General features: G+C 52.6%; 3 protein-coding genes and 2 non-coding genes across 7 annotated transcripts; 4 read left to right on the forward strand and 1 right to left on the reverse strand.

Moving 5' to 3' along the window:
* The first annotated feature begins 4,254 nt into the window (after positions 1–4,254).
* Positions 4,255–51,042, forward strand: LOC144258294 (butyrophilin subfamily 2 member A2-like). The gene is made up of 18 exons (XM_077806765.1): positions 4,255–4,312; positions 18,601–18,717; positions 19,154–19,501; positions 21,828–22,109; positions 23,967–24,074; positions 25,971–26,003; positions 26,301–26,333; positions 26,435–26,467; positions 28,955–28,975; positions 30,353–30,373; positions 32,158–32,163; positions 32,263–32,289; positions 36,944–36,976; positions 37,070–37,102; positions 41,553–41,573; positions 43,548–43,568; positions 43,673–43,699; positions 50,447–51,042. Exons 2-18 carry the CDS (start codon positions 18,612–18,614, stop codon positions 51,040–51,042), a joined length of 1,749 nt encoding a protein of 582 aa, XP_077662891.1. The 5' UTR covers positions 4,255–4,312; positions 18,601–18,611.
* Positions 51,043–65,179: 14,137 nt separating this feature from the next.
* On the forward strand, positions 65,180–65,251 carry TRNAA-CGC (transfer RNA alanine (anticodon CGC)). The gene has a single exon. It is a non-coding gene; the product is annotated as a tRNA-Ala (tRNA).
* A 2,308-nt stretch (positions 65,252–67,559) lies between these two features.
* Positions 67,560–67,632, forward strand: TRNAM-CAU (transfer RNA methionine (anticodon CAU)). The gene has a single exon. It is a non-coding gene; the product is annotated as a tRNA-Met (tRNA).
* A 14,555-nt stretch (positions 67,633–82,187) lies between these two features.
* LOC144258217 (uncharacterized) lies at positions 82,188–98,327 on the reverse strand. Its single transcript, XM_077806621.1, has 10 exons — positions 98,319–98,327; positions 97,779–97,865; positions 97,050–97,268; positions 96,854–96,876; positions 95,428–95,540; positions 92,114–92,196; positions 91,328–91,454; positions 85,239–85,345; positions 82,923–83,136; positions 82,188–82,678 (listed from the first exon to the last, which is right to left on the reverse strand). Exons 1-9 carry the CDS (start codon positions 98,325–98,327, stop codon positions 83,098–83,100), a joined length of 807 nt encoding a protein of 268 aa, XP_077662747.1. The 3' UTR covers positions 82,188–82,678; positions 82,923–83,097.
* A 1,833-nt stretch (positions 98,328–100,160) lies between these two features.
* On the forward strand, positions 100,161–119,520 carry LOC144258270 (uncharacterized). 3 transcript variants are annotated; one of them, XM_077806713.1, is made up of 10 exons: positions 100,450–100,473; positions 102,888–102,974; positions 103,486–103,707; positions 104,328–104,350; positions 105,666–105,778; positions 106,080–106,112; positions 107,103–107,185; positions 107,481–107,607; positions 109,430–109,543; positions 115,592–119,520. In XM_077806713.1, exons 1-10 carry the CDS (start codon positions 100,450–100,452, stop codon positions 117,199–117,201), a joined length of 2,436 nt encoding a protein of 811 aa, XP_077662839.1. In that variant the 3' UTR covers positions 117,202–119,520. The 3 variants fall into 3 exon arrangements, with proteins under 3 accessions (XP_077662838.1, XP_077662839.1, XP_077662837.1); XM_077806711.1 differs by lacking the exons at positions 100,450–100,473; positions 103,486–103,707 and adding an exon at positions 104,654–104,869 and having other exon boundaries at positions 102,065–102,974; XM_077806712.1 differs by lacking the exons at positions 100,450–100,473; positions 103,486–103,707; positions 106,080–106,112 and adding an exon at positions 100,161–100,427.
* Positions 119,521–121,896: the final 2,376 nt, after the last annotated feature.

Genomic DNA, 121,896 nt, shown 5'->3' on the forward strand with positions numbered 1-121,896 from the left:
GCAGAGCAGGGTGGGGGGAGGAGGGACAGACTGGCAGCATTGGGGAGCTGAGCGGGGGGGGCAGGAGAGGAGGGGTGCAGGGCGGGGGGAGGAGGGACAGGCTGGCAGCATTGGGGGGCTGAGCAGGGAGGGGGGAAGGAGAGGAGGGTGCAGAGCAGGGCGGGGGGGGAGGGACAGGCTGGGAGCATTGGGGGGCTGAGCGGGGGGGCAGAAGGAGAGGAGGGTGCAGAGCAGGGCGGGGGGAGGAGGGACAGGCTGGCAGCATTGGGGGGCTGAGCGGGGGGGCGGAAGGAGAGGAGGGGTGCAGAGCAGGGCGGGGGGAGGAGGGACAGGGTAGCAGCATTGGGGGGCTGAGCGGGGGGGCAGAAGGAGAGGAGGGGTGCAGAGCAGGGCGGGGGGAGGAGGGACAGGCTGGCAGCATTGGGGGGCTGAGTGGGGGGGCGGAAGGAGAGGAGGGGTGCAGAGCAGGGCGGCGGAGGAGGGACAGGCTGGCAGCATTGGGGGGCTGAGCGGGGGGGCGGAAGGAGAGGAGGGGTGCAGAGCAGGGCGGGGGGAGGAGGGACAGGCTGGCAGCATTGCGGGGCTGAGCGGGGGGGCGGAAGGAGAGGAGGGGTGCAGAGCAGGGCGGGGGGAGGAGGGACAGGCTGGCAGCATTGGGGGGCTGAGCGGGGGGGCGGAAGGAGAGGAGGGGTGCAGAGCAGGGCGGGGGGAGGAGGGACAGGCTGGCAGCATTGGGGGGCTGAGCGGGGGGGCGGAAGGAGAGGAGGGGTGCAGAGCAGGGCGGGGGGAGGAGGGACAGGCTGGCAGCATTGGGGGGCTGAGCGGGGGGGCGGAAGGAGAGGAGGGGTGCAGAGCAGGGCGGCGGGAGGAGGGACAGGCTGGCAGCATTGGGGGCTGAGCAGGGAGGGGGGAAGGAGAGGAGGGTGCAGAGCAGGGCGGGGGGAGGAGGGACAGGCTGGCAGCATTGGGGGGCTGAGCGGGGGGGCGGAAGGAGAGGAGGGGTGCAGAGCAGGGTGGGGGGAGGAGGGACAGGCTGGCAGCATTGGGGGGCTGAGCAGGGAGGGGCAGAAGGAGAGGAGGGGTGCAGAGCAGGGCGGGGGGAGGAGGGACAGGCTGGCAGCATTGGGGGGCTGAGCGCGGGGGGCGGAAGGAGAGGAGGGGTGCAGAGCAGGGTGGGGGGAGGAGGGACAGGCTGGCAGCATTGGGGGGCTGAGCGAGGGGGGGAAGGAGACGAGGGGTGCAGAGCAGGGCGGGGGGAGGAGGGACAGGCTGGCAGCATTGGGGGGCTGAGCGCGGGGGGCGGAAGGAGAGGAGGGGTGCAGAGCAGGGTGGGGGGAGGAGGGACAGGCTGGCAGCATTGGGGGCTGAGCGAGGGGGGGAAGGAGACGAGGGGTGCAGAGCAGGGCGGGGGGAGGAGGGACAGGCTGGCAGCATTGGGGGGCTGAGCGGGGGGGGCGGAAGGAGAGGAGGGGTGCAGAGCAGGGCGGGGGGGGAGGAGGGACAGGGTAGCAGCATTGGGGGGCTGAGCGGGGGGGCGGAAGGAGAGGAGGGGTGCAGAGCAGGGCGGGGGGAGGAGGGACAGGCTGGCAGCATTGGGGGGCTGAGCGGGGGGGCGGAAGGAGAGGAGGGGTGCAGAGCAGGGCGCGGGGAGGAGGGACAGGCTGGCAGCATTGGGGGGCTGAGCGGGGGGGCGGAAGGAGAGGAGGGTGCAGAGCAGGGCGGGGGGAGGAGGGACAGGCTGGCAGCATTGGGGGGCTGAGCAGGGAGGGGGGAAGGAGAGGAGGGTGCAGAGCAGGGCGGGGGGAGGAGGGACAGGCTGGCAGCATTGGTGGGCTGAGTGGGGGGCCGGAAGGAGAGGAGGGGTGCAGAGCAGGGCGGGGGGAGGAGGGACAGGCTGGCAGCATTGGGGGGCTGAGCGGGGGGGGGGAAGGAGAGGAGGGTGCAGAGCAGGGCGGGGGGAGGAGGGACAGGCTGGCAGCATTGGGGGGCTGAGCGGGGGGGGGAAGGAGAGGAGGGGTGCAGAGCAGGGCGGGGGGAGGAGGGACAGGCTGGCAGCATTGGTGGGCTGAGTGGGGGGCCGGAAGGAGAGGAGGGGTGCAGAGCAGGGCGGGGGGAGGAGGGACAGGCTGGCAGCATTGGGGGGCTGAGCGGGGGGGGGGAAGGAGAGGAGGGTGCAGAGCAGGGCGGGGGGAGGAGGGACAGGCTGGCAGCATTGGTGGGCTGAGTGGGGGGGCGGAAGGAGAGGAGGGGTGCAGAGCAGGGCGGGGGAGGAGGGACAGGCTGGCAGCATTGGGGGGCTGAGCAGGGAGGGGCAGAAGGAGACGAGGGGTGCAGAGCAGGGCGGGGGGAGGAGGGACAGGCTGGCAGCATTGGGGGGCTGAGTGGGGGGGCGGAAGGAGAGGAGGGGTGCAGAGCAGGGCTGGGAGGAGGGACAGGCTGGCAGCATTGGGGGGCTGAGCGGGGGGGGCGGAAGGAGAGGAGGGGTGCAGAGCAGGGCGGGGGGGAGGAGGGACAGGCTGGCAGCATTGGGGGGCTGAGCGGGGGGGCGGAAGGAGAGGAGGGTGCAGAGCAGGGTGGGGGGAGGAGGGACAGGCTAGCAGCATTGGGGGGCTGAGCGGGGGGGCGGAAGGAGAGGAGGGTGCAGAGCAGGGCGGGGGGGAGGAGGGACAGGCTGGCAGCATTGGGGGGCTCAGTGGGGGGCGGAAGGAGAGGAGGGTGCAGTGCAGGGCGGGGGGAGGAGGGACAGGCTGGCAGCATTGGGGGGCTGAGCGGGGGGGGCGGAAGGAGAGGAGGGGTGCAGTGCATGGCGGGGGGAGGAGGGACAGGCTGGCAGCATTGGGGGGCTGAGCGGGGGGGTGGAAGGAGAGGAGGGGTGCAGAGCAGGGCTGGGAGGAGGGACAGGCTGGCAGCATTGGGGGGCTGAGCGGGGGGGCGGAAGGAGAGGAGGGGTGCAGAGTAGGGCAGGGGGGGAGGAGGGACAGGCAGGCAGCATTGGGGGGCTGAGCGGGGGGGCGGAAGGAGAGGAGGGGTGCAGAGCAGGGCGGGGGGAGGAGGGACAGGCTGGCAGCATTGGGGGGCTGAGTGGGGGGGCGGAAGGAGACGAGGGGTGCAGAGCAGGGCGGGGGGGAGGAGGGACAGGCTGGCAGCATTGGGGGGCTGAGCGGGGGGGTGGAAGGAGAGGAGGGGTGCAGAGCAGGGCTGGGAGGAGGGACAGGCTGGCAGCATTGGGGGGCTGAGCGGGGGGGCGGAAGGAGAGGAGGGGTGCAGAGCAGGGCAGGGGGGGAGGAGGGACAGGCAGGCAGCATTGGGGGGCTGAGCGGGGGGGCGGAAGGAGAGGAGGGGTGCAGAGCAGGGCGGGGGGGAGGAGGGACAGGCTGGCAGCATTGGGGGGCTGAGCGGGGGGGTGGAAGGAGAGGAGGGGTGCAGAGCAGGGCTGGGAGGAGGGACAGGCTGGCAGCATTGGGGGGCTGAGCGGGGGGGGCGGAAGGAGAGGAGGGGTGCAGAGCAGGGCGGGGGGGAGGAGGGACAGGCTGGCAGCATTGGGGGGCTGAGCGGGGGGGTGGAAGGAGAGGAGGGGTGCAGAGCAGGGCTGGGAGGAGGGACAGGCTGGCAGCATTGGGGGGCTGAGCGGGGGGGCGGAAGGAGAGGAGGGGTGCAGAGCAGGGCGGGGGGAGGAGGGACAGGCTGGCAGCATTGGGGGGCTGAGCGGGGGGGGAAGGAGACGAGGGGTGCAGAGCAGGGCTGGGAGGAGGGACAGGCTGGCAGCATTGGGGGGCTGAGCGGGGGGGCGGAAGGAGAGGAGGGGTGCAGAGCAGGGCTGGGAGGAGGGACAGGCTGGCAGCATTGGGGGGCTGAGCGGGGGGGCGGAAGGAGAGGAGGGGTGCAGAGCAGGGCTGGGAGGAGGGACAGGCTGGCAGCATTGGGGGGCTGAGTGGGGGGGCGGAAGGAGACGAGGGGTGCAGGGCAGGGCGGGGGGAGGAAGCTGGACTTTGTGCCAGGCCCATCCCGGGAGCCGGATCCCTTCCGGGCTCTCGTCTTCTTTCGCTTTTGGCGCCGGTGAAGCTGCCAGGGCGGGACGACGCCCCCGTTTCCGATACGACCCAGGGAAAACCTCAGGAGCAGGCTGGGGCTGAACCCCGCGGCGCCCTGACCCCCCTCCCGCCCCCGGCAGGGCTGCTGCAGCCCGGGAGAGGGAAGCGGGCCCCGGGAGCCGGCGGGCGCCCTGGGGAGAAGGGCTCTGGGTGCTGGCGAAGCTGGGAGCCGCCTGCGGAGATTGGACCGGCTCAGGAACAACTTCCACTGGACTCTGCAGGTGAGGGGGGGGGTCGCTCACTGCACCTCCGGCCCCGGCATGTCCGACCTAAACCTCCCCCACTGCCCTCCAGTTGCAGTGGGGGTGTCCCGGCGTGCCCGGGCGGTGCTCTGGGACTGCTCCCCGTGGAGCCGGGCAGGACTCTGGGGGAGTCTCCTCTCGGGGAGCAGCCTGTCTGCAGGACACACAGCTCCCCCGGCTCCACCTTCCTGGGTCTGCCCCTCCTCTGCCCCTCCGGGCGCTTCCCACAGCCCGTCCGCCCAGGCGGGGTCCTGGGGGGGCCAGAGGGTCCTGCCCCCCAACTCCGCAGTCAGACGGGACTCTCAGCCAGCCAGTAACACAGAAGGTTTATTAGACGACAAGGACAAGGTCTAACACAGCTTGTAGGTGCAGAGAACAGGACCCCTCAGCCGGGTCCATTTTGGGGGGCAGTGAGACAGACAACCCCGTCTGCCCTTCACTCCATGTCCCAGCCAGCCCCAAACTGAAACTCCCTCCAGCCTCTCCTCCTCTGGGCTTTGTTCCTTTCCGGGGCCAGGAGGTCACCTGATTCCTTTGTTCTCCAACCCTTTAGCTCTCACCTGGCAGGGGGAAGGGCCCAGGCCATCAGTGGCCAGGAAACAGGGTGTCGGCCATTCTCTGTGTCCAGACCCCTGCACACACCTGCCCTCTAGGGCTCTGCAATGATCATACACCCTTATCCCACCACCTAGAGACTTAAGAACCGCCTAGGGGAAACTGAGGCACCCCCACACTATTCAGAGGAAACATTAAGAACAGCCCCACTTCGTCACAGGGAGATTTAGGTTGGATATTAGGAAAAACTTTTTCCCTAGGAGGGTGGTGAAGCACTGGAATGCGTTACCTAGGGAGGTGGTGGAATCTCCTTCCTTAGAGGTTTTTGAGGTCAGGCTTGACGAAGCCCTGGCTGGGATGATTTAGTTGGGGATCGGTCCTGCTTTGAGCAGGGGGTTGGACTAGATACCTCCTGAGGTCCCTTCCAACCCTGATCTTCTACGATTGTATGATATTTCCTGCCGGGTTGCATGGGCCCCTGGTGCCTGGGCTCCCCCAATCTTCAGGGCCCGGCTCCAGCAATGTTTGGGGCTGGGTCTCGCCCAAGGCACCCGCCACGGGGGAGGCGAGGGGGGCTTCCTGGACCTGAGAGGGGCCCTAGGAGCACGCGCCCTGACAGTGGTGGGAGGCTGCCACGTGGAGTATGCTGCCCTGACTTGGAAGCAGACTGCTATTTACAGGGGTTAAAAGGGGGCAAATCGGAGGGGGGGGGGCATGGCCCGGACCTGAGGAGGGGCGGATCAGCTGTTTCCCACCTCCCTGCTCTGGCAGGGGCTGAGTGAGTCTCACAAAAAAAAATGAAAAGCCCCAGAGTTAGGCGTGGGCACAGCCGGCCCCTGCTCACCTAGGGCCGCCCCACACCTCTTGGGCTGATGGCCATGGCGTCCACCTGTATGGTTGCTCCCTGCCAGCCAGGCTCCACTCTGGCCACAGCAGGCATCAGGTGGCCCAAGGGAGCCCAGCTAGGCTAGGGCTGGGTGCAGTGGTGGATTAGGGGGAGGAGAAGCCCTGGACCCCGGCAGGAGTCATACTGGGGGGAGGATGGGGAGGAGAAGCCCTGGACCCCGGCAGGAGCCGCACTGGGGGGAGGAGAAGCCCTGGACCCCGGCAGGAGTCATACTGGGGGGAGGACGGGGAGGAGAAGCCCTGGACCCTGGCAAGAGTCATACTGGGGGGAGGAGAAGCCCTGGACCCCGGCAAGAGTCATACTGGGGGGAGGACGGGGGAGGAGAAGCCCTGGACCCTGGCAAGAGTCATACTGGGGGGAGGAGAAGCCCTGGACCCCGGCAGGAGTCATACTGGGGGGAGGAGAAGCCCTGGACCCCGGCAGGAGCCGCACTGGGGGGAGGAGAAGCCCTGGACCCCGGCAGGAGTCATACTGGGGGGAGGAGAAGCCCTGGACCCCGGCAGGAGCCGCACTGGGGGGAGGAGAAGCCCTGGACCCCGGCAGGAGTCATACTGGGGGGAGGACGGGGAGGAGAAGCCCTGGACCCCGGCAGGAGCCGCACTCGGGGGAGGAGAAGCCCTGGACCCCGGCAGGAGTCATACTGGGGGGAGGACGGGGAGGAGAAGCCCGGGCAGAAGATGTGGGGCTGAAGTCCCCTGCTCGGGAGCCCCAGCCACCCTAATGGCAGAAGCTGCAGGGCTGGAGCCCCGAGCCCACTCTGCGTGGAACTGGCCTGAACCCCACTCTCTCCCATCCCCCCGGGGAGCTGGCTCTCGCTCTCCGGCTGTGGAGAAATTCAGCCCAAATCTACCCACACTGATAGCTCCACTTCGCCCGTCATCACACAGCCATGAATGGATTTAGCCTAGGAGGCAGGGTCAGCATTCGCCCCATTGGGCAGGTGGGATCTAGGGCACCCAGAGGTGAAGTGACTTTCCCAAGGCTAAGCAGGGAGTCTGTGGCAGAGCAGAGAACCAAACCCAGAACACCTGAGCCTTAACCACGAGGCAGCCTTCGCACCCAAGGAGGGGGAACCCCCTCTGCCACTTTGAGTGTGTGGGCGGGAGGAGGCACGAGCCAGCCACCAGGAGGTGGGGAGCAGGGAGAGATGGGAAAAGGGACGTAGGTGGGAAGCAAGAAGGGGAAAGCTTCAGGAAGGGGAGCAAGGACTTACAGAAGAAACAAGAGAACGGAAAAGGGGGCAGGGAGAGCAAGAGGAGGGGGGAGGAGAAAGACTCCCCACTGCTTGTCCCTCCCATCCACCGTCTTCCCGCAGCCGTCAGCGGCCTCAGCTCCCAAACACACACCCCTCGCCTTCAGGGCAGGAGGGGGCGGAAAGGAGTGAGCAGTGGGCAGGAGATGCTCAAGGGAGAGGACCTAAGGGGAGGGGGCAGAGCGGGGGCAGGAAGAGGTGGCGGGGGGCAGAGTGAGGGCGGGGGCCTTGGGGAAGGGGGCGGAGCCGGGACGGGGCACCCATCAGCAAAACCAAAAGTCAGCACCTATGAGGATAGGGGCTGAGGGGCAAAATCAGGGATGGGGGGAAAGAGCCAGGGTTAAGCACAAGGGTGAGGTGCTGCCAGATGGTGACAGAGGGTAAAACGCGGCCCAGGCAGGGGCAGAGGGGGAACAGTCACCCCGGTGGACTGAGACCCCCGTGTTTGCAATAATGGGGGGGGAGGGCAGAGGGGCTTTTTTATTTCCCCTCCCCCAGAGGGCACCTCTCAGCCCGGGCTGCCCAGGGCGGGTGCTTCAAGGCCCGGGCCTCTGCCGTCACCGACAGGGGGGCTGCAGGAGACTTCATTCAGTGAAACATTTTACGTATACCCCCTCCCTCCCCGAAACAAAGAATACCTTATTAGTGTATCTGGCTGCGTAACGTCTCATAGCAGGTTGCCAAGTTGTCTTATTTGCTGCTGGGATTCCCTGAATTCTTAATTCAGAATTTTTCTTCTTATTTTTAGAGCAGAAGTTTTGTCTTCCACTCTGACTGAATTTCTGGCCAGGTCTCAAAGCTTTGTTTTCATTCAGTCCACCAGTGGGGATTGCATTTTTGCAACTGTTATATACCACAGACGTTGCTGTGCTTCCCACCTCCCTTGTATCTAACCCCAGCTGATCGATTCTGAGGGGTGAAAAGATCCTGCTGCTGAAACCAGAATTGTAGCTGGCCTGTTTACTCTGAATTTCAGGTTAACAGAGGAGGGGAAAGTTCGAGGAGAAGCTTCAGGCTCACAAGGTGCTGTGACTTGCCCAAGGTTACACAGCAAGTCAGTGGAAATCCTGGCTCTCATTTATCAGGACTTTTCTTCAGAATCCCAAATTCCAAACTTTCTGGATTTCCCTGGTAAATTCTCCAAAGGCCTGATCAGTTTAATCTCTCTGGTATATTCCCCCGCCCCGCTGTATTTCCAGCAGCAGCCCCTATTACCCGGCAGGCTCATCAACTGAAACTCTCATCTTTCCAGTGTCATCTCGTGCGTATTTCGTTTTGTGCTGAGTGAGACAAGCCAGAAGAAAGTAGGGAGTGTGATTGGGCTGGGCCTGTGCAGAGTTTATCCGAAAGCTCTTGGAACAAGAGAGAGATCTGTGTGATACTAGTTTATATCACTTTCTGTCAGCTGCAGTGTTCAGCATTAGTTTTGCTCCCAACATAAATAACAGGGTAGGTTTGCTTATTTTGCTAGGCTGCTTCTCTGGCTCCTTTGTTTGTTTGCGGGAGAAGCCTGAACCTAGAACTCTTTGTCTCCCCACTAAAGTGTGTCTGAGTTTGAGATCCTTAGTAACAACATTTATAATCATCCTGTGTCACGTGTCATAGAGATCCTGAGCACTTTACCAACAGGAGGCTCAGTTATGCCTCTAAAGCTCGAGCCATGGGGTGGAGGAGGAGAAGGTGGTACATCTTCAAGCCGCGGTGGTAGGAGGGGCGTTTGTGCGGGTGGAAGCTGCTGAAGCCCTGGGGCCACCAGGAGCCCTGGGGAGGGAGGTTTGCCCTCACCAGTACAGGAGAGATGAAGGAGCACCCAGGTCACACCGTGCCTGGCTCCTCTGGGGTGCTCAGGACAGCTGGCAGTGCCTTCTGCCCCTCCCCGTTTGCCATCAGGGTATTTAGGTTGCAGCAATCTTATGGCTTCCATGTGCACGGGTGCGTTTGGGGGAGGGAAAGGACTTTTGTTACACAGATAAAATTACAGAGGATCTTTTCAGGGGACAAGACAAGATGTCACATTTATTATAATAACACAATTTGATTTATGACCAATAACTAATATCTAAGACCTATGTACACACACACAGCAGATGTCCTGCAGCTGCTAGATAGTTACCAGTCCTGATTGTAGCTTGAGTTCGTGGCTTGGGTTCGCAGCTCGGGATCGTAGCTGGTGGCGGCTAACTGGCCAGGAAAGCCAGGCACGAGGGAGGGCTGGGGCTCTGTTGGGCGCGCACCGATGCCCCTTGATGCTGGAAGCAGAACGTTACCCAAAATCTTCCATCTCACCCATCTTTTTTGTAGGTTTTTAGTTTGAATCCAGAGCCTATAGGTCTTGCTGTGTCAGGCTGCCTCTGGGTTCAGTGTGATTGATCACCCATCAATTGTAGACCTGACTTTCAGCCTGGGACCTGGCTTTGATCTTCCTTCCATTGTACTTTTGTTCTTTTCCTTTGAGGGTGGGCTCTTCGTGCTTTGTCAGGGCTGTTGTCTGCATCTTCAGCCCTTGGTGTTTACACTTGATTTCATCAGGGCCGGCTGGGGCTGGAGGTTGATTCCATCATCCATACAGACCTCATTCCCACATCGAAACTACACGAATCAGGTTACAGCAGGGTTTTGCAAAAATGAAGCTTGCAGCAGGGTTTACAAAATGGAGTGAGCATTTCAAAATGGGGTTTGGGACAAGTTAAAATGGAGTTTGGGTTACAATATGGACAAGTGTAAGGAATGGCAAACAGAGAACAGAAGTTACTTATAAAGTTATATTAATAAAGTGAACAATTAAAAACAATTTCATTGATCAGTTCTATACTTTTTGGCCCTCTTCTCACCTCCACCACCACTAATGCCTCTGTGTGATGACAGCTATATTTTGACCCTGTAATAAATAGATCGGAACTGCTTCTGCCAGGAAAAATGTCAGGTGAGCCTAGATGGCCCTCAGTCGGGGAAATAGGAAATCCAAAATACTTCTCTCTTTTTTTCTACCCTTTGCCCCAAGAATAAAATATACCTGCATGGAGACAAGACCATCTGGCTCATCTTTATCCTACAGACATCAAAATCTCTTTCTGAACAAGCCCTTTCATTTCCAATGAGATATTACCCCAGGAGCTTGCTGGAATCTACACTCTGGTGAACCATAAGGAAATTAAGAGTTTAAATTATCCTCCACGTGTCCCATGTCCCACTACAATGAATTCAGGTGGGGACGTTTGGAAGCTGAACAATTTATGTTTCTATCCCACTGGCAAGTTTCAGCAAATTAGGACAAGTCAACAAAGAACAACCTCATGTATCAGTAACTGCTAAGGGTAACAATTCACTACCTCTCCCACCTACAGGTAGCAAATTCCTACAGATATCAGTTTCACACACCCTATTATGTAAGACACTGCTACCCGTAGGAATTAGCTACATCAGAGATCGGGGGGTTGTCATGTTAGTCACAAAAACAACAAGGAGTCTGGTGGCGCCTTAAAGACTAACAGATTTATTTGAGCATAAGCTTTCGTGGGTAAAAACCCCACTTCTTCAGATGCATAGAATGAAAATTACAGATGCAGACATAAATATACTGACACATGAAGAGAAGGGAGTTACCTGACAAGTGGAGAGCCAGTGTTGACAGGGCCAATTCGATCAGGGTGGATGTAGTCCACTCCAATAATAGATGAGGAGGTGTCAATTCCCGGAGAGGCAAAGTGGCTTTTGTAATGAGCCAACCACTCCCAGTCCCTATGCAAGCCCAAACTAATAGTGTTAAATTTGCAAATGAATTTTAGTTCTGCTGTTTCTCTTGGAAGTCTGTTTCTGAAGACTTTTTTGTTCAAGTATAGCTACTTTCAAGTTTTCTAGCGAAGTAGGAGGTGGCAAATTCATACAGAAAGCAGGTTTCAGAGGAGCAGCCGTGTTAGTCTGTATTCGCAAAGAGAACAGGAGGACTTGTGGCACTTTAGAGACTAACCAATTTATTTGGGCATAAGCTTTTGTGGGCTAGAACCCACTTCATCAGATGCATGCAGTGGAAAATTCAGTAGGAAGATAGATAGATATATATACACGTGCATCTGATGAAGTGGGTTCTAGCTCACGAAAGCTTATGCCCAAATAAATTGGTTAGTCTCTAAAGTGCCACAAGGACGCCTTGTTTTTTTCTTTTTGTTTTTTTTGTTTTTTTTGCTGATAGAGACTAACACGGCTACCACTGAAGCCTACATCAGATAGCAATTTTTAGCAAAGTAGGACCTGTCGCTGCTACAGGTAGCAAATTCCTACCGATATACCTGTAGTGTAAGACACTGCTACCCATAGAAATTAGCTACATCATGTTGCAGTTTTTAGCAATTTAGGACAAATCAGCAAATAAGAACAAACCTTATGTTCTTGGTGGTGATGGGGGACTACAACTCCCCAGACATCCGTTGGGAAAACAACACAGCAGGGCCCAGATTATCCAACAAGTTCTTGGGACGCATTGGAACCAATTTTTTAGTTCAGAAGGTGGAGACAGCTACCGGGGAGAGGTTGGTCTAGCTTGGATTTTGACGAATAGGGAGGAACTGGTGGAGAATTTGAAAATGGAAGGCAGCACGGGTGGACGTGCTCATGACATTGTCGAGTTCACGAGTCTAAGGAATGGTAGGAAGGAGAACAGGACAATAAAGACAGTGGAGGCAGACGTTAGCAAACTCGACGAGTTGGTAGGTCAGATCCCATGGGAAGCAAGTCTAAGGGGAAAAGCAATTTAAGACAATTGGCAGTTTTTCAAAAAGACATTATTAAGGGCACAAGAGCAAACTATAACACTGCATAGAAAAGATAGGAAGAGACCACCTTGACTTAACCAGGTGATTGTCAATGGTCTTAAAAAAAAAAAGAGTCCTACAAAAAGTGGAAACTCGGTCAAATGACAAAGGATGAACATAAATAAATAACGCAAATATGTAGGGACAAAATTAGAAAGGCCAAGGCACAATACGAGATCAAACTAACTGGAGACATAAAGGGTGACAAGAAAACATTCTGCAAATACATTAGAATCAAGAGGAACACCAAGGACAGGAAAAAAAGAACAGGGGGACTTGTGGCACCTTAGAGACAAACACATTTATTAGAGCATAAGCTTTCGTGGGCTACAGCTCACTTCATCGGACGCTTCGAATGGAACATGTAGGAAAAAGATAGATATATACACAAACAGAGAAGGTGGAAGTTGCAATACAAACTGTGAGAGGCTTCTTGTCAACTGTCTAAATGGGCCATCTTGATTATCACTACAAACTTTTTTTCTCCTTCTGATAATAGCTCATCTTAACTAGTTAGCCTCTCACAGTTTGTATGGCAACTTCCAACTTATCTGTATGTATATATATATCTTCTTACTACATGTTCCATTCTATGCATCCGAGGAAGTGAGCTGTAGCTCACGAAAGCTCATGCTCTAATAAATTGGTTAGTCTCTAAGGTGCCACAAGTCCTCCTGTTCTTTTTGCGGATACAGACTAACACCGCTGCTACTCTGAAACCAAGGACAGGGTAAGCCCGTTACTCAATGAGGGGGGGAAAACTAACAGAAAATGTGGAAATGGCAGAAGAGCTCAATGACTTCTTTGTTTCGGATTTCACCAAGAAGGTTGGTGGTGATTGGACATCTAATGTAGTGAATTCCTGTGAACATGAGGTAGGATCAGAAGAGGCTAAAATAGGGAAAGAACAAGTTAAAAATTACTTAGACAGATTAGATGTCTTCAAGTCACCAGAGCCTCATGAAATGCATCCTAGAATACTCAAGGAACTGACTGAGGAGATATCTGAGCCATTAGCGATTATCTTTGAAAAGTCATGAAAGATGGAGAAAAAACGAGGAGTCTGGTGGCACCTTAAAGATTAACTGGTTCATTTGGGCATAAGCTTTTGTGGGTAAAAAACCCACTTCTTAAATTCCAGAAGACTAAAAAAGGACAATTATAGTGCCAATGTACAAGAAGGGAAATAAGGACAACCCGGGGAATTACTGACCATTCCGCTTAACTGGTGTACCCGGAAAGATAATGGATCAAATAATTAAGCAATCAATTTGCAAACATCTAGAAGAAAATAAGGTGATAAGTAACAGTCACCATGGATTTGTCAACAACAAATCTGTCAAACCAACCTGATAGCTTTCTTTGACAGGGTAACAAGCCTTGTTGATGGGGCAGGGGAGGAGGGGAATTGGTCGACATGATAGATCTTATTATATGGTATAAGCTGTGTCACATGACCTTCTCATAAACAAACTAGGGAAATGCAACCTAGATGGAGCTACTATAAGGTGGGTGAAAAACTGGTTGGAAAACCCAGAGAGTAATTATCAATGGTTCATTGTCACGCTGGAAGGGTATAACGAATGGCGACCTGCAGAGATCAGTTCTGGATACGTTTCTGTTCAATATCTTCATCAGTGATTGAGATAATGGCATAGAGAGTACATTTATAAAGTTTGCAGATGAAACCAAGCTAGGAGGGGTTACAAGTGCTTTGGAGGATAGGGTTAAAATTCAAAATGATCTGGATAAACTGGAGTTAATAGGATGAAATTCAATAAGGACAAATACAAAGCACTCCATTTAGGAAGAAACAATCAGTTGCATGCATACAAAATGCCTGACTAATCTAATCTAATTAGTCATGCCTGATTAATCTAATTGCCTTCTATGATGAGATAACTGGCTCTGTGGATGAAGGGAAAGCAGTGGACGTGTTGTTCCTTGACTTTAGCAAAGCTTTTGACACGGTCTCCCACAGTATTCTTGCCAGCAAGTTAAAGAAGTATGGGCTGGATGAATGGACTAGAAGGTGGATAGAAAGCTGGCTAGATTGTCGGGCTCAACGGGGAGTGATCAATGGCTCCATGTCTAGTTGGCAGCCGGTATCTAGCGGAGTGCCCCAAGGGTCGGTCCTGGGGCCGGTTTTGTTCAATATCTTCATAAATGATCTGGAGGATGGTGTGGATTGCACCCTCAGCAAGTTTGCAGAGGACACTAAACTGGGAGGAGAGGTAGATACACTGGAGGGTAGGGATAGGATACAGAGGGACCTAGACAAATTGGAGGATTGGGCCAAAAGAAATCTGATGAGGTTCAACAAGGACAAGTGCAGAGTCCTGCACTTAGGACGGAAGAATCCCATGCACCGCTACAGACTAGGGACCGAATGGCTCGGCAGCAGTTCTGCAGAAAAGGACCTAGGGGTGACAGTGGACGAGAAGCTGGATATGAGTCAGCAGTGTGCCCTTGTTGCCAAGAAGGCCAATGGCATTTTGGGATGTATAAGTAGGGGCATTGCCAGCAGATTGAGGGACGTGATTGTTCCCCTCTATTTGACATTGGTGAGGCCTCATCTGGAGTACTGTGTCCAGTTTTGGGCCCCACACTACAAGAAGGATGTGGAAAAATTGGAAAGAGTCCAGGGGAGGGCAACAAAAATGATGAGGGGACTGGAACACATGACTTATGAGAAGAGGCTGAGGGAACTGGGATTGTTTAGTCTACGGAAGAGAAGAATGAGGTGGGATTTGATAGCTGCTTTCAACTACCTGAAAGGGGGTTCCAAAGAGGATGGATCTAGACTGTTCTCAGTGGTAGCAGATGACAGGACAAGGAGTAATGGTCTCAAGTTGCAGTGGGGGAGGTTTAGGTTGGATATTAGGAAAAACTTTTCACTAGGAGGGTGGTGAAACACTGGAATGCGTTACCTAGGGAGGTGGTGGAATCTCCTTCCCTAGAAGTTTTTAAGGTCAGGCTTGACAAAGCCCTGGCTGGGATGATTAGTCGGGGATCGGTCCTGCTTTGAGCAGGGGGTTGGACTAGATGACCTCCTGAGGTCCCTTCCAACCTTGATCTTCTATGATTCTATGAAAATGGGAAATGACTGCATAGGAAGGAGCACTGTGGAAAGGGATCTGGGGGTCACAGTGGATCACAAGCTAAATATGAGTCAACAGTGTAACGCTGTTGCAAAAAAAGGAAACATCATTCTGGGATGTATTAGCAGGAGTATTGTAAGCAAGACACGAGAAATAATTAATCTGCTCTACTCCGTGCTGATTAGGCCTCAACTAAAATATTGTGTCCACTTCTGGGCGCCACATTTCAGGAAAGATGTGGACAACTTGGAGAAAGTCCAGAGAAGAGCAACAAAAATGATTAAAGGTCTAGAAAACACGACCTGTGAGGGAAGCCTGAAACATGATAACAGTTTTCAAGGACATAAAAGGTGGTTACAAGGAGGAGGGAGAAAAATTGTTCTCCTTAACCTCTGAGGACAGGACAAGAAGCAATGGGCTTACATTGCAGCAAGGGTGGTTTAGGTTGGACAACAGGAAAAACTTCCTAACCGTCAGGGTGGCGAAGCACTGGAATAAATTGCTTAGGGAAGAGAATCTCCATCAGTGGAGATTTTTAAGAGCGAGCTGGACACACACGTGTCAGGAGGAAAGGTCTAGATAATACTTTCTCCTGCCATGAGTACAGGGGGAAATCTGCTACCTGTGGGCATTTGCTACAGCAGATAGCAGGTTCTTACGATCTACTACATATTGATAACTGATAGCAGTAGCTCATTCCTACAGGGAGTCCTCCTCTCTGGATCCAGCCAGGGGCAGCCTGCCTGCACCCCAAACTCCTCATCCCTGGCCCCGCCACACCCCAGAGCCCTCACCCCCCCCACACACTCCAACCTTCTTCCCCAGCCCTTAGCCCCCTCCTGCATCATGAACCCCTCATTACCAGCCCCACCCCAGAGCCCTCACATTTTTACATTATTTAAAATAAATAAATATATATATGTTTACAAGCCAGGTGTGGGTGTGGGTGGGGGGGGGGAGACTTGGACCTGTTCTGGGCACCACCAAAAATTATACAAACTTGCCACCCCTGGGGCCACTCCAAGGATTTGGAGGACAAAGAGTAACGTTCCTACCAGGAAATCAGCTATGGCTGTAGAAATACCCACACAGATTCAGAAGACCTGTCCAGTCACTTCTCCACTGCCAGGTTCAGATTCGTTTGCCAATCTGCTTTATTTACTGACAGCCGTAGGAACCGATAGCCAGGAGTAATTTCCCCTTAGGGCGTTCTTGCAAGCGTGCAGGTGTTTTCATCCAGAACTCACTCCTGTGAAGCTCCAGAGTGAGAGAGTGAAAGATGGAAGGCAAACACGTGAGGCCAGAGTCGGTGCAACTCATGCAGGGAGGGGGAGATTTTCTAAAGCTCCTAAGGGATTCAGGAGCACAAGCCCTGTTGATCCTAACTCCCCTGTGTTTATGAAAATCTCCCCCTCTGAGTGTAAATTGCACCTGTCTGTGCCCATGATGCCTTTTGCATCCCAGACGGGAGGAAGCTGACCCCATGGGAGGGCAGGTGAGGCTGCTACTGCCCTCAGGGTGTTTCTGGCGGGGAGAGGGTAGCTTTTGCAGGTGCTCAGTGACTCACCCACCAGCCCTGTTCCCTCCTCCCCTCTCCACCATGCACACTGATGGCCTCCATTCACTGACCCCATCCCTGGACAATGCACAACCCAGGGCAATGCAGGCAGCCCCCCTAGCTGCTTCCCTTACATCACTTCATCTATTCTCCTACCCCACACATGGCCGCTGATTCTGTGGGCATTCATCCCCAAAGTGTCATGTGTGATGCTGACGTGTGTCGACACGCTCATTTCACCATGGCCTCTCCTGGCCCTGCCCACTTGGTCTCTCCTTTCCAGTACCCCGAAAGGGGACAGTCATGTCCCTCATCACTGTCAAAGAAGCCGGCCACACCTCCTCCATCCCCATCCTCCTCAAAGAGGCTGGCCATGCTCCCTCCATCCATCCCCCTCCGTCTCCATGTACATCCATCCTAAGTGCTCTGCTTCCCTGTACTGGGTCCAGTCGTACCCTGTGCACCATGATTTGAGGACTTCAGTTACTCAGCAGGAGGTTAGGGGTCTATTACAGGAGTGGGTGAGTGAGGTTCTGTGGCCTGCGATGTCCAGCAGGTCAGACTAGATGATCATGATGGCCCCTTCTGGCGTTACAGTCTATGTGAGGGTTCAGCTTGGCAAGAGCTGGGCTCTGCCAAGCCATGCTGCCAGAGAGTCCAGCTTTGCTCACTGTCTCCCTGTCCCTTTTTTGTCTTTGTCCCAAGCGAGTTTCTGTGTCCCTGTGAGCCCAGTTCTTTAACAAAGACAACTGACACCTTCCTCCTTGCTCTCCAGCTCCATGCTTTTGTTCCACTTCACTGCAGAGAGATGAGGGGAAGAAACTTGCTCTAGGAGTTGACGTTCAGGCCCTGAAGCTTCCCCTTGATCTAGGTTGATTCAAGCCCAGACAGTCCAAGTGTTTCTATGTTTCAAAAACTTAGTCTGATTTCATGTCCATGGGAAATTAGAAATAAAGCATAAAATTTTACCAGTGAGGGTGATTAATCGTTGTAACAAACTACCCAGGGAAGTGGCGAATTGTCCAGCTCTTGTTGTCCTCAGCTCAAGCTTTGGTGCTAGGGTGCTGTCTACAGGGGAAGGTGACCATCCACTCTCATATTGTCACCACTTTTACAAAATTGTGATAAATCTTGTACAAAGAATACCTTGTAAGGTAAGTTGTAATCTGCTGCATATTATTATTTTGTCATAACGTGTGTATCAACGCTGTGTAGGGAGTTATGAGATTTTGCTGTATGTTTGTAACTCAAACATATTGTGAGTCTGAGAAACGCCCAAAGGTCTTTGCCTTTCATATAACTATGAATAACTGATGGCAAACCACGTACACCAAGGAACTGTCTGACCCCTGATGTCCTGGCCGCCACTTCCCACAGCTCCCATTGGCCAGAAACGGTAAACCGCAGCCCCTGGGAACTGCGGACGGCCGTGCCTGTGGATGGTCAATGTAAACAAACTGTCTCACGGCCCACCAGCGGATTACCCTGACAGGCCGCAAAGGTTGCCAGCCCCTGCTCTAGATGATGTTACATTGATGTGTGTGGCCAGGAAGCAGAGAAGGAGCTTGTTCAGAAAGACGAAGGGCAGCCCAGCAAGCAATGCTGTGATGCCCCCCCACCCCTGCCCCGAGGTAGCAAGATCCCCAGAGAACCCTCACCTGGGACAGATGTTACAGGGAGATGGAGCTGCTTTCCCCAAAACAATAAGTGGCCTAAGCCTACCACACTCAAGGGCTTGTTTTCCTTAATATCGCCATTCTTATTTATCCATTCACTGGGAGTATGGTAACACCTACATGCCCCAGCCGAGATGGAGGCCCCATTGTGCTGGGCCCTGGACACACCAATAGTGAGAGACCATCCCTGCCCTGGAGAGTTTCTTGCAACCAGACAGCCGCTCTGGGGTTTTAGCCACAGCAACCTCTAACCCTGCTCGGAACCGGGGCAGACAAGAACTGCGGAGGAAATCCCTTCCCTTTTGGTGTATGTTAGGCAGCAGTAAGGTGGGTTACCTCCTCCCCCCTGCCCCACTGTCGCAGCATCACACTCACTCACCGTCCGGTTTGTTATTTCTCCTGTTCCCCAGACCCAGCTACGATGACGGGGAAGAGTCCCTCGTTCTCCCCCGGCTCCACAGCGAGCTCCGCTCTGCCTGGCTACGTCGCTCTCTGCCTCGTTCTGCGGGTTCACAGGCTGGTGTCAGGTGGGTGCACGGAGACCCCCCCACAAGGACCAGTTCTCTGCCGCCTGCCCTTGTCCTCCCTCTCCATCATCTCTAAGTTTTTACCTTTCGAGTGACCACCTACGTAGTGACGATCTGTTTGCATATCTTCACGCTTTGTAAGCCCTTACGCCCTCCCTACAGCAGCTGGGGCGGTCCCTGCGCCGGAGTATCAGAGAATCAGGCCCCCCATGCCGTTGTCCCCGGGGTGTCCATGAGAAGCGTGGAGCCATATTCAGAGCTAATTCAAGTAATGCATGACATTCACATACGAACCCTGTCCTCATCCACATGTGGAGGGCACTGCATGGGTACAAGTCATGCGTTCTAATACAAGATACTCTCTCTTACTGTGTGTCTTACTGCTGAATTAACGCACCCCTCAACCCCTCTTTGATTTAATTTACACATTTCACAGCACAGTTCACAGTGACTGGACCTGATCATCCAATCACCGCTTCTGTCGGTGGGGAGGCCGCCCTGCCCTGCCACCTCTCCCCCAGGATGAACGCTCAGAGCATGGAGGTGAGATGGTTCCGATCCCAGCACTCTGCAGTTGCACACCTGTACCATGATGGGCAGGACTGGTACGGAAATCAGATGTTGGAATATCAGGGAAGGACAGAACTGCTGAAAGATGACCTCACCAATGGAGGTGTTTCCCTGAGAATATACGATATCCGACCTTCTGACGAGGGACAGTACACTTGTTTATTTCAATCACTTACCTTTTTCCACGAAGCCTCCGTGCTCCTGCAGGTGGAAGGTTAGTAACTTGTTTCAGAGCTGTTTTTACTTCAGACACATTGAAGGGCTTGCTGAAATGCTCTGTACTCTGAGAATGCTTCTAAACTTTGCTTTGCAAGTGAAGGTTATGGAAGAGTTCAGCTTTCATGCATGTCCATTAGGTGGTTCTTACTCCTGCTCAAACTGTCAGTCCCCTGGGTTATGTAGCAGTTTATCCATGGTCCTTAGAGAAAATGAAGGATATGCACATATGATAAAACAGCAATCAATAAGAGACAGTGGGGCCAAATGGACTGGGAGTCAGGAGCCCTGGGCACTGTTCCTGGCTTTGCAACTGAACTGTTTTGTGACCTTGGGAAAATCTCTCTGCCTCGGTTTCTAGTCTGTGAGCAGTGCCCAGCATGCTGGCATCATGATCTCAGTTTGGGCCTCTAATCTCTATCATAATTAAAACTGGCTGAGCTTGTGCAAGCTTTACACTCCAGAACATAGGGTTTCTCCGTCCATCGGTCTGTCTGTAACACAATAACTTCTGAATGCCACCTCTGATCAATTCCAAAATTTTAGGGAATTTTCTTGGCATCAAAGGCTAGAATTCTGTTGATCTTGGGGACAATCAGAAAACAAAAATGGGGGACATATGGAGCTGCTATCTGTTGATGGCACCCATTAACACATTGAAGCATAACTGCCCTGCTTACCCTGCCAACAGAGTTTATCATGTTGACACCTCCAGTGATAGAAGAGAAATAATTGTTCTCCCTCCGTGGGGTGGATACTCAGCCAGCAGGGGCAGCCAGAGGGAGAGTAGAGAGGTGGAGACTTCCTTCCTTCCTTCCTCCTTCCCATTGTCCTGCCTCCTCAACACCTGCTCCAGATGGGGGAGAGGGCACCAACCATCCACCCTACCCTTCCAATCTATGGGGGAGAAGAGACACCCAGAAACCATGGCATGATGGGAAGGATGAGGACCCAGTGTGGAGGACATAGAAATAGGACAGTAAAGGGACAGCGTGGGTGGAAGTGGGAATGGGAGTGTGCACACAGAACCCCTGGTATGTGGGGGATTGGGGGGAGTTGCAGGGAGTCCCTGAAATAGAGGGGGATGGGACAGTGACTTGTGGGGGGTATGGAGGTATGCAAGGAGCCCCTCATGCATGCGATGCACTCAGCCTAAACAAGATACAAAGTGTGTGAATTAACACCTTTGTGATTTCAGTGCAAGTCTATGTGTGCGTCTTTTCAGATTAACAGTGTCCCATTTCACAACTGATTTAAATTAAATAAAAATTAGACACTCCTCATCCAAAAGAAGAGCGTTACACGCTGACTTGCACTGAAAGAACCAAAGATGTGAGTTGAAATTGGTTGAGTTTTGCTGGTACCAGTGTGTGAGTCGTCTAGCCCTGAGACTCAAACACTCTCATTAACGCAAGATTCATTGAGACTGGAGAGCATCGATCATATTAAAACAAAAAGAAATGGTCTCTATAACCAATCTAGCCTGACACTACAGAGCTCTTCTAGGCCTAATCCAAAGCCCAGAGCGTCAATGTGAGGCTTTACACTGTCTTCAAGGGGCTCTGGATCAAGCCTTGAGAGTGGATAGAACAATACCATACATTGGGGTGGCCAACTTGAGCCTGAGAAGGAGCCAGAATTTACCAATGTACCTTGCCAAAGAGCCACAGTAATATGTCAGCAGCCCCCCATCCGCTCCCCCCACCCCCGTCGCTCCCAATGCCTCCCACCCACCAGCAGCCCCGCCGATGAGCGCCTCCCTGCACCTCCCGATCAGCTGTTTCGTGGTGTGCCGGAGGCTCTGGGGGGAAGGAAGGAGGAGCAAGGGCACGGCAGGCTCAGGGGTGGGGGCGGGAAGGGGCAGAGTGGGGGCAGGGCCTGTGGCAGAGCCAGGGGTTGAGCAGTGAGCCACCCCCCGGCACATTGGAAAGTTGGCACCTGTCGCTCCAGCCCTGGAGTCGGTGCCTAGACAAGGAGCCGCGCGTTAACTTCTGAAGAGCCGCACGGGGCTCCGGAGCCCCAGGTTGGCCACCCCTGCCAGACATCATCTCCTCCTTACCTTGGTCAGTGCTGTTACATCTTCCAGGTGTCCCAGACTTTCCTAGTTTACAAGAATCCATGTCCTCCCCCGATTCCCAAAGGGGTGTTCTCCCAGGCTGTCCCCAACTCCGGTAAGGGTTCACTGCTTAACTGGCCTATCACACTCATGGACTCACATTCAGTTATTAGTTTAATAGAAAATTTCTTGAAGATACTGTCATGAAACATTTGGCTCATAACACGGCATTGTAGAATTAACATCAGTTCACTGCATTCCCCTCCAGGTTTGGGCTCTGGCCCGGACATCTCTGTAGAGGGACATCAGGATGGAGGGATCAAGGTTGTGTGTCGATCATCCGGATGGTACCCACAGCCCGAGGCTCAGTGGAAAGATCTCCATGGGCAGCTCTTACCATCAGCCTCTGAAAAAATATCCCAAGAGGCCAATGGCCTGTTTCAAACAGAGATTGCCATTGTTCTAACAGAAGAGTCCAACCAGAAAGTGTCCTGCTGTGTCAGGAACCCGCGTGTCAACCAGGAAAGAGAGGCAACAATTTACATAGCAGGTCAGTGCCCGTCCATGCCGCACATGGATAGACTGAGACACTGCAGATGTTAGTGTGGAATACTTACTAGAGTGTCTCCTATTAGTAAAAAGAAGAGGAGGACTTGTGGCACCTTAGAGACGAACCAATTTATTTGAGCATGAGCTTTCGTGAGCTACAGCTCACTTCATCCATCTTGAGCATCCTCAACTCTCTTTGGATGTACCTGGTGACTAAAAAATAATTCTGTATAACGTCTGTGGACAATCTAGACTGACATGTAAAAGCTACCTCGAGTTAACTGACAGTTTACTCCAGGTAAAAAACTCTAGTGTAGACAAACCCTTGACTTCAATAGTAGCTGAGGGTGTTTAGCCCCTTGTGGGCTTGAACTCCATTGGCCAGAAAAAGTCAGCAGCCAGCAATCTCCTTTCTTCTCCGTGGGGCTGGAGGGGGAATTCTCCTTTGTTCCCAACGGGAGTTGCTGGGTGTTGAGCATTTTTGAAAAAAGCTAGCCACTAAAGTCATTTTCCCTGAACAGTGGAAAAGGGCCCTGGTCGGGATCTCAGCATTGCTGCTTAGACTGCATCTGAAAATATCCCAACAGTATAAGGGCTGCACTGTGGATCCCCTACTGGACTTCAGACTCTGGCAAAACTCCCATTGCCTTAAAGAGTTAGAACTGAGGGATCAAACTGTAACTTGTATTGAATTGCACAAAAGTCAGGAAATGCAGAAGTCCACAGCCAGCATAACCCGGACCTCCCCTGGGCACATAGGTTGTTTTTTGGTTCCTTTCATGAGCCTGCTCCTGCATTCATTGTACAACGAAATCGTTGGGAGATTTGCTAGGCATAAACAATCAAGCCTATAATGTGTAAATACAAAATGTTATCTAAATCCATCTTAACATTTTAGAAAACCAGCTGCAGCCCTTCCTGGCTACCCTATGGCATGCCCAGTGTATCAGTTTCAGAGTCACCTTTGACTCCCTTCCTGGTCTTCCTTGAGGGCACCCAGTTAAGCTTTCCAGCTCCCAGTTGTCATCTCTTTTAGGCAGATACCTGCATCTCTCTCCCTCCAGACTGGGGGCTTGGACTTGCAGTCCCCTCTGCACCGCTCTGTGATTCCCCCAGCAGGTCTAGTCAGGCTCCAGCACCTGTCCATTTGCTCACCCAGGAAGAAATCCCTGTCCCTTGAGTCTGTTTTAACTGCCTTTTATTCCAGAAGTCTCACTTTGTCCCCCAACCTCCTGGAAACAGGTAAAACTAGTCCCTCCCCCTATTCCCCAGAAGGTCAAGCTTCAAGGACTGGGGAATTTGCATAGCCACTGTTGGGGAATATTGTATGAATCACCCCCTAGTGGTTCTAGATTCTGTAGGAAACCCCTGCCCCCAGTGAGCAAGGAACGCACCGAGTATGTCTACACTGCAATGTAAACCCACCCTGAGACTCAGGCTTTGTTTGTTATTAAAATCCCTGTGTGGTTGAGCTTCCCTGAGCACCGGAGAGTCTGGAGCATCAGTAACTGGTTACAGCATTCTGATCTCGAGGGCCAGTCCGCACTGACTGCAGCCCTGACATCCGTTACAGAAGCCTAGGGGCTGCTCTAAGTTACACCAGTGGCAGATGGGTGTAATGGAGCTCTGCCGTGCCCCCTCCCTGCCACTAATATCCCCATTCTCATTAATTAACCATATTTAGTAACCAGATTAGCACTTGGAATTTCATTGGCTTAATAATGAAACTCAAAGGAGTCACATTTCAGGTTGTATTTCCCTGTGAGATTCTTTTAACCAGTCACAGTGTCACCATTTTCTCAATGTCCTGTCTTCATTCTACATGCGTTTGTTCCTAAATCAATCTTATCTCTTGCAGATCTCTTTTTTCCTCGGGTCTCTCCCTGGGTGGTGGCTCTGGGGGTGATCCTGGCTCTTCTCATTGCCCTGGCCATCTATTGCATCTGGACACAACACAGAGCAAAAGGTAAAGTAACAAGAAGGGAGAATGCAGTGTGCTAGGGGAAAGATTTGCATCAGCCATTACTGGGCAGTTGCCATCCACAGCCATTTATCTCCAGCTGCAAGGATTGCTGGTGCATGCATCAGTGTCATCCCGAGTGGGATTTCTGAAAATGTGCCTCCAGAAATTCTTTCTGATGACATGGAACCACACTCTGGGTCCAATGCAAAATTAGGCATCATTCCCAGAACACCTCTGTATGCCCCTTGTGGAAAGAGAACAGGAGGACTTGTGGCACCTTAGAGACTAACAAACTTTTTAGCGCATAAGCTACAGCCCACTTCCTCGGCATCAGAGAAAGGGGTGGAAAGGTAAGTACAAGCAGCATGCTGAAGCCACTCTGCTCTGATTCCACATGGCCAAAGTCTCAGAGTATTTAATTCATGTCATTAGCTCTGTCAGTGGTGTCGGGACAAAAAGCAATGGCATGACCATATGGAATCAGACCACAGGTCCATCCAGTCCAGTGTCCTGTCTCTGACTGTGGCAAGCACCAGCTGCTTCAAAAGGAAGGTGCAAGAAGTCCTGCAGTGGCCAGTTATGGAATAACTTGCCACAAGGGAAGCTTCCCTCTACCTGCCATCAGTTATGCTGAGGCTCTGAAGCGTGAAGGTTTGTGGTCCTTCCAAAATGAGAGAATAACCAGAGAGCAAAGATTCTCTTGGAGGCAATGGCAATAGCGTAAAGAAAGAGCTGAAGTCCTCCTCCTAGTCCTCCAGGGGCTCAGAAGGTAATTTGGACTCGATAGACAGTCAAGAAATCTCCGCTGCACCTTGAAGCAGGAAGTCCATCTTCATATGGACTTGGATGACCTACAGTTAACAGCATGGGCATCGGAGGAGACGTGCAAGTCTGCAGGGAGTATCCAGACAGAACTCAGCCTAGGAATTTCATTGTATTACATTTCAGAAGTGGGGGGAAAGAGAAAGCTCTCTGCGGCATGTTCTGTCTCTTTGTTTGTGACGTGCCCAGCACAATGGGGCCTCATCTCTGGATGCTACCACACGACAAATAATAAAGACCACAATGTTCTAGTAATCTCAGCTACACTAGCTTTCTTCCAGGGTGATTATAGGGGTCCTACAACCTAGCACCACAGAAAAGTGGGTAACAGCCTTAGTGGGGTTGTGTAGGCAGGCATATTGGACTCCCCAGCTGAGTATTGTCAGCTGTCAAGTTTCTTCATATTGGCCAGATGACACAAGCCTGCCACTACCTCAGAAAGACAGCCTCCAAGCTCCTGCTGCATGTCCCTTATGGGCTCAAGATGACATGAGCAGCCAGCTAGACAAAGGCACCTCCACTCCCTCTCTGAGCTAGGGCACCCACCACCTGCCCCAGCCCTACGGGGGGCTGTTTCCCAGCTATCACTAGGGCCAGGGGGCAGGCACCAGCCACAAGGTCAGGAGCTGGCCTAGGATGGAGCCAACCAGATCCTATCCCTTATCCAGCCAGATCAATGCCCCATTACCATTGCTCACTTCCTGCCCCCATCCCCACAGTCAGGAGGTGCGGGGGAGCGGTGGCCATTCAGGGGATGGGTACAGAGGGGAGCAGACAGGGAACTGGATAAACAGAGACCTTCTCTACCCCACTCCCACAACAGCCAGATCTGACAGGAGTGTGATGGGGCCCAGGCAGTGAGGATGGCCCCTTGGGGAGACACGCAGAGCAATCCCTAGGAGTGATAGTCAGTGGGGCCCAGGCAGTAGGGATGCTGAGTGAAGGAACATCGAGACAGATCTGTCTGTGTGTCCTGTTTGTCTGTCTGCCTCGCTTGCATAAATTACATGAATAGCGGGAACTGCACCGTGAACACAACAAGGTGAAATCTCACCTCTTTTTCTCCCTTTTCTCTAGAGACCCTGCAAACTGATATGAAGAAACAGAAGGGTAAGTGTCTGGACCCACTACATTACCGGAGAGTAGGGTCATCTCAAACAGAGCAGGGCGAAATCTCACCTTTATTAACGAAGTACTCGAACAATTTACCAAGGGTTGTTTGTGGTGGATTCTCCATAATTGGCGGTTTACAAGTCAAGACGGGATGTTCTTCTGTAAGATCTGCCGTAGGAATTACTGTGGGGCAGTTATCCGGCCTATGTTATATAGGAGGTCAGACTAGATGATCACAATGGTCCCTTCTGGCCCTAGAACCTATATATCACCTCTGCCCTTTTATCCCTCTAGGGATTCTGCTAACTGAAATGGAGAGTGAGAAAGGTGAGTGTCTGGGCCAGTTACATTCGCTGGGGGCGGGGGGGTGGTCACCATCATTAACACGGCAGGGTGAAATCTCACATCTCCCCTTTTTCTCCCCCTAGAGAAACTGCTATCTGAACTGGAGAAACAGAAAGGTCAGTGTCTGTGATCCACAAAACCCCACTTGGCTGACGCCTAATCGTGTAGGCATCTAAACTCACCCAGGGCATAAACTGGAGCTATAAAAGTTCTCCAGTTTGTTGTCTAAGTTTCTGTCTCTGGGCATGCATGCTGCTGTCTCAGTCTAGGCATCTGAGCACCTATCTCCCACCTGAGCCACAGCATGATCGACGAACCAGGGGAAGATGGGTGGAGGACTGTCTCTCTCACCTATGAGGCCTGATATGGTAGTGGTGGGAGCAGAAGAGGACCTCCCTTATAACCTTAACCCAACAGTTAGGGTACCCACCACGGTTGTGGGAGACTTTGGGTCAAGTCACCCCTCTGCCAGATGAGAAAGGATTTGGACAGGGATCTGCCACCTCTCGGATGAGTGCCTTAACCACTAGGCAATGGGATATTCTGACATGGGGCTCCCTCTATCCCTTTTGCTGAAGTTGTTAAACTTAATTCAATATTAAATGGGAATCACTATAATCCTCCTTCCCCCTGACCATTTTGTGTGGAGTAACAGCTTCCGTACTGACCAGCGGTAATTCGACCTAAGTTACGCTACTTCCGTTACGTAAGTTATTGTAACGGAAGTTGACGTAACTTAAGTCAACTTACAGCGGTGTCTACCCCGGGCTATGTCGACGGGAGATACTGTCCCCACTGACTTCCCTGCCACCACTCAATCACCAGACCCGCTACATCGATCATTGATACATTGATCACAGCAGTGCCGATTTAGCTGGAAGTATAGACAAGCCTATCGGCATGAGCCATACTATCTTCCATGGAATGACTTAGTAACCTAAGCCACCTGACTGCGGGAAAGGGGTTCCCAGCTTTGGGTCACTAGCAGAGATGGGCCTCTTTCTCCAGCCCAAGGCACCAAACCCCTGAGAAAGGCAAACGCCCCTGTTATTGGCATCTCCCATTGGCTATCTTTGGCAGCTGCCTGCCTCGTGTGCTGGCTTTTGTGGATCCCATTCTAAAGGGCCATCTCTTGCCATTCATTGTATAGGAAGTCGGGGGTCAATGACGACCACCTGCTTACAGTGTGAGCTTTGTCTGTGCGCACCAGAGAAAACTCTCCCCCAGGTTCTGGCAATACCAGCTCTGGGCTCTGCAAGCCCCACTCTCTCTCTCTCTGCGGACTAGCAATTTACACAACCCAATTTGATACACTCAATTGCCCAGTCCCTTGTCATCTGGACACCTGTAATGCACACCAGTCCACTGCCTCTGTGGAATCAGGGCACCCCAGTTAACTGGCTTCACCTTATTTCAACACTCGTTACCACAAGGCACTTAGAGTAAAACCAAACAAGTTTATTTTACAGATCTTGAGATAAAGATTCAAATAAAAGCAAGTAAAAGGATTTGCAAACATAAGGTTACAGGTAAAAGAAAAATATAAAATGCAATCTTATGGTCTGTACATCTTAAAATACTTTCCTGTCCAAAAAGGTATTTCTCACTCAGTGGTCATTCCAAACAGTGCTTATCCAATCCATAAAGCCCAGATCCACCCTTCATGAGACACTCCTGCTAGCAGAGTCCTCTTCCATAATGGATAAGATCTTGTGCACTTTCTTTTCCTCTTATACAATCCTAAACTATAGTCTTTTCATAATCAGGGTGTTTCACTAACTTCAGCTCAACTCTGGTGGTCCCCTAGTCAGAGTCTTCTCTTGGGGTCCATTTGTCTTTGTAAATGCTTACGCCTGCATCTGCCCCAGACTGTAAACATAGGGATGGCCTGGGATGTTAGTTGTTCTCCCTGCTGAATGAGTGGGTTCTGAGACTCACCCAGCCTCAGGTGAGCTGTTCCACCTTCAGTAATTTTGGTGAACACAATATTCTACATGTTACAGAACTATTTTTTCCCTTGTACAGACATCTCACAATAACCATGAGAATCATCTAGGTGTTAGCTTTAGGCAGAGACCACATATGACCCTCTCTTTGATGAACTATCACGAAGATCAGAGAAGATCAGGGTTGGAAGGGACCTCAGGAGGTCATCTAGTTCAACCCCCTGCTCAAAGCAGGACCCATCCCCAATTTTTGCCCCAGCTCCCTAAATGGCCCCCTCAAGGATTGAACTCACAACCCTGGGTTTTAGCAGGCCAAAGCTCAAACCACTGAGCTATCCCTTGTCAGACACTTGTAATACGCCTGCTTGGGCATGTCTCTGTCACAAGCCAAGGCCCCTAACTCAGGCTTTGTGGATCTCATTGTTTTCCCTATGATTTTTCTGGACACCTAGAAGTTAGGCTCTGTGATGCTCAGCCTCACAGCACCTAAGAGCCCTTGTGGATCCAGGCCTATGGCCTCAGTATAATATAGACAAGGGGAACAGATAGGAAGAAAGTCTGTGTGTACAGTGATCCGTAGGGGAAAAAATGAGGCTGTAAGTTTGCCATCACTTAAGTCAACTATGTCACTTTATGTCTCTCGTTATTTATTTTTAGAAAAGCAACTTTCAGACAAAGGTAACATTTCTTCATTACACTTTAAGGGGGAGGGATGGGGAGGAGAGGGAAAAATCTCAAACTTTGCAATGAATTCCTTGGATCTTCCGGGCAGCTATTAAGGGATCTCACTATGAACCGAAATTTAGATTGGTTTGTTCTGTGTGCAAAGATGTTCTCCATCTTTGCCCCTTACTCAATATGTCCAGAGTGTAAATGCTTCCAAAGTCCCAATGATTTTTAGCAGAACTTGGCTGCCTAAGTCACTTAGGCGGTTTTGAAAATTTTACTGACAGTGGCTGGGAGAAGGCTGGTGCTGGGAATGGAGTTATGAATTTCCAGCCATTCAGACAATGAGGCTGAGATTTTAAAAGCTATCTAAGAAATCTGGATGCCTGGCAAATTCCTGTTTGAAAAAACACCTTTTTACTTGTTAAAACTTTATTTGCTATATATAACAATTTATAGGTAGTTTTCAAAAAACCCTTAACTTCAAGCTAGCAGCTTTTATTTGGGGATAGTTATCTGTGATGAACTGTCCCTTAAATGTATATTCACTAAATGTCCCAATTAAGCAAAGTACTTAAGAATCTGCTTAATTTCTTTGCTGAACTAAGCCCTAAAAACCTGTGCTCTTAAGAATACAGACGTGGCCAGCGCAAATCAGACCAGGGCCCACCTAGCCTGGGATTCTGTCTCTGACTTGCACTACCAGCTGCTTCAAAGGATGACGTGAGAAATCCCTAGTGGCCAGTGATGGGGGCCGATCTGTAACCCCTTGCCCACCTGTCACGGGGAGGAGGAGGGGGACATAGAGCTATCTCATGGAGCCAGGAAGCCCTGATCTCTGGCCCAGCTTTCTCTGTGCGGTATCTGGTGTGTGTAAAATATTACATGGAACAGCTGGGACAAGAGAAGTTGGGTTACTTTCTCCACAAGTGCTGTGCTCTGCTTAGCATCTTAAGGAAAAAACATCTCTCAACGACAGTAATAATACCAGTGAGCAGAGGTGAAAGTAAGCCAGTATGGGCCAGTACGCCGTGCCGGACCGGACCAGCTTCCCCAGGCTGGCACTTTAAAGGACCCGGGGCTCCCCGCAGTGGCCAGAGCCCCGGGCCCTTTAAATCGCCCCTGAGCCCCAAGGCTCCCAGCTGCCTCTGCAGCTGGTAGCTCTGGGGGTGATTGAAAGGGCCTGGGTATTTAAAGGCCCCGCCTCTTCCAGTTGAGGCCACGCCTCTTCTGGTTGAAGCCACGCCCCCCTGCGCAGGACTCCAGAGTACCGGTAAGTCCTTTAAGTTACTTTCACCCCTGCCAGTGCGGGGGGATATTACTTGTATCTTGACTATTGCACATTAACTTTTGTGACTCAGGATTAATTCACATTGTCTTACTTTCCAGCGGAATATGAGGCAATGGCAGGTAAGTGTGTTTTTACTAGGTTCCATAAAGCTCAATCTTGGAAAGTGATCACTGAAAATGCTGTATGCAAAGACGCTTAGTATAAAGTAAACTAATGTGTGTTACTTGTTACAGTGACACACAATACAAGGGGAAATCCAGGCCTAGGACTGATAGCATACAAATATACAGATATTAGCTAGAAATAATAAATGGAAAATTTGTGCACTGAAATATGAATATTAAGTTTTATTTTTCACATTAACCCTTGAAAAATCGCAAACAAACTTCACTTTCTGTCTTCAGAGAGCTCTCGTAATAGTAAGCAGAGGTAAATAGTGAGGTGGCAACGTTTGCAGAGGATGCAAAAGTACTCAAGATAGTTAAGTACAAAGCAGACCGTGTTAAAAAGGGATCTCACAAAACTGTGTGACTGGGCAACAAAATGGCAGATGAAATTCAGCGTTGATAAATGCAAAGTGATGCAAATTGGAAAACATCATCCCAGCTATAGATAGCTCTGGTCACCCCATTTCGAAAAGGTACAGAGAAGGGCAACAAAAATGGAATAAGGGTACGGAACAGCTTCCGTACAAGGGGAGATTAAAAAGACCAGGACTGTTCATCTTGGAAAACAGATAACTAAGTGGGGAGATATGATAGATACCTATAAATGGTATTCAAATGGGTTCACCCAATGAAATTAACTGGCAGCAGGTTTAAAACAAACCAAAGGAAGTATTTCTTCACACAGTGCCTCTGGAACTCACTGCCAGGGGATGTTGTGAAGGCCAAAACTATAACTGGTTTTAAAAAAAGAACTAGATAAATTCATGAGCTTACGTCCATCAGTGGCTGTTAGCAAAGATGGTCAGGGATGCAACCCCATACTCTGGGCCTTTGACTTCCAGATGCTGGGCCTGCTGACAGGGGATGGATCACTTGATGATTCCCTGTTCTGTTCATTCCCTCTGGGGCGCCTGGCACTGGTCACTGTCGGAAGACAGGATAGTGGGCTAGATGCACCTTTGGTCTGACCCAGTCTGGCCGCTCTTAACAACAATAATTATCTCTGACACAAAAGGCTCAACCCTCCAAATTTATTAGTTTAGTCTCTAAGGTGCCACAAGTCCTCCTTTTCTTTTTACGGCTGCAGACTAACACGGCTGCTACTCCGAAACCTGACAAAAGAAGAGGTCTTTGAACTGGAAGCCAGAATCTCTCATATGCCAAGATCTGCTTGGAGTATTGTATTGGGGGAGGGGGCCAGTTAGGGAGTTGGTTATGGCCCCTGAATTCTCAAGATGACCCAGCATCAATCACTGCAGCCCCTGTTCTAATTTATTCCAGCTGTCTGTGGTCCCTGAATATTGGCTGTGTGATCCAGTTCTGCCCCTCTGCCCAAACCCTATGATTCCTGACAGGCCCCTATGCCAGAGGAATTCTCGGATGTCCTGTTAGGGCCCAGTTCCCTGCGTGAAGTGACCAGAGCAGGGGAGGGAACCTGGCCCTTTTTCACTAAAGGCCCAATTCTGCCACCCTGACTCACATGAGTGATCCTCACAGGTGCAGTCCCATTGATTTCTAGGATATAGGTTATGCAAGATTGGGTACAATAAAGCAGAAGCCCTGATTAATAATTAGGGGTCCAATCCTGCTGTCCTTACTCAGGCAAAATTCACACTGAAGCCAATGTAATTTGGGTTTAGAATGGGGTAGTTTTATCATTGATAATCTCTACTAATGGTTTATTTGTGCTTTTATTCCTTTTTCTCCCTTTTCATTCCCATTGACCCCTCCGGCAGAACAAAGTAAGCTCTGGTTTTAGTTTTTGTAGCTTAATTTTTTAGCAATTTTTCTCTTGTTGAGTTTGTGTATTTGGTGTAAATTCCCATTTCTGTTTCTTTCAGCACGTGACAAAACCCAAAGATTCACAGGTAACTAAAGCTGATACTAAGTGATGCTCAGCCCTGTTTCCCCAGGGGTATTCCCTCCCTGTTACCCTTCAGGGCGGGAGGAGTGTCAGTGACAATTCTTTAACTGCTCTGTTTCTATTTTGTAGCACCTAGTTAATGAATTGTTTATTTCACTGTGAACCATTTCTGGTAGAACGTCCAGCTAATGAACTTATCCAACCCTGCTGAATGTGATGGCAGATACTGGATGAAGAGGGAAAGGGCAGCTGGTGGCTCTAAAAAGGTTGCTGCGGTGGGGAACGAGGGAATCAAACCTCCTCCCACCAAATTTAGGGCTCCTTGACATGGAGAATTCACAGGGACGTTTGTGTGAAATAGCTAGGGTGTGGATTTAATACACAACAGCTATTGTGTACTAATGCCCCTTGTGGACACTCTTATTCCAAACTTCTGTTCTTCCAAAGTGGATTAACCTAAACCAAAGAAGAGCATTCTTAGTATGCAATGAGAGTGTCCAAACAGACAGCTAGTGCTGAGTAGCTATTCCACACTAGCTACGTTAAGGGCTTGTCTACATGGGGAAAAGCCAAAAGTTAGTTCCAAGGAGAAGAGGAGATGCATCTCATCCTGTCCAGTGGACCACAAGCCCTGACTACCCCCTCCTTGGCTGTCCAGGCTCAAACTCCCCCATGACGGCTCTACACTGCAGATGCAGACTGCAACATGAACAGCTGCTGCACCTGGGAAATCTGAGCGCAGTATAAAATGACCTGAACTTCATACAACATTAAAAGCCAGATTCTGCTATCCTTGAGCAATGGGACACTGAGCAGTCTCACGCCTCGAGTAAGTGTGGCAGAATCTGGTCCTAATACACTTATTAGCAGTAGAGTTCGGCCTAGAGTTTCCAGCTAGGCTAAGGGCCCCAGTGCTGGAAGCTGTAAAAACACATAAGAGAAGACCATAGAATCTTAGAAGATCAGGGTTGGAAGGGACTTCAGGAGGTATCTAGTCCAACCCCCTGCTCAAAGCAGGACCGATCCCCGACCAAATCATCCCAGCCAGGGCTTTGTCAAGCCTGACCTTAAAAACTTCAAAGGAAGGAGATTCCACCACCTCCCTAGGTAACGCATTCCAGTGCTTCACCACCCTCCTAGTGAAAAAGTTTTTCCTAATATCCAACCTAAATCTCCCCCCCTGCAACTTGAGACCATTACTCCTTGTCCTGTCATCTGCCACCACTGAGAACAGTCTAGATCCATCCTCTTTGGAACCACCCCTTCCCCAAAGAGCTACCAATCTAAATAGACCAGGCGGACACAGGGTGAGGGAGAGGACGGACAATTCCTCCCATTTCACAGGTGGGAAACTGAAACACGGAAAGATTCAGTGACTTATCCAAGGTCACAGGGAGAGTTTGTGACAGAGCTGCAAACTGGACCTACATCTGCTGGTTCGTAGATCAGTGCTGTAACCACAAGAGAATCTGTTCACTATTCCAATAACCAGAAGGACACTGGGCTGGAGTGAATGCAGAGGGGCAGTGACAGGGAGAGGGCTTGGGGAGCTGAGTCGCACAGTGTCAGGGGACTGTCACATAAGCTGGTCTCGTGTGCTGTGATTGGACACATGGTGCATATGTGCAAGGACCGGTTAGTGCAGGAGTAATGGGAGGGGCAGTCGGTGCTGGGAAGCCAACCGAGAGCAGTGGATTTCTGAGGAAGGAAGGTGGAGGTCGCTTGATGCTTAACAGCAGATGTAGGGCGTGCCGGGGGGGGAAGAAGACAGCAGTGTCCCCCCAGGCGTGGCCTCAGGCCCTGGGAGACTTGCTGGCTGCTCCAGCTCAGGGTCTCCAGCAGGGACCATTGATGCTGGTGCCCTACTTGCTGCCAGTAAAGATGGTGCCCTACTTGCTGCCAGTAAAGATGGTGCCCTACTTGCTGCCGGGGGGGGAGAGTCCCAGTATTGAACCAGCTGCTCCCTGGGTCTGTCTGGCTGGGTCTGACAGAGTATCGTAGTGACCCTGCTGGCTTCGTGCTGGGCTGTGGGGAGCCGGTCACTCCCCATTCAGCATCGAGTCAGCAGGGTCACTGGGATACTTTGTCAGACCCAGCCAGACAGGCCCAGGGAGCAGCCTGACGTCAGGAGAAAGCAGGCTCAGGTGAAGCTGGAGGCTGTGGGGAAGGAGGAGCCGCCTGGGAGCTGGGGTGGCTGGATACGGGGCCAGGAGCCCCAACACCATCTGCCCACTTAGAATCATAGACTATCAGGGTGGGAAGGGCCCTCAGGAGGTGTCTAGTGCAACCCCCTGCTTAAAGCAGGACCAACCCCAACTAAATTCTCCCAGGGGATCCTGCCCATCCGTTCCCTGAGGGAGTCAAAGTCTGCTTTTCTGAAGTCCAGGGTCCGTATTCTGCTGCTCTCCTTTCTTCCTTTTGTGAGGATCCTGAACTCGACCATCTCATGGTCACTCCTGCCCAGGTTGCCACCCACTTCTACTTCCCCTACCCATTCTTCCCGGTTTGTGAGCAGCAGGTCAAGAGGAGAACGGCCCCTGGTTGGTTCCTCCAGCACTTGCACCAGGAAATTGTCCCCAATCCTCTCCAAAAACTGCCTGGATTGTCTGTGCCCCGCTGGATTGCTCTCCCAGTGTTCAGTTGCTCCTGGTGCTCACCTGTGGGTCACCATTGGGTCAGATCCTGCTGTGAGGGTCCCACGCAGACAGACTGGAGAGAGCGAGGCTCTGTCTGCATGGGGAATAGGCAGCAGTTCTGTTAAATGGGCACCAGTTTTACAGACTCATCATAAGATGGTACCCTTGTCGTCCCCCCCCCCCCTTCAGCTGGCTCAGGGTGGCCTGGCAAGCACCCTCCCTCAGTTTCCCCTCTTGAACACTCCTTAAGTTACTCCACACACCCCAAAAGGTGGGACACAAAAGTGCCCTGCTGGGGTCTACTTGATACGAGTCCAAATAAACCAGAAAATAAAATCTCTTCCTTCTCTGGGCTCCAGCCACTGGCTTTCACTCTAACTCCTCAAGTCAGGAGCCCTCAGCCCTCCTTCGCAGAGCTGGGTTCAGTTCAGACTGTAGCTTCCTTCTCTATAGGCACTTTCCCCAGCCGGGAGCAGCTCTCCAGCCTTCAGTCCTGCTGCGGCTGCCACTGCTAGGAGCTCTTAATTCTCCCTGAGGGGAACCCCTCTCTCTAGGAGCCCACCTTCCAAGCCCCTTGCTCTGGTGAGCTTCTCCCAACCAGCTCTCCTGGGAGCTCTTCTGGTAGCATCTTTGTGTCTCTAGGGTCCCTTCAGCTGAACCCTAGTAATCCTTTATTAGGCTTGTTAGCTAATTAGCTGCCAACCGGCCACCTAGGGTGGGTCTGAGTCGGCTCCTTCTCCCTTATAGGAACCGCTCAATGAGCTAGCCCGCATTACGCTCATATTTTGCTGAGCATGTCTGAGCTCAGTTCAGGTCAATTCCTCGCCTACTTGGAGCTAAATGCAATCAGCTACTTCCACAGGGAGATGGGAGAGTCACACAGGGGTCACTACAGCAGTGCTCAAACCAATTTAAGTCAACCCAGTGTACTTTCCTCGTGTAGACAAGCCCAGAGGCCCTCATGAGTGGAGCAGGCTCTGCAGGGAGCTTTGCACTCATCACCCTGCTTGTCTCTGTTGGAGTGAGAGTCGCTTAATAAAGATTTGTTCGACCCATCTGCTTAGTAAGGCAAAACACTCACCACGTGGTTATCAGTTACTTATAAGTAATTGCTCATTAGGATGGTCTCATCAGTCTCCTCCAGCACCGGACAGTACAGCTTTAACCTCCCTTTGTTATACAATTTTTATCTTTTTGTTCTCTTCACTTATACATACATATTAGTCTCATTTCCATGTTAACTCTCCTCCCCAGCATTAGGTGTCATAAAGACCAGGGGCAGGTACTCCTCTCAAAGTCAGGAGCTGGCCTACGATGAAGCCAACCAGACCCTGCCTCTGACTCAACCCAGGTCAATGCCCCATTCCCATCGCTCTCTTCCCTCCCCTATCCCCCCCCATTGAATTGTGGGAAAGGGGTGAGCGTGAGCCCACCCCTATCAGAAGGCCCCTCCTCCAGCCTAAGGGGAGGAGCCACTAAACCTAGGGTTCAACTAATCAGTGGGACAACCAATAATTAAACAGGGACAGTAAGGAGGGTCAGAGGTTCAAAATCAGGGATGCAGAGGGGGACATCAAGCAGAGAATCCCAGACAGTGCCCACTGCTCCTCAAAGGTCCGCCATCTCCAAAGTCAGGAGCTGGGGCCTTTCAGGAGATAGGCTCAGAGGGCAGCAGAAAGGGAACTGGATAAACAGAGACCTTCTCTCCTCCCTTCCCACGACAGCCAGATCTGATGTGAGTGGATCTGGGGCTCAAGAAGCAGGGATGGCTGCCATGGCCCAAAGAGTGCATAGCATAGGGGACAGGTTGAGTCATCCACTACTGCAGTTCGGTCTCGGGCAGCAGGGATGCTGAGTTCAGGGACCTCCACAGACAGACAGATCTGTATGACCCACGTGTCTGGCTATGTGTTCTTGTTTCTCTATTTCATAAGTACAGCCGAGCTGCATTAAACAGTAATAGGAACTTCTTCATCAGTTTGATGGAATGAAATCTCACCTCTCCCTCTTTTCTCCCCCTAGAGACCCTGCAATCTGAACTGGGGAGAGAGAAAGGTCAGTGTCTGGTTCCGTTACATTAACTGACATGAGGCTTATTCTCAAATACAACAGGGTGAAATCTCACCTCTTTCCCTTTTCTCCCTCTAGAGACCCTGGAATCTGAACTGGAGAGACAGAAAGGTCGGTGTGTGGGAACAGTGCCGTGGGTTAAAGGTTATATGTGACTGGTTCCCAAAAATGTGGCTCAGTGTAAAGATCTTCATAGGGACATGGCTGGGCCTGGAGGGCCCATGGGAAGTGATGGCTCGGGCTGCGGCTTTGGGGCTGTGTGGACTGCAGTGGGGACATGGCAGAGCAATGGGAAACGGTGATGGGTGGGAAATCAGCAAACCCTCATTTCAGTAGGGGTTGTGGGGGAAGGCATTTGCACAGAGACAAGTCTGATGGGGTGGGAGGGGGCTACACGTGTGATCTGGAGAAAGTGCAAAACACGCATTACAAATAACCTACTAGTGTTTGAAGGAGCCCAAGCGGTGAGATTAGGGCTGCTCATGCTGACACAGACAGGTTCTTAAGGGGAAGGGGCCAATTGTCCTAATAAACCCCATGGAAATGATAGAAACAGCACCCTGAGCCTAGGGCCTGAGTAGCCCTAGACCAGCCAGGCCAGGGTCATTGCTGGTGACTGAGACTTGTCCAGTGTTTAGCAGGATCCCTCCCATATTCTGGCCCTTCTGTGGCCATGTAAAGAGGGAAGGGGCAGGATTTCACCCTAAGTGACCATGGGCTGTGTTTCTTTGTTTTGGTATCCAGGAGGCATTTTGTATTGGGGCGGGGAGGGAAGGGGGAATGTATTACCTCTCCCTTTCCCGTTTTAGCATGAAGAGGGGTTACTCAATATTTGGATAGAGGTGTGAGGGAATTGAATTCGCTGTTCCTCACCCCAGCAACCTTTAATTTCAGGTAGCTGCCTCACTGGCTCCCCCAATATCTGCCATTGCCCCACTGTCCCCCACCCCAGTATCTGCCCTTGCATCCAGCTATGACAGAGAAGCACATGACCTGGATGCTTCTGCTAAAATGATCAGCACTAAGATAAGAAAAGTCACTCATTAGTGTCAGCATCCCAACCCCACTGTGATGAGTGTGAGCGGCAAACAGCGCTGGTTGCAGATCTCCCTGGGTTGGGGCACTGCTTACACCCAGGTCACTTGCAGAATGCTACCTTCATACCCAGAAAGGCTGCACACTTATTAATACATGGCGGGGGAGATTTTCACCCCCACTTCAATCCTTTATGTGCAGTAAAAAGACCAGAGCAGTGTAAAAGGGCTCCAGAAGGCTTGGATCCAACTGCGGGAGGCACTGCAGAGAACCCACTTGAAAGCCCGATTGTACGGGTGTATGGGAGATGGGACTGGGAACAGGAGGGGTATTCGGGGCGAGGGCCACAGCACACAGTGAAAGGCTGCCATAACTGAAGGCATATGCTAAGCCACAAAAATACCCAATAAGAGCGCTTACATGGTGCATTGTACCCATAAAACAAGAGTGGTTTAAATTCCCACCTTACCTTACACTGGTGTAATCTTCCCCTGCAGAGAAGCCTCGAGTTAAACTGGGGGCTGCTTTGGCATCCAGAGCACCCAGGATCAGGAGGATGTGGGTGGGGTGACATGCCCCTGGGCTGCAGGTTCCAAGCACAGAATCTCACCCTAAGAGTTTAAACCACGGAGCACAATTATGTGGCAATTCTTTAACTAGAGGGTTGCAGACTTCATTGCTTACATAGGCCCAGGGGAGTATCCAGCTGGGCTCCTCGGCCCCCCCACTTCAACTGGGTCCCGCTCCCTCTGCCCCCAATTCTGGCCAGAATCCCATTGATTTTGGAGAAAAGCAGAAAACTGGAAAAACTAATTTCCATTAAAATCAGGCTTTTCTGATTTTCACCCAAATAAATCACTAGGGTTCGGACCAGAGTAGGGAGATGAGGGGCCTGGCTGGAATACAGAGGTGAGGAGCCCAGCTGGTAGAGGCTGGCTAAATAGGAGACAAGAAGTCCAGCGGGGGGGACTGACTGGAGTGGGGATGAGGGGCCTGCTAACGCTAACTCTAACCTCATCCTCACCTTAAACCCCTAACCTTAACCCTAAAGTCACTGCCTCATCCTGTATCTTGGGGGATCAAACAAACAGTGATTTTAGTGGAAATCAGGCTTCTACAGATTTCCAGTTTTTACCAAAACCATGAGGATTCTGCCTATTGATTCCTAAAACATGCCCAGAAATGCTGGATCTGATGGGATGTTTTTTTCAAAAGTTATTCTATCACAGACAGAAATGCCATCGAGTTCAATGTGGGGCCTTGCTTCACTCAGCCAAAAGGGAAAGGAAACAGCCATTTTTACTCAGCATTTCAGCTGCACTAGTCATTGAGTCCCCAGTATCATGCTGGCAGTGGGAATAGCTAGGCTTATGTAAGCGGGGGTGTCAAGGTTCCTTCCCCACTCTGAACTCTAGGGTACAGATGTGGGGATCTGCATGAAAACCCCCTAAGCTTATTTTTACCTGCTTAGGTTAAAACTTCCCCAAGGTACAAACTATTTTACCTTTTGCCCTTGGACTTTATTGCTGCCTCCATCAAGCATCTAACAAATATATAACAGAGAAAGAGCCCGCTTGGAAACATCTTTCCCCCCCAAAATCCTCCCCAAGCCCTACACCCCCTTTCCCGGGGAAGGTTTGATAAAAATCCTCACCAATTTGCATAGGTGAACACAGACCCAGACCCTTGGATCTTAAGAACAATGAAAAAGCAATCAGGTTCTTAAAAGAAGAATTTCAATTGACGAAAAAAAGTAAAGGAGTCACCTCTGTAAACTCAGGATGGCAAATACCTTACAGGGTAATCAGATTCAAAACATAGAGAATCCCTCTAGGCAAAACCTTAAGTTACAAAAAAGATACACAGACAGAAATAGTCATTCTATTCAGCACAGCTATTTTCTCAGCCATTTAAAGAAATCATAATCTAACGCATACCTAGCTAGATTACTCACTAAGTTCTAAGACTCCATTCCTTTTTCTGTTCCCGGCAAAAGCATCACACAGACAGAAACAGACCCTTTGTTTTTCTCCCTCCTCCCAGCTTTTGAAAGTATCTTGTCTCCTCATTGGTCATTTTGGTCAGGTGCCAGCGAGGTTACCTTTAGCCTCTTAACCCTTTACAGGTGAGAGGATTTTTCCTCTGGCCAGGAGGGATTTTAAAGGTGTTTACCCTTCCCTTTATATTTATGACAGGGGGAATGGTCCTGCTATTGTGGGGAACTTTCCTGCCTTATACACGACCCTGGTGAAGTGGGCTATGAAAAGGATCTGAGTCCTCGCTCCCACTTCCTTACCCAGAGGCCTCCCTGCCCTGGAGGACTCCCCTTCCGCTCTCCTGTGTGGCAGAGTCCTCGTAACCCCAACAAGGCTGGGCCCGGATTCCTGGGGGGCTCGACCCCCAACCCTGCTGTGGTCACTTAGAACAGGAGCTAGGGTGTCCCCACTCCGGGGGGCTCTCTCTGCCCTGGGCAGTTCTCCGACCCACTGACTTGATAATTCCATACCGTTCAAAGCAAATACAATTTATTAAACAGCAACTAATAAAAAAAAAAAAAAGGGAAAATGGGAAAGGTTAAAGGAAAACCTGTCACTCCGCTCTGTGGCACGGGGACATCACAGCCAGCCATCTCTGGGTTGCAAGGCCAGTTCACAGTCTGTTCTTCACACATCCCAGGCCTCCTGCCCAGGCCCTGGCTTTGCTGCAGGTCGACACATGCTCTGGCGGTGGCCACCCGCCCCTGGGTGGTGGCAGCCTTCTTCCCAGCATCACCCCTGCCCTGCAAGGCCTCTTGGCTGGGGGCATCTTCCTGCGCTGGGCCCACAGCCCAGGGTCCCCCTCGTTCTCCCCAGCTGCTCACTGCACCCGGCTCTGGACTGCTCCAGCTCCAATGCAACTCCCTGGGCTGCTTTTCCAGCCCCTCTGGCTCCGGTCAGCACATCTCTGCTCCCCAGCTATTCTTCGGCTCCTGCCCTCTCCTTAGCTTAGCCCCACGCTAGCCCAGGTAGTTCCAGCTCACAGGAAGGATGGGACCCGCTGTCCTGGTGACTCCTTCATTGGCCTGCCCGCCCTGTCATAGAATCTCAGGGTTGGAAGGGACCTCAGGAGGTCATCTAGTCCAACCCCCTGCTCAAAGCGGGACCGATCCCCAACATCCCTAAATGGCCCCCTCAGGGATGGAACTCACAACCCTGGTTTAGCAGGCCAATGCTCAAACCACTGAGCTCTCCCTCCCCAGGCTGACCTGTTGCGCCGACCCCTCCTCATTGTCCCTGGGAACTGTTAGTCTCAGGATCTCGATTTCTCATTGGACTTTCCCCCTTTTTTTGCGGGGGGGGGGGTTCTGGGAGAGGGCCAACCAAAAACCCCCATTACGTTTTAGTAAGGGTCCAACAGTCCCCTTACGCAGAGCACTCTTGGGTGTATTCCACTTCCTACCAGTTGGACAAAAAAATATTCCGATGAGTTTGCAATAACTGAAGTTAAATTTTCTACTGTGTAATACATCTGTCTTATTGACTTTCAGAGGCACACCTTGCAGAGAAAGGTAAGGTCCCTTTGTTCACTGCGGGGACTTTGAAAAATGGAGTTCACTGAGACTTTGCACCAGGTTTCATAGACCTCCAGGGGAGCTATTCAGAACTCTCCCTATGAACAGAAAGTCAGTTTAGCGTGTGCCGTGTGCAGAGATGCTCTGCCCCTTGTCCCTCGCAGTCAGGACACGGACTGAACAGACCCAAGCCCCACTCACAGGGGATTTATCACTCCCACGCAGCCCGGGGAGGGAGCAGGTTTGGGTTCACTCTGCTGTCCGGGTAGCCAGCACGATTGTTAAATGGTGGCACTGATGCGCCGTTTCGGCCATCGCTGTGGTCACTCCGCTCGTATGCTCTGCCCCTTCCCCACCCTGTGTCTGTCTTGTTTGGTTAGACTGAGCATTTTGGGGCAGGGACTGGCGGCTGTGCAGTGCCCGGCACTGGCCTAGGCTGGCCGGTGAGGTCTAAGCACAGCCATAACATAGAGAGGGGCACACGCTTTGTTGCTCAGGTAGGCTGAGCTGTACACCCAGGCGAGCCCTCCGTCCTACTGCGGCCAGGTCCTTCACACACACCCCGGGCAGCTCCATTTCCATTTTTCTGATTCTCACCAAAATCAATAGGGTTCTGACTGGGGGAGGAGGGGAGTGGTGGAGTGAGGTGTCTGGCTGCATGGGGGCTGGCTGGATTGGGGACAAGATACCTGGCTGGACGGGGATGGCTGGAGCGGGATGAAGGGCCCACCCTAAGCCCTCACCCTAAACCCTGAGGTCACTGCCCCACACTGGATCCTGAGGGAATCAAATGGTGATTTTAGTGGAAATCAGGCTGTACCAGTGTTCCAATTTTTACCAAAAATCAGGAGGTTTCTGCCCACTGATGCCTAGACAACACCCTGAAGCCTTGGCACTGATGGGATGTGTTTTAACTTTCAGAAGTTATCACGTTACAGACCAACAGAAACACCACTGAGCTGAGTGTGGGGCTTCACTTCCCTCAGCCAGTAATAATCGTTTGTTTTCATAGGAGCCGGGGATCATTATCTAGACAGGCCTTTAAATGTGTTTTCACTAGTGCCCCAATTCAGCAGGGTAATTAAGCACGTGCTGCTTTTTAAGCCATGAGTCAGTCCATCCCCATTCAACATGTGCTTAAGTGTTTTGCTGAATCAGGCTCTAAAACAGAAGCTTTTCAGAACACATGAATTGTTGCCAGAGCAAATCGGACTCAGGCTAAGCTAGTCTGGGATCCTGCTTCTTACAGTGGCCGGCACTTGCTGTTTCAGGGGAAGGTACGTGAAACCCCCCGAATGCCCGATGGACTAACCTGCCCCCAGGGAAAGTTCCTTCCTGACCCCCATCAGTTAGCGTTTGCCTTGTGCCCTGAAGCAGGAGGAGGTTTCTCTCCCTTAGAGAATGCTTGTGTTTTTGAGAACGGTCACAACTCTGGCTATTTGCATTTCCATATCAATGCCTGGGCCTTTTTGAATCCTTTGTCCATTTGGGTTTTTTTTCCTTTGCTTGCCTGTTTTGCTTTTAATCCTACCCAGTGTAAATCTTCATCTTCTCTTTAGCCATGTAAATGTCCTTTTGTTTTACTGCTTAGCCTCAGTGCTATCTTGTGGTAAGGAATTTCACAGGCTTATTATGCATCATATAAAATACCGTTTCCTCTTATAGTTTGAGATTTGCTGCCTTTCAGTGTATTTGAGTACCCTCTTGTACATACACGTCACCTGATGTACTTTTCTTCTTTCTGCTGACTTCACAGGGCTAACAACCTCTTGCAGCTGGCCAGGATGGGGTTACTGTATTTCTCCCTTTGCTGATTCCTTTGTTGCCCAGGAGGTGCCAGGCTCTGGTTGCTGATGTAGCCTCCTGGCTCACTCTGAGGATTTTAACTTCTCTGCTTTAAAGTATTTTTGACTCGCTTTCCTTCTTCAACATAATGCGATACTGACCTGTTTCTCTGTGTTTGATTTTTAGCCAAACTCGAGGCTGAGATCAGTAAGTTCCATTCCCCCCAGTATCACCCTTGTGTGACATTGTTTCCTGTTCAGTGTGTCTGTGTTCATGGGCATTCTCACCCCTCTGTCTGTGTTTGGTTACAGGGTGGAGAAGCGCCCAGATCTACGCAGGTACGGTACATGTTGCTGATATTTTATCCATGGTGAGACCCACCTCCCCCTGGGAGCGCTCTGCTCCTTTCCCAACAGAACATTTCCCTATGACAGTCAATAGGCTAGAAACAGCAATGTCACGGGGAGCAGATTACACCCCAGGTTTCTTGCAGGGCAGGGATACGCCCCCTTGGGAAAGTGCTGATTATGAGGTAATACTGCCTGCTGTCACTTTTCCAGGGTGGTACCTGGGTTCTGCAGGCTGGACATTCTTATCTGCCCATAATTACATAGAAGATCAGGGTTGGAAGGGCCTCAGGAGGTCACCTAGTCCCACCCCCTGCTCAAAGCAGGACCAACCCCAACTAAATCATCCCAGCCAGGGCTTTGTCAAGCCGGGCCTTAAAAACCTCTAAGGAAGGAGATTCCACCACCTCGCTAGGTAACCCATTCCAGTGCTTCACCACCCTCCTGAGAAAAAGTGTTTCCTAATATCCAACCTAAATCTCCCCCACTGCAACTTGAGACCATTACTCCTCGTTCTGTCATCTGCTACCACTGAGAACAGTCTAGAGCCATCCTCTTTGGAACCCCCTTTCAGGCAAAAGCAGCTATCAAATCCCCCCTCATTCTTCTCTTCTGCAGACTAAACATCCCCAGTTCCCTCAGCCTCTCCTCGTAAGTCATGTGTTCCAGTCCCCTCATCATTTTCGTTGCCCTCTGCTGGACTCTTTACAAATCCTTCTTGTAGTGTGGGGCCCAAAACTGGACACAGTACTCCAGACGAGGCCTCACCAGTGTCGAATAGAGGGGGACGATCACCTCCCTCGATCTGCTGGCAATGCCCCTACTTATACATCCCAAAATGCCATTGGCCTTCTTGGCAACAAGGGCACACTGCTGACTCATCTCCAGCTTCTCGTCCACTGTCACCCCTAGATCTTTTTCTGCAGAACTGCTGCCGAGCCATTCGGTCCCTAGTCTGTAGCGGTGCATTGGATTCTTCGGTCCTAAGGGCAGGACTCTGCACTTGTCCTTCTTGAACCTCCTCAGATTTCTTTTGGCCCAATCCTCCAATTTGTCTAGGTCCCTCTGGACCCTGTCCCTCCCCTCCCCTCAATTTGCATTGAACTACTCAGCTGTCTTCCCAACAGCAGGGTTTCCATGCTCAGACTGAGCTTTAGCCCCCAGTTTCCTTCTAGTGTAACAGGACCAGTAGAAGGCTGTTCAGAAGGAAGACCTGTCCCCACTCCAAGGGCAGACATTTTTTTATAACCAGTTTAGGACACTCCCCGTACAGTTACAAAAAAGTGTGCCCACACGGCAGCTCTTCTGCCACACAACTGTGGCTGAGCTGTGAGTGTGTGTTTGTACCCAGCATGCTGCCAGACCGCGTGCGTCTCCCGGCGCACGCTGGGAGAATCCAGGCCGCCAGACCGCGTGCGTCTCCCGGCGCACGCTGGGGGAGTCCAGGCCGCCAGACCGCGTGCGTCTCCCGGCGCACGCTGGGGGAGTCCAGGCCGCCGGACCGCGTGCGTCTCCCGGCGCACGCTGGGGGAGTCCAGGCCGCCGGACCGCGCGCGTCTCCCGGCGCACGCTGGGGGAGTCCAGGCCGCCGGACCGCGCGCGTCTCCCGGCGCACGCTGGGAGAATCCAGGCCGCCAGACCGCGCGCGTCTCCCGGCGCACGCTGGGGGAGTCCAGGCCGCCGGACCGCGCGCGTCTCCCGGCGCACGCTGGGGGAGTCCAGGCCGCCGGACCGCGCGCGTCTCCCGGCGCACGCTGGGGGAGTCCAGGCCGCCGGACCGCGCGCGTCTCCCGGCGCACGCTGGGGGAGTCCAGGCCGCCGGACCGCGCGCGTCTCCCGGCGCACGCTGGGGGAGTCCAGGCCGCCGGACCGCGCGCGTCTCCCGGCGCACGCTGGGGGAGTCCAGGCCGCCGGACCGCGCGCGTCTCCCGGCGCACGCTGGGGGAGTCCAGGCCGCCGGACCGCGCGCGTCTCCCGGCGCACGCTGGGGGAGTCCAGGCCGCCGGACCGCGCGCGTCTCCCGGCGCACGCTGGGGGAGTCCAGGCCGCCGGACCGCGCGCGTCTCCCGGCGCACGCTGGGGGAGTCCAGGCCGCCGGACCGCGTGCGTCTCCCGGGGCACGCTGGGGGAGTCCAGGCCGCCGGACCGCGCGCGTCTCCCGGCGCACGCTGGGGGAGTCCAGGCAGTTCCAGGGGGGATTAGAGACCCTAAGGGACATGCACACACCTTGCAGCACCACTGGCCCAGGGCTCCGTGTACTCTGGGGTATCCTACCACACACAGCTGGAAGGGAGGGGGGCACTGGGGTCAGTTACACAAACAGAGGGGGGGTTCCTGTTGCAGTTGCCCCCTCTGAGGTGCAACATCTGCCGGCTCCACATACACCCCCTGTCTCTTCACCCTAAGCAGTGTGGTCCCAGCCCACCCTGGGAGAGGACACCAGCCCTCTCAGGCTTCTCTTCCTCTCCCTGCCCTGGGCACCAGCCTTGGCAAGCAGGACCTGGCACCAGATCCACCCCACTGCCGTCCGGCAGTTAAACCTCACGGCTGGTACGTCCACGGTGGTGACTGGGCCCTAGCGGCCCTGAGCTCCTCGTCTCCCGATTACTGGTCCGCTCTGGAGCTAGAGCTCCCTTTGAGCAGTTAACGCCACCCCACAGCTTCCCCCCTCCCCGGCCCCCGCCCCACTACAGCCACTGACAAACCCAGGACTTTTAACATCCTGCACGGGCTCACAGATTTCCCAGGACAATGACCTGAACAACGGGGTGATCCCATGAAAACCTGGACAGGTGGCAACCCCAGGTCCAGTCCACACAACCCAGGAACACCCGGCTGAGCCGTACTGGTAATGACCCTACTTATACCTGGCAGGGACGCTGAGCTACCAGCTGCTGTGATCAGTAACACTGTTAACGCCAGCCCCCGGGGCCCTGGGCCCAGCACCAGAGCTGTAACCTAGTTGGAAGGGACGCTGAGAGCTCGCCTAGTCCAGCTCCCTGTACTGGGGCAGGACCTAGGCCATCCCCGACAGGCCTTTGGCCAACCTGTTCTTACGGTCTGTCGGTGATGGGGAGGGAGAGCTCAGTGGTTTGAGCTTTGGCCTGCTAAACCCAGGGTTGTGAGTTCAATCCTTGAGGGGGCCATTTAGGGATCGGGGCCAAAAACTGGGGCTTGAGCAGGGGGTTGGACTAGATGACCTCCTGAGGGCCCTTCCACCCCGAGAGTCTATGATTCCCTGGGAGCTGGGTCCAGAGCTTCACTGCCCTGAGCGTGGGAAAGTGTTTCCTAATCTCCAGCCTCCGCCTCCCTTGCTGAAGATTGTGCCCAGTGCCCTCGCCCTTCCCACTGGGGGGGTGTCACCAGGCTGGTTTGGCGGGGGCGGGCGGTGATGGGAGCTGAGACCTTTCACTTCCCAGTCACCTATCTCAGTCCAGCCTGAGTCCAGTTCTTTGTGGACAGGTGCTCACCTCATAACTCACATTACTGGCAACCTCACTGGCCGCCTCCATGGGGAGACCGAGGCCTGCGTGGGCCGCAGGGACGATCCCTCCCCAGGGAGAGGTTCCGGCAGGGGTCAGGGCCGAGCCCCATGGGGGGCTCACACAGCCGCTGTGATGTCCTTGCACACTCAATACATGGAGCTCCAGCTGCCAGGTTGTAAGCACCACCTCTTGAAGCAACACGTGGGGCGGCGGGGGGCATGTGGGGGTCAAGTGGCCCCCCTCCCGCCCCCAGATCGGCCTGCTGCGGGGAGAGGGAGGAGTTCCCTTCTCCCGCCGGGCCTGCCCCCCAGCACGCTCGGCCCCTGGCCCTGGCGGTGGAGAGCAGAAGGTGCTGGACCAGCTGCTCCTGATGCCGTTGCTCACGGATGCCTGCACCATGCAGCGAGCATAGTGGCTTCCTGAGAGAGCCTGGCTGGGGCGGCGGGAATGACCGAGCTCTCCCCCTGCCCCCACAGGTAACAGGGGAGAAGAGACAGGGGGCAGGGGGAGAGCTCGGTCATTCCCGCCCGGGCAGGAAGGGGCAGCCCGGGGCTGAGCTCAGGGGAGAAGAGACATGGGGTGGCCACGTGGCCTCCCCTTGAGACGGGGCCCCCAGTATGGGGAGGCAGGCGTCATCGGGCCCCAGCACCGAACTCACTGACGCTGCCCCGAGGCCCCCTCTCCTCCAGAGGTAGGGTGAGGGGGTTATTACCAGATCCAGCACCTCATCCCAGGGGCATCTTTGTATTTGCTGGGTGTGCAGAGCTCTCCGGGTGGAGACACTTTTCACGCTGACCTAGGAATCTCTGCCGGGAGGCCCCCGTGCCCAGGAGGCCAAGGGCTCTCACTCCCCTGCCCGGGGCAGGGTGAAGGGAGGGACCCCGGGGCTGCCATAGGCCAGAGATCTGCACGGAGGGGGCTCACACACGCTGTTGGCAAAGCCAGGGCGCCTAGATCCTCGGGGGGGAGCAAGGGAGGTTGTTATTATGGAGCCTGGTTGTGACTCCAGAGCTAAGGCCAGGAGATGCTTCCCATATTAACCCCGATCATCCCGCCTCACTCCTTCCCTCCTATAATGTCTCCTTAGCGCTTTCCAGCCTGGGGAAAATCTCTGGATGTTTTAGGCCAATCTGGCTGAGTGCAGGGAGAAAATCAAGCGCTCGGCTTTGAGCAAAGCCTCGTGTTTTGAACACAAAGGGTTCATCTCCACAACCCGCGGCAGGGACTCTCAGAGCTGGGGCGACAGACCTGGGCTCCCGATATGGCGGTAATGTGAGGGGTGTAGGCTGCTAACTAACACTGGGGGTTCACCAAAGCATGCGAAGTGAGATCTTACATGAAAGCCAGCCTGAGCCCAAACGTCTACACAGCGATCTTGAGCCCCATGAGCCCAAGCCTGTCAACCCAGGTGATAACCACGGGGAGTCCTTGTGGCACCTTAGAGACTAACCGATTTATTTGGGCACAAGCTTTCGTGGGTAAAACCCACTTCATCCAATGCATGGAGTGGAAAATACAGTGGGAAGAGATCTATACACAGTACATGAAAAGATGGGAGTTGCCTTACCCATTCCAATGAGACAATTCAATTGAAGCGGGCTAAATTCACTGCCCTGGGCAGTGTAGATGAAACTGGCTGCAGAGTCTTGGTGGGAAAGTTCCCAGCGTGACAGGCGAGGGGCGGGCCTGGCCGCTTGTGGTGACGGTAGGTCCAGCTGGCATGGAGAGTCCCACTTCCCCCCCGGAACAGGGCTGCCTGACCAGTGTGTGGGGAGAGGGCCCTGACCTGCTCTTCGTCGTCACACGGTCTGGTCTGTGCTCAGACTGGAACCAGTCACCTGGCGGTGATCCCTTCAGCGTGCCAGGCCCCAAGAACCCACACAGTTGCCCGTGGCCTCCAAAGCGCCAAGACTGGGCCAGCGGCACCAGCGATCTCTGACTCCCTCCAATCCAGCCCAGCCAGATCGCGGCCGGAGGCTTGTTCTGGGCCCTTTCAGGGCTCCCTGCTTGCCGTGCGTATTCGTGGGGACACAGGCAGCCTTTGCAAAACGAGGGGGCCACGCTGCAGAGTCTGGGAGCCCTCAGGCCAGCACAGAGACGTGCCGGTGAAAGCAAGTGTCCATTGAGTACAGCCCAGAGCCCACCAAGCTGTAGTGAACCCCATGTTCAGGCTCTGTCTGACCTCCTTAGTCCGTTCCCAGGTCAAAGAACTGTCAGCTTCCTCCAGAAGCCAACACTTTATCCCCCCACCTCACACCTTCACTCCTTTGTTCTTGAGCTGGGGTCTGCTCAGCTTCCCTGCGAGCGGTGGGAAAATCCATCTGCCCCTGGGTCCTTGGGTGTTAGGTGTCAATGTCCTGGTTTTCCATTGTTTTCTCTGATTTTCCATTGATACGGGGAGAGCCTCAGCCAGTCCTTTTCAATGGCCCCGTCAGGCTCAGACAGCCGGGTGACACACGCCTCCTGTGTCTCGCAACTCAGTCCTTTCTCCCCCGCTGGGTAGTCATGGAGAATACAGGGGAAAGTGAGGCACAGATGGGAGTTACAACAATATTACAGGTCTCAGAGGAGCAGCCGTGTTAGTCTGTATCCGCAAAAAGAAAAGGAGGACTTGTGGCACCTTAGAGACGAATCGATTTATTTGAGCATGAGCTTTCGTGAGCTGCAGCATGGCATCCGAGGAAGTGAGCTGTAGCCCACGAAAGCTTATGCTCAAATAAATTAGTTCGTCTCTAAGGTGCCACAAGTCCTCCTTTTCTTTTGACCTGGTCACGGTAACAAACCAACCACACACGGCCTGAAGCAACGGAGATTCCTTGGGGCCTGGCTGTCTCTCACCCTCGCCCCCACCACCCCTGGAGCATGCTCCTCCTGACCTCCCTTGGCACCTGCCCCTCTCTTCGCCCCCTGCCTCCTGCAGCTTGGCCCTTCCCTCACCTCCCTCTGTCCGCCTAAGACCTGCCCCTCTCCTCACCCCAATCTGCCCCCTTGCAGCTGAACGTCTCCTCACCTTCCCTCTGCCTCCGATTTACCCCTCTCCTCTTCTCCTCCCACACTGTGGCCCCCTTCCCCTGCCCCTCAGGTGCTAGCCCCTTCCCTCCTCTGCTGCCCCCAATGCCTGCCCTCCCGCCACCTCTGCCCCATCGTTCCCCTCAAGTTCTCTCTTCGGAGGAGGCCCTGCCCTCCCCTTAATGCGCAGCAACCCCGCAACACTGAGTCATGGGAACTCGAGTTAATTTCCCTTTGATCCCAGTGACCAGCCCAGCACTGACTGTGACTTTCTCCCCAGTGGATGTGACTCTGGATCCCGACACAGCAAATCCCTACCTCGTCCTGTCCGAGGATCGGAGACGGGTGCGACACAGAGACGAGCACCAGGATCTGCCTGACAATCCTGAGAGATTTGATACTATGGCGGTTGTCCTGGGTGCTGAGGGATTCACGGGCGGGAGGCGTTACTGGGAGGTGGAGGTCGGAGACAAAAATGTCTGGTCTCTGGGGGTCTGTAGGGAAAATTTGAGCAGGAAGGGGCATATTCTATTTGTACCTGCGAATGGATACTGGACAATATGGCAGGAGGGTGATCAATTAAGGGCCAACACCTCCCCCCCGACTCCCCTCCCCGTGAGTGTCAGGCCCAGCCAGGTGGGGATTTTCCTGGACTATGAGGCGGGCGAGGTCTCGTTTTACAATGTGACTGACAAGTCCCATCTCTTCACTTTCCCTGACAGCATCTCTGGGACGCTCCGCCCTTATTTCAATCCTGAATACAATAAAGGGGGTACAAATATGTCTCCCCTGATCATCTGCCCAGGCCCAGCTCAGGCCAAAGGGAGTATCTGTCCCTGACAGTGACACCCGCAGCAGAGACTGTCCCCTCCCAGCACTGACCAGCCCCCAGGCCTGTTCCCCTGGGGGTAAAGGGCATTACCTGCCTTTCTCCTGCCATCCCCTCCCCTTTCAGTTCTCAGCATCAGCTGGGGAAGGGGAGGGGGCAGAGAAGTGGATGGGGGATAGGATTGCCAGCCCCCCCAGGATTGTCATGCAGTCTCCGGGAATTAAAGATTAATCTTTAATTAAAGATTATATCACGTGATGAAACCTCCAGGAATATGTCCAACCAATATTGGCAACCAAGCAACCCTAGAGGGGGAGGTGGCTGCAGGGGCAGAGGGGTGTATGGGTGCCAATCTCATGGGTGGCTGCTTTGGCCAAGGGTGGGGAGGAGGCTGCAGCAGCAGGAAGGGAAGAGCCCAGATCACAAGATGTGCGGGGTGGGGGAGATGAGAGAGGTCTATAAAATCATGCCTGGTGTGGAGAAAGTAAATAAGGAAGTGTCATTTACTCCTTCTCGTAACACAAGGACTGGGGGTCACCAAATGAAATTAAGAGGCAGCAGGTTTAAAACAAAGAAAAGGAAGTAGTTCTTCACACAACACAGTCAACTTGTGGAACTCCTTGCCAGAGGATGTTGTGAAGGTCAAGGCTATAACAGGGTTAAAAAAGAACTAGACAAATTCATGGAGGATAGGTCCATCAATGGCTATTAGCCAGGTTGGGCAGGGAGGGTGTCCCTAGCCTATGTTTGTCAGAAGCTGGGAATGGGAGAGAGAGGAGGGATCACTTGATGATTCGCTGTTCTGTTCATTCCCTCTGGGACACCTGGCCCTGGCCACTGTTGGAAGACAGGACACTGGGCTAGATGGACCTTTGGTCTGACCCAATAGGGCTGTTCTTATGTTTAGTCCCAGTGCTTTATGGTGTCTTAGAGCCTCATTCAAAGCAAACTGAAGTCAACGGGAGCCTTCACCTTGAATTCCGGGGACTTTAAATCCATCTCTCTCGAGAGTAGTCCAGCTGGGAATTCAGGAGAGTCTGGTTTGGGAATAGATGTTTGGGAGGAGCTTGGGCAGTGGGGAAGTTCAGGTTGAGAGGGGTTGGTTCATAGAGAGGTCTAATCTGGTTTGAACTGGAAGGGTCCAGTTTAGGGATTTTGGTGTGGGGAGGGAGGCGGGTCTGGTCTGATTTGGAGGGTTGGCCTGGTCTTTTGGGGGCACAGCTGGTCCTGATCCTCTTCTGTATGCCCCTTTGCCGTGGGGGAAGGGCAAGCAAGTCTAGTATGAATAATAGTATCAATAAAATGTATTAAAATGTTTATACCTTTTTATTTTAAAAATATTTTCAATCGTTTTAAATTCACCCCAATTTCACACACAAATGTAATTCAAGCACTGATCGTTCCTATGAGAAATGTGAATGGTGAGATAGTGGGAATCATTTATTTTATGTCCACTTGTGTGTGTATCTTTTTGCCCTCGGGCTACCGCTGCCGGTCCCCTAGTGGCAGCCACCTCCGTCTGCAACTTCAACGTGTAAATAAAACCTGTGTACCTGTGTGCTGTGTCAAAGATAACTCCTGTGTCCATCTCTGCGTAACCCCATGGGCTACAGGAAAGGGACCAGAGGAGTTGGCATCCACTGATACGTGGGCCTGCATGTTGTCATGGAAGCCGCGTATAAGGTTGATTAGTTTGTCTGGGCAGCCAAATTTGGCAAAAAAGCACCAGACAGACAAGCATCTGACACAGTCGAACACCTTACTAAGGTCGACAAAGGCAACGTACGAAGGCATTTCTTGTTCAGAAGCTTTCTCCTGTAATTGGCGGAGGGTAAATAGCATGTTGGCAGTGCTGTATGATAAACGAACACCACACTGGGATTCAGGGAGTACATCATCTGCAATAACCTGAAGCCTTTTCAGCAACAGTTTACCAAGGGACTTACTAGCGATGGAGAGAAGTGAAATGCCACGATAACTGCCGCAACCAAGTCTCTCCCATTCACACCAGTAGATTGTAACTATTTTGGCCTCTTTGAAATCCTGGGGGAAAACCTTGTTTTCCCAGCAGAAAGCAAATAGATCTGGTAAAGCTTTGTGAAGTGTAGAACCACCGTGTTTCAGCTGGGGTTACATAATTACAGCAGCTTCTATTACCTTCTTGGAACCCACAATTCATTCGTGCGTGTTTACCTGCTTTACCCTTGTAAATAACTTTCATATTTATTTTCTTAGTTAATAAATCCTTAGATCGTTTAATATTGAATTGGCTACGAGTGTTGGCTCTGGTGAGAGATCTGAGGTACAACTGACCTGGGGTAAGTGACTTGTCATTTGGGACTGGGCATAACCTGAATATTGGTGTAAGGGACCCTCTATCACAAAGGCAGGCTTGCCTAGGTGTCAGGATAGACCGGAATGCCCAAGGGGACTGTCCGTGACTCCATGTTAAGGCTATTATAGTCGCACTTGATAGTTGGTAGGTGAAATCTAAATAGAGAACACACAACCAGTGTAGATTGTGTAGGGTTTGTACCCTGGTTTGTAACTGTTTGGCCTGAGGCTGGTACTCACGTTTGTCAGCTATTCCAGACGGGGGAACTGAACCTGGGTCTCCCACAGCTCAGGTGAGTGCTCTAACCATGGGGCTAAAAGTTATAAGGCAGGTGACGAGACCAAACCCACCTCTTCCTTCCAGGAGTTTAGGCGCCTGACTCAGCTTTGTGGCTCTGTTATTTTCTAGCTGCCTAAAAGTTAGATCCTGTGATGCTCAGCATTGCAATGCCTAAGTCCCCTCTTATGCTGCACCCTGTGTAAACCAGTCAGCTCTCCGCAGAGCACAGCTGAGCAGTTCCTGATTGACATGGATGTGTACAGGACAAGAGACAGCACAGGCTGGATAGTGACATATCACAGTAAAACCCAAACTCTCCTCCTAGAGGCAAGATATTCCCTGTGGGTGCTGGGGAGACACACATCCCATGACTCTACCTCCAGCAACTGGACCTAGGACAGTAAAGTGGAAGAAACAAGAAGAATTGTTTGTAATGTTTTATTTACAGCAAGTAGCTGGAAGGCAGGAAAGTAAAAGGAGCTTTAATAACCCTGTTAGACCAACAACAGTAGTCTCCCTACGGGTGGGGAGCAAGCAGATACCGGACACAGTGTTGGTATATAATACTCTAAATGCTCTTTATTGATTACAAAACTAACCTTACTCACTCCACATTCACACCCCAAATGTACTATACCAGAGTCCAAAGGTCAGAATGGTCCCGATGGCCAGTCAAGGTTCCTTCTGTCAGGATAAGATCATAAGATGTGGGGAGCCAGTGAAAACCACATTTATGCTCACACCAGACTCTTGATCAATAAATAACTCCGATTTGCAGAAATCATAGGCGTCCATTTATAGTCCATTCCATTGCGTCATCGGTTCTTGACCTTTGTTTACTAGGCCTTCTACCCACACAGTTCCAAAGAGACAATCCTGGGTGGGCTGCCATGATCCAAGACATGCCTTTCCTCCAATTTTTATACAATTTTACATCAGTCCATCTGGTGTAATTTCATTTTCTGTGTTTCCTCTCTGTTCTGCAATAACTTACTGGGAGAAATAGCTGCGTCTCTTTCCTGATTCATAAAAGAGCTCCCCTGGCTGCTGGAACTTCCCCGTCTCATGCCTGGACAGAAAATTTCCCAGTCTTATATTTCATTTAGCGACCCACGGTAATTTGTTCTTCTTCTTCAAACGACTGCTCAGGTGTATTCCACAGTAGGTGTGCGTGCTCACCGCACGCACCGGTGCCGGAAGTTTTTTCTCCTAGTAGTCCCAGTAGAGAAACGCCCCTAGCCACCCCTGGAGCGCGGTCTGCGGGGAGCGGCGCGCTCCCCCGACCCTCCGTTCCTTCTTGCGGCCAGTGAAGGTGCTTCAGAACTACTATGCCCCAGCTCTCTGCTGTAGCTTTCCCGGTTTGGACTGTCGTTTAGTTCATAGAGAGTTCGTACCTGTAGTTAAAAAAAGAAAAAAAGTTAAAGCTACATAGATAGAGTAGAGAAGCGCACCCGGGTCAGGGCATGCCCCACACCCCAGGCTTTAAGTCATGTGAGACTTGTAAACGGCCTCTGCCCATAAGTGATCCGCACACTAGCTGCTTACGCTGTTTTGGGGAAACCCACCTCAGTGATCGCTGCAAAATTTGGAGATCCGTCAAGCCTCGGACTAAGAAGCAACAGGACATGCGGCTCCGAGTCATGTTGATGGAGTCAGCCCTGGCCCCGACACCTCTCCGGGTTGGCACCAAGCACCACGGCATCAGTGCACGGTGATCCAGCGGGGCCTTCCACCAGCCGGCACCGCTCCCCATCCACGGGACGATCTAAGACGACGAAGAAGTGATCTTCTCCATCAAGGCACCAGGGCAAGGCTGGGGATGAGACTAGACCGCCCTGGGCAGCTCTCGATCCCCCTCGACCTCACGGCCCCCAACTCAAGCCGAGCAGAGCGGCCCAGCTCATTCCCAGCTGGCCTCCACAGATGACAGTGACCACATACGGGTGCCCTCCATGCCGGAGGCCCTGCGGGCAGCTCGAGATGTAATGTCTCCCCTGGTACCAACTGCACCAACCCTGGCAGCTCCCCGGTGTACCGCTCACGGTCGAGGGAAGGTTCCCCAAGCCGTTCTCCGCAGAGTGACCACCCCGCTCGCAGACCGCGCCAGTCCCCATCAGCCCCGACCAGCTGGTCTGGCTGGGTGCCAAGCCGCAGGGAATCGAGGTGCCCCCTGACAACGAGGGAGCGCAGTCCTCGAGGTCGGAGCGTGCCCTGCCAGGACCGGGACTGACGGCTCCGAAGGCGGCTGGCTCCGGGAAGCCACCGTAGCCCCTTGCAGCCGTTGCAGACGGTACCCCCGCTCCTCCACCGGACGCAAGGCCTTGAGCCCGGCACCTCCCATGACGCCCTTACTTGTTCCTATCCCGGGATAGCGGTCGCTCGTACGCCAGCCCAGCCTCCCCTCAGAGCCGGCAGCCAGTGGACCAGGCAAGTCCAGCGGGGAAGTACCAATGGACCCCATGAGCCCCAACGCAGCCCCCGGTGGTGGCTCCCTCAGTGGCTGGGGGCTCTGAAAGGCCGTCGGCCTCCCTCTCTCAACCCCCCAGGCAGGGGTCAGCGGAGCGCTCTTGCCCAGCCCCGCGCTCCGAAGGGGACCAAGCGTTGGGTTCTGCGGCACCGGTGGGGCTGCAGAGCACCCGCGCCCCCATCCTCACCCTCCCCTGATGAGGCCATCACGGCACCTCCTCCTCCTGTTCCCCAGGAGGACACAAAAGCCCACCAAGAGCTCTTGAAAAGGGTGGCGTCAAGACTCAATCTACAGGCTGAAGAGGAGGAGGAGCCTTCGGGCTCCCTCTTTGATGTCCTCTCAGCTACAGTGCCGGCCAGGGTGGCCCTCCTGCTCCATGAAGGGGTGGGGAAGATCTCCAATGCCCTGTGAGCAGACCCTGTCTTCCTTGCTCCCCATATCTAAGAGGGCAGAGCGGAAGTATTTGGTGCCCGCCAAGGGGCATGAATATCTATACACCCACCCCACCCCCAACTCCCGAGTGGTTCAGGTGATCAACCACAAGGAGCATCAAGGCCAACCCACTCCCACCCCTAAGAATAAGGACTCAAGGAGTCTGGCCCTGCTTGGTAGAAAGCTTTATGCTTCCTTGCGCTTCCAGCTGAGGGTGGCAAACCATCAAGCCCTGCTGGGCAGATCTGACTTTAATTTGTGGGGCTCAATGCCAAAGTTTACGGACTTTCTCCAGGAGTGTGATAGGAAGGAGTTTAAGGCCCAGGTGGAGGAGGGAACAACTGCCACCAGATCAGCCTTTCAGGCAGCCTCGGACACAGCAGACACAGCTGCAAGATCTATGGCCTTTGCGGTGTCCATGCGGAGGGCGTCGTGGCTCCTCTTGACCAGGTTGTCCACCGAGGCACAGAGCTCCCTGCAGGACCTCCCCTTCGATGGCAAGGCCCTGTTTGTGGAGCAAACGGACGTGAAATCACACGGTCTCAAAGACTCTCGCTTGACCTTGGACTCTATGTCCTGGCCCTGGCCAGGACCAAGTTTAAGCCTCAGCAGTCCCCCAGCCAACCCACCTACTCCAGATACGAGCCTCCTTATAAAAAATCCAGGGATTATAAAGAAATGCCCGCAGCAGCAGTCTCGGCCTGCGCCCCAGCCTGGCCCCTCTAAGGACAAGCAGGCGGGTAAGTATCAGTTTTGATGGGACGCCCTGGGATGACTTACCAGTCTGCACCAGGGATCTGCCCTACCTACACTTCTCCAACCGCCTATGCACTTTCCTCCCAGAGTGGTTGCTACTGACCTTGGCCTGATGGGTCCTCAACACCATCTCCTGGGGCTATACCCTCCAGTTTCTCTCTACCCTTCGTACCCACCCTCCTTCCCCATCCCTCTTCAGGGACGATCGGGGGAGGTCCCAGATGACTGGAAAAAGGCTAATGTAGTGCCCATCTTTAAAAAGGGAAGGAGGAGGATCCTGGGAACTACAGGCCAGTCAGCCTCACCTCAGTCCCTGGAAAAATCATGGAGCAGGTCCTCAAGGAATCAATTCTGAAGCACTTAGAGGAGAGGACAGTGATCAGGAACAGTCAGCATGGATTCACCAAGGGCAAGTCATGCCTGACTAATCTAATTGCCTTCTATGACAAGATAACTGGCTCTGTGGATGAAGGGAAAGCAGTGGACGTGTTGTTCCTTGACTTTAGCAAAGCTTTTGACACGGTCTCCCACAGTATTCTTGCCAGCAAGTTAAAGAATTATGGGCTGGATGAATGGACTAGAAGGTGGATAGAAAGCTGGCTAGATTGTCGGGCTCAATGGGTAGTGATCAATGCTTCCATGTCTAGTTGGCAGCCAGTATCAAGTGGAGTGCCCCAAGGGTCGGTCCTGGGGCCGGTTTTGTTCAATATCTTCATAAATGATCTGGAGGATGGTGTGGATTGCACCCTCAGCAAGTTTGCAGATGACACTAAACTGGGAGGAGAGGTAGATACACTGGAGGGTAGGGATAGAATACAGAGGGACCTAGACAAATTGGAGGATTGGGCCAAAAGAAATCTGATGAGGTTCAACAAAGACAAGTGCAGGGTCCTGCACTTAGGATGGAAGAATCCCATGCACCGCTACAGACTAGGGACCGAATGGCTCGGCAGCAGTTCTGCAGAAAAGGACCTAGGGCTTACAGTGGACGAGAAGCTGGAGATGAGTCAACAGTGTGCCCTTGTTGCCAAGAAGGCCAATGGCATTTTGGGATGTATAAGTAGGGGCATTACCAGCAGATCGAGGGACGTGATCGTTCCCCTCTATTCGACACTGGTGAGGCCTCATCTGGAGTACTGTGTCCAGTTTTGGGCCCCACACTACAAGAAGGATGTGGAAAAATTGGAAAGAGTCCAGCGGAGGGCAACAAAAATGATGAGGGGACTGGAACACATGAGTTATGAGGAGAGGCTGAGGGAACTGGGATTGTTTAGTCTGCGGAAGAGAAGAATGAGGGGGGATTTGATAGCTGCTTTCAACTACCTGAAAGGGGGTTCCAAAGAGGATGGCTCTAGACTGTTCTCAGCGGTGGCAGATGACAGAACGAGGAGTCATGGTCTCAAGTTTCCATGGGGGAGGTTTAGGTTGGATATTAGGAAAAGATTTTTCACAACGAGGGTGGTGAAACACTGGAATGGGTTACCTAGGGAGGTGGTGGAATCTCCTTCCCTAGAAGTTTTTAAGGTCAGGCTTGACGAAGCCCTGGCTGGGATGATTTAGTCAGGGATCGGTCCTGCTTTGAGCAGGGGGTTGGACTAGATACCTCCTGAGGTCCCTTCCAACCCTGATCTTCTATGATTCTATGACCCCCTCACAAGAGCCTACTCGAGCAGGAGGTGAGCCGGCTCCTTCGCCTGCGGAGTTCAGCTACAAAGGATACTATTCCCACTATTTCCTTATCCTGAAGGCCAAAGGAGGCTTCAGGCCCATCCTGGACTTGCGAGGCCTAAACCAGTATATGGTAAAACTCAAGTTCCACATGGTCTCCCTGGCCTCCATCATTCCCTCCCTGGATCCTGGAGACTAGTATGCCGCCCTCCATCTCCAAGATGCGTACTTCCACATTCATATATTCGAGGCCCACAGATGTTTCCTCCGTTTCACAGTAGGACAGGAACACTACCAGTTCACTGTCCTCCCATTTGGCCTCTCCACAGCACCCAGAGTCTTCACAAAGTGTATGTCTGTGGTGGCCGCCTACCTCAGGCATCGGGGGGTCAAGATCTTCCCCTACGTGAACGACTGGCTGGTCAAAGGCAGCTCCAGATCACAGGTACAGGCCCACATATCACTCTTCCTGTCCACATGCACCACACTGGGGCTGCTGGTAAACAACCCCAAATCCACACTGGTACCAGTAAACATATAGAGTTCATTGGCATGATTCTCAGTGCGACGGCGGCCAGAGCTTCCCTCCCGCTGGACAGGTTCGAAACCTTGAAGGAGCTCATCAGGGGGACCAGGAGGTTTCCCATGACAACTGCCAAGGCGTGTCTCCAACTCCTGGGTCCCATGTCAGCATGCATGTACGTGGTACTGTTCAGGGAGATTTTGGCAAACCAGTCAAGTATCCACACCACTATTGTGTGTTGCTGACAGCAGTCAAGTTATCAGGGCCACACTGAACCATTCTTGCTTATTGCTAACAGTAGCCAAGTCAGCAGGTTGTAAATTGGTCATGCAGAGGCCTCAGCGTAATCAAGACAGGAGGGGAGGGGGTTTGGGGTGCCCCAGGGCACAGGGCACCTGTTTGGGGTACCACAGGGCAACTTGACCCCGCGCCCTTCCTGCTAATTGCTGATGCATGTATTTTTGAAAAACAAGAAGTCTGTTTCTATGTGCCCCCGGAAATGTTTGTCAGGGCCCAAAGGCATGGACACTCTGAGAAACAAATATCTCTGGTTAATTCACGATCATAAGGTGCTTGACCTCTTAACCCTGCTTGCTTAGCAAGTTTTCTTTAAGGGATATGTCATTGTATTACTAATGTATAAATAAGGGGGGAAAATTTGAGGTAATTGGACTTCTCAGGAGGGGCTCTTCATGGACACTCCCTCTGGACACATCCTCGGGTCCCCACCGACAGACGGAAGCCTGGCCAGCAGAAGCCTCTCACGGTGCCGCTCGAAAGCCACGCTCAGCTCCAGTAATCATCGAGGGTTGGGGGTGTTTTACTAACCTGCTGCAGACGCGTTCGGGACCCCTGGTCTAAAGATTTGACACACTAAAATTGGAAGAAAATGAAAATCTGCCTCAGACTACGTTTCAGAGCACAAGGAAGTATTCAAAAGTTTTTTAAAAAAAAACAGGAGAAAAGGATGAAGCTGAGCGTATGTGCGGCCCGTGGTGCAGCCCAGTTATTAAATGCACGTATTGATAGCTCCTTCAAATGAAAAGTTTTATTTGGGGATTTGAGAGAGATGGTTTCCTTAAACGCATTTTGTTTTGAGTTCTGTTTTAGTTCTGCAGCAAACCACACTGATTAACAGAATTCAAAGCATTCATCGACTGACTATTTTCCCCCTGTCTTTCTGTCCATGAAAATAAACCCCAATATTTACCCAGAAACATTATGAATCATTTTTTGCTCTGATTTTCACCTGTTTTTTGTGGTGGTGGTAATAAACACTGATCAATTCCCGGGAAAAATTAAATAAAATAGAACCTGAAAACGAAGGACCCTAACAACATTATGTGTGGTGAAGGAGATACAGATGTGTTGGTTGACTGTTTTTCTCATTTAAAAATGTACTTGATGATTTCCATGGCAAAAATATTTGTACCCGACCATGAAAAAAGGAAGAAACCGTGAAAATACCCAAGGGAGAGAGGGGGTTTCTGAGAGCCGGGGTAGAGATGGGGATTTTCATGAAATGGGGAGAGGCCAAAGTAGGGCCTTTCGCTGAAGCAAAGCAGGAGGTTTTTTGTGCAGTTTCATTTTAACCAGAGCCCCCATCCTGTAGGCCCTACTGACACCTGCCCCCCAACATGTGACCTAGAGCCACTGGTGAGTCCTGAGACAGCCCCACTAATCTGGCCCTCCTCCCCAGTGTGAAAACTGCAGATCCCCCAGCGCTCCCTCTCCTAGGGGTCTGTTGAAAGGCAGCGACCTGCTTGGTAAGATAGCGGTGACCAGAGTTTGATTTCCCCGTCCCCCTGGAAGGCTGCCTGTCTGACACACTTGGAAGTTTCATGCTAATTCAGACTCACCTGCTGATCAGCCTGGAGCTTGCTTTCAATGCTGCAAGTGATTTGAATCTCTGGGAGCAGAACCCCATCGTCCTACAATCCCAGCTCCTTTGTCTCACAGTGACATGATACAATCAAGTCTGTTGCTGTCCAGTTTGTGGTGAATCTCTTTCTGTTTTCTTCCTTGTTCCTGGGGAGGGGAGTTTCCCCATTCGTCACATATCTTGATGGGAGGGGAAAGGGAGAGAGAAGAGGTATTTTTCTTGTTTCTTTCTCTCTCTCTCTCTCTCCACTTTCTGTTCTTTCCTTCCCATCCAGAAGCACCCCTTTCATTTCAGATGGTGGAGTGACCCCCCTTCCCCATTCTCAGCATTCAGGAGCCTTTGGAGCAGAAAAATTTGAGGGGCGGGGGGAGCAGGAGGTGCGAATTGTTGGCAGGAAGGAGTCCTAGCAGTTCTTCTGAGAAATGGCTCGCCCTTCTCTACATTCTCTCCTGTGGGCTCTGAGAAGCAGGATGGGGTGTGTATGATAAAGTCCATGCAACATTCCCCTTTCATCCCAGCCCTGGGATGTCACCAGTTGCCACCTATCCCCTGCCAGCAATGAAGGATGTTTCCCACTGTCCAGGAGACACCAGCCTTGGACCAAAGGCAACTTCAGGCTTCTTCTCCCCCACTTCTTGGAATCAAGTTCATGTTTTTTCCAAGAGTTAAAGCAGCCCAAACCCCCAGGGTCTGGATTAATGTCACAAGTTTGCTATCTCTCCCTGGAAGACAACTTCTTAATGAGTGGAGTTAAATGAGATGAGTGGAGTTAAATCAGTTCTCAGCCTGAGTCCTTTGCTCTTAATCCTGAGGATATTGTCCCACCGTGGGGCCATTTCCTGCCTCTCTTTCACACAGAAGGACAATTTTCTTTGCACAGACGCAGGAACATCAAGATCTTTCTCTGTCCCTTGTGGAAAGCAGAGTGTCAAATTCCAAGGAACCTTCCTCTTCTGCGATGGAAACAATGGAGAAGCAGGGGGCCCTGGGCACCTCTAGCCCTGGCCGGGAGATGTTCCCTCCCTGCTTTCTTTACGCTGCTTGTTGTTATTTCATGGAGTGTCTGGGATGGGGGAAAAGCTGAGTTCACTCCAGGTGGAGGGAAAAAAGGACCCTGAGAATCTCAGGGCCTCAGGGAAAACCCAACCCCTGCTACCGGGATCACGGAGGTGCTGGGGATTTGAGCAGGAAAGGGACTGTGTGAATTGTCCAGGTGGGGAATGAATAACAATTTACAACTAGGTTTCAGAGTAGCAGCCTTGTTAGCCTGTATCCGCAAAAAGAAAAGGAGGACTTGTGGCACCTTAGAGACTAACCAATTTATTTGAGCATAAGCTTTCGTGAGCTACAGCTCACTTCATCGGATGCATACTGTGGAAAATACAGTGGGGAGATTTATATACACAGGGAACATGAAACAATGGGTGTTACCCTACACACTGTAAGGAGAGCGATCACTTAAGGTGAGCTATTACCATCAGGAGAGCGGGGGGGGGGGGAGAAAACCCTTTGTAGTGATAATCAAGGTGGGCCATTTCCAGCAGTTGACAAGAACATCTGAGGAACAGTGGAGGTGGGGTGGGGGGAATGGAAATTGTTGAAATCATGGTGGAATTCCTCAAGGGCTTCTTTTCCATGGGTCCAGATGATGAAGATGTCATCAATATAGCGCAAGTAGAGTAGGGGCTTTAGGGGACGAGAGCTGAGGAAGCGTTGTTCTAAATCAGCCATAAAAACATTGGCATACTGTGGGGCCATGCGGGTACCCATAGCAGTGCCGCTGATTTGAAGGTATACATTGTCCCCAAATGTGAAATAGTTATGGGTGAGGACAAAGTCACAAAGTTCAGCCCCCAGGTTAGCCGTGACATTATTGGGGATAGTGTTCCTGACGGCTTGTAGTCCATCTTTGTGTGGAATGTTGGTGTAGAGGGCTTCTACATCCATAGTGGCCAGGATGGTGTTTTCAGGAAGATCACCGATGGATTGTAGTTTCCTCAGGAAGTCAGTGGTGTCTCGAAGGTAGCTGGGAGTGCTGGTAGCGTAGGGCCTGAGGAGGGAGTCTACATAGCCAGACCATCCTGCTGTCAGGGTGCCAATGCCTGAGATGATGGGGCGCCCAGGATTTCCAGGTTTATGGATCTTGGGTAGTAGATAGAATACCCCAGGTCGGGGTTCCAGGGGTGTGTCTGTGCGGATTTGTTCTTGTGCTTTTTCAGGGAGTTTCTTGAGCAAATGCTGTAGTTGCTTTTGGTAACTCTCCGTGGGATCAGAGGGTAATGGCTTGTAGAAAGTGGTGTTGGAGAGCTGCCGAGCAGCTTCTTGTTCATATTCCGACCTATTCATGATGACGACAGCACCTCCTTTGTCAGCCTTTTTGATTATGATGTCAGAGTTGTTTCTGAGGCTGTGGATGGCATTGTGTTCTGCCCGGCTGAGGTTATGGGGCAAGTGATGCAGCTTTTCCACAATTTCAGCCCGTGCACGTCGGCGGAAGCACTCTCTGTAGAAGTCCAGTCTGCTGTTTCGAGCTTCAGGAGGAGTCCACCTAGAATCCTTCTTTTTGTCGTCTTGGTAGGGAGGTCTCTGTGGGTTAGTATGTTGTTCAGAGGTGTGTTGGAAATATTCCTTGAGTCGGAGACGTCGAAAATAGGATTCTAGGTCACCACAGAACTGTATCATGTTCGTGGGGGTGGAGGGGCAGAAGGAGAGGCCCCGAGATAGAACAGCTGCTTCTGCTGGGCTGAGAGTATAGTTGGATAGGTTAACAATATTGCTGGGTGGGTTGAGGGAACCACTGTTGTGGCCCCTTGTAGCATGTAGTAGTTTAGAAAGTTTAGTGTCCTTTTTCTTTTGTAGAGAAGCAAAGTGTGTGTTGTAAATGGCTTGTCTAGTTTTAGTAAAGTCCAGCCACGAGGAAGTTTGTGTGGAAGGTTGGGTTTTTATGAGAGTATCCAGTTCTGAGAGCTCCTTCTTAATCTTTCCCTGTTTGCTGTAGAGGATGTTGATCAGGTGATTCCATTTCTTTGAGAGCGTGTGGCACAAGCTGTCAGCATAGTCTGTGTGGTGTGTCGATTGTAATGGATTTTTTACCCTCAGTCCTTTTGGTACAATGTCCATCTGTTTGCATTTGGAAAGGAAGATGATGTCTGTCTGTATCTGTGCAAGTTTTTTCATGCAGTTGATAGATTTCCACTCCATACGGCTAAATGCAGTGCCTTGCATAATGACGGGTTTCAGAGTAACAGCCGTGTTAGTCTGTATTCGCAAAAAGAAAAGGAGTACAACTAGATCCACCTCATTAACCACCGACACAGGCGAATCGTGCTGCAGATAGAAGGGAAACTGGGAGCGATTCTTTGCTGTCAGCCATGGAAACAGTGACCCGAGTGCACTGCAGTGAATGTGCTGGGGAAGGCTGGACTTTACAGGCAGGTGGAAATAGCAGATCCGAGAAAAGCCCCCGCCCCCCCCCCCACCAGTTCTTCCACCGGGGTGAGGTGTTGAGCGACTCACAGCGCCCCCCAGCGCCGTTACCTTTCAGCAGGGGCTGGCAGCTCCAGCCAGTCAATGCAGGGGAGAGGGCCGAGTGTATCTCTGCACCCTGAGTCCAGGGCAGGCCCTCTCTCTCCCCCACATAGAGAAACTGGCCCTGCTGCAAAGTGACCCCTGAGAACCAGCAACCTCCAGGACAGAGGGTTTGGCCCTCGGAGCAGGGACTGTGTCCCTCATGCTGCCGTTAGGCCCCTGGAGGCTCTGGAAACAGGAGGGCTGTGAGCGTAACCCATCCCAAACAGCCCCTGTCTGGGGATGTAGCTCAGTGGTAGAGCACATGCTTCGCGTGTATGAGGCCCTGGGTTCGATCCCCAGCATCTCCAAGTCTCTTTTCACCCTGCTGCTTTGCTCAGGCCCAGAGGGGATGTGGCCCTGCAGGAGTTTCAGTCCTGCTCAGTGCGGGGCAGGTGCCCATTGCACGGAAGGTCTGTGGGGGTTTCTGCTCCTAAGTCACTTTGGTACTTTTAAGATTCCCACCCAAGGGGCGGCTTGGGATGAGAAGGGGGAATCCTCCAGCCCTGGAGGGAAAGGTCCCGTCTGCCCAGACTGAGGGGCAAGGAGACGGAGGGGCAGTCAGTGCTCAGAGAGGAGAGAGCTCAGTGATTTACACCCACCAGGGGACACTGTCTTTCTGAGGCGGGTGCAGCTGGCTTGGGATGGTGCTGACGATGGATAGAAAACAGGCTGGAGTCAATGACAGATGGGACCACAGAAGGGGAAGGGGAAGGGCAGCTCCACCGAAGGTCCTGGGTGCTCAGATGCCCCAGGTCTAGGCACCCTGGCCTGTCCTAGAGAGAGAAAAGACAAAAAGGGGCCCAGCCCCCCGACAGTCGTCCCACGGACAAGAATCTGGTTGGGAGTGGGGTGAAGGTTCCCGCTGGACAAAGGGGAGCTGAAATCCCGCAGCGTCCTGGAATTTAAGCAATGCAAGCTTCAAACCCTGCAGGGGTGGGGGCTGAGGGGCACCCGCAGAAGGTTGGGCTGGACAGGGGAGGCAGGCTTGTATAATTTTTGGTGGTGCCAGAATGGGGCCAAGTCCTGCCCCGCCCGCCCCCACAGACACACCTGCCTAAGGCCCTGGGAGGGAGTTTGGGTGTGGGAGGGAGAGGGGTTGGGCGCTGGGAGGGAGTTTGGATGCAGGGTCTGGGCTCGGGCAGGGGGTTGGGGATGCAGGAGAGGGTGAGAGGTGGGCGCTTACCTCGGGCATCTCCCGAAAGTGATCCGCACCCCCCTCTGGCAGCAGCTCCTAGGTGGGGGGTCTCTGCCCACCGCTGCCCGCAGATACCACCCCAGCAGCTCCCATTCCCACAGTTGGCAGAGTCGGCCCTCGGGGCGGGGGCAGCGTGTGGAGATCCCCCCACCCCCGGGGCCGCAGGGACGCGCCAGCCGCTTCCGAGACCGGCACGCCACGCGGAGCGAGGGTGGGCAGGAAGCCGCCTTAGCCCCCTTGTGCTGCCGGTGGGGGTCCCCGGGCCCTTTTAAATTGCCCAGGGGCGGCAGGTGGGACCCGGGCGGGGCAGGACGCTCCCAAGGGCCTGACGCTGCTTTGCACAACGACGAATCTCGGAACAGGCCAGCAATGAAATGACGGCAGAACCTGAGGAAGGAAAAGCCTCCGGGTTCGTCTGTGGCCCTTGACGCCGAACGGGAGCCGTAATTTGACTCGCTTTGTGGCTGCGGCCGGTAAAATGTCAGGACAAAGTCATCCCCGTGATTGTGACACTGGGTTTGAGGCGGCTTTGGTCTTATAAAAATGTAACTAGCATGGAACACTTGTGTTTTTAAAGGTGGCTTCCCCAAGCAATCCCAAGTTGTTCTTCCCAGAGCTGGGTGATGGTGGGCAGCAGGGGATCTCCCCAGTCTGTGGGGAAATCTCTCTGGGCCCCACTGTTAGTTCTCCAGCCTTTCTCCCCCTAACCACGCACACCTCTCCCCACCCATTATCAATGCTTTACAGCGACCCCTCCCTCCCCTTATGGGATACAGACTCTCAGTGACCGAGACTGACTGGGGCTCCCCTCTGCATGGCTCCAATGGGGAAGGAAAGGGACTGATGGGGGAGGAAGAAGACGGGCAGAAGGAGTCAAATGGGGCTAAACCAGAATAGAGGAGATTTTCTTCCTGTTAAAATGGACTGGAGTCTCATTGCTGGAAAGCCACATCTTGAGTGAGGTTTGAACCGGCAGCCTTTCAATTGCCAGGCAAAGGTGCGAACCACAGAGACCGATCACGGCCGACTTCCCAACGCTGTCCAAGGAGCCCCTGCAGGGGTGCAAGTGGTTAGTGCAAAGGGCAGTATTGCTGGGGTTGTGAGTTCAAGCCTTCCCTGCAGCCCTGGTTTCTATTACCCCATGGAGCTTCCCCAGCTTGCTTGTCCTAATTCACATGGAAAGTGCCATGAGAGGAAGGTCTGAAATGTGGACGTTGGTGCAAAGCTTGGGACCCCCCACCAATGCTGGCCCTAGCTCCGGGTGGGTTGCTCAGGGGCAGGGAGAATTGATTTCTTTGCTGCTGAGAAAGCTGCCAGGACAGGTCTGTGGGCACCAGAGCTCCCCGCTTCTTCCAGCACACGCCAGGCTCTGTCTCTCCTGGAGGAGGGTCCTATAAGCATTGAGCCTAAAGCTCTTCCAAGCCTTCTTAGCGCAGCGGGCAGCGCGTCCGTCTCATAATCTGAAGGTCCTGAGTTCAAGCCTCAGAGAGGGCAACTCTTCTTGCTCCCTGCTTCAGATTTTCTAACGGAAATCGTGGAAAAGGGACTAGAGCTGAGTGGTTTCTAGACACCTCCCCATCCATCTAACACACGCCCAGAGACTTTTCTAAGGCATTCACTTTTCCTTCTCCTTTATGACTCCGGAAATGCCGATTCCTAGAAGCCCCTTTCCACAGAGCACACAGAGCGAGCTGCGGGCTGCCAGGCTGTTGTGGGCAAGTAGCGAAAGGGATGCACAAAAAATCCAGGAGGGCCATTGCCCCCCATGCTCACCCCCCAAGCAGCTTGGACTCTTGATGACTGTGATGCTCCGATTCCAGCTCCTCCGCATCCTCGACCCCCATTGGAGGCAAGTTCCTTCGACCCCTGTTCATATTCCAGACCCCAGCCGGTGCGGCATCCCTGCCCAGCAAGTCACCATCTGCCCCCGCTGAACCAGCCGGGGGGCTGCCCCCAGGGGCAGACAGCTTATACCGCTCCCCTCAGAGCAGCAGCCGCAGCTGTTGGCGGCTAATCCCCACCTAAGGCTCGGGGGAAGGAGCTGGGGATCACTTGTTATTTCTTCCATACGTCCAGTCTCACTGTGTTTGAACACATTTCTCCCAAAAACTGATTTACATTTAGAACCCCTCCCCCCATTTCTGCTTTATGCCTCATTCCTGTGCAGATGTGAACACAAAGAAACTTTTGGGGACCACTTGCAGCTACTCCCCTGAAGATCTTTTAATTCAATCATTGCTGACTCCTACCCCCATTCAGAACAGTGGATTTTTTTGCCCAGGAGCTGGGCTAAAGGCAAAATAACGGGCGAAGGTTTGTTACCCCCATGCCCGGTGCTGGAATTCGCTCTATTATCCCAGCACAAAGGCTGAACTATGGCACAGAGGCTCCTTTCCCTGCAGAGAAAACGCGTTTCCCTGTAAAAGCACCTCAGCGGGGAATGGATAGACCAGCCACGTGGTGGCACCATCCCTTCGGGGCTGGTTCAGCCCTGCAGAGGGGCTCAGTCTACACTGCAATTAAAAACCCCAGGGCTGGCCTGTGCCAGCTGACTCGGGCTCCCAGGGCTCCGACTATTTAATTGCAGCGTAGATGCTCAAGCTCCGGCTGCAAGCAGAGCTCTGGGTCCCTCCCATCTAGCAGACCCCAGCTGGGATGGAATTGGGGATGGGAGCAGGTTCCCCTGAGCTCACGGGGTCTTTCTGCTCTGAAATCTCCTGCGTTCTCAGTAACCGTCTCATCTGAAATAGAAGCCGCCATCCTGGCAGGGAAAGGAAAGAACAGAAAGCGGAGGAGAGAAAGAGGGAATTCCTCCCCCGCAAGCTGTCTCCCTTGCACCACCCTCCTTAACTCTCATCCCATGTCACTGGGCTCCCTCTACACTGCAGCCATGGAGAGGACACCAGGGTTTGGTGTGGTAGAGAGCATCAGCAAGGAGATCAGGGAGCGTGTCTCTCCAGTGCTCTCCGTGATCCCCATGCTGGCACCAAGCAGGGTGGAATAGGTGGAGTAACCAGTCTGATCCCAATGCAAAGAGGTGAGGAGCAAGGAGGAGACAGAGCCAAGAGCCACTGAGGGTGGAAGGGAGTTAGGAGCATGTGTGTGGCTGACGATCAGGGGGAGGGATAGCTCAGTGGTTTGCGCATTGGCCTGCTAAATCCAGGGTTGTAAGTTCAATCCTTGAGGGGGCCATTTAGGGATCTGGAGCAAAAATTGGGGATTGGCCCTGCTTTGAGCAGGGGGTTGGATAAGATGATCTCCTGAGGTCCCTTCCAACCCTGATATTCTATGATTGGAGATGCATAGAGATACTGCAGGGGTTGGATAGTGCATTTTCTACCTTCCCCAGCTGATAGCAAATAGCTGTGAAATTCCCTGGAAGTTTGTGTGTGTGTGTGTGTGTGTGTGTGTCTCATTCCCCTGTCTCCAAACCAATGGCCAGTCTACATACAGGATAACAACCTACTAGGGCTGCTACGCTATTAGTTAACATGGCAGACGTCTGTGCAGTGGACCTAAAGGCCCTGCTTTGCTGATCACACACTGGCTGGTCAATACGGCTGATCAGAATGGAATTTCTATTGCTCAATTTTCCTTTCTAAAAAACTAGAGGAAATGCCGTATAAAAATGTCCATCCCCTTTTCTAGATGTAATTTGCTGGGTCTGAGAAGGCAGCCTTTGTCTCATGAGAAGAATCGGCAGTGCTATCGGTCAGTGCTGGATGGGCAATGAGCCCAAATGCTTCTCACTCGGCTTCTCTTTCCTCATCCAGCCAGCCCCAGACTAGATTGCCTCAGAGACAAACAAGGGCTCTTTGTCCCGTGACAAACCTACAGCTCTTAGTGGTCCCAAGAAACCCAACAAGAGGAGGAAAACCAGCAGGGTTCTGTGCTTGGTTTTTTCCAAGCCCATGTTTAACCATCCCTGCTGCACTGTGAGCCTGGGTTTACATGTGTTTGACCAGGTCTCACAGTCGTGTTACAAGTCTGCCACCGGCGGCGATCCCTCCATTCGAGGATCATCTCTAGCATGGATTTACATGTGGGCCCTGAGAGGACACAGGAGTCCGAGCCTGGAACCACAGAGCCGCCCACAGTAGGTACAGACCTTTCCTGGCAGGTCAGCTGCCCGTTGGGAGAAAGATTTCTTTTTCCTTCCTTTTCTCTCTTTTCGGCTTCCAGGGCAAGGCGCTTCTCCTGGAAGCGGGCCGCTTGCCTGCGGGAGGATGTGGGGCCGTTGAGGTCGGTTGGTGGCTTGCTCCTCCCAACTTGTGAATAGGTGACCCGTTAGCAAGTGTGAAAAACTGGCACAGGGGGTGGGTGGTAATAGGCACCTATAAAAGACAAAGCCCCAAATATCGGGACTGTCCTTGTACTGTCAGGACATCTGGTCACCCTACTTGGGATGGCCACGGCAGTTTTCTTGAGAGACGCCTTCAGGGCGTGCTAGACGCCTGCGGGTGTTTTCTTCGACCGGGGGCCAGCTGGTGCCCCGGCAGTGACCGCACGGTCCTGACAAGCAGGCGGTCTGGGGCCCAGCGGCAGGGAAAGTCCGAGACGACTGGAGAGCCCAACTCGCTGCAGCCGGCACCCGCTTTCACAGCCGTTGGGATCCAACGATCCTCTGCTGCCTGATCCACCACTGAGGACTCGCGGGGGTCGTGTTACATGCCCACACTGCACTACGCAGCCGTTCTGACTTGGATCTGCCGCTTGACCTGCCTCCCCGCTGTGCAAGGACAGGGACTGGGCTCGGGATCTGACCGTCCTCCCTAGCTGTGTCCTAGGACCTGAGTGCCTGCTGACCCAAGTCGGGCTGACCTGTGTCTGTGCAGACTGGGGGCCTGGGCTCAAACCTGAGTTGGATCCCACGCTTAGGGCGCAGAGCAGACCCACTCATGCCAGGCTCAGGCCAGGCCCCTGCAGAGAGGGTTTTATTGCCTAGTTACCTGGTGACCTGGGAAACCCACAGTCCCTTTGTGATGTCAAACAAGGTTTTGCAGGCCACCTGAACCGCCCAGGGAGAGAGGGAGCCGGAAGAGCTGGGGGCTGCCGGGATCTTCTTGGGTTTTTGAAATTTAAGTGACACCTAGATCTGGGCACTAAGCCTGTCATAAATATAAGGGGAAGGGTAAACCCCTTTGAAATTCCTCCTGGCCAGGGGAAAGCTCCTCTCACCTGTAAAGGGTTAAGAAGCTAAAGGTAACCTCGCTGGCACCTGACCAAAATGACCAATGAGGAGACAAGATACTTTCAAAAGCTGGGAGGAGGGAGAGAAACAAAGGGTCTGTGTCTGTCTGTATGCTGCTTTTGCCAGGGACAGAACAGGAATGGAGTCTTAGAACTTTTAGTAAGTAATCTAGCTAGGTATGCGTTAGATTATGATTTCTTTAAATGGCTGAGAAAAGAATTGTGCTGAATAGAATAACTATTTCTGTCTGTGTATCTTTTTTGTAACTTAAGGTTTTGCCTAGAGGGGTTCTCTATGTTTTTTAATCTAATTACCCTGTAAGATATCTACCATCCTGATTTTACAGGGGGGATTTCTTTATTTCTATTTACTTCTATTTTCTATTAAAAGTTTTCTTGTAAAAAACTGAATGCTTTTTCATTGTTCTCAGATCCAAGGGTTTGGGTCTGTGGTCACCTATGCAAATTGGTGAGGCTTTTTATCCAACATTTCCCAGGAAAGGGGGGGTGCAAGTGTTGGGAGGATTGTTCATTGTTCTTAAGATCCAAGGGTCTGGGTCTGTAGTCACCTAGGTAAATTGGTGAGGCTTTTTACCAAACCTTGTCCAGGAAGTGGGGTGCAGGGTTTTGGGAAGTATTTTGGGGGGAAAGACGCGTCCAAACAGCTCTTCCCCAGTAACCAGTATTAGTTTGGTGGTGGTAGCGGCCATTCCAAGGACCACGGGTGGAATACTTTGTACCTTGGGGAAGTTTTGACCTAAGCTGGTAAAGATAAGCTTAGGAGGTTTTTCATGCAGGTCCCCACATCTGTACCCTAGAGTTCAGAGTGGGGGAGGAACCTTGACATGGTGGCATAGTGGTGGGATTAACCTGAAATCATTTTGAGATCCAGTTGAGATTTTTTGAACTAGAAATACAGATTTTAAAAAGGAATTTTTTTTTCCTGTGGCTTTGAAGCAGCTTTGAAACTGAAAGCATCTTGGGTTTTCCCTGCTTTGTGGCCAAGCAGAGACAAAAGGGGATTATCTTGTGAATTGCAGGTTTTCTTTGCCTGGAGGCAGGGTACTTAACTCCTGCAGGGAAATTCACAGTCTTCCAACCCAGAGGTTTTTTTTTTTTCTTTTCTTCCTAAAAGTAAATAGGGGGTGTGTGTTCTACCCATTTGCTTTTTCTTTGGGCTGGGTAAGCAGGTTTCCAAGTAGTTTGGAGGTTTTTTGCTTTAAGTTGGGCCCAGAACAGAGACAAGGGAATTGTCTTTTTCTGTAGGCTGACAATCACTATCAGAGAATAGGTATTCTATTCCAGCACAGCAAAATTTTACAGCCAAGTTTTGTTTGTTTATTTCTAAACCTCGGGTGTAAAGTTAGTTAAAAACAGAGAGGTTAGAATGACCAAATCCTCAGCTCGACTACAGCTGGAATTAGCCAAATTTCAGGCTGAGGAAAGACAAAGGGAACATGAAAGACAGATAGAACTCATGCGGCTGAAGAAGGAACAAGAAAGGGAGGCAGAACAACACCAAGCGGCTGCTCACAGGAGAGCTATGGAAGCGAGGGACAAAGAACTGGAGGAGAAGGAAAAAGAGAGGAAGTATGTGGAGGAGATGGAGAAGATAAAGGCTCAGCAGAATATCCCAACAAACCCTAGTAATCCTTCTCCAAGTACCACTTCCCATCCCAGAAAGTTCCCCACCTACAAGGCAGGCGATGATACTGAGGCCTTCCTAGAAAACTTCGAAAGGGCCTGCCTTGGATACAACCTCTCTACTGACCAGTACATGGTAGAGCTGAGGCCGCAGCTCAGTGGACCCTTAGCTGAGGTGGCAGCTGAAATGCCTAAAGAACACATGAACAAGTATGAACTGTTTAAATCCAAGGCGAGAGTCAGAATGGGGATAACACCCGAGCAGTCTCGTCGGAGGTTCAGAGCCCTAAGGTGGAAACCAGACATGTCATTTACCCGACATGCCTACCACATTGTGAAACATTGGGATGCCTGGATATCAGGAGCAAGTGTTGAATCTCCAGTAAATTTGCCCTTCCTAATGCAAATGGAACAGTTCTTAGAGGGTGTTCCTGAGGAAATAGAAAGATACATCCTAGATGGGAAACCCAAAACTGTAATCGAGGCAGGAGAGATTGGAGCCAGATGGGTGGAGGTGGCAGAGAAGAAGAAAACTGGTCGCAGTTGGAGCGGAGACCAGAAGGGACCACCCCAGACCACACCCTATTACCGGGGGCCGCCCAAGGCCCCACCTACCTCCCAAAGAACCCTCCAGACCCCTTATCGTCCTGCCACCCCGTTCTCCAGCAACCCTCCTCGCCCCAGTGACCCGTCAGCTGGACGATGTTTTAAATGTAACGAGCTGGGGCATGTAAAGGCCAACTGCCCCAAGAACCCCAACAGATTACAGTTCATTGCACCGGAATCACACCAGAGGTCCACAGGCCCAGATACTTCCCAGATACCCTTAGAGCGGAGGGAAACTGTGAGTGTGGGCGGGAAGAAGGTCACCGCGTGGAGGGACACCGGAGCACAAGTGTCAGCTATCCATGCTTCCTTAGTGGACCCCAATTTAATCAACCCAGAGATCCAAGTAACGATTCAACCCTTCAAGTCCAACTCTTTCAATTTGCCTACAGCCAAGTTGCCTGTCCAGTACAAGGGCTGGTCAGGAATGTGGACTTTTGCAGTCTATGATGATTATCCCATCCCCATGCTGTTGGGGGAAGACTTGGCCAATCATGTGAAGCAGGCCAAGAGGGTGGGAATGGTCACCCGCAGCCAGGCTAAACAAGCCGTGAGGCCTAGCTCTGTTCCGGAAACTTCTATCAGGACCCAGTCAGAGGTGATGGACCCGGACCCCAGGCCAATGTCTGCAACAGCAGTAGTGGATCCAGTCCCAGAGACCCAGACGGAACCAGTCCCAGAACCGGAACCAGCCGAACAACCAACACCAGACCCCGTGCCAGCACTGAATCCAGTACTTGCAACCTCAACACCAGAGGGCCCCACCGAACCTGAACTGGCAGCAGCCGATAACCCTACACAAGAGGCTCAGCCGGAGCCTGAATCCCAACCTAGTGCACCAGCGGAGAGCGGTTCACAGTCAACAGAAACAGCTCCATCCCCTATATCGCTTCCAGAGGGACCAAGCCTAGGTCCACAATCCAATGAGGAACTGATGTCCCCAGCATCAAGGGAACAGTTCCAGACCGAACAGGAAGCAGATGAAAGCCTCCAGAGAGCTTGGACAGCGGCACGGAGCAACCCACCGCCTCTCAGCTCTTCTAATCGATCCAGGTTTGTTGTAGAAAGAGGACTTTTATACAAGGAAACTCTTTCTGGTGGACACCAGGAAGACTGGCATCCTCAGAGACAGTTGGTAGTTCCAACTAAATACCGGGCCAAGCTCTTGAGCTTAGCCCACGATCACCCTAGTGGCCATGCTGGGGTGAACAGGACCAAAGACCGTTTGGGGGGGTCATTCCACTGGGAGGGAATGGGCAAGGATGTTTCTACCTATGTCCAGTCTTGTGAGGTGTGCCAAAGAGTGGGAAAACCCCAAGACCAGGTCAAAGCCCCTCTACAACCACTCCCCATCATTGAAGTTCCATTTCAGCGAGTAGCTGTGGATATTCTGGGTCCTTTTCCGAAAAAGACAGCCAGAGGAAAGCAGTACATACTGACTTTCATGGATTTTGCCACCCGATGGCCGGAAGCAGTAGCTCTAAGCAACACCAGGGCTAAAAGTGTATGCCAGGCACTAGCAGACATTTTTGCCAGGGTAGGTTGGCCCTCCGACATCCTCACAGATGCAGGGACTAATTTCCTGGCAGGAACTATGAAAAACCTTTGGGAAGCTCATGGGGTAAATCACTTGGTTGCCACTCCTTACCACCATCAAACAAATGGCATGGTGGAGAAGTTTAATGGAACTTTGGGGGCCATGATACGTAAATTCGTAAATGAGCACTCCAATGATTGGGACCTAGTGTTGCAGCAGTTGCTCTTTGCCTACAGAGCTGTACCACATCCCAGTTTAGGGTTTTCCCCATTTGAACTTGTATATGGCCGTGAGGTTAAGGGGCCATTGCAGTTGGTGAAGCAGCAATGGGAGGGATTTACACCTTCTCCAGGAACTAACATTCTGGACTTTGTAACCAACCTACAAAACACCCTCCGAACCTCTTTAGCCCTTGCTAAAGAAAACTTACAGGATGCTCAAAAAGAGCAAAAAGCCTGGTATGATAAACATGCCAGAGAGCGTTCCTTCAAAGTAGGAGACCAGGTCATGGTCTTAAGGGCGCTCCAGGCCCATAAAATGGAAGCATCGTGGGAAGGGCCATTCACGGTCCAGGAGCGCCTGGGAGCTGTTAATTATCTCATAGCATTCCCCACCTCCAACCGAAAGCCTAAGGTGTACCATATTAATTCTCTAAAGCCCTTTTATTCCAGAGAATTAAAGGTTTGTCAGTTTACAGCCCAGGGAGAAGATGATGCTGAGTGGCCTGAAGGTGTCTACTACGAAGGGAAATGTGCTGGTGGTGTGGAAGAGGTAAACCTCTCCATGACCCTTGGGCGTATGCAGCGACAGCAGATCCAGGAGCTGTGCACTAGCTACGCGCCAACGTTCTCAGCCACCCCAGGACTGACTGAACGGGCATACCACTCCATTGACACAGGTAATGCTCACCCAATTAGGGTCCAACCTTACCGGGTGTCTCCTCAAGCTAAAACTGCTATAGAACGGGAGATCCAGGATATGTTACAGATGGGTGTAATCCGCCCCTCTGAAAGTGCATGGGCATCTCCAGTGGTTCTAGTTCCCAAACCAGATGGGGAAATACGTTTTTGCGTGGACTACCGTAAGCTAAATGCTGTAACTCGCCCAGACAACTATCCAATGCCACGCACAGATGAACTGTTAGAGAAACTGGGACGGGCCCAGTTCATCTCTACCTTGGACTTAACAAAGGGGTACTGGCAGGTACCGCTAGATGAATCTGCCAAGGAAAGGTCAGCCTTCATCACACATCTCGGGCTGTATGAATTTAATGTACTCCCTTTCGGGCTGCGAAATGCACCCGCCACTTTCCAAAGACTTGTAGATGGTCTCCTAGCGGGATTAGGAGAATATGCAGTCGCCTACCTTGACGATGTGGCCATATTTTCGGATTCCTGGGCAGACCACCTGGAACATCTACAAAAAGTCCTTGAGCGCATAAGGGAGGCAGGACTAACTGTTAAGGCTAAGAAGTGTCAAATAGGCCTAAACAGAGTGACTTACCTTGGACACCAGGTGGGTCAAGGAACTATCAGCCCCCTACAGGCCAAAGTGGATGCTATCCAAAAGTGGCCTGTCCCAAAGTCAAAGAAACAGGTTCAATCCTTCTTAGGCTTGGCCGGTTATTACAGGCGATTTGTACCGCACTACAGCCAAATCGCTGCCCCACTGACAGACCTAACCAAAAAGAAACAGCCAAATGCTGTTCAGTGGACCGGAAAGTGTCAGAAGGCCTTTAACAAGCTTAAAGCGACACTCATGTCTGACCCTGTACTAAGGGCCCCAGACTTTGACAAACCGTTCCTAGTAACCACAGATGCATCTGAGCGTGGTGTGGGAGCAGTTTTAATGCAGAAAGGACCTGATCAAGAATTCCACCCTGTAGTGTTTCTCAGCAAAAAACTGTCTGAGAGGGAAAGCAACTGGTCAGTCACTGAAAAAGAATGTTATGCCATTGTCTACGCTCTGGAAAAGCTACGCCCATATGTTTGGGGACGGCGTTTCCACCTGCAAACCGACCATGCTGCACTAAAATGGCTTCACACCGTCAAAGAAACTAACAAAAAACTTCTTCGGTGGAGTTTAGCTCTCCAAGATTTTGATTTTGACATCCAACACATCTCAGGAGCTTCTAACAAAGTGGCTGATGCACTCTCCCGTGAAAGTTTCCCAGAATCAACTGGTTAAAATCATCCTTAAGATGTGGAAAATATTGTTAGTCTTTATGTACTTGGTAGTATATTTAGAGATGCATGTGTCTTATTAACTCTGTTTTTCCTAGAGCTCCAGGAAGAAATCCCAGCCAGTGTTTCACCCTAGCTGAGATTTGGGGGGCGTGTCATAAATATAAGGGGAAGGGTAAACCCCTTTGAAATTCCTCCTGGCCAGGGGAAAGCTCCTCTCACCTGTAAAGGGTTAAGAAGCTAAAGGTAACCTCGCTGGCACCTGACCAAAATGACCAATGAGGAGACAAGATACTTTCAAAAGCTGGGAGGAGGGAGAGAAACAAAGGGTCTGTGTCTGTCTGTATGCTGCTTTTGCCAGGGACAGAACAGGAATGGAGTCTTAGAACTTTTAGTAAGTAATCTAGCTAGGTATGCGTTAGATTATGATTTCTTTAAATGGCTGAGAAAAGAATTGTGCTGAATAGAATAACTATTTCTGTCTGTGTATCTTTTTTGTAACTTAAGGTTTTGCCTAGAGGGGTTCTCTATGTTTTTTAATCTAATTACCCTGTAAGATATCTACCATCCTGATTTTACAGGGGGGATTTCTTTATTTCTATTTACTTCTATTTTCTATTAAAAGTTTTCTTGTAAAAAACTGAATGCTTTTTCATTGTTCTCAGATCCAAGGGTTTGGGTCTGTGGTCACCTATGCAAATTGGTGAGGCTTTTTATCCAACATTTCCCAGGAAAGGGGGGGTGCAAGTGTTGGGAGGATTGTTCATTGTTCTTAAGATCCAAGGGTCTGGGTCTGTAGTCACCTAGGTAAATTGGTGAGGCTTTTTACCAAACCTTGTCCAGGAAGTGGGGTGCAGGGTTTTGGGAAGTATTTTGGGGGGAAAGACGCGTCCAAACAGCTCTTCCCCAGTAACCAGTATTAGTTTGGTGGTGGTAGCGGCCATTCCAAGGACCACGGGTGGAATACTTTGTACCTTGGGGAAGTTTTGACCTAAGCTGGTAAAGATAAGCTTAGGAGGTTTTTCATGCAGGTCCCCACATCTGTACCCTAGAGTTCAGAGTGGGGGAGGAACCTTGACAAAGCCCTCCTCCTTGGGAAGGGAATCTGTGCAGATGGAGAGTGGAAGAATGCATGGGGTGTGAATGGACACACACATGGGCAGGACCCATGGAGAGGGAAAGAGGTCTCATCTGTACGTGAGGCAGGTTGAATGGGAAATGAAATGGCCGTTTACTCATCGAAGCCTACAGAAAACTAGAGTTTGTTACTAGAGGAAATTCAGAGCAAGGGGGAGGAGTTAACTGTAAAGCATAGGGTCACGTGGAAAACAGCGTTCGCTCTCTGGGGCCTGGAAAGGGGAAGAAATCTGCTAATGTCTTCCTGTGAATTCAATTGACCTTTCTTCCTCTTCACCTTTACAACAAAGACACCCAGGATGGAGGTGTGAAACCTTTCCCTTAGAGAATGGCATTCAGTCACTTTCTTTTGCTTCTTTCCACCATTAGCCGCGCAGGTAGGAGACATGTATTTGTTTTAGAGGAGTCTTTGCTGATGGGCATTTTCATTGTTTTCTTTCCATCTATCTAGCCCTGCAGTTGGCCTTGCTAGCTGGTTAATAGCTAGCTGGCAGCCCGGACCTCCCTTGCTTCTATTAATTAAAGGGCAAAAAACTTGGTTAATGCCCACTGAAGTTTGCTGGTGAGATGTTATTCCTTTCAGAACTGCAATGTCAGCAAAATTCAAACTTTTGAAAACCAGGAAATGCACAGTTAAGGTTGCCCACATAACCTTAACTCTGCCTTTTTTCAGCAATGCCCTGATATGCCCTGTTAACATACATTCATTTACTTTACCAGCACCACATTCGCTGAATCATACAGACTCTCCGCCTCCATTAACAACCCTTCAAATCAGACCCCCAGCATCAGCTGGGCCTGATGAAGCATAGTCAACCAGGCGGGGCCAACATGGAAAAGTGCAGAGTCCTGCACTTAGGATGGAAGAATCCCATGCACTGCTACAGGCTGGGGACTGACTGGTGAAGTGGTAGTTCTCCTAGGAGGGCAGGTTTCCATCATGATAAAAATACACCTGTACTTTTTTTCACACTTTGCAATCTTCCGAAGTAGCAGGAGGTGGAGGAGAAGGGGTCCAAATGCATAAGACACAAGAACAAAACTAAGAGACAAAAGCATAGAATCAGGACGCAAGATTTGTGAATGCTGCAGTCTGAACTCTGGGCCAGACCCATTCATTCCTTCATTGGTTACCATCCCTTCCACAGCACGAACGTCCTTGTTGCCCGACCAGGCAGCCCGACTGGGATCCATGGGCCAGGAATCTCCTCTGAAAGCATCAACCGTTTCTCACTTTGCCTCATGGAACTTTGGATCTCAATGGCAGAGGACAATTGTTCCCAATCTAACCCTGGCGTCCTCTGGGGCTGTAATCGGTGCTGCTGTGGTACACTAGGACCCAGGTCAAATTCTTCCCCGGGGTGAAAATGAACAAGTGCGTGCCTGTTATTTCTACCTGAGTTCTTGCAAATCCTTTGCCTTGCTCGGGGTAAATTTACACTTCTCCGTGGTGGAATCCTTCACCAGACCACCCAAAATCTGAGTAATTTTAGTGAAGAATGGCCTCTCAAACAGGTCCAGTTTATTTCTACCCAAGTTCTTGCAAATCCTTCGCCTTGCTCAGGGTAAATTTACACTTCTCCGTGGTGGAATCCTTCACCAGACCACCCAAAATCTGAGTAATTTTAGTGACGAACGGCCTCTCAAACAGGTCCAGTTTATTTCTTTAAAATGGTGTCATGGATCTAAATTAGGAACCAGATTACAGGCCTGGATCTGAGTCTCACTGAGTTCCCAGAGGTGAGGTTTCTATGAGAAAATAGTTATTTTTTTGCAGCAGTCTCACATTCAACACTTCATTGTATACACAAATTGCCGCAACTGGAAAGGGCGAGTTCAGCAAAGCACCACTTCTCTTTCCGCCACATCTGCGTAGTTCGGGACAACATTTCCTAATTCCCAAGATTAGCCAGGCGAGATCTTCAGGAGTAACCTCCTGTAGGGCCTGGGACACAACCAGTTTGAGAACCAAATACAAGGGGATTTTGCACCGTTCCATGCCTCTTACTTTGGAATTCTCCCCATGGATCATCTGACAATATTGACCTACACAATCGAACACCCCTCTGATCATCTGCACTTACTCCAGTTAGTTGCACAGTTTGGGGTCTACCATAGACCACGATTTCAGAGCAGAGATCGAAACACACTACTATGGCTTTGTTAGCATGTCCAATAACTTGGCATATTCTCCCGTTGATTGAACTGCACTGGGACTTTCTCCGGGTCATCATGGCACGGTGGGAAAACAGCAAAAGAAAAAGGATAGAGTCTATTTTACCATTTGGCTCAAAGTCCCCAGGAAATCTGTTACATTCAGTCAAACAAAACTCATATCCAGTTATGTAACCAACGGCCTTCAGGAGAGAGAGACAAACCCAGCTGTCACCGAGGGGTAAGAGCCTTTTGGTTTCACAGGAAGTTAAATTCCGGAGCAGGATACACCCGATGACTCAGAATCAGGACAACAGATTCTCCCACCATCTTCTCCTCTCATCCTTTGAAACCTGCTTCACTCCACGCTGTCTCACAGTTACTGTATCATGTGATTTAGGAACGTTTTCGTGTCATCATAATGGGAAAAAACAACCAGCCTTCCCATCCAAAACCAATCCCAACTCTGAAGGAAAAAGACAGGAAGTGGCTTTGCCTATAGATGAAAAAGGGGGTTTAAACTAAGAATAATTACACAGTTTTAGATCCATTAAACATTCTCCTTCCAGGTCTGTGACTCTTGCACCTCCAAACCTAATGAGTCTGATTTAGGATCAAAGAAATCGAACCATGATTCCCAAGCACGGAGAGCTCAGAACACTGTGTCTTGGGGAACTATGGGAAGTGGAGGGATACAACGGGAAGAAGATAAACTCTACACAGCTGAGACAGACAGAAACACTGCTGAGATGATGGGAAAGGAGGGAATTCCTCCAACACACCCAATTGTCTTTGGGTGTCAAAGAATTTGCTATAATCCAGTATATTTTAAGTGAGAAAACGGTACAATAAATAAGTGATGTTCAGCACAACCCATGGCAATGTGAGAACAAATGGGAATGAGGGAATCGGTGCCCAATGGGAGTTGGTGACTCTAACCATCATGTTGCAGTGGGAGCAACAGTAGAAATGAGACGCTCCAGGGTTGTTTAGACAAGGAAAACTGATGGAGCACTGGTGAGATTCTGATTAAACCTGCTAGACCTCCCCCCCCGCTACAAAACACACTCTATGTCTTTACTGCAGGAATAGTTGTGGTTTGACATCAAGCTAGCTGAGGCCACAGGGGAAATCCGAGTGGAGATGAGGGCCAGGTAATTTTATCTCAATGGAGCTAGTGTAGGTCACCCCTGTCCCCTGGAGCTAATGACATTCCTGGTAATCATAAAATAGAATATCAGGGTGGGAAGGGACCTCAGGAGGTCATCTAGTCCAACCCCCTGCTCAAAGCAGGACCAATCCCCAATTTTTCCCCCATATCCCTAAATGGCCCCCTCAAGGATTGAACTCACAACCGGGGGTTTAGCAGGCCAATGCTCAAACCACTGAGCTAGGAAGACATGTTCCCATGACGCCCAGAATAAAGGAGTTGATAGGATGGAGCAGAGGATTAATCCCAAAGAATGGGGAGGTACAAAAGAGAAAAACGGGCAACCCACCTAGGGGACCCCAGAGACCATGTGACACGAATAGTTCGAAGAGCTTTTAAGACGGAATTAGCAAAAACTAGTAAAGAGCAAAAAAAACCCAAAAACCTGTTGTCAGCCTTTGATAAAGTCCTCATCGTGTTTATTTCCTTTGCAAACCCTCTGATGAGAAGTAAGGGCTGAGTTCTGAGACAAGCTCTCCCACGCTCAGAGCATCTGTAATCTCTCTAGGCTGTGTGGACCCTCTGATGTCTCAGCTCGGTCTGAGCTCCGAGCGAAGATTTTCCCCGCACTCACAAGGTCCCCACACTCACTGCGTGGGCTATTTCTCTCCCCCGTCTGGATTTTGTGCTGGGCTGTGGTTTCCTCGAGGTACTCGTGAGGCCCCCCCCAATAATGAATGGAGCTCTTTGTTTTCTCCCTTGGCTTGTTTCTCTGCCTCCTCTCTGGCCTGTGCTGACTCTCACGACCTTCTCTCTGCTCGTGACTCGGGGACACATCCTCCTGAGGTATTTGCAGCAACGCCCTACATGGTTCCACTTGCTCAGCATCTTCCTGAGGAGGTTTCTTCTCCTCCTCCTCACCCACCATCCCATCACCTGCTGGGATAGAGAGAGACGCCTCAGAAACAGGGGAGAGCTAACCAAAGTAAGTGCTGGAGAAATGGGAATTAGTCAGGAACTGAATTTCCCCAAAGTCTTTCCCACGGGACGGGAGGGGATCAATTCTGCCTGTAAATCCCATCCAAGCACTCAGGGGGAAGGGAGGCCAAGGAGGGAGCTACTGCCAGGTGTCACTCACAAAGGGCAGGACGTCATGAGCGACATCCACCCTGAGGATACAAACCTGCTGGGGACAATCCTGAACGCGGAGAACTCACAAGGTCTCGGTCGGGAATCCCAGCTGTGTCCTTCAGACGCGGACAGGTTTCGAATTGATTTCGTGATTCCTCCCCTGCATATGCGCCCCTGAGGCTCTCGGTCTCCTCTGAATCAGAGATCTCTGGTTCGTCCTCTTTGTTTCAGATGGGAGATCGCGTCAGGTTTGAAAACCGGGAACTCTGCAGAGGGAAAGGAAATCCGGTGGGTTCGTGGGAGATTTGTCACGCGCAAAAATTCTATTATTTTAACCCCAGCCCATTCGGAAGTTGCAATATGCCGGGGCCAGCTCCCCAGAGGCTCAAACATGTCGGCGGCTCGGCCGAAAGAGGGATTTAACTAACCCCATCTCTGCTGGGAAAACACACCACCCGACGCTCCTCCTCAAAGGGAGGCCTAGAACACGGAGACCGTAACTCCACAGCCTAGAAAGGGAAGATGGCTCCGGGCAAGAAAACCACCTGCTTCTTTCTGAGAAAGAGAGTCCCAGGGAAGTTGGGAACAGCGAGCATGGGCTGGTGGAAGTCAGAGGACTAAGCAATAGGAGGGTGTATTAGATGTCAGGGAAGCACATCTTGAGGAATCAGGCATGGGCAGCAGGTGTCAAAGGCCGAGCCCACACTCTGCCCCCAGGCTGCTGCCTGCCCGTGCTCTGGGGCTCTTCCCTGGCCCCGGGCTGGGGCTGGGTGGGGGGCCCAGGCTGCAGGCAGGGGCTCCAGGGGGATGGAGCCAGTGCTCACGACGCCTGGTGCTCTGGGGCTGGAGGTGCTTGGGTGGCCCAGGGATGGGGGCAGGAGAACAAGCCGAAGGGGCTGGCTGGGCCGGGGGGCTAGCCTCCCCGAGCCGGCGGTTCATGCCCCACACACGGAATTAGGGACTCTAGCAAGTCAGGCGAAATGGGAGGGAGTCTGAAAATCCCCCAGGGTCTGGAGAAGGCTGGGGAATTAGATGCTATAATTTAGGAGCAACAGACTCTAGTTCCTCTGGAAAAGGAGAATATAAAAAATATTAATGATCTGGAGGATGGGGTGGATTGCACCCTCAGCAAGTTTGCAGATGACACTAAACTGGGAGGAGAGGTAGATAGGCTGGAGGGTAGGGAGAGGATACAGAGGGCCCTAGATAAATTGGAGGATTGGGCCAAAAGAAATCGGATGAGGTTCAACAAGGACAAATGCAGAGTCCTGCACTTAGGACGGAAGAATCCCAGGCACTGCTACAGACTAGGGACCGAATGGCTCAGCAGCAATTCTGCAGAAAAGGACCTAGGGGTGACAGTGGATGAGAAGCTGGATATGAGTCTGCAGGGTGCCCTCGTTGCCAAGAAGGCTAATTGGGCTGCATTAGTAGGAGCATTGCCAGCAGATCAAGGGAAGTGATCATTCCCCTCTATTTGGCATTGGTGAGGCCAGACCTGGAGTACTGCGTCCAGTTTTGGGTCCCCCATTACAGAAAGGATGTGGACAAACTGGACAGAGAGAGTCCAGCAAAGGGCAACGAAAATGATCAGGGGGCCGGGGCACATGACTTACGAGGAGACGCTGAGGGAACTGGCCTTATTTAGTCTGCAGAAGAGAAGAGTGAGGGGGGATTTGGTAGCAGCCTTCAACTACCTGAAGCCTTCAACTGCCTGGATGCTCTGGGACTCGAGCACCCACGGGAAAAAAAATAGCGGGGGTGGGGGGGTGCTCAGCACATGCCAGTCACAGCTGTGGGGTGGCCCCAGGGCTGGCCCCTGATCAGCTGTTCGGCAGCTGACAGGAGGTGCTCCGGGGAGGGCGGAGAGGAGCCAGTCGGGGGCAGGGGGACTTTGGGGGAGGGGGCTGAGAGGAGCAAGTGAAGGGCGGGTGTGGGGGGGGGCTGAGAGAGGGAGTGGAGCAAGGTGGAAAGAGGCGGGGCATGGGCGGGGCCTCAGAAGAACTGTGTTGGGGGGGGGGAGCTTCAGGGTGGAGCACCCACCGGGAAAAATACAAGTCAGTGCCTATGGTTGGGGAGCAGGAAATTTGGGATAACTGGGAGCGAGCAGGGCTGGAAGACGTGGGAAAGGATAAGCCAATATAAGGAGTGAGTGTTTCCGGGGTCCCAGGAGGTGGAGAGGGGTGGGAGGAAGGGGCGTGGGTGTATTAGTGAGGGACAGGACAGCTGAGTCTTCATCCCCTTCCTCAGCTCTTTGAATCCCCCACCCCAATCAGGCCTTGTGCCTTTCTCTCTCCTGGAGTGGACTTCTGCAATTCTCCTAGGCCAGGCCCGGGGCTACAATACCCAGCAGATGAACCATGCTTACCCAGCAGGCCAGGCTGAATGCAGACACCTTCGTCAGTCTGCGATCATTTGTGTACGCTCGCAAAACAGCCTTCTTCATGCCAAAGTCGGGTCTATTTTGCAGCAGGACTCAAGGGTAAGAAAAAAAAAGGATTTTCAAATAACAATCTTCATGCCTGCTTGTCTTACCCTCAATGGTCAGCTAGGCAGGCGTGACCCACGGGGAACTGAGGTGATAGTTTTCTGGTGCCGATGTCTGCCTCGGTTTCCCTCTGTACTTTGCATTGCTCCCCAGGGTGAAAAGCGGGTTGCTCCGTTCTTGGGGCAGGACCGGAGATTTGAGGTGTGTGTGCCAGGTAGGCAGCTGGGGTGGATCGAATGGATCGTTAAAGGACACGCTGAAGCAGATCAATGCAGAATCCAAAGAGACAAAGTCACCCCCCATGGCCAGGACATTTCCACATGGCAACAACCAAAGGCGAGGAAAGAGAGTCCCCCGCCCTCTCCTCTCAGCCGGGAAGCAGAGCATCGGGCCGAGCTGGAGAAGAAAGGGGAAAGGTGAGAGGCAACTGGGCCCTCTCCTAGGGCTGACAGAGAGACTGAAATGGATTTCAAACCGGCCTCGCTGGCTACTTGCACTGGCCCCATAGACCAGACCCTGTGGATCGGTGAGAGCAGATCTAACTTCTTCAGACACCCCATTGGGCCCCCCCCGGGTCTCCATCTCTTTCCCCTTGCCAATTACCGCCGATAGCTCCGGCATTGTCTCATACCAATTGTCAAGGGTTTGCCAAAGGGTGGCTAATTTTGAGCCATTCTTCTTCCCTTCCCGCTTGTTTTCCATACAGCCCCCCTATTAAACTGAACATATCCATCCCCACAGCCAGGTCAACATACAGTATTCAACAATATTACAGAGCCGCTCTGGCTCCCATCTCAGGGGTTTGGAGCTACGGGGGAGGGCCCTACCCAATTCACGGCCATGAAAAATACGTCACGGACGGAGAAATCCCGTCTCCCCAGTGAAATCTGGATATCGCAGGGGGACTGTGCAATGGCCACCCTTACTTCTGCGCTGCCTTCAGACCTCGGTTCCTGGCCAGCAGCTGCTGCCCTCCAGCCGCCCAGCTCTGAAGGCAGTGCAGAAGTAAGGGTGGCCATACCATGGGCCCGCTGTAATAGCCTTGCGACCCTCCCTCCCCCATGACCCTCCTTTGGGTCAGGACCCCCACAGTTACAGCGCCGTGAAACGTAGGATTTCGACACCGGAATCTGTGAAATTCAAGATTTTTAAAAAATGGAGTGGAGGGACGGTTTGGGGGGGGGGAGCTGGAGCTGCCGGGAGCCTACCCCATTAACACAGAGTCCCCACAGAGCCCTCGCCGATTTAGGGGCTATGCCCCGTTCTTATTGCTGCCCAGTTTCTCTTTATTCTGTCGACATTTTCAGATATTACCGTTTTCACTCTTCCTCCTCCATTGCTAAGTGGCCACCCCCCCCCCCACACCACACTGGCCTCTTCCCTGCCTAATCGGTCACTGGCCACCATTTCTCAGGCCTTCCATTCCTCCCAGCCACAAGACCACCCCTTCCCTGCGAAAAGCGGGCTATCTTGGCCGTGTCCTAGGTTGGGAGTGACTCTGGGGATGCAGAAGATCGTCCTTCTTCCTCCCTATCTGCAGCAGCCCCAATCTCTCTTGGCTCTTTGAGTCAGACCCGCCTGATGTCACATGGCCCAATTCCCATTCGAATCATAGGAGATTAGGGTTGGAAGGGGCCTCAGGAGGTCATCTAGTCCAACCCCCTGCTCAAAGCAGGACCAATCCACAACTAAATCATCCCAGCCAGGGCTTTGTCGAGCCTGACCTTAAAAACCTCTAAGGATGGAGATTCAACTACCTCCCTAGGTAACGCATTCCAGTGCTTCACCACCCTCCCAGTGAAATAGTGTTTCCGAATATCCAACCTAAACCTCCCCCACTGCAACTTGAGACCATTACTCCTTGTTCTGTCATCTGCCACCACTGAGAACAGCCGAGCTCCATCCTCTTTCGAGGTAGTTGAACAATAATTGAGCCCCAGAGCATCCAGGCAGTCAGCGCCTATGCCCCCAACCATTTTGCACCCCACTCTCCCATGCAGTCCTTGCTCCTGCCTCCCAGAAGCTCCCGCCAAAACGCGCCCCTTCCTTCCCCCTCCCCAAACCCATTTCCTGGAGCACCCACCCTGCCTTTACTTCCACCACCACGTACAGTTCAAACTGGAGACCAGGAAGCACAAACACTGAAACAAGCATTAAAAATAAAGCTTTACCAGAAACTCGTATTCTTGCTAAGATGTTCCAGGTTAGGGTTAGGACATACATGGCCGGCTTGCCACCAAAGGCCTGGGATAAAAATCTCTCTTTGCCATCCAGGAATCACAAGAACGGTTGTGTCCTCCAAAATGTGGAATGCTTGAAAGGATAGAGAAGGCCTATGGAGCAGATCATGGCCATGTCGCTTCCCCCAGAGCCCCAGATGTTCTGTAATTTTAAGCAAAATTGGGATTTTCAAGTTACCATGCTCTGTTTGGACTTTTCACTGCGATTAACCCAGTAGTGTCCATGGAGCTTCTGGGATCTGCGGCATTCCTCTCACACTATACCGAAGGTCAGTTTTACAAAAGATACGATTTTTCTTTCAGATTCCACCAGTATTTCCCCCACCCCCCCGAGCTTTTGCACTGAGCCATTTCGGACAATAACGTTTTGTTTTAAGTCTGCTTGCAGGCAGCTCGACCTGTCCTGGCTGTCATATCTCGGCAGCCCATGAACACTCCAGCAGAAGCTTGGGTCTCTGCACCGTCACAGACCTGTCCCAGAGATGGCTTGTCCACAATGAACTTATGGTTGACATCCTGGAGAGGGCCAACAACCCTGTGCAATAACAAAGAGGGAAGGATTCATGGCAAATGGAAGCCGGAGGACAGGGTTCCAGCATGGGAGCAGATATAAGAACATAAGAACGGCCACAGTGAGTCACACCAAAGGTCCATCTAGCCCAGTGTCCTGTCTTCCAACAGTGGCCAATGCCAGGTGCTTCAGAGGGAATGAACAGAACAGGGAATCATCAAGTGATCCATCCTCTCTCTCTCATTCCCAGCTTCTGCAAACAGAGGCTAGAGACACCATCCCTGCCCACCCTGGCTAATAGCCATTGATGGACCTATTCTCCATGAACTTATCTAGTTCTTTTTTGAACCCTGTTATAGTCTTGGCCTTCACAACATCCTCTGGCAAGGAGTTCCCCAGGTTGACTGTGCGTTGTGTGACGAAATAGTTCCTTTTGTTTGTTTTAAACCATTTAAATTCATTTCATTGGGTGACCCCCAGTTCTCGTGTTATGAGAGGAGTAAATGACACTTCCTTATTTACTTTCTCCACACCGGTCATGATTTTATAGACCTCTATCATATCACCCTTTAGTCGTCTCTTTTCCCAGCTGAAAACTCCCAGTCTTATTAACCTCTCCTCATACGGAAGCTGTTCCATCCCCCTCGTTGTTTTTGTTGCACTTTTCTGAACCTTTTCCAATTCCAATATATCTTTTTTGAGATGGGGCGACCACATCTGCACGCCGTACTCAGGATGTGGGCGTACCCTGGATTTATACAGAGGCCATGTGATATTTTAGGTCTTACTATCTATCCCTTTCCTATAGGTTCCCAACAATTGCATCGCAGTTCCTGCAACAGGAACGCCGGTTGAGGGAGGAAGGCAGAGTGCAGCAAAAAGACCTGTCTGAGTGGCTGCTTTCATTAATCACTGCAACTGGGCAGGCTCCTGCTGCACCCCCACCAAAAAAAAGAGAGATTTTTATCCTAGGCCTTTGGTGGCAAGCCGGCCACGTATGCCCTAACCCGGAACATTTAGCAAGAATATGGCCCGAGTCCCCTCCATGGTACCATGCAATGCATCCCAGGAACACTTTGGCCAGCACCATGGTTGGGTGGCCCAAGTAACCAGGACTTAAAAGTAGCTGGACAGGGCAAACCTGCCTCTTGCCTACTTTCCATGGCAACCCCCTGCCCCCTTCTGGACCAGCAGGGCTGCTGTCAGGTGTGCGCCACGATGCTGGAGGATCAAGCCGAGCTGCTCCGAAAGCTCCAGAAACATAGCTTTCTTCACGCAAAAACTCTGCGCCCATCGCTGGTCGCCCCAGGTCTGCATGACGATGTGATCCCACCAGCACGCTCCAGAAGCGCCGGCCTACGGAGGGGACAGCGGCCGCTCCACCGAGAGCCATGGGTAGCAGCAGCCAATCTGAGTATTCTACGTCCGTGTCCTCCTCCTCCTCCTTCTGCACCATCGCTAGCTCTATCAGGTGCGTTCAGCGGGTCAGAAAACGCTGCCAGAACGTCCACCAGCGGTTCCCAGAAGCTCTGCCCGTTTTGTGAGACGGGAGCAAAAACCCAAGAGCAAGAGAAGTTCTTCCAACGGCGAATTCTCCGTTTTGCTGGGTTCCGGTCGCTGGGAGCGTACAGACCACAAGGAGGGCTCATCGGGACGAGTGTCCACGGGACGCGAAAACTTGCCATGACGTGCGGGGAGGACCGCCACGGTTTCCCCCACATTGCTCCACAAACAAAGGGCTGGGGCCACCACTATTCGGGAAGGCACTAGGAAGTCTGGGATCCAGCTGGTTGGACTCGGACCTGCTGGAGCCCAGCTATTCAGTCTGGTCTCAAAAATTCTTAACCTAGGGTCACCAATGAGCGGAGATGCTCCAGCCTGGGCTTTCAAACCCACGGTCAGCAGACTCGAGGCCACGAGTAAGGCTGGGATTACGTTGCAATGTAGCCAAACCCTGAGGCTCTGTTGAAGTGTTTCCAGCCACCTCCTCTCAAACTAAGTGGGGTAACTCAAGAGGACACACGGTGGCCGCTGCACCAGAGATGCATCATGCATCGGAGTGCGAGCCCTCCCACGGATCGCTTTCTGACAATGTCTGTCATGCATTTTTTCTTTTTTTTTTTGCATTCTCCAGGAGTTCCTCTTGGGAGTTTTGCCCTGAACCAAAAAAAATTATAATCTAGGCCCAGCGAATTAACTTCTTTAACACAGAGTTAGGGTTGCCAAATGCTGCCGTAGGCCCTTCCAGAACATAAACGGTGAGTAAACTTAGAGCTCTGAAAACCAGAAAATGAAGCATAAAAGTTCACACCACCCCTGTAACACAACCTTAACTCTACCCCCACCCCGTAACCCTGGAGCTAGCATTAGCCACTGACTATGGTGCAGTAAGATTAATAAACTACCAAAGAAATGGGAGATGATTTAGTCAAACCCAAGGTATTCAGTTCAATACAGCAGTAACTGGATGAAACTCGATGGTCTGTGTGATACAGGAGATCAGACTGGATAACCCAGCCATCCCTTCTGACCTTACAAATCTATGACTCTAGAATAGACACGAGGAAGGACTAAGAACATGCCGTTGTTTGTGTCGTGTGCACTGGGTCAGCTGTAGCTGTCATCGGATGGGGGAGGGATTTGTTGGAACAGCTTGGCGGAGCTGGGACTGTGATAGAAAGGGAGGTGCACGTGAACCTTGGAGGACTAATGCCTCCAATTTCAGTGCTGAAGGTCGCAACAATAAATGTGCACAGGGGTGGGTACTTTCCATGAGCATCGTGGGTACTTTCCATGAGCATCGTGGGCACTAGTGGTCTCCAGGGCTTAGAGAGGGGTAAGTGAAGGTAATGACTCAGGAGGACTCCTCAGGGGGAGGGAAAACGCAGGGTAATATTGTGAAAGTCGGTGATGGTTCGTGCGGTGTAGGCTCAATCTCTCAATCTCTGAGTGCAGGCCAGGGATTGGAAGCTTCTGTTTGCTATGCGAGACCTAAATCCAAGTTTTGCCTTCGCAAAGAGAAGCTGTTAGACTTTGCGCTGTTCTGCTCCTGTGCCCTGTTCCCAGAGCGTTGTGCAACAGCAGAGGGCTCGCGTGTGTGTCACTGGCATGTTGGGGTGATGCTGAGACAGGGCAGAGTTAAGGTTACATTGTGGGGGTGACATGAACCTTAACTCTGCATTTCCCCTTCTAAGAACCGAGGGGACGGGAATCCTTACCCAGCGAGGTCACAGTCTCGTAGTTCTCCTGCATGATGTCTCTGTAGAGGGCTCTCTGAGCGGGGTCCAGCAGAGCCCACTCTTCCCTGGTGAAATACACAGCCACCTCCTCGAAGGTCACCGGCCCCTGAAAGAGCAAGAGCCCCCCACTCAGGACCTGCTGCCCCACTCACAGCCCCACTATTCGTGGGGGAGAGGGGCCAATCAAATGGATACACAGCCAGCAGAGCCCCACCCACAACCAGCTCGAGCACCCAGGAAGCATTAGAGTGAGGGGAGACAGAGAGAGCCCCTCGTCCTTCCCAGCAGACAGAGGGGGCAGGGTCTTCACTTTCATCAGACACAGACTTACCAGAGGCTGATACAAGAGATGGAGCCCCCAGCAGGCCCCAGGGAGGTTCCCTGATAGGAAGCCCAACACCCTCCCCATTTCAGGCAGCTGGATGTCAGGGGATGGGGCATCTTCCCTAAGTCCCTCCGCTGGGTGTCCCCCTCATATCTCATAACAACTCCCCTCCAGCACTGGGAGACTGGGAAGTTTTCCCAGCCCAGGCCGGGTTGTTCCCTCTTCCACAAAGAAGGGAATTTCCACACCCAGCCCCCATGGCTCTATTCCTAGAACCGAGACCCCAGATTTATCGAGTCCCAGCAGGTTCATCGCACCTTGCCCCCCTCCCTTTCTCCACCCTGTGCACTTCCTGCACCCTCCCACCCCTAGATCAACCCCCCCCTTCCTGTGTATTCACTGTCCCGCCGGCTCCTGCGGGAACCCCCCAGCATCCCTACCTGAGCCAGCTCTGCCATGCCCATTTCCCTTCCCCGGGCAGGCTGGGAGAATCTGGAGGGACCCGGGGATGTCATTCTGCAGCCTGTCAGGGGGAGAAGGGTTATTTGGGAGGGATTTCAGAACAGACTTTAGGTCATTTCACATCACGCGTCTCATAGGCGATTTCTCTGCAGAGACGTTTTAGACTCTCGCGCAGGGGAAATGCTCGGTCACTCCAGTGTAGACCCCCTCCCCTCCCACCAGGACTAAACCCACTGAGACCCTTTAAACCTGATATTCCCCAGGACGGCGCGTTCCCCCAACAGAGGGGGGACTATGCAGAGCTAGGGACCAGGCAAAATCTGTCCAGTGCTGAGACAGGAACTGGATCTGAGCAGGTTTCGGAACCTATGGCCTCTCTCCCCACTTATTCCTCCTCGGTTTTTCTTTCCCCTCCTGGCTCAGAGACTTGGTTATTGTCTATTCCTGGAGGCCTTCCCTATCCTGCAAGAGCTAATGCCATTTCGGCTTGACACTCTGCCTCATCCCCATCACTAGAAAACACGGGTGGGGTGTCACTCTCTCTGGTTGCGATACAGACAGAGCAGCGAAAGGGTTACCGGGCCCAGCTTCAGGCTGCCTAATATCTAAGCCCCTTCGTTTTCAGTTGAAACCGATTTTTCCGAAAAATAAAGCATTATTCATTTTTTTTCTGGTTGTCACCCTACTTTTGTATCATTCAAATACGCAAACAACAACTTGTTTTGTTAGAAAAGTACACTCCATTAAGAGAGATAGATGCATTCTGAGAATACATGAGTCTCTGTGTATACGCAAAGCTGCCTGTTGAAGAAAGGCTCCGTATTAGTCGTGAAGATACACACAATAAACAAACAGGCATGCACGCCCGATCTGAAATGCTTGCACATCTGAATGTACTGATCATAAATGATCTGGAGGATGGGGTGGATTGCACCCTCAGCAAGTTTGCAGATGACACTAAACTGGGAGGAGAGGTAGATAGGCTGGAGGGCAGGGATAGGATACAGAGGGACCTAGACAAATTGGAGGATTGGGCCAAAAGAAATCTGAGGAGGTTCAAGAAGGACAAGTGCGGAGTCCTGCACTTAGGACGGAAGAATCCAATGCACCGCTACAGACTAGGGACCGAATGGCTCGGCAGCAGTTCTGCAGAAAAGGACCTAGGGGTGACAGTGGACGAGAAGCTGGAGATGAGTCAGCAGTGTGCCCTTGTTGCCAAGAAGGCCAATGGCATTTTGGGATGTATACGTAGGGGCATTACCAGCAGATCGAGGGACGTGATCGTTCCCCTCTATTCGACATTGGGGAGGCCTCATCTGGAGTACTGTGTCCAGTTTTGGGCCCCACACTACAAGAAGGATGTGGAAAAATTGGAAAACGTCCAACGGAGGGCAACAAAAATGATGAGGGGACTGGAACACATGACTTATGAGGAGAGGCTGAGGGAACTGGGATTGTTTAGTCTGCGAAAGAGAAGAATGAGGGGGGATTTGATAGCTGCTTTCAACTACCTGAGAGGTGGTTCCAGAGAGGATGGCTCTAGACTGTTCTGAGTGGTGGCAGATGACAGAACAAGGAGTAATGGTCTCCAGTTGCAGTGGGGGAGATTTAGGTTGGATATTAGGAAAACTTTTTCACTAGGAGGGTTGTGAAGCACTGGAATGGGTTCCCTAGGGAGGTGGTGGAATCTCCTTCCTTAGAGGTTTTTAAGGACCGGCTTGACAAAGCCCTGGCTGGGATGATTTAGTTGGGGTTGGTCCTGCTTTGAGCAGGGGGTTGTACTAGATACCTCCTGAGGTCCCTTCCAACCCTGATAGTCTATGATTCTATGAATCTCACGCCCATCACGTACACATTTCAAGCTGTTAGCAAATACAGGTTTAAAGATTTGACACACTAAAACGGGAAGAAAATGACAGGCTCTCTCAGAATGCGTTTCAGAGCACAAGTATTCAAAAGTTTTCAGAAAACCAACCCAGAGGAAAAGGATGAAGCTGAATGTATATGCTGCCAACGGCATGGCCCCGTTCACTTCATCACATGCATGTAGCTCACGAAAGCTTATGCTCAAATAAATTGGTTCGTCTCTAAGGTGCCACAAGTCCTCCTCTTCTTTTTTCATGTAAAATGTAAATAGGCAACAGGGATACAAAATCATGACGGATCCAGCACAAGGTTTCTCAGCTAGTGGATTGCAATGCCCAGAGGCTCATGACAGGCAGACAGATGGGCCGTGAGATACTGACAGATTTACTATGATCTTAAGCAAAGAAAATCTCCCTCCCCCACTTCCTGGACTTTTAGCCCTCAAGGACATCTACTTTCTGGCAGCCTCTTGAAGCGCAGGCATGCAGGTTGTATAGGATCAAGCTGGATACGCGTTTTATTCTCACGTCATAGTAAATGTCAGGGGATCCCAAAGGGAAAAGAAGGATTTCAAATAAAGGGTCGCCGACGTGAAAAGCGTGAGAAACACCAACATGCACTATGGCAGCTCCATCTCTGTTCCAGACGAACCTTCAAAGCCAGTCTGCATGCAGTAAACCAACCTGTGATAAGGCCTGCAGTGGCCGGGCGGCCTACTGGCAAGATTGTCGGCCAGAGGGAGTGCAGGGGGACCTGGGCCCTCCCGCTCCACCAGGTCCCAGCCCAGGGCCCTGTGTAGTTGAACCCCTAAACAGGGGAGATGGGTGTCCTCAGGGTCTGGATATTTTGTCCTGGTCTCATCCTAGTTCAACCATTCGGGGCAGTTGTTCCTTTCCCCAAAGGGAAACACCTCCCCTGAGATCTGGATTCGCTCTGAATCCCCATCAGACGGGAATCAGTCACGGGGCTCACCCAGCTTCCCATTGTTCCACCCTTCCCAGGTGCACATCGGGGCTGGAGGCCGTGAAGCCCTGTCGCGAACATGGTTATTGGTCTGAAATCTCCCCCCGGCCCATCAGAGACGGACACATACCTGTGTCACTCCCCAGCTCCCGTCACAGCGTCTCTAGGGGAAGGAGAGGACGGGAGAGAGGAGGATTCAGGCTCTCGCGTTCATAGAGAAATCCCCACTGGTTATTAATGGAACCGCTGTTAACTACGGGACGGGGACACAGACCGAGGCCCACAACGCAGCCGCTGCAGACAGAGCCAGCCCCACAGGGTGGCTCCATGGGGAAGGGCGACTCGCGGAGCTGGGGCTGCGAGATGGAGCCTGGGGTCAGTGACATCCCGAGAGTCCCCGACTCCTCCCCAGGGCCGGGGTCGCTCTAACCAGAGGAGACACCACCCCCAGACTCCCACTGACCTTTGAATCCCCGCAGGACCTGCTGCAGGATGGCACTTGTCAGAGAGAAATCGCTGAGCCTCCTCTCCAGCTCCCCAAACCCCGGCTCCGGCTCCCGAAACGCCCCGTCCTCCCTGCCGGGGAAAGAGGGAGGGGTGAGAAATGGGCCTGGATCCCAATCCCTGAGCCCAGCAACCGCCAAACTCCAGCAAACCTGGATCTGTGTTTTGCAGCCCGGGATGGGCACTGTTCTAGTGAGTCGCCTGCCTTCAGCCCTGTGCCGGCCATGGGCCCAGAGAGGTGGGACACGGGGAAACACTGGGGCACGGAACGGAGACAAGTTCAGGAGCTTTCTCCGGGACGCCCTGGTTCTGTGGGGGGCCAGGCCACCTCCCACACTGGGATATTCCAGCAACAAGGGGCTCCAGCACTGGGATTACATGGAAAGGGAGGAGACACAGACCAAAGAGTGGGTGTGTCCCACAGACACAGCCCAGATCTCCAGCAGGGAATGAACGTGGGCCCTTAAACACCACAAGCCCTGAGCCCTTCAGCTAAACCAGGAACCCTGGGGTGTCCAACTCCTTTGGAGGAGAGGGCCGTATTCCACTTTCCGTCATGGTCAGTGGCCCGGGGCATCTATTTAGGACTCCGTCCCCCACCTCCCTTCGGAGCAGGACACCCGCTGCTCTCGGTGGGACACCCAGGCGCAAAGGACAAGGGGAGACGCTGCCCGGGGAACAGGAGATAACACTGCTATTTACAAAGTCCTTCACTGTCACAATCAATATCACTCCAACTCCCACACACCCCTTTATGGCCCCTACTATTTCTACCCTTCCTTTGCCACCCTCCTTCCTCTAGTTATCTCTTGCTTCCTTGTCCTTGCGTCTCTCCAAAGTCCTCCCGAAGACAACCCTCTATTCCCACCTCTCGAAGGCTTCATTCCCACCCGCTCAAGCGATTAGCCAGGGAACAGTGAATGTTGACATCAAAGTGTCGCCAGGCCAAGGAGATTAACGGAGGCCAAGGGCATTCACACCCCTCTGAGCCGCTGTTGCAGGCTGTCTGCAGACTCAGGAAGGCAGCATTGTCTCCGTGTCCATTTGGGAGGGTTTCTTTGCAACCAGGAGGGCTAGAAATTTACTTAAAAAAAAAAATCGAAAGCTGAGATTCTGCACACACTGCATACGTGATGTGGCCTCATAAATACGTCAGACAGCCTGGGTCTGGCCCCTGGCCCATATGTCTGACAGCCCTGGTGGGACGTATCAGCCGTCAGAGACTAACAGGCTCTTCCCCTTGCTGAGGCAGCCACGAGGGGACACAGAATCACAGTCTCTAAGCCCGCGTGTCACGCTGGAGGGGCAGAGGGGATGCCCTGTATTCAGTGCAGTTAGCAGACCTAACATCCCATGGGGGGAGGGAGACAGAGCCCAGGAATTACCTGCCCCCAGAGCTCCCAGCACCCTGGGAGGGGCAGCAGCCGCTGAGCCAGCACTCTGCCCCTCCCTGTGCCTCAGTTTCCCCCTTTCTCCCATAGGGATAATGCCCCTGTCCCCCCTTTGTAAAGTGCTTTGGGGTCTGGGGCGGAGACGTTCCTACAGGAACGCTGCGTGTGATCATTGCAACGACAGCCTGACCTGCAGGGGTGGGCTCAGCGGCTGCCCCTTCTCTCCTCCCCGCTCCCCGAGCAGGGAAATCTCCCGGGACACTCGGCAGACGCCCGCATCCCTTCTCTGGGCAATGGCTCTCTCTAGCTCTTCCAGCCGGGACAGCAGCCGCTGCTCCTGCTCCGCCAGAAACCCTCGCAGCTCCCGCCACTCCCAGACCATCTTCTGCCTCTCGGCTGCCGTCCGGCTCTGCAGCCACAGGGAGAGGGCGGGTGGGTACCGGGGGAGACCCATAAATGCCCCTCCCGGCGGGTGGGGGAGTAATTTCCCAGAGCGCGGGATCTCTTGCGCTGGGGGATGGGAAGGTTATTTACCCCGGCAAGGGGGGACGGATCAGGGCAGGGGTGAGCTGTACATCGCTCACGGGGGGGGACTGTTCTCCCCAAAACCTCATCCGATTGCCCTTGGCCAAACCCTCCACCTCCGCAGCCCGCATTTCCTCCCCATCCCCCAGGTGCGGGAAAGGCTCCCCGGTCACTGTGACGGGCAGACAGCCCGTGGGCAGGGCTCTGGGCTCACACAGACTGACCCGCTCCTGCCCAGCAGCCTCCCGCACCCTACGGGCACCATGCCACCCCCGTGTCGGACCCTGGGCTCCGGTGGGGACGGGTCCCTGGCTGAGGCTGGCAGGCCGGGCCCTGCATTCGCCGTCACTCGGGGCACCGGGATCCCTGGCGAACCTGGGCCCTGGGCACCTACCAGCAGCTCCTGGCTTTGCCGCGGCTCCTCGGCTTCAGATGCTTCTCTCTCTTTGCCCGGAGGGGCCCGACGCTCTCGGGGGGGCTCCTGGAAGAAGCAGGGAAGGGGGGTTACAAACCGCTGCAAACGGCCTCACAACGGCCAGATTTCAGGGCCCGTCCTGCCCTGCCGAGCCCCTGGGACTCAAGGAGACTTTTTTTCCAGGTCTCATTCAACCTCCGTGAGGACGATCTGGGAGGCGATCGTGAAATGGGGGAGCGGGGGGGGGAGATTTTCCAGAGGAAACACAGAACCCCGTGGTGAAGTGACAGGGGTGCAGGCTGACCCCCAAGATAAAAACCTGCGATCTGACCTAATTTGCTATCAGTAGCCGTTACTCATAAGGAAGTTTGTCCTTATTTGCCGACTTGCCCCAAGTTGCTACCTCTCCCCTTTCCCGTCTTCTGGTCCGCGGGGAGCAAATTGGGGGTACCTCGGTCACAGGCTGATACCTCTGACATTGTGCAACTCTTCGGGTTGCATTTGGCCCGGGGGCCCTACTTTGGCCATCCCTGCCACCAAATTACAAATCACAGGAGAAAAACCACAGCCAAGTGCGACACGAGAAACAACCCAGATGCCAGGGCTACGACTAGGACCGACCGACTTCGAGAGATTTCCCAGGAGTATTTGTGATTAAACTATAAATTCAACCCCACCCGTATCTGCACGGCGACAGGACGGGAACGCGAGGACGTGCTAAAAGTAACGAAGAGAGCCTTTCAGAAAAGGGATCGGTAAAAAGGGGCAAATGGCTCTTGCAAATGGAGCCCAAGGAAGGGAGCGCCATTCAGGGACTGCCAGCAGCCGACCAGACAAATCTGGGACCCGCGCGGAGACTTTACGCTGCCGGACGCCCTGATCCGGGAGTCTTTGTTTCTGAGGGGGGTGTATGCAAAATATTTCCCTGAATCCAGTCCCCGGCAGCCCCCCCGGCCGGTGACGGCAGACAGGGGCGGCAGTGACTGGCTGGCGGGGGGCACAGGCCTTGAAGCACCCGCCCTGGGCAGCCCGGGCTGAGAGGTGCCCTCTGGGGGAGGGGAAATAAAAAAGCCCCTCTGCCCCCCCTCTCCCATTATTGCCAACACGGGGGGCTCAGCCCCACCACGGTGACTCTCCCCCCCTCCTGCCCCTGCCTGGGCCGGGTTTTACCGTCTGCCAGCGCCTCGCCCCGCCCCAGCCCTGACTGTGCCCCCCAGCCCCCCCTCTCCGAACCCTGCCTCCAGCTGCTGGGCACCCCCCAGCCAGTCAATTCCCACCCCCTGCTCACACCCTGGGCGCCCCCCTTCACCTCTTTTTAACCCCCTGTAAAAAGCGGGACACAGGCTGGGATGGCAAGTAAGGGCAGGGAGAAGGGCGGGGGGGGGGGGGCCGTGGCTTCAGCGGATGTTACTGAGCACGCGCAGCACAACCCCCCCCCGTAGCAAATTCTGCCAGAGAGCAGATTGCTCCCCCCCCAACCCACTTCAGACGTTCCCACGGCTCCAGCCCCAGCCCCCAAAGCTCCCACAGGGCCAGATCTGAACACGGACCCTCCCCCCACCCCAACACCCCCAAACCCCCAGCTCTGCCCCCCACCCCCCCAAACTCCCAGCTCTGCCCCTCCACCCCGAACATCCCCCCCAAACTCTCAGCTCTGCCCCTCCACCCCCCAACATCCCCCCCAACATCCCAGCTCTGCTCCCCCAACATCCGCCCCTAACCCCCAGCTCTGCCCCCACCCCCCAACATCCCCCCCAAACTCCCAGCTCTGCCCCCACCCCCCAACATCCCCCCAAACCCCAGCTCTGCCCCCCAACTAAACACCCCCGCAAACATCCCCCTGCTCCAAGCAACATCCTGGCCCCAGCACCAGCCATTCCCCCCCAGCCCGGCTCTGACCCCCAGCTCTGTCCCCCACCCCCCAATATCCCCCAGAACCCCCAGCTCTGCCCCCCACCCTCCAACATCCCCCCAAACTCCCAGCTCTGCCCCTCCACCATCCCCCCAGCTCTGCCCCTCCACCCCCAACATCCCCCCCAAACTCTCAGCTCTGCTCCCCCAACATCTCCCCCAACCTCCCAGCTTTGCCCCTCCACCCCCCAACATCCCCCCAAACCCCCACCTCTGCCCCCCACCCCCCAACATCCCTCCAAACCCCAGCTCTGCCCCCCAACTAAACACCCCCCCAAACATCCCCCTGCTCCAAGCAACATCCTGGCCCCAGCACCAGCCGTTCCCCCCAGCCCGGCTCTGACCCCCAGCCCCCGGGCCCAGCCTGGGCTCCCCGCGTGTCCGCCCCACGCGTGTCCCCGCCCGCTCCGCGCTGCCCCCGGCCCCGCCGCGGCGGACTCACAATGGGGCTCCCGGGCCCGGGGAGGGGGGGGCAGGAAGGGGCGGCTCCTCCCCGGGCCTGGCCCTGCCAGCCCCCGCCTCTCCCCCCAGCTCTGCCCCCCACATTGTCACGTGTGTCCTCCCCCCCGCCCCTCTGGCTGCCCGCGCTCGGGGTCTCCCGCGGGCGGGGGGGTTTCCCCGCGTGTCCCAAACACCCTGCGTGGGGCCCGGAGGGGCAGGGCCAGGCCCGGGCAGGAGCCGCCCCTTCCTGCCCCCCCCCGGGCCCGGGAGCCCTTTGTGAGTCCGCCGCGGCGGGGCCATGGCCGGGGCCGGGAGCGGCGCGGTGGGGCCGGGGGCAGCGCGGGGCGGGCGGGGACACGCGTGGGGCGGACACGCGGGGAGCCCAGGCTGGGCCCGGGCGCTGGGGGGCAGAGCCGGGCTGGGGGGAACGGCTGGTGCTGGGGCCAGGATGTTGCTTGGAGCAGGGGGATGTTTGCGGGGGTGTTTAGTTGGGGGGCAGAGCTGGGGTTTGGGGGGATGTTGGGGGGTGGGGGGCAGAGCTGGGGGTTTGGGAGGATGTTGGGGGGTGGGAGGCAGAGCTGGGAGTTTGGGGGGGATGTTGGGGGTTGGGGGGCAGAGCTGGGGGTTTGGGGGGATGTTGGGGGGTGGAGGAGCAGAGCTGGGGGTTTGGGAGGATGTTGGGGGGTGGGAGGCAGAGCTGGGAGTTTGGGGGGGATGTTGGGGGTTGGGGGGCAGAGCTGGGGGTTTGGGGGGATGTTGGGGGGTGGAGGAGCAGAGCTGGGAGTTTGGGGGGATGTTGGGGGGTGGGGGGCAGAGCTGGGGGGATGGTGGACGAGCAGAGCTGGGAGTTTGGGGGGGTGTTGGGGGGTGGGGGGCAGAGCTGGGGGTTTGGGAGGATGTTGGGGGGTGGGAGGCAGAGCTGGGAGTTTGGGGGGGATGTTGGGGGGTGGGGGGCAGAGCTGGGGGTTTGGGGGGATGTTGGGGGGTGGAGGAGCAGAGCTGGGAGTTTGGGGGGGTGTTGGGGGGTGAGGGGCAGAGCTGGGAGTTTGGGGGGGATGTTGGGGGGTGGGGGGCAGAGCTGGGGGTTTGGGGGGATGTTGGGGGGTGGGGGGCAGAGCTGGGGGGATGGTGGAGGAGCAGAGCTCGGAGTTTGGGGGGGTGTTGGGGGGTGAGGGGCAGAGCTGGGAGTTTGGGGGGTTGTTGGGGGGTGGGGGGCAGAGCTGGGGGTTTGGGGGTGTTGGGGTGGGGGGAGGGTCCGTGTTCAGATCTGGCCCTGTGGGAGCTTTGGGGGCTGGGGCTGGAGCCGGAGCCGTGGGAACGTCTGAAGTGGGTGGGGGGGGAGCAATCTGCTCTCTGGCAGAATTTGCTACGGGGGTTGTGCTGCGCGTGCTCAGTAACATCCGCTGAAGCCACGGCCCCCCCCCCCCCCGCCCTTCTCCCTGCCCTTACTTGCCATCCCAGCCTGTGTCCCGCTTTTTACAGGGGGTTAAAAAGAGGTGAAGGGGGGCGCCCAGGGTGTGAGCAGGGGGTGTCAATTGACTGGCTGGGGGGTGCCCAGCAGCTGGAGGCAGGGTTCGGAGAGGGGGGGCTGGGGGGCACAGTCAGGGCTGGGGCGGGGCGAGGCGCTGGCAGAGGGGAAAACCCGGCCCAGGCAGGGGCGGGAGGGGGGGAGAGTCACCGTGGTGGGGCTGAGCCCCCCGTGTTGGCAATAATGGGAGAGGGGGGGCAGAGGGGCTTTTTTATTTCCCCTCCCCCAGAGGGCACCTCTCAGCCCGGGCTGCCCAGGGCGGGTGCTTCAAGGCCTGTGCCCCCCGCCGGCCAGTCACTGCCGCCCCTGTCTGCCGTCACCGGCCGGGGGGGCTGCCGGGGACTGGATTCAGGGATATATTTTGCATACACCCCCCTCAGAAACAAAGACTCCCGGATCAGGGCGTCCGGCAGCGTAAAGTCTCCGCGCGGGTCCCAGATTTGTCTGGTCGGCTGCTGGCAGTCCCTGAATGGCGCTCCCTTCCTTGGGCTCCATTTGCAAGAGCCATTTGCCCCTTTTTACCGATCCCTTTTCTGAAAGGCTCTCTTCGTTACTTTTAGCACGTCCTCGCGTTCCCGTCCTGTCGCTGTGCAGATACGGGTGGGGTTGAATTTATAGTTTAATCACAAATACTCCTGGGAAATCTCTCGAAGTTGGTCAGTCCTAGTCATAGCCCTGGCATCTGGGTTGTTTCTCGTGTCGCACTTGGCTGTGGTTTTTCTCCTGTGATTTGTAATTTGGTGGCAGGGATGGCCAAAGTAGGGCCCCCGGGCCCAATGCAACCCGAAGAGTTGCACAATGTCAGAGGTATCAGCCTGTGACCGAGGTACCCCCAATTTGCTCCCCGCGGACCAGAAGACGGGAAAGGGGAGAGGTAGCAACTTGGGGCAAGTCGGCAAATAAGGACAAACTTCCTCATGAGTAACGGCTACTGGTAGCAAATTAGGTCAGATCGCAGGTTTTTATCTTGGGGGTCGGCCTGCACCCCTGTCACTTCACCACGGGGTTCTGTGTTTCCTCTGGAAAATCTCCCCCCCCGCTCCCCCATTTCACGATCGCCTCCCAGATCGTCCTCACGGAGGTTGAATGAGACCTGGAAAAAGTCTCCTTGAGTCCCAGGGGCTCGGCAGGGCAGGACGGGCCCTGAAATCGGGCCGTTGTGAGGCCGTTTGCAGCGGTTTCTAACCCCCCTTCCCTGCTTCTTCCAGGAGCCCCCCCGAGAGCGTCGGGCCCCTCTGGGAAAAGAGAGAGAAGCCGCCGAAGCCGAGGAGCAGCGGCAAAGCCAGGAGCTGCTGGTAGGTGCCCAGGGCCCAGGTTCGCCAGGGATCCCGGTGCCCCGAGTGACGGCGAATGCAGGGCCCGGCCTGCCAGCCTCAGCCAGGGACCCGTCCCCACCGGAGCCCAGGGTCCGACACGGGGGTGGCATGGTGCCCGTAGGGTGCGGGAGGCCGCTGGGCAGGAGCGGGTCAGTCTGTGTGAGCCCAGAGCCCCTGCCCACGGGCTGTCTGCCCGTCACAGTGACCGGGGAGCCTTTCCCGCACCTGGGGGATGGGGAGGAAATGCGGGCTGCAGAGATGGAGGGTTTGGCCCAGAGCAATCGGATGAGGTTTTGGGGAGAACAGTCCCCCCCCGTGAGCGATGTACAGCTCACCCCTGCCCTGATCCGTCCCCCCTTGCCGGGGTAAATAACCTTCCCATCCCCCAGCGCAAGAGATCCCGCGCTCTGGGAAATTACTCCCCCACCCGCCGGGAGGGGCATTTATGGGTCTCCCCCGGTACCCACCCGCCCTCTCCCTGTGGCTGCAGAGCCGGACGGCAGCCGAGAGGCAGAAGATGGTCTGGGAGTGGCGGGAGCTGCGAGGGTTTCTGGCGGAGCAGGAGCAGCGGCTGCTGTCCCGGCTGGAAGAGCTAGAGAGAGCCATTGCCCAGAGAAGGGATGCGGGCGTCTGCCGAGTGTCCCGGGAGATTTCCCTGCTCGGGGAGCGGGGAGGAGAGAAGGGGCAGCCGCCGCTGAGCCCACCCCTGCAGGTCAGGCTGTCGTTGCAATGACCACACACAGCGTTCCTGTAGGAGCATCTGCCTGCAGACCCCAAAGCACTTTACAAAGGGGGGACAGGGGCATTATCCCTATGGGAGAAAGGGGGAAACTGAGGCACAGGGAGGGGCAGAGCGCTGCCCCAGTTCACATACTGAGTCTGTGGCAGCACCAGGGATGGGTCCTGGGTGCTGCAACCCCGAGACCTTCTCTCTTCTGCTGTAAATGTCTGTAAATCCCCTCCCCCGTGCAGAGGTCCCGAGCCAGGCCTAAAATCCCACTCACACCAGGTTAATGGGTTACTGGGGCCAGAGGGCTTGCGGGGCTCTCGGCACTGGGAGGAATTTGACTCTCAAGGCAGAGAAACATTTTCTGCCTCTAAAGTGGCCGGGGAGAAACTTTCCACCTCCCAGGAGGGATTGCTGGGGCTGCTGAGAGCAACTGTCCCTGCTGGTGGGGACGGGGGAGACGGCAGCTGGTCTCTGAACCAGAACCTGAGGGTCTGAAATTCCCCTAAATACCAGAGGCTCCCATGGTGATTCCCTGCGGAGCAGGAGGCTTCCCCAGCCTGGGACACCCCCTCTGACGGCCTCTCCTTTCTCTCCTTCTCCAGGGTGCTGGGAGCTCTGGGGGCAGGTAAGTCCTGGGCTCTGCCTCCCTCCCCCCATGGCGTGTTAGGTCTGCTAACCGCACTGAATACAGGGCATCCCCCCTGCCCCGGCAGCGTGACACGCGGGCTGAGAGCCTGTGATTCTGTGTCCCCTCGTGGCTGCCTCAGCAAGGGGAAGAGCCTGTTAGTCTCTGACGGCTGATACGTCCCACCAGGGTTGTCAGACATATGGGCCAGGGGCCAGACCCAGGCTGTCTGACATATTAACGGGGACACATCACGGATGCAGTGTGTGCAGAATCTCAGCTTTCGATTTTTTTTTTTTAAAGTAAATTTCTAGCCCTCCTGGTTGCAAAGAAACCCTCCCAAATGGACGCGGAGAAAATGCTGCCTTCCTGAGTCTGCAGACAGCCTGAAACAGCGGCTCAGAGGGGTGTGAATGCCCTTGGCCTCCGTTAATCTCGTTGGCCTGCCGACACTTTGATGTCAACATTCAGTGTTCCCTGGCTAATCGCTTGAGCGGGTGGGAATGAAGCCTTCGAGAGGTGGGAATAGGGGGTTGTCTTCGGGAGGACTTTGGAGAGACGCAAGGACAAGGAAGCAAGAGATAACTAGAGGAAGGAGGGTGGCAAAGGAAGGGTAGAAATAGTAGGGGCCATAAAGGGGTGTGTGGGAGTTGGAGTGATATTGATTGTGACAGTGAAGGACTTTGTAAATAGCAGTGTTATCTCCTGTTCCCCGGGCAGCGTCTCCCCTTGTCCTTTGCGCCTGGGTGTCCCACCGAGAGCAGCGGGTGTCCTGCTGCGAAGGGAGGTGGGGGACGGAGTCCTAAATAGATGCCCCGGGCCACTGACCATGACGGAAAGTGGAATACGGCCCTCTCCTCCAAAGGAGTTGGACACCCCAGGGTTCCTGGTTTAGCTGAAGGGCTCAGGGCTTGTGGTGTTTAAGGGCCCACGTTCATTCCCTGCTGGAGATCTGGGCTGTGTCTGTGGGACACACCCACTCTTTGGTCTGTGTCTCCTCCCTTTCCATGTAATCCCAGTGCTGGAGCCCCTTGTTACTGGAATATCCCAGTGTGGGAGGTGGCCCGGCCCCCCACAGAACCAGGGCGTCCCGGAGAAAGCTCCTGAACTTGTCTCCGTTCCGTGCCCCAGAGTTTCCCCGTGTCCCACCTCTCTGGGCCCATGGCCGGCACAGGGCTGAAGGCAGGCGACTCACTAGAACAGTGCCCATCCCGGGCTGCAAAACACAGATCCAGGTTTGCTGGAGTTTGGGGATTGCTGGGCTCAGGGATTGGGATCCGGGCCCGTTTCTCACCCCTCCTTCTTTCCCCGGCAGGGAGGACGGGGCGTTTCGGAACCCGGAGCCGGGGTTTGGGGAGCTGGAGAGGAGGCTCAGCGATTTCTCTCTGACAAGTGCCGTCCTGCAGCAGGTCCTGCGGGGATTCAAAGGTGAGTGGGAGTCTGGGGGTGGTGTCTCCTCTGGTTAGAGCGACCCCGGCCCTGGGGAGGAGTCGGGGACTCTCGGGATGTCACTGACCCCGGGCTCCATCTCGCAGCCCCAGCTCCGCGAGTCGCCCTTCCCCATGGGAGCCACCCTGTGGGGCTGGCTCTGTCTGCAGCGACTGCGTTGTGGGCCTGGGTCTGTGTCCCCGTCCCGTAGTTAACAGCGGTTCCATTAATAACCAGCGGGAACCTCCCCAGGATCGCGAGAGCCTGAATCCTCCTCTCTCCCGTCCTCTCCTTCCCCTAGAGACGCTGCGACGGGAGCTGGGGAGTGACACAGGTACGTGTCTGTCTCTGATGGGCCGGGGGGAGATTTCAGACCAATAACCATGTTCGCGACAGGGCATCACGGCCTCCAGCCCCGATGTGCACCTGGGAAGGGTGGAACAAGGGGAAGCCGGGTGAGCCCTGTGGCTGATTCCCTCCTGCTGTGACGTCTGATGGGGATTCAGAGCGAATCCAGATCTCAGGGGGGTGTTTCCCTTTGGGGAAAGGAACAACCGCCCGAATGGTGTGCACTAGGATGGGACAAGGACAAAATATCCAGACCCTGAGGAGTCTGAAAGCTTCCATGAGTGACTGAAAATGGTCAGATGTGGGCAGCTGAGTCTGAGGCGTGAGGAGGGGTGGAGCCCAGCTGTGGGGCTGAGCAGTGGGGCTGGGATACGGCAGACAGACTAGCTCTGCGTGCTCATTGTGAATGAGGAGGGAGCTGTTGTAGGGCACGTTCATATTTTTCATACTTTTCATCCGGACTTCAAAGGAGGGGTCACCTTTGTTTTGTGTGTGAACCCCTTATATTTAGTAGGAAATGAGAATAAAACCCGTAACAAGTCTGACCCTATTGAATTTGCATGTGTGTGTCTCAAGAGGCTGACCGAGAATAGGTGTCCTTGAGGGCTAAACGTGCAGGAAGTGGGGGGTGAGATTTTCTTCGCTGAAGATTATAATAAATCTGTCCCACAATGTGCTGACCTGCTCAGATCCAGTTCCTGTCTCAGCACTGGACAGATTTTGCCTGGTCCCTAGCTCTGCATAGTCCCCCCTCTGTTGGGGGAACGCGCCGTCCTGGGGAATATCAGGTTTAAAGGGTCTCAGTGGGTTTAGTCCTGGTGGGAGGGGAGGGGGCCTACACTGGAGTGACCGAGCATTTCCCCCGCGCGAGAGTCTAAAACGTCTCTGCAGAGAAATCGCCTGTGAGACGCGTGATGTGAAATGACCTAAAGTCTGTTCTGAAATCCCCCCCAAATAACCCTTCTCCCCCTGACAGGCTGCAGAATAACATCCCCGGGTCCCTCCAGATTCTCCCAGCCTGCCCGGGGAAGGGAAATGGGCGTGGCAGAGCTGGCTCAGGTAGGGATGCTGGGGGGTTCCCGCAGGAGCCGGCGGGACAGTGAATACACAGGAAGGGGGGGGTTGATCTAGGGGTGGGAGGGTGCAGGAAGTGCCCAGGGTGGAGAAAGGGAGGGGGGCAAGGCTTGATGGACTTGCTGGGACTTGATAAATCCGGGGCTAAGGTTTTAGAATAGACCCATGGCAGTTGGGTTGTGCGTGGGACTCCTCTGACTCTGTATCCGTTTGATTGGCCCTGAGCCCCCCATGAATAGTGGGGCAGCAGGTCCTGAGTGGGGGGCTCTTGCTCTTTCAGGGGCCGGTGACCTTCGAGGAGGTGGCAGTGTATTTCACCGGGGAAGAGTGGGCCCTGCTGGACCCCGCTCAGAGAGCCCTCTACAGAGACGTCATGCAGGAGACCTATGAGAATGTGACCTCGCTGGGTAAGGATTCCTGTCCCCTCGGTTCTTGGAAGGGGAAATGCAGAGTTAACGTTCATGTCACCCCCACAATGTAACCTTAACTCTGCCCCGTTTCAGCATGACCCCGACATGCGAAGGACACACACACCAGCCCTCTGCCCTGCTCACTACAGAGCACAGGGGCCGTACAGCACAAAGGCTCACATATTCTCTTGGCTCAGGTAAACTCGGGTTTAGGTCCGGCATAGCGAACAGAAGCTTCCAACACCCCCGGCCGGCACTAAGCTTGCCACCTACGTCACACTAACTATCACAGACTTGCCAAATATCACCACGTCTTTGCCCCGGAGGGGTAAGAACGGCCACACTGGGTCAGACCAAAGGTCCATCTAGTGTTCCAGCACTGGTCAATGCCAGGTGCCCCAGAGGGAATGTACCGAACAGGGAATCACCCAGTGATCCATCCCCTGTCGCCCATTCCCAGCCTCTGGCAAATGATTCCTTCTGAGTCATCGCCATCTATTGCCCTTCTCTAAACCCTAGAGAGGGCTAGCATGTGAGCCCCTGGAGTGCCGACAATGCGGATGGAAAGAACACACCCTTGTGCACCTTTTATTGTTGCAACCTACAACACTCAGCACTGAAATGAGGCAGACTTGCTCCTTCAAGAATCACAGGCACCTCCCTTTATGTCACAGTCACAGCTCTGCCAAGATGCTCCAACTAATCCCTCCATCGTTACAGGTGACACACTGCACACAGCTGGAGGGCATGCAGATAAATGCTGGTATTCCCATCTGTGAACACAACACAGACAATGGCATGTCCTTCCTCATCTCTATTATAAATTCATAGATTTTAAGGCCCAAGGGACTATTTGGTCATCACCTCTGACCTTCTGTAAAACACAGACCATAGAATTTTCTCCTGTTACTTTTATATTGGTTTGTGTCAGACTAGATACTCCAGCCTTGACTTGAAGACTCCCAAGAGAATCTGCCATTTCCTCAGTAGTTGAGTAACCTGTGTACCACCCTTACTGCCCCTTAGTCAGTGGCTAATGCCAGCTCCAGAGTTAGGGGGCGGGGGCAGAGTTAAGGTTATGGTGCCGGGATGGGGTCTACTTTCACTCTTCATTCCCTGGTTTTCAGAGCTCTAAGTTTCGTCACGGTCCACGTTCTGGAAGGACATGCGGCAGCCCTTGGCAACCCAAACTCTGTGTTAAAGAAGTTAATTCTCTGGGCCTAGACTATAATGTTTTTTGGTTCAGGGTGTGACTCTTCACACCTGTCAGCGTGAGGCGGATGGTGACTGAGCGAAGTATGCTGCCAGATTTGAAAGACCAAGTCGTAATCTGCCTGTGGATATTAGAGTACTTTAAAATACTGCTTGTAGCCCAGAAATTTTGGTTTTGGTGGGCACAACTCCCCAGAGAACCTCCTGTAAAATGCAGGCAAAAAGCATAACACACATTAGCCCTCTGAACCCCACCAACCCATGCTCGCTATTCCCAGCTTCCCTGTGACGCTCTGTTTTTTCTCTTGTCCTCTCTTTCTCGGAAAGAAGTAGGTGGTTTCCCTGCTGGCTGCAATCTTCACTTTCTAGGCCATGGAGTTACAGTCTCTGTATTTTAGGCCCCCTTTTGAGGGGGATTTTCGGGCGGTGTGTTTTCTCAGCAGAGATGGGGTTTGTTCAATCCCTCTTTCAGCAAAATGTCCTACGCATTTGAGCATCTGGGCACTAGCCTCTGCATATTGCTACGTCAAAATCGGTTGGGGTTGAAACAAAAATACATTTGTGAGAAATCTCCTGTGCACCCAGCTGGTTTCCTTTCCCTGTGCAGAGTTTCCCGTTTTTCAACCTGATGAGCTCTCTCACCTGGAACAAGACAAAGAGCCGTGGGTCCCAGATCTCCTTGATTCAGAGGAGACGGAGCGCCTCAGGGGCGCATACACAGGTGAGGAATCATGAAATCAATTCGAAACCTGTCCGTGTCTGAAGGACACAGCTGGGATTCCCGACCGAGACCTTGTGAGTTCTCCGAGATCAGAATTGTCCCCAGCAGGTTTGTATCCTCAGGGCAGATGTCGTTCATGACGTCCTACCCATCCTGAGTGACACCTGCCAGTAGCTCCCTCCTTGACCTGCCTACCCCCTGAGTGCTCAGATGGGATTTACAGGCAGAATTGATCCCCCCTACCCTGTGGGAAAGAATTTTGGGGAAATTCGGTCCTTGATTTATTTCCATCTCTCCAACACTTACTTGGTGGACCAGGATGGTGAGAGTGCCCGTGAAATGCTCAGGGAGATTAGAGAGGCTATAAAAATAAACTCAATAACGGGGGATATCAACTATCCCCATATTGACTGGGTACAAGTCACCTTAGGACAGGATGCAGAGATAAAGTTTCTTGACACTATAAATGACTCTTTCTTTCATGTCTAAACTGCGAAGTAAAAGAAGCTGTTAGAGGCAAAAAGGAAGTTAAATCCTATTGAGGAAAAGAGAAAGGAGCATAAACTGTGGAAAGCCAACGTAACCGTTCCTTTGTGGGTCACAACTGACAATACCCAAATTCTGGACAAACTGCTGAGAAATAGGGTGGACGTACCCCAAAACAGGAGGTTACTCTCCCATGAGATACACCAAACCAACAAAAGTAAACTTCTGTGTCTCGACATTGGCTAACAATAAGTCAGAACAGCAGTTTCCTTAGGAATTCCAGTCCTTGTATCACCGCCAGAAACACTAGACTAATAGAGGAGTGGTCCTTTAAAACCAATTTCACCAAAGGACCAGCCACAGGCCCAGGTCAATATACAACTCAGATCTTACCCAAAAACCACGCTGTTGCCAGTCCTTTGGTATCTAAAATCTAAAGGTTTATTTATAAAAAGAAAGAAAGAAAGGTGAGAGTTAAAATTGGTTACAGGAGCCAAATACATACAATAAATGGTTCAGGCTTGGAGTAATGATGGACTAAACTGCTGGCTTAAGTCAAGTCTCTGGCTGCTTCCAAATCACTGGATGGTCCTCAGTCAATTGGTGAGAATACTCCCATTAGTATAAGTCCATAGTCCAGGATAGAGGCACAGTGGAGATGTTTCCAGGGCCTTTTATAGCTTCTGCCTTGTGGAGGGAAACCCATTGTTTCAAACAAAGCCCTCAGCCCAGCTAGTGGAAAATTACAGGTACAAGATGGAGTTTGGAGTCACATGGGCAAGTCGCGTGTCAATGCATGACTTCACTTAGTCCTGGCAGGAAAGTCCATTAAGAGTAGATCGGCATCTCCAACTGTAAGTCAAGTGTCCTCTAATGGGCCACGCAATTTGAATAGTCCCGCCAAGATGCGCTGGCTAACTACCTTGTGGGCATTACCCCAGGAGCCAACATTTGAAATACAGGCATAGAGCCAACACTCATAACTTCAAATACAAGAATGATACATGCATACAGATAGCGTAACCATAACCAGCAAATCGTAACCTTTCCACAGACATCTTACATGACCCATTTTGAACAAGATTTATTGCAAATATATAACAGTGGTTGCAACAATGATCTATATGGTCACAGTTTACTCAGATAATGTCACAGCCATGTGTAAAAGTACAATCAGGCAGGCCAAAAAAGAATTTGAAGAGCAACTAGCCAAAGACTCAAAAAGTAACAACAACAAAATTTTTAAGCACAGCAGAAGCAGGAAGCTTGCTAAACAGACAGGGGGCCGCTGGACAATCGAGGTACTGTAGCAGCTCTCAAGGATTATAAGGCCACTGTTGAGAAACTAAATTAATTCTTTGCATCAGTCTTCCCTGCAGAGATTGCAAGGGAGAGTCCCACACCAGAGCCATTCTTTTTAAGTGACAAATTTGAGGAACTGTCCCAGATTGAGGTGTCATTCGAAGAGGTTTTGGAAAAAAATGATAAATTAAACAGTAATAAATCACCAGGACCAGATGGCATTTACCCAAGAGTTCTGAAGGAAGTCAAATGTGAAATTGCAGAGCTGCTAACTGTGGTATGTAATCTATCGTTGAAATCCGCTTCTGTACCCGATGACTGGAGGGTAGCTAAAGTGATGCCAATTTTTTGAAAAGGCTCCAGAGGAGATCCTGGCATTTACAGGCTGGCAAGCCTAACTCCAATATCAGGCAAATTAGTTGAAACTCTAGTAAAGAACAGAAATATCAGACTCATGGATGAACACAATTTGTTGGGGAAGAGTCAACATGGCTTTTCTAAAGGGAAATCATGCCTCATCGGTCTACTAGAATTCATTGAGGGCAACAATCATGTGGACAAGGGGGATCCAGTGGATATCGTGTACTTAGATTTTCAGAAAGCCTTTGACAAGGTTCCTCACCAAAGGCTCTTAAGCAAAGTAAGCAGTTATGGGATAAGAGGGAAGGTTCTCTTACGAATCATTAACTGGTTAAAAGATAGGAAACAAACTGTAGGAATAAATGTACAATTGTCAGAATGGAGAGAGATAAACAGTGATGTTCCCCAGGGGTCTGTATTGGGACCAGTACTGTTCAACATATTCATAAGTTTTCTGGAAAAGGAGGTAAACAGTGAGGTGACAAAATGTGCAGACAGTACAAAGCTACTCAAGATAGTTAAGTCCAAACCAGGCTGAGAAGAGTTTTAAAGGGATCTCAGAAATCTGGATGACTGGACAAGAAAATGGCCGATGAAATTCAATGTTGATAAATGCAAAGTAATAAACATCGGAAAACATCATCTCAACTATACATACTGAATGATGAGGTCTAAGTTAACTGTTACCACTCAAGAAGGGGATGTTGGAGTCATTGTGGATATTCAAAAAAGGTAACAATATTGGGAATCATTAACAAAGGGATAGAGAATAAGACACAAAATATCATGTTGTCTCTATATAAATCCATGGTGCACCCAGATCTTGAATACTGTGCACAGATGTGGTTGCCCCATCTCAAAAAAGATCTGTTGGAATTGGAAAAGGTACCGAGAAGGTCAATCAAAAATGATTAGGGGTACGGAACAGCTTCCGTATGAGGAGAGGTTAATAGACTGGAGTTTTGAGCTTGGAAAAGAAACAACTAAGAGAGGCCATGATAGAGGTCTATAAAATCATGACTGGTGTGGAGAAAGTGAATAGGGACGTGTTATTTTCTCCTTCACATAACACAAGAACGAGGGGTCACCCAATAAAATGAATAGGCAGCAGGTTTAAAACAAGAAAAAGGAAGTAGTTCTTCACACAATGCACAGTCAACCTGGGGAACTCCTTGACAGAGGATGTTCTGAAGGCCAAGCCACTAACAGGGTTCAAAAAAGAACTAGATATGTTCATGGAGGATAGGTCCATCAATGGCTATTAGCCAGGATGGTCAGGGATCCACCCCATGCTCTGGGTGTCCCTAGCCTCCTCATTGCCAGAAGCTGGGAGTGGGCAACAAGGGATGGATCAGTTGATGATCGCCTGCTCTGTTTATTGCCTCTGAAGCAGCTGGCATTGGCCTGTGTCAGAAGACGGGATACTAGGCTAGATGGACCCCTGGTCTGACCCAGTGTGGCCATTCTTATGACCCTGGCTTGGTTTATAACCTCACGGGAGAGATATTTTTGTTGAAGCAGAATGTACGTGTCAGATCAGGGTATTCTTGTAACTCCTTGCCGCATGGCATGGAGGGACTCCCATTGGGTCACAATCACACACTTCCCTTAGACTTCTAATCAGTTGGGCGAAGAACGCGTCTGCCTCAGGGAGTCAGCAGAACCCATGTAACCCTTTCCCTGTTAGGTCAATACTTGCCAACAGGGCGGTGTGCCAGCCCCTTAGCCGTGGGTTCAAAATTCGTCTCCGACCAAACATGGAAAGGAGTTTGCTTTTCTCCTGGCCCGCTCCACAACGTTCCAGTTGGCTGCAGCTGGCGCAAGAGAAGGCAATGGAAACAGCCGGGGTTTTGTAGGACCAAACTGTTAGTTGTTGGTGGTTCTGTCTGAGGAAGCTTGCAGAACTCCTGCCTGTACCATTGCTGGCTCAAAGCCAGCACTGTCCTTCCTCCACTCCCATCCACGCAGCAGTTGCTCGCTCTTTATTTTGAAGTTAAAAGCATTCTGTGTAGATGGTTATGCAGACTTTACAGGTAAACTGTTAGGGCTGGTGCTCCCTGAGTTGGTGAATGCCCTTTTGGGGCAGGGTAGGGGATGTTATTGCCCCGTGGCTGAGTCCGCCCGATCTCCCTGAGATTTGGGGTGGTGCGGTGTAGAGACCAAAGGCCATATAGCTGCCCTCTCTCTCAGGACGATATAATAATCTAATGACCAAAGGCAATAGGGCTGCCCCCTCCCTCAGGGCTCTGTGGCCCAATGACCAGAGTCAATATGGCTGCCCTCTCCCTCAGGGCTGCATAGCTGATGGCCAATGGGGAGAAAGTGGACCACCACCATGGGGTGGGTGGTGGCTGGGGTAGGGGGACTTGGGCCCTCCCTGCTCCACCAGGTCCAAGCCCAGGACCCTGTAAGTGGCAAAAGTCATCAGGGATCCGGCCGTACCACGCTGATGTCACCTGGCACAACAGCTAGTCCCCCATGGGCTACTTCCTACCCTGTCCCTGATGCCATGGTCTGGGCACCTCTGGGCCTCCAGGTTCCTCAATCTGCACAGTTCCCGGTGGCTCTAATCCCCCTTGTGTGGCCATCCGCTTGCGTCTTGGTGCCTCTGGCTCCCATGGTCTGGGGCTTCTGCAGCTCCTGGGCAGAAGCCTGCCAGGTGCATCCTCCCTCCTCAGAGATCAGCCCCAACTGAGCGGAGCCGCTGCCTTTTATACCTGGGTTCCAGCCAGAGCAGGCCCAGCAGAGTCGAGGGGGTGTGACCTCGTCGGCCCGCAGAGCAGGGTTAACCCCTGCTGAACCAGTGTGGGGAAAGCGTGCCCCGTCACAGTGAGCAAGAAAGTGATCTTCAGAACAAGATCTCTGGGTGAACATTTTTTTTAAATCTAAAATTTGGGATCTGCGAAGAGAACCCGGAGCCAGAATGGTTGTTGCATCAGACACCCTTAGAAAAGGGTAGAAAGAAGGAAACAAGGCCCAAGATAAAAAAGGTACTTTAAATGCCTCCAACTTCACTCGAAGGTATTCTAGAAGCTGAGGGGTCAGGTCTAGAATTTGATGAACAAAACACAAGTTCAACTGTATTACGGTATGGAGATACAGGACTACAAAGCTCAGATGAATAGCAATGAGGCCAGGGAACCTTACCTTTAGGTCACCAACTTGTAGGCTTGGCCAGAATTAAATTTTTATATTAATTCTTTTTATAATTTCAACTTCCTTTTAAGCTTTTTTCCATTTTTATTATTTTTAAATGTTCATAATTGTGCAAAATAAAAGGTTTTAGACTTTTTTTTTCCCCCAATTTTTATCAATTTAAGTTTTCAGTTCCAGGAAATTAGGCAGGGAAGTCAGACAATCATCATTTAATGGCAGTAGATGTTGAGACTCAAACCGTTAAAGCTTTTTCACTGGGAAAACAAACTCGCTAACATCCCATGTCGAAATATACAACGTCGGTATCGTTAAGCCAAACTCTGCATTCTCGGACAGCATTGTTCTTAATTTCCCTATTTGAAATTTTGATTATCGATGGCAATATTTTTGGTTGATTTTTGCGTTTGTGGTGAAATTTATATTTATTTGTATTTATTTTTTATTTATTTATTATTCATTTACATTTTATTATCTAATTTATTTATGATTATTATTAAATTTATTTTTATTTTGTATTTATTTATTAGTATTTATTATTTTTTGATAATAATCTAATCCTTCCAAGCCAACCAGTCTGAATCCACCCAAGTGTGTGCTTAATTTAAAGCATGTGAGTTGTCTCATTAAAACCCTAGGGATTAGGAATTGCCAGAACATGAGGGACATCTCGCACTGCCTCTTCCACCGCAGCTAATTTCCAACATGGTTGGGTCTCCCCTTTTCCATTACTGTTTCTGCCAACAGGTGATGGGATGCTGAGTGAGAAGGAGGAGCAGAAACCTCAGCAGGAAGATGCTGATCAAGAGGAAGCACACGGGGCATTATTGCAAATATCTCAAGAGGATGATTCCGGGAGTCATGAGCAGAGAGAAGGTCGTGAGAGTCAGCACAGGCCAGAGAGGAAGCAGGGAAACAAGCCAAGGGAGAAAAGGAATAAATCCATTAATAGTTCGGGACCTCACAAATGCCTCAAGGAAACCATAGCCCAGCAGAAAATGCAGGCAAGGGAGAGAAACAACACATGCTCTGAGTGTGGGAAAAATTTCAGTAGCCCCTCAGTCCTTCTTAAACATCAGAGAATCCACACAGGGGAAAGACCCTATGAATGCCGTGAATGTCAGAAAAGCTTCACTCACAGATCATCCCTTATTAAACATCGGAGGATACACACAGGAGAGAGACCCTACAAATGCCATGAGTGTGGCAAAAACTTCATTGACAGCTCAGCCCTTGTTAAACATCAGAAATTCCATGCGGGAGAGAGACCACACGAATGCTGTGAGTGCGGAAAAAGCTTCACTCAGAGCTCAGACCTCATTACGCATCAGAGAATCCACACAGGAGAGAGACCCTATGAATGCAGTGTGTGTGGGAAAAGCTTCACTCAGAGAGCATCCCTCATTAAACATCAGAGAATCCACACAGGAGAGAGACCCCATGAATGCTGTGAGTGTGGGAAAACCTTCACTCAGAGCTCAGGCCTTGTTAGACATCAGATAATCCACACAGGGACCCGATCCTATGCATGCCCTGAGTGTGGAGAAAGCTTCACTCGGCGTTCAAACCTGATTGTACATCAGAGAATCCACACAGGAGAGCGACCCTATGGGTGCTGTGAGTGTGGGAAAAAATTCATTGACAGCTCATCGCTTAAGAAGCATCAGAGAATCCACACGGGGGACAGACCTTATGGATGCTGTGAGTGCGGGAAAACCTTCACTCGCAGCTCAAATCTCATTACACACCAGCGAACCCACACAGGAGAGAGACCCTATGAATGCAGTGAGTGCGGGAAAGCCTTCACTGACAGCTCTCTGCTTATTAAACATCAGAGGATCCACACGGGGGAAAGACCCTATGAATGCTCTGAGTGTCAGAAAAGCTTCACAGACAGCTCAGACCTTATTAAACACCAGCGAATCCACACCGGAGAGAGACCCTATGAATGCGGCGAGTGCGGGAAAAGCTTCACAGACAGCTCAGACCTTATTAAACACCAGCGAATCCACACCGGAGAGAGACCGCATGCGTGCTGTGAATGTGGGAAAAGCTTCACTCAGAGATCCTGCCTTATTAAACACCAGAGAATCCACACGGGGGAAAGACCCTATGGATGCTCTGAGTGCGGGAAACACTTCACTTGGCGATCCAACCTTATTACGCATCAGAAAATCCACACAGGGGAGAGACCCTACGGGTGCCGTGAGTGCGGGAAAAAATTCATAGACAACTCAGCACTTATGAAACATCAGAGACTCCACATGGGAGCCAGACCTTATGAATGCGGTGAGTGTGGGAAAAGCTTCACTCGGAGCTCAAATCTCATTCGACATCAGCGGCTCCACACCTCATAGAGAGACACTAGATACTCGGAGTGTGGGAAAAATGTCTATCAGATCTCAGCCCTTCCTTATCATCAGCAAATTTGCGAGGGAATCAAACACCGTAAGGACCTTATCTAGGGATGACAAATGTTTCTTTTTCTTTAATAGTTTTGCTAATTCCCTCTTAAAGGCTCTTTGACGTAATTGACGTATTTACGTGGCCTCTCGGGTCCCTCAGGTGGGTTCCCTGGTTTTCTCTTCTCTAGCTCGCCGTTCTTTACGTGAATCCTGGGCTCCTTTCTATCAGCTCCTTTATTCTGAGTCATGGCAGCATGTGTCCCTCTTGCCTGGACTGTCCATGACCTCCAAGTGTGGGAGACAGTGTTACCCAGGGTGTCTAGAACCCAAGGCAATGGTTACTTAACTGTTTCTTTTCTTTAGGAGGAGTTAGGAATAAATGAATGGGGAGACAGGCTTTTTGTTTGATGAATGATTGGTACAAACGAAAGTGCTTTTACCTAAAATCATTTTTCTGAGGTTTCAGCATACACACGCGCGCACAGATGCTGTCGCAGAAGGTTTAGAGCCTTTTAAACGTGTATGAAAACCTGTTGCCTTAAAAGCATATTAATTGTGGGGTTTTTTAAAGCTGGCTTTTGCTTGTTTTGGATACTTACACTGCCTTTGCGGTGAGGGAATGAAGAAAGAAGAAGCAACTGGAGGGGGAGGAGTCTGCGGAGAATGACTTAGGTAGGAAGGAAGGGAAACGTAAGCTAAGAGCAAAGTACAGAGAGCAACAACAAATGTAGAAGCGGGCCAGAGCATCTGGGAACCCGCCCGCCTTGCCACTCTCCTGGATCCAAGAGGAGAGCAGGGCTTGCCACCACTTCCGCCGGAGTGAGACCAGGGATGGCAGCTATTTTTGCCAGCCAACCAATTTCTTTCTGCTGCCCTCGCCTGGTTAGGGTGAAGGGTTTAACCTTTAACCAGTTTTTTTCCCCCTTCTTGGTCACCCCCTTGGGCTCCAAGTTTTTTTTTTACCGTGTTTGAGAGCCCAGCTTTGTCTTCTACGTTCCTCGTGATCTGCCTCGGTTTTATTTGGGGATTTTTTTGGAAAGGCTGTAACTTTCTTTTGTCCTTTGCTTTTTATTGTTTGCTGTTTTACTTTAGATGCTTTTCCCCTCCGTCTGTTACTTTTCTGCTTACTATTCCATTCCCACAATTTGCACGGCCTGAGTTACACTGGTGATGCAGAGGGAATTTGAATTTGGCTTCAGGTTGGATCTATGTCGTTTTTATTTCATTTTTTCTTTGCTTTTTAATTTTTGCCTTTAAGTCGTTGATTTTGTAATTTATTATTATTGTGACCATCTGCTTACAGAGCTGCACAATGCTCCGGGGCCGATAAAGGCTTTCAAAAACCATTACCATTCTCTTGTACAAAATCAATAAGCGGTTTTTAAGTATTTATTTTTAATTTTTATTTTTAGGGTGGGGGGGTTGTATCTATTTTTAACTTGACCAGACTACCAGCCTGAGCCCCGAGTTCCAGTAATGGAATGTATTCGTAAATTGACTTGCGGACTAAATCACAGGGTGCTACCCTGCCCTGCTGTTCTTTCCCTTTGCACAGGAAACCAACCAACAAGCCGTTGGTACCAATCATCTCCTTCTCTCCACCAGTCCTCGTTGGCTCGCCCAATCTATTACCTATGGGTTTTAGAACCCAAAGCACTGGTAATTTAACTGGTTCTTGTTAGGCTGGGTTAGGAATAAATGAAAGGAATAAATAAACAGGGATCTCATGGTCCCCATCCTTCACACCGTTTCTGTTTCACAAATGTTTGGCACAAACAAGAGGGCTTTTACCTAAAATGACTGCTCCTATCGTTAGTAATGTAGGCAACGGTGGTTAATGCTGAAAAGCTTCAGAAGGGTTAACCACCCACGCGTTCGACCGAAGGAGGGCACTTTAATTGGCTTTGAGGTTGCAGTTTAAACGTGAACAATCGTTTGGTTTTGGTACTGAAATATGTAACAGTTCCATGTCGATTGCACGGCCAGGGTGAAGTTCTTGGGCTGAGGTTTACAATTAAATGGACAGCTGCCTCCTTGGATTCCTGTTTTAGGATTCATGAGGGTTGATGAGCCGTTGTATTAATCTGGTCATTGGGCTAAATTGATAACATGATTGCAATGCAACAGCATCGTTAACGCGTTGATTTAGTGATTTTGACCTTAACGTAAGTGTGTTCACCCAGCGGTTAGTTTAGTCATGTGTACAGTGGTTTAGTCCTAGTGATGTGTGTTCTTGATTTTGGTTTTTTTCAGTTTAATAAAATGTATAAAGGGGAATCTGGAGTTATTTCTTTCAATAAGCAACGTGGGCCAGAACCGCCGAACATCAGGGTGGAGATCAGCGAGTCGACCTTGAATTGCCATCTAAATTAACCCTTTGGTTCTCACAGGGGAGCAGCCAAAGGGAGCCCCCATCTCTGCTCCAAATGCAATTGGAGGAGCTCTGGGCTCACAAGGGGAAAATGAGGTCCCCCACCCACCAGGGTTTTGGGAATTGGGTGGGGTAATGTGGATGAATGAGATGGGGTCGCTGAGGTGGGGAGAGTCTCTGAGTAGGGGCAGGTGATGGTGGCTTGCTCTGCAGCCTCCGTCATGGCTAGGCCCAGCCTGAGCCCCACTCTGGCTGGCTGTAGGTTGTCACAGGACAAACAGCCCTTGTTTGTCTCTGAGACAATCTAGTCTGGGGCTGGCTGGATGGGGAAAGAGAAGGGCAGACAGATCGCTGTGGAAGAGAAGCTGAGCGAGAAGCATTTCCACTTCCATCACTTACCGTAGCATTCATAGCACCCAGGGAATTTTTTTTTTTTTTAAGGCAAACCTTTAGCACACTATTTTCTGAGGGCTGAAGGGGGACTCCCATAGTGCATTAATTAACACTTAATAAATACGTCGAAATTAAATGCATTACAGAGATAAGAACCTCTCATGACAACTTTACTTCATGAGCAGCTCCAGAGGAAGGAGACCCAGAGGGAGTAAGGGCAGGGGGAATCCCAGGGAGACCAAAGGGGCTGGTAGAGGGAGCAGACAGAGAACAAGGCTGGAGGCAGAGTGGCTGCAGGGGTGGCCCAGTCTTCGGCATCTCCCCTGGGGATGCAGACACTGATCTCTATCACTGTGAGAGGGAGCAAAATAATGGGCTGCCCAGAAGAAGGAATGACTCGAGGGCAATTTCCTGACGGGACCCTTAGCCTTGCAGAGCTTTTCTAGCGCCGACGTTTACATTTCTACATGGTTGGGCCCACAGGAATAAATATCGGCACATCTTTCCTGTGTTTTTGGACCAATGGAAAAAAACCCAGTGACTCTTAAAATTCCCTATGAAACAGGGTTAACAAAATACATGAGCTTATGAACAACCGGAAAATATACTTCTCAAGTGGAAAACTATAACTGGGCTTCTTTGCAAAGAAATGGTAAGTTTTCTTACAGGAAAAGCCACAAACTGTTTGGAAAGGAAGAGCAGGTGGAATTATTTGCCTCGGGGAAATTAAATACCCAGAGAATCGCCGGGGCGGTGATGACGGTGACCGCGGTTTGCTCACCTGTGGGTCCCCCTCCCCGTGCTGTGGAGGTAGGGGCCAGGCAGGTCTGAGTCTGCAAGCAGGCCCCCTGCCTCAGGTGCAGCTCCCATTGGCCTTGGTGGCCATCAGTCTGGGAGCCTCCTGGCCAATGAGAAGGGTGAAGGCAAAGGGGGAGATTGTAGGGAGGCGGGGGGGCGGGGAGCTGTCTCTGGAGGCACAAAGGGGGGGGCTCTGGAGAGGGCTGATGGGGGCACAGGGGCTGGTGGGGATCTTCCGGGGGGCAGAGGGTTGTGTGGGTCTCTGTGGGGTGGGGGGGAGTGATGGACAGAGCCAGCTGCAGCCCGGGTCTGGTCTGTGGGGGAAGGGAGTGTTGCTATTCCCGCCCCCCCCCCCCCCCCGCAGGAAGCCCTCTCCGTACTCTGTATTTTATGCCAGCCCTGGGGTGCCCATCGCTGCTCCTTTCTCCTGCCCCCGGCTCCATCTGTTTGTCTGCTCCCACAATGCCCCCCCCCCATCTGTGTCTGGCAGGGACAGACTCCTGCAGCTCCCTCCCCCTCCCGGCTTGGGAGGCGCGGGCAGGCAGCTCTGGCATCGCCCCCTCCCCCTCCCCTCCCCAGCTGGGAACCGGGTCAGCTCTGGGAGGGGGGACGCCGGGGAGGGGGGGAGCTGCCCCTGAGGGGAGAGCACCCCAGGCTGCCGAACCGTGGAGCCTGGGCACCACGGCACATCTCGCCACCTATGTATCCCACCCACCCTGCTCCCTGTCCCCTGACTGCCCCTGCCCCTTATCCAATCCCCCGGCCCCCCATAACCATGAGGCGCCAAGCAGCACTGAGGGGCCCTTAGATCCACCACAGAGACTTCTGCCTGCTCAACTAATGGAGAAGCAGCAGTAGTAGGTTGTTACCCTGTGTGTAGACTGGTCATTAGAGGGGCATGAGTGTCACACTTTTCCAGGGAATTTCACAACTATTTGCTCCCAGCAGGGGAACGTGGCGAGTGCACGATCCAATCCCAGCTCAGTCCCTATGGAACTCCAATAATTCCCTTTGTTCCCCCCCCTCCACGCTCCTAACTCCCTTCCACCCTCAGTAGTTCCTGGCTGTCTCCTCTCTGCTCCTCA

Source organism: Eretmochelys imbricata, chromosome 28 (genome assembly GCF_965152235.1).
Source record: "Eretmochelys imbricata isolate rEreImb1 chromosome 28, rEreImb1.hap1, whole genome shotgun sequence".
In the NCBI taxonomy this organism is placed as follows: Eukaryota; Metazoa; Chordata; order Testudines; family Cheloniidae; genus Eretmochelys; species Eretmochelys imbricata.

Coding starts and splice junctions, on each gene's coding strand:
- LOC144258294 (XM_077806765.1), top strand. CDS start 18,612: ATGACGGGGAAGAGTCCCTCGTTCTCCCCCGGCTCCACAGCGAGCTCC. Junction 26,468..28,954: donor TGAACTGGAGAAACAGAAAG/GTCAGTGTCTGT, acceptor ATTTATTTTTAG/AAAAGCAACTTTCAGACAAA. Junction 32,290..36,943: donor CAAAACCCAAAGATTCACAG/GTAACTAAAGCT, acceptor TTCTCCCCCTAG/AGACCCTGCAATCTGAACTG.
- LOC144258217 (XM_077806621.1), bottom strand. Junction 97,269..97,778: donor GGCAAAGCCAGGAGCTGCTG/GTAGGTGCCCAG, acceptor CTGTGGCTGCAG/AGCCGGACGGCAGCCGAGAG. Junction 92,197..95,427: donor GGTCCTGCGGGGATTCAAAG/GTCAGTGGGAGT, acceptor TCCCCCTGACAG/GCTGCAGAATGACATCCCCG.
- LOC144258270 (XM_077806713.1), top strand. CDS start 100,450: ATGGCCGGGGCCGGGAGCGGCGCG. Junction 102,975..103,485: donor GGCAAAGCCAGGAGCTGCTG/GTAGGTGCCCAG, acceptor CTGTGGCTGCAG/AGCCGGACGGCAGCCGAGAG. Junction 104,351..105,665: donor GCTGGGAGCTCTGGGGGCAG/GTAAGTCCTGGG, acceptor TTTCCCCGGCAG/GGAGGACGGGGCGTTTCGGA.